Genomic DNA, 144,179 nt, shown 5'->3' on the forward strand with positions numbered 1-144,179 from the left:
CTTTTCTGACAGGGAGAGAAGCAGGAAGCAGGATCACTATGAACAGTCTTGACTCATGTAAAGCCATCTAACACTTCGCTGCAATTTCTACCTTATTTTGTTGGGTATGACAGAAAATACAGAAAGCCACATTACCTAAGGTGGGTTTATTACCTAAAGCCACCTACTCTGGCTTCACATGTCCATTAGCTTATCAGTCCTTTGCACTTGCACAGATCCTTCCAGGGATTGTGAGTGAGGGTGCTTGGTGGTCCTTGGGAGAAAGCCATGAGTCGTCCTCACAATGTACTTTTCAATTTTCGCCTGGATTGTGAGGGTCTTGCAAGCTTGCAGTGTTCTGATCAGTCTGAGCTGATTTATGTCCTTGTTAGTCAGTTTTTCTGTAGCAAGGGGATAACAGCTTAGTTACAAGGGTTAACATAGTTTAACTGCCCACCGGTTTGATTAACAAATTGATTATACAAGGTTTATTACACTCCAGAAGGCTTTGCTATTGCAAGGGCACAGGCATTTTTATAGAAAATATCAGCAAACTACCTGAAAAAGGGCTGAAGGGCTGGTTTTCCCTTTTTCCATTGCTTGGCCACCCTGCCTCCTCCTCGGCTGGGCCTGGTCTGCACACCCTGGCCTCCTGGTCGCCATGTTACTGAACTGGTTACACAGCTTTCAGCTTGAGTGACTTTGCTATCTGAAGGGAGCAGCAGGCATATTGTCCAGGCCAATCCCTTCAGAGCTCAGTCAGGTTGCTGACAGACCTGCTGCCTTCCCCAACCCCATTCTTGTGTTTGTAGCACAAAACTGCTCACAGCCATTTCTGCAGGGCCCTTTGCTGAAAGCTCAACAAACACAGCAGGCAGCCAGCCACTACAATTATCAAAATCAATAATCCTGTTTTGACCATTGACAATATCCAGCATGAATTCCCCACCCATGAAACAAGCTGTCTAGCCCAAAAAAATCCCTTTCCTTCTTCTATCTTTTGTGTTTGGTCTGGTCAGACAGATCCATGCAGCACATGCCATCTGTGATTTTCAACATGTTTCTGTCACTCTCTCTTCAACACCAGTTTTTCTACAGAATACCCCATGAATCCTCAGTGAACTTCTCCAACAGGGAGAGTCCTTTCCCAGGAGGCTTCAGATCTTCCCCCACTGCCCCAGTGTTGGTCCCTTCCATGGGGTGCAATCTCTCAGGCCCAGATGTCACCAGCCTTGTTCCCCACGGGGTCACAAGCTTCCCCTCAGCAAACCTGCTGCAGCAGCGATCTCTCTCCGCACTCATGTCATACCAACATCATGGCAGTTGAGGAGGAGGTATGTGAGGAGATGAATGGAGCCCCTCTGCCTCAGAGGAAGCGGAAGCCTAGAGTGAGGTGACCATCCGCACGCCTCGAGACTGCCTCTGTTAGGCAAGAGAGAAAGGTAGTTGTAGTAGGGGATTCCCTTCTCAGAGAGACAGAAGGCCCTATATGTAGACCAGACCCTACACGCAGGGAGGTGTGCTGCCTACCTGGAGCCTGGGTCAGGGACATTACCAGAAGGCTACCAGGGCTGGTAAGATCCACTGACTATTATCCATACTGATAGTTCAAGCAGGCAGGAACGCAATCACAAAGTGTAGCCTTCGAGCTGTCAAAAGGGAATTCTGGCATCTGGGGCGCTTTGTTGAGGGGGGGAGCCCAAATAATATTCTCGTCTATCCCCACTTGTGGGAGGAGGGGCTCAGAGCAGGACACGAGGACCCATGAGTTGAATGTGTGGCTGAAAGGCTGGTGCCGGCACAAGAACTTTGGTTTTTTTACCAAGGGACGGTGTACTCTGCTCCTGGCATGATGACTGCTGATAGGGCTCACCTGTCCTATAAAGGAAAGCAGATCCTTGCCCAGGAGATGGCAGGGCTCATCAATTGAGCTTTAAACTAGTTAGGAAGGGGATATTAAGAAGGCTGCTGGGGTTAGGCAAGTGCTTCAGGAGTCACAACGGGAGGTGATGGTGGAAAAAGGTAAATACCAACAGCACAGTGGTGGACTTGGGGAAGTTTTTCCACGTGAGAGTAGAGAAAATTCTGTGGATTGCCCTGAGTACTCCTCAGTGGAGCCACTTTTGCCAGTCCCCTGTCAGAAATCTCGCTGTGGGCTGTTGAGGATACCTACATCTGCTGCCCCACTAAAATGCCATTATACAAATGCACGTAGCATGGGGAACAAGCAAGAAGAATTAGAGATCTTTGTGCGGTCGCAGGGCCACGTTCTCATTGCAATCACAGAGACGTGGTGGGACAACCTGGACGACTGGCACGCTGTCATGGATGGCTATGTGCTTTTTAGGAAAGACAGGCTAGGGAGGCGAGGTGGAGGAGTTGCTCTTTATGTGAGAGAGCACCTAGAATGTATTGAGCTCCACCTGGGGAAGGATGAACCATCCATCGAGTGCTTGTGGGTTAAAATCAAGGTGGCAACTGAATGCCGCCTTCGCTTCGGTCTTCACTTCAAAGGCCCCCTGGAACTCACAGACACTGGATGAAAGTAGGAGTGTTTGGGAAATGAAGAATTTCCCTCTGGTTGAAGTAGGGGAGGTCCAGGATAAGGAACAACCGTTTGTATCAGCACAGGCTGGGGGATGACCTGCTGGAGAAGAGCTCAATGGAGAAGGACCTGGGGGTCCTGGTTGATGACAGGTTGGCCATGAGCCGGCAGTGTGCCCTGGGGGCTGAGAGATCCAATGGGATCCTGGGTTGCATCCGGAGGAGTATAGCCAGCAGATCAAAGGAGGTGATCCTCCCCCTCTACTCTGCCCTGGTCAGGCCCCACCTGGAGTTTTGTGTCCAGGTCTGGGCTCCTTGGTATAGGGATCTCCTGGAGAGAGTCCAAAGAAGGGCTAAGAAGATGATTAAGGGCCTGGAGCATCTCCCCTATGAGGAAAGGCTGAGTAAGTTGGGGCTGTTCAGCCTTGAGAAGAGAAGACTAAGGGAGGACCTAATTAAAGTTTATAATTATGCAGGGGGAAATGGCCAGCCCCTTTTCAGTGGTCTGTGTGGACAGGACAAGAGGCAATGGCTGCAAGTTGGAACATAGAAAGTTCCGCAGCAACATGCGGAAAAACTTTTTCACAGTGAGGGTGAGGGAGCCCTGGGACAGGCTGCCCAGGGAGGTGGTGGAGTCTCCTTCACTGGAGGTATTCAAGACCCGTCTGGACGCCTATCTGAGTGATATGTCCTAGGGAGCTGCTTTGGCAGGGGGGTTGGACCTGATGATCTCTCGAGGTCCCTTCCAACCCCTTCAATTCTGTGATTGTATGATACTATGTTCAGGGCATGGGACCAGCCTCCTACGGGAAGCAGCGCTCGCAGCGCGGCTGAATGTGGCCCAAGAGGACATTTTACCCAATGTTCTGATTTATACAGATGCCACCACTGATTGCAATAGTTAATCAGGGTCTTCCCGTCTTCTGTTCCTCCTGACCCTACAATATCTTTCCAATGGGCCAAAATACACCCCAGGGGGCTCTTTTTCAATATCCCTCCCCCCTGTTTTTGCCCACCTTGGGCGAGTTCTAAAGGAGTGTTTTCCTTGCAATGGATGTACCTAAACTGAATGTAAATTCAAATAAGTTCAAATAAAATGCCTGTATAAACCTGTATAAACCTGTATAAATGGGCAAAGACTTATTCTTGCACCTGATTGAGAGTTCTCTAAAGTCCTCCTCCCATATATTACTGATTTTTTTACACTCTTCAGATTTCCACAAATCAGTTGCTTCAGCTGACATGAGCTAAAAATGTTCTCCCACTCAGACCAGTTGTCAACAATCAGTCAGGTATTTATTACACCCAGTCACACATACACATAAGAATTCTGAGAAGAGGCTGGGTTATTCAAAGCAGTGCTGAGAAATCATCACCATCAGCCTCCTCGCTCTGGTGCAGGGACGCTGCTATGTGGTGGTGGCCTTTTGGGGTCTTCTGGAGAAAGGCTCATAGTCTTCCTTGCAGTCTGTTCTTCACTTTGGTGCAGATTGCTGAGTTGTAGACACAAGGTCAGTTTAAACTGTTCCCTTCTTGAATAATCGCACCGTTCGTTTGTTTGTCGTGTTTGATCTCCTTTGGGTTTTGTGTTATGAAGATGCCTTTTCCCTGGCAGCCACTGTGAGGCTGCAGATGAACATTCCGGTTTTCCTCTTGTGTCTGTAGTATTGGAAATCTCGATAGCTGTGGGAGGAAGAGGGGGCTGTTCAGAGCTGCAAAAACCCCCATCCCCTGAGCTCGCCCATAACAGAGGACAAATGAGGAAACGTGAGAGACTTTCATTTACAATGAGCTAGAGGACACCAACACAAACAGCTCATAGACACACCTGAAATACCTTCTGAGAGAAGGCGGAAAAGGTACACAGGGTGCAAAGAATGAGAAAGAAGCAAGCTGCATGCCATGAAAGCCACCAGACTTGCCTTTCCTACTGGGTTCCTGGTGCTGCTGGGGTCGATGTACCTCACGGTGGCAAAGCGGGCCAGACCCTCCTTGTAGATAAAAATCCTCAGTGGGTCACAAGAGGTGACCAGCACATAAATGCGAAGGTCAAATTTGAAGCCATCAATGAGGAAAGGCTGTGAGAGCACAAGGCAGGAGGGACGTGAGAAAAGCAAAGGCTGCGAGGCGGCTGCTGGCTGCCCTGCACGAGGCTGGCTGCTCTGTCTCACTGCTTGTGCCGCCCCCCGGCCCCTAAGCAGCGAGGAGAAAGGCAAGCTTTCGCCAGGCCTTTGCTGAGCTGCGGCCACCTCTGTGCCCCTGGCAGGTCCAGGAAGGTGCAGGGAGAGGACACAAGGAGGATGTGGGATGCTGGAGGAGCTGCGAGGTTGCACACCCCCAGCTCTAGTTTGAGATCGTCCCCGTTACCGTAGAGATGTACTGCTGACAGATCATACGCTTGTTGTGTTTGATCTCCTTTGGGTTACGTGTTATGAAGATGCCTTTTCCCTGGCAGCCACTGTGAGGATTGCAGATGAACATTCTGGTTTTCCTCTTATGTCTGTAGTATTGGAAATCTCCATAGCTGTGGGAGGAAGCGGGGACTGTTAAGACCTTCCACCCAAAAGCCGATTCACACAGCACACCGTGCTGCCATGGATCTGATTTTCCTTGTTCCATGGATGCCCCAGTCTCTGTGGCTGAATGGCCCTGTCTGCCACCCAGAAGCTTCTGTGCCCTTCAGAGGCTCTCTGGGGAGGGACCAGAGCTCTGCCTTGGGCACTGCGCAGACTGCCCTCTGCTGGGGAGAAAGAAGGGGAAGGCGAAGAGTTTTTTGGGAGGTAGATTGGGCTAGAAAGTGCCCAGGGAAAAAAAAACCAAGCCTGTCCATGTGTCATGGTTTTAATGTCATGGTTTTAACCTCAGCTGGCAACTAAGCACCAGGCAGCAGCTCACTAACTGTCCCCTGGTGTGATGGGGGGAGGATTCAAAAGGTAAAAAAGAGAAAGAAACTCATGGGATGAGAGAAAAACAGTTTCATAAGCAAAAAGCAATTTTTAAAAGGGGAGAGAAAAACCCCCAAACAACCCCCAGCAAAGAGGGAGGAAAATGAATCCCATGAAAAACAAGCAATGTGCCCAGATGTCAATGGAAAAGGGCGTCTGCCTCTCCAGAGGACGCACTCCTGCAGACTCCTTCCCTTCCAGCGCTCACCAGCTTAGGTGCATCTGTTGAGCAGCAGAGCTGCTCCCAAGAAGGGCTCAGAAGCCAGGGGTCTCTGTGCCAGCCCTGTGAGGAGTGGGTTCTCCACAGGGGCAGCGTACCTGGCACACTCCTCCCTTGCTGTGGATGAGGCCGTTTCCCGGAAGAGGGAGATGCTCTGCTTGAAGAACGGCTCGTACTTCTCTGTCCCACACGCCGGGTAAATGCGCCGGAAACCGCCCAGGTGCGAGTTCTCGTACTGCTCTGGCTGGGCCAGCCAGGCAGCCTGGTTGCTCTTCAGCTCCTGACGTCTTCAAACCGGGAGAAAGCACAGGCAGGGAGTTGGGACAGGAGGCTCCAGGTGCTGCCTGGGTGAGGGACAAGGGCCTGCCAAGCTTCTTTCCCCATCTGATAGCTCCTTTCACATGCATGCAGGGAGGCAACACGATCTGCATTCCACCTACCCCCAGAGAGGGCTAGGGAAGCACTTCCAGTTCTCTCCCCTGCTGCCCAGGCTCTCACCCTGCCCCTCAGCCTTTTCCCCCAGCTAACCCAATGATAACAGAATTCCTTTAGAAGCCCCTGCTCGAGGCATTCCTGCCACCCCGCACACTGTCAGGAGCTTTCCTCTCCAGACAGTGGGGAGCTTGGAGCAGCTGAGGCTGCAGGGGCAGGCCGAGTACGGGGTGAACATGGTCAGCAGCTCCAGCCTGGAGTTCTCTTGGGTGTCATAATTGAAACAGGAGCTGGAGGGATTCCTGCCCACCTACCACCCGCTCTCCCCCGCAGCAGGAAAAGCCCGGGCAGTGGGCTTGATGGGGCTGGACCTCGATGCACAGGACCCAGAGCACCCAGCGCCACAAGTCTCCTCGTGCCCAGAGACAAGCCCTGGCGCTTCCTTGCAGGATGCCAATGGCTTGGGAGATTTCTCCTCCAAGGCCTTAGAGTGCCACAGCATCCGTGAGCTTACGTTTGAAGCCTTGGGGAGATCTTTTCTCACTGGGACCTGTGGCACGATGGGGAAGAGCGGTACCTGCATGCACGGAGAGTCTGATGGTTGTGCAGGAGCCGTTCCTTTACGCGCTGCCTGTCTTCCTGCAGCACCTTCCTTCTGTCACAGGCAGGCACGTTTATCAGGCTGATGGTATCGCGGAGAAGTGCATCCTTCACCTCCCGCTCCAGGCGAAGCTGGGAGAGTGCTTCACCTGCCAAAACAAGGAGCTAATTCACACTCCAGCACCCAGCAAGCGCTGCCAGCAGCCAGCCCCAGCCCCAACCTCATCCCTGGACCCAAAACCAGCCCCAGCCCTACCACACACTTTCCGATGAAGTCGGTCGGCCACTCAGACCCCACAGGCCGCAGGACTGGGGGTGTGGAGCAGCTCTCGGCATTTGAGATGCTCTTACAGGTCAAGAAGGCCTTGGGTTCAGGGCACTCCCTGCTGTTGGAGAGGGTGTCCAGGGAACGGTCAGGGACACCCTCCAGTCCCGCTTAGGCTACAGCAGCTTGCCTGGTACTTGACTTAACCCAGGAGGCCCTTCTGAAGCAGATCAGCTCTGTTCAGCCCACAGCTCCTTGCTGCGCAGCCTCCCCCCAGACCAGCCAGCTGTCGGCTCTCCACTGCTTCCGGTCTTGTTTCAGCCCAGCAGGAGATTCCCCCCTCACCTCGAGCAGCCACGGCTTCAACTTTCTGTCCAGTAAAATGTCGAAGCCCAGGATCTCAAAGCAGGCACTGCCAGTCACGTGCTGGGGAAAGCAACTGTGGTACTGGTGCTTCACAATGGGCTGAGCTGAGATCAGTGTCTTGATAACAAGATCTTCAATATCTTCCCAGAGCTTGGCCTTATTGAAGCTGTTTTCTCTCATCCAAACAAACAGGGTGGACAGTTTCCTGTGTGCAGGACAGAAGACACTAAGAGCTGCCCTGTGAGACCACGATCGCCCTGAGAAAGGCCCTGGCAAACAGGGCCCCCAAAGGCAGCCTTCCTGCAGGTCGTGCCCCAGGCACTGCAGCATCCCCACAAGACCGTACCTCGTGCTGCCCTTCACGTCATCCCAGACAAAGTTTTCACTGCGTCTGTTGATGGCATAATTGGTCAAATGCATGCAGGTGTCATCCTGAGAGAGGAAACGTGAGAGGCTTTCATTTACTATGAGCCATATGGCACCAACACAAACTGCTCACAGACTGTTCTGGGAAGAGGTACAGAGGGTGCAAAGAACAGGAAAGAAGCAAGCTGCATGCCATGAAAGCCACCAGACTTGCCTTTCCTACTGGGTTCCTGGTGCTGCTGGGGTCGATGTACCTCTTGGTGGCAAAGCGGGCCAGACCCTCCTTGTAGATAAAAACCCTCAGTGGGTCACAATAGGTGACCAGCACATAAAAACGAAGGTCAAATTTGAAGCCATCAATGAGGAAAGGCTGTGAGAAAAAAAGGCAGGAGGGACGTGAGAAAAGCAAAGGCTGCGAGGCGGCTGCTGGCTGCCCTGCACGAGGCTGGCTGCTCTGTCTCACTGCTTGTACCGCTTGCCGGCACCTCAGCAGCGAGGAGAAAGGCAAGCTTTCGCCAGGCCTTTGCTGAGCTGCGGCCACCTCTGTGCCCCTGGCAGGTCCAGGAAGGTGCAGGGAGAGGACACAAGGGGGATGTGGGATGCTGGAGGAGCTGCGAGGTTGCACACCCCCACTTCTAGTTTGAGACTGTCCCCGTTACCTTAGAGATGTGCTGCTGACAGATCATACGCTTGTCGTGTTTGATCTCCTTTGGGTTTCGCGTTATGAAGATGCCTTTTCCCTGGCAGCCACTGGGAGGCTTGCAGATGAACGTTCCGGTTTTCCTCTTGCCTCTGTAGGCTTGGAAATCTCCATAGCTGTGGGAGGAAGTGGGGGCTGTTCAGAGCTGCAAAAAACCCCCATCCCCTGAGCTCACCCATAACAGAGGGCAAGTTTTCCTGGCCCCAGGAAACAGCCCGAAGAACAGTAAGAGGCCTGCAAAGAGATGCTCTTGCAGCAATGATGCTTTTGGTCAGGAATAGGGAAAATCCTGCTGAGCGTGAGGTGGGTGTGGCCATGGAGCAGGTGATGGGAGCCCTGATTCTAGGTTTTCAGGCAACGGCCAGAGTAAAATCTGCCTAGGAATGGGCATCTTGGCCCCTTGCCACGACACCGGCTTCTCCTCTGCCACATTCAGCCGCGCTGCGAGCACTGCTCGCCCGTACGTGAGGAGAGAAGCCAGGCCGTGCGCCCCAAAGCTTCGGGACCTTGGTGGGAGTTTCCATCCCACTCTGCCCAGATTCTGCTCAGCGGAGTGACCCGCGCTCTCCCACCACCCTCTGGCCTCAGCGTGCTCTGCTGCAGCGCTGGCAGAGACACAGGGGCCATCGCCATCGGTGGGGTGTATCCGCCTCGTGCCCCTGTCCCGTGCCCTTCTTGGGCAAGCAATTGGCACTGCCCCAGCCCCTGGGAGACGAGAGCCTCCCACGCCGCCCCGCCACCTTCTTCCTTGGCTTCCTTGGTGTCCCAATCCTCATTTTCTAGCTCCATAATGTCACTTTGCTTGCCCAATGCATCATTTTACAGTCTCAGGCACATTCTGAGTGTCCAAACCCACAATGGCAATGGGATTTGGGGTGGTCTCCATTCATCTCCGGGCATGGATGGTGCTGGGCCAGTCCTCAAAAATGTGGCTGGCTGCATTGGACAGGCATGGGGGCCGGGCAGCTTTTCAAGGTGACGATGGCTGCCGGAGTCGGCTCCATCTCTAGAGGAGCTGGGATCGGTTGTCCGTCTGTCCAGCAGTGAGGTGCAGCTGGCGGTGTGGGACCAGGCTCCTGAAGCTGCTGCCAGGTGCCTGTGGAGACAGGAGGCTGACGAGGCCCTGCCATGGCTGCGGTGCTGGGTGCTGCAGGGTGATGTTCAGCGCCTGATGTGCTGTGAGATGCAGGCACTTGGCTGCACGTGGAGTTGTGTCCCCTGTTTGGAGAGCCACAGGTCCTTACTGCCTGTCAAACCACCCCAGAGGGATGCAGGCTCTCACCCAGGGCCCTTCTGCAGGTCTCTCCCAAGGGCTGCTCTCTTCCCCCTGTTGTCCGGAAAGGCCCAGCCTTGGACCTGCTCCCATGGCCGCATGGCTGGTGATTGCCCAGCTCTCTGGTCTGAGCAGGTCTCTCTTTGAGGTCTAAAAGCCTCAATTTGGGGGGTCCAAGCCTTCATGGTTCCAAGCTGCACTTTTAAGGTGACAGGACTCCCCTCCTTAGGAGCCCAGACCATCCCTTTGAAGGCCTCGAGCCTGCTTTTGAAGGGTCCCCCAACGCCTCCCCGTGAGAGTACAGAGCCTCCTTCTCTGGCTCCAGAGTGTCACTTTTAGGAACCATAGCCCAATTTTGAATTTTCAGCCCAGAGTTGTGTAGCCCAAAGCCTGTTCTTAGGGGCCAAACTCCTCACACAGCGAAAAAGGCCTCATCTGTTTCATGCTCAAAGCCCTGTTTTCAGCCTCCAGAAGCCCATTTTTAGGCTGTAAAGCATCACTTGAGGGCGCCAAACCCGGTTTCAGGGTGGAAAGCCACATTTTCATTGCTAGAGCTCCACTGTCAGCACCCAAAGTTCTGTTCTGAAGGCCAAAGCCCTGCTGCTGAGGGTCCAGACTCAACTGTGTGGGGCCCAACGCCCTCTTTTCCAGCTCTAAGCCTCCTTGTAGATCCCCAGGCCCTCTAATATGGACCAAAGCTTCATTTGGGCAAGGAGGGGCAAGAGGCTGCTGAGGGGACTGGAAGACAAATGTTGTGAGGGGCGTCTGAGGGAAGCCGGGCTGTTTAGTCTGGAGGAGGCTCAGGGGAATCTCTTCCAAGAGAGGGTTTTTAGGCCCTGGAAGGGGCTGCCCCGGGAGGTGGCGCAGTCGCCAGCCCTCGGGGTATTTAAAATACGTGCAGACGCAGTGCTTAGGTGCCGCAGCTGAAGTTTTGCGGACTCAACTCAGACCAGTGTGATCAAGTGCTGAGCTCCTTTATTGAAACACACACAGAGCTTATACAGGTTTCTGTATCAGTGCACGAGTTCCATTACGTTGCTGTGGGTCAGATGCTCTGCTCACCCGCCTTACCTGCGTCTCACTATGGCTAATAATGGGTTGAGGCTACACAGTCACGCCGTTCCTTTTTAAGGCAGTTGTTCACATTCCTGCAGTTTGTTATCTCATGGAATTGCCTGCAAGCTCGTGTTCTCAGGGACATCTGCTAGCCTGTTACTGCATACTGACACATCTCTGCTGCCTTCCCCAGGCCTGATTATATGGGGGTCAGGGATAAATCTGGGTGGGCTACAAAACCCACTCCTCTCAAAATGCATTGAAACACTTAGGGACATAGTTCAGTGATGGCTCTGGCAGGCCAGCTTGATGGTGGGACTCGATGATGTGAGAGGTCCCTGCCAGCCAAGACAGCTGAAGGATACTGTGATTCTATGATGCCTTGTGGCCATCAAGGAAGCAATAGGTTCCCCCCATTTAGAGGGCCCAAAGTCTGGTTTATAGCACCTGTGTCATGCTGGGCAGGTCCCATGCCCACCTGCCTGCCTGCTGACCCTGTGAGCACCCGTGGCCCTGTGTGCCCCAAGGTGCAGTTTGGCCCAGGGAACTCCTGGGTTTGCTGCTGTCACGACCCAGACAGTTGTGCTCTGATCTGTATTTCTGTCTACACGTTTATTCGGGTTGGGGAGGCGGATTCCATTCATTGGAGGGCTGGTAGGTGTTGGGCTGGTCCTGTAATTCATTCCTGTCTGTGCTGGAAGCTGGGGTGGAGGTGGGCGGGGTGGTGGGGTCTCCAATGTAGTGGGAGCAGGCCCCTTCCTGGTGCTGGGTGGCTGCCAGGCGTCTTTTCCAGATAGAGGAGATGACTGTTGCTGTTGATGCCACCCCGCAGAGGTGCTGGGTTATGTTGTCTGGCAGTTGAGCAGCGAGGTGTAGCTGCTGGTTTTGGACCAGGCAGAGCTGCGCCTGTGGAGACAGGAGGTTTCTGAGGATGTGTCCCAGCTGTGGTGTTGAGGGGTACAGGATTGGCTTCAATGCCATCCACATTGTGCGATGCAGGCGCTCAGCTGCATGTGGAGCTGTGGGCAAAGAGGGCTCTGTGCAGAAAATGGGGTGCATGGCACCCCTTGGCTCATCTGGGGCTCTACTTGCCTGCTGCTGGCTCTTCTTGTCTCAGAGATGAACGGGAGTTGGGGAGTTGGACTTCCCTGTGCTGGCTGGGGTTCCCGGCGGACAGGTGCCCTTGCGTGAGGACACACTGTGGTCTTCGCCTGCAAGAGCACAGTCATTCATTGGGAGGACAAGCAGAACCCAGCAGCTCTCCTGCTCACCCCCTGGAACCTCCTTGATGGGGTTGCTCAGGGCCAGCGGCGGGGAAAGTGGTACTCACGGTCTGCAGCCTTGATTCCCCAGCCAGGGAGCCTCTGGCCTCTCGCCTGCTGCAATTTGCTGCGCTCATGGCAGGGGATTTGACGTCCCTGGATGTAGAGGGAGCCTATGGCAGCAGGATCCAAGCCCGGTGTGGCTGGCAGCTCAGTGTTGGCTCTGGGCTTGGGCATGCGCTGGTTTGCTGAAGGCTGGATGTGAGCTCGTGGGAGCAAGGGCAGGCTGAGAGTCAGCGCCTGGTGAGTGTTGTGACCCTTGAGTTCATCACACGGAAACTCCATCTGGGAGGAGAGAAAGCAGCAGCAGCTCAGTTCCACAGGCCTTGACATGAGGTGGGAAGGAAAAGTCGTCTCTGGTCGCCCACAGGTGCTCGCTAAAGCCTGGCCCTGTGCCTTCCCCTGGGTGCAAACCACACTCAGCGCCCTCAACTCAAATGCTCTGAGCGGGCACAGCAGCTGCCTGCATCATCTGCCTGCAGCAGTGCTGACTGCCACCCTCTGCCCTCAGCACTGGTTGAGCCGGAGCAGGCTTTGCGGAGAGAAGTGCCAGGCTCAGCAAGAAAGGCTCTGACCCAGCCCCAGATAAAACTGCTGCTGAAAAAGATCCCTTGGAGTTTAGGCAGAGCTTGGGCACACGCACTGCCTTTGCCTCAGGGTGCCTGTGGAGGGCTCATCCCCATCCCTGTTGCATCCTGGTGCAAGGCAGAAGACAAGGCATGTGGGGAGAGCCGTTGTTTGCAGCGCAGAATTCACCAAGAGCCTTTGGTTGCCCAGGCTTCCCTGTAGTCCCCAACGTCCCAGAACTGGAACAAAACCCATGGACCCAGACACCACGTGGGATCTCGTTGAACTGGGCCATGCCAGGGCTGCTCGATGCCTGCGCGTCATTGCCCACGACCCGCCCACGAATGGCTCTCCTGTGCCGGCCTCGCAGGGTCGGCCTTCCCTTACCTGGCCTTTGGGCTTAATGGTGCTGAATTCCTGGGTGTCGGCTGGTCCCTTGGCTGTGGGGAGCAGCTGAGAGAGCTGATCCACAATGCCACAGCGGCGGATAAGATTCGCCCGCTGCAGAAGAGCTTCCCTTCTCCTCCTTTTCCACAATGTCCTGGGGCTGCATAGAGTTGTACTGCATGGGCTGCACCTTTGGAAAGACAGACCCGAGTTCCAGCAAACTTGAAGCCCTAGTGATGCCCGAGAGACACCAAGCCACAGGCTGCTCCCAGCCCTAAGGAGAATGACAGACTTGGGGCTGGAGCAGGGAGAAGATCTCGGTGGGAGTCCCAACAGCCCTGGGACGGGACAGCCGGGTGCTTGCAAGGGCCTCCCAGCACAAGCTGTCAGCTCTCCCGACATCAGGAAGGGGAGTCAAACCTCGGAGCTCCCTTGCCTGGGAGACACCCCTGGCCAGCCCAGCCCTGATCCACCTTACTGCCTTTGAGGGCCTCATGACCACCAGTGCCAAGAGCAAGGTACCTTCCTGTTCCCTGCGATGCTGAGGCTCTTGGTGAGGAGGATGGTGTGAGCTGTGGGTTTTGCATGGATCTGGGATCTGTCCCCAGCTGACACTCCTTGCAGGTGCTCTTTCCTCTCCGTTTTCTTCTTGATGGTGAGAGCCTCCAGCTTTTCTTTTCTCAGTCGAATTTCCTCCAGCTTCTTCCTGCTGGAGAGCAGGAGTCTCAGTCACCAGGTCAAGAGGAGCCGTAAGAACCAAAGGCGATTACGAGTCTGGACTGAACAGACCCGAAGAGAAGGGTGCAGGGAGATGGGCCAGGAGGACTTGGAAAAGAGACTTGCATGGCTGTGAGAAACCCCCTTGAATTCGGCCATGGCCGCCAGAAGGGTCGAGGATGCCTGTGCCATAGCACAGGCCCAGAAGTCAGTGGAATAGGGCGTCTGCCTCTCCAGAGGACGCACTCCTGCAGACTCCTTCCCTTCCAGCGCTCACCAGCTTAGGTGCATCTGTTGAGCAGCAGAGCTGCTCCCAAGAAGGGCTCAGAAGCCAGTGGTCTCTGTGCCAGCCATGTGAGGAGTGGATTCTCCACAAGGGCAGCGTACCTGGCACACTCCTCCCTTGCTGTGGATGAGGCCGTTTCCCGGAAGAGGGAGATGCTCTGCTTGAAGAACGGCTCGTACTTCTCTGTCCCACACGCCGGGTAAATGCGCCGGAAACCGCCCAGGTGGGACTTCTCGTACTGCTCTGCCTCCGCCAGCCAGGCAGCCTGGTTGCTCTCCAGCTCCTGACGTCTGCAAACCGGGAGAAAGCAGAGGCAGGGAGTTGGGACAGGAGGCTCCAGGTGCTGCCACGGTGAGGGACAAGGGCCTGGCAAGCTTCTTTCCCCATCTGGTAGCCCCTTTTACGTGCGTGCAGGGAACCAATGTGATCTGTGCTCCACCTACCCCCAGAGTGGGCTGGGGAAGCACTTCCAGCTCTCTCCCCTGCTGCCCACGCTTATGCCATGCTGCCCCTCAGCCTTTTCCCCCAGCTAATCCAAGGAGCAGAGAATTTCCTTTAGAAGCCCCTACTCGAGGCGTTCCTGCTACCCCGCACGCTGTCAGGAGCTTTCTTTGCCAGCCAGAGGGGAGCTTGGAGCAGCTGAGGCTGCAGGGGCAGAGGCTGAGTACGGAGTTAACATGCTCAGCAGCTCCAGCCTGGAATTCTCTTGGGTGTCCTAATTGAAATGGGAGCTGGAGGGGTTCCTGCCCACCCACCACCCCCTGCTCCCTGCAGCAGGAAAAGCCCGGGCAGTGGGCTCGATGGGGATGGACCTTGATGCACAGGTCCCAGAGCACCCAGCGCCTCAAGTCTCCTCGTGCCCAGAGACAAGCCCTGGCGCTTCCTTGCAGGATGCCAAAGGTTTGGGAGATTTCTCCTCCGAGGCCATAGAGTGTCACAGCTTCCGGGAGCTTACGTTTGAAGCCTTGGGGAGATCTTTTCTCACTGGGACCTGAGGCACGATGGGGAAGAGCGGTACCTGGATGCACGGCGAGTCTGATGGCTGTGCAGGAGCCGTTCCTTTACGCGCTGCCTGTCTTCCTGCAGCACCTTCCTTCTGTCACAGGCAGGCACGTTTATCAGGCTGATGGTATCGCAGAGAAGCGCGTCCTTCACCTCGCGGTCCAGGCGAGAGTCTGTGGTGAAGCTGGGAGAGTGGTTCACCTGCCAAAACAAGGAGCTAATTCACACCCCAGCTCCCAGCAAGCGCTGCCAGCAGCCAGCCCCAGCCCCAGCCCCAGACCCAGTCCTACCGCACACTTTCTGATGAAGTTGGCCGGCCGCTCAGACCCCACAGCCCGCAGGACTGGGGGTGTGGAGCAGCTGTCGGGATTCGGGATGCTCTTACAGGTCAAGGCAGCCTTGGGTTCAGGGCACTCCCTGCTCTTGGAGAGGGTGACCAGGGAACGGACAGGGACACCCTCCAGTCCTGCTTAGCCTACAGCAGCTCGCCTGGCTACTTGACTTCACAGCTTGTTGGTTTTGGGACCCAGGTGGCCCTTTTGAAGCAGGTCAGCTCTGTTCAGCCCACCTCCCCTCGTTGCACAGTCTCCCCTCGACCAGCCAGCTATCTGCTTTCCACTGCTTCCAGACTTGCTTCAGCCCAGCAGGAGATTCCCCCCTCACCTCGAGCAGCCACGGCTTCAAATTTCTGTCCAGTAGAACATCAAAGCCCAGGATCTGAAAGCAGGCACTGCCAGTCACGTGCTGAGGAAAGCAACTGCGGTACTGGTGCTTCACAATGGGCTGAGCTGAGATCAGCGTCTTGATAATAAGATCTTCAATATCTTCCCTGAGCTTGGCCGTGTCAAAGTTCTTTTCTGTCATCCAGGCAAACAGGGTGGACATTTTCCTGTGTGCAGGACAGAAGACACTGAGAGCTGCCCTGTGATACCACGTTCGCCCTGAGAAAGGCCCTGGCAAACAGGGCTCCCAAAGGCAGCCTTCCTGCAGGTCGTTCCCCAGGCTCTGCATCATCCACACAAGACCATACCTCTTGCTGCCCTTCACGTCATCCCAGACAAAGTTTTCACTGCATTTGTTGATGGCATAATTGGTTAAATGCATGCAGGTGTCATCCTGAGAGAGGAAACGAGAGAGACTTTCATTTACAGTGAGCCACACGGCACCAACACAAACAGCTCACAGACACCCTGAAACACCTTCTGGGAGGAGGAGGCAGGGGTACAGAGTGTGCAAAGAATGGGAAAGAAGCAAGCTGCATGCCATGAAAGCCACCAGACTTGCCTTTTCTACTGGGTTCCTGGTGCTGCAGGGGTTGATGTACTTCACAGTGGCAAAGCGGGCCAGACCCTCCTTGTAAATAAAAATCCTCAGTGGGTCACAAGATGTGACCAGCACATAAACACGAAAGTCAAATTTGAAGCCATCAATGAGGAAAGGCTGTGAGATAAAAAAGGCAGAGGGAGCGTGAGAAAAGCAAAGGCTGCGAGGCGGCTGCTGGCTGCCCTGCACGAGGCTGGCTGCTCTGTCTCCCTGCTTGTGCTGCTCCCCGGCCCCTCAGCAGCGAGGAGAAAGGCAAGCTTTCGCCAGGCCTTTGCTGAGCTGCAGCCACCTCCATGCCCCTGGCAGGTCCAGAGGACACAAGGAGGATGTGGGATGCTGGAGGAGCTGTGAGGTTGCACACCCCCAGCTCTAGATTGAGATCGTCCCCCTTACCTTAGAGATGTACTGCTGGCAGATCATGCGCTTGTCCTGTTTGATCTCCTTTGGGTTTCTCGTTATGAGGATGCCTTTTCCCTGGCAGCCACTCTGAGGCTTGCAGATGAACGTTCCAATTTTCCACTTGCGTATGTAAGCCTGGAAATCTCCATAGCTGTGGAAGGAAGGGGGAACTGTTAAGAGCTGCAAAACCTCCCAGCCCCAGAGCTCTCCTGTAACAGAGGACAGGTTTTCCTGGCCCCAGGAAAGAGCCCCAAGAACAGTCAGAGGCCTGCAAAGAGATGCTCTTTCAGCAAAGATGCTTTCGGTCAGCAAGGGGGAAAACCTGCTGAGCGGGAGGTGGGTGGGTCCATGGAGCAGGCCTCGTGCCCCTGTCCCGTGCCCTTCCCGGGCAAGCAATGGGCACTGCCCCAGCCCCCGGGAGACGAGAGCCTGCCACGCCGCCCCGCCACTGCTGCCTCTCCTGCTCGCTCCGAGCTGCAGAGACACCTTCCAGCCAAAAGCCGATTCACACTCCTCCCTCGCCCACTGCCCTTTGGCATTCCGGGTGGGTGCCCCTCCCCAGCTTTAGCCCCTCTGCACTCTGCCTGCAAGGCACACGGCCTGAAGCCAGAGACGTGTGCCAACACACCGCTCAGACACAGGGAGGGATCCCAAGTGTGAGAGACCCCCCGAGCCCACCACAGAGAGGTTCCCGCTGCCTCATTTCCTATCCCTGCTCTCAGCTGCTTTAATGCCCATCACTCACTCAGCTGGCAGGCACCAAGTGCGGGGGAACAGCTTGTACTCCTCAGGGAAGAGCTTGAGCATGCGGTTCAGGTTGCGCGCTAACAAGTCCTTCCGGCAGATCTCCATCATGCCTGGGAAGTGGTTGATTTTCTGAAAGAGGTGCAGAGGGAAAAGACAGTCAGCAAAGGGACAGCAGGGATCCTCCCCCAGAGCCGAGGAAAGCCGGCGCACACGGAAACCAGCGGGTAGAATGGGAAGCTGGGCTTTAAAGCGGTGGCCTTGACCACCTGCTGAGGGGTTATTCTCCAGCAGTGTCACTGATGTCACCGTACCAGTGGCGCAGCAGAAGCAAAGGCTCGTGAGCGTGCATCCTCTGGAACCTAAGCAGACAAGGGCCATGGGTGATCCTTTGGACGCTTCTGTTTCCTGATGCGACACGCTGTTCCATTACGTCCCCCGCGTATTCTGCCTCCCTCCCCCCCCACCCCTTACTGAGCTCCTCCTGCAGCTCTTGACAGGGGGGTACTTACCTGAAACCATTTCATTTTCACGATGTGCTCCAGAGAGACTGAGGTGTCCGCCCAACACACCGTCCACTCCTCAGTTTCTCCCGCTTCTCTAAGCCCGCAGCACTGTGCTGCCCGCCGCACTGGACCAAAGAGAGCAGGTGACAAAGGGGCCAGGCAGAGGGGCCCTGGGACTGCTAAACCCCCAGTGTAACCAGGGACATGGGGGTGGTCAAAACACTTCAGCCTGTGCTTCCAACTACAGATGCAAAGTACCTGCAGAGACCTTCAGGAGGTGACCGAAAAGCTTTATGCAGCTAAACACAGCCCAGACCTTGGCTGCCGGTATTCCGGGAGCTCTCAGCCCCCTGAGTCCACATGCCTCAGGGTCCCAGGGCTTACCACTCTCATACTTGCAGCTGGTCAGGTTGATGGAGGGAACACTGGAATGGAATTAGACAAGAGAGCAGCCGCTCAGCAGGGACCTGGACACTGGGCTAAGGGGCAATTCTGCCTCAGAGCCAAGAGTGGCTCAGCAAGCCATGAGGTGATGTGGCAGAGGGGCCCTGAGCAGCAGCCTCTCCTTGGCCGTGTCACGCTCAGGCTCAATGGGATTCCCGGCTCAGGGGAAAGAGCGAGCACCTCTTTTTCCCATCCCTGGTGCTGCCCCATCTGCTCCCCGGGGCTGTTGGCTGTTCCAGCCTGTTCCATGGGGACTGGGGTTCACCCAAGGGGAGCACAGCAGGGCTAGTTGTGGAAGGCTCATGCTTTCCTCACAGGACATCTCCTGAGGACGGCCGTCTCTGAGGCTGAAAGCTGGCACTCAGCTGGGCAGCCTGAGAGCCATGGCCCTGGGGACAGGGCTGTGACAAGCCCAGGGCTTGGAGAAGTGCTCCCCTGGGCTATTCCTGGCCCCTGCAGTGCTACTTCAGCTCAGGCACACAGGCCCGAAGGAAGCTGCCCCAGGGCAGGGGGACACAGGGACAGCTCTAGGGACAAAGGTTTCTCATGGCTCCCAGCCCCGTCAGTTGCCTGGAAAATACCCGTGGCAGCAGCTGCAAACATCACCACCCTGTCCCACACCATGGCAATGACCAGTGGCCCCTACTGAAGCAGCTCAACCTTGATATCATTTCCATGGAGGAGCAACAGCATCCCTGCTTGCCCATCCCAAGGCAAGCTCCTTGCCCAGGGTAACATCAGCCACGAACCCTGTGCCTCTCCACGGGGCGTCTGCCACCTCCTGCCTGTGGAGTTGACCATGGCTCACCCAGCCTGACCCAGCCCCATGGCTCTCCCAGCCCAACCCCACCACGAGCTCAGCCCCACTGTCACCCAGAGGGGCAGTGGGTTCTGCTGCCAGGACTGGCTGCTGCCCTCGCCTGCCACATACCTAATTCCCGGGATCGGCATGGAGCAGCCCCGAGCCCCTGGGGTCACAGGGCCACCAGCAGAAAGATAAAGAGGCAGGTGGGGGCTGTGGCCCTTCCTGCCTGAATAATGCTTCTGCTGCTGCTGCTGCACAGCACTACATACCATGGCAGGGTGACATCACCACCCTGTCCCGCACCTTCCCAATGACTAATGGCCCCTCCTAAAGTAGCTCAACCTTGACATCATCTGCATGGAGAACGAAAAGAATCCCTGCCACTGAAGGCCAAATTTGGGTGCAAGATTGCGGCTCTCAGGTGTCCCCAACGTCTGGAGGCAATGCCTTGCTTCTCTCAGCCCTTTCCAAGGAGTGGGAAATGGCTGCTGAGCAATGAAGTTGAGTCTGGCTGCTGCCTTCTCCTCCCAGGGATAATCTCTGTGGGGCACTCGAGCCCCCCCAGCCAGAACTAGTCCTGGCCAGCTGGAAGATGGGTCTGTGCACCACAAACATCTCCTCTGTGCCACAGGGGGAAGCTTTGCAAAAGACACTTCTCTGTTTTGTCTTTCTTCAGCACCCTCACACCTCCCTTGGCTAGAGGAGATCCTGGGGTTTTTAACACAGGGATCGTCCCCTGGGCTGACTCCCAGGAATTCTCCTTGGCATGACCCCAGGGTAACCCTGATCCCTCTGCTTGTTCTCCCCACTCTGACCACAGGGAAGGGTGGAAAATGGGGGGGGCAAGCCCTTTCTCAGAATGGACCTGGACGTTGTTTCTCTGCTGCTTGGCTAAGAAGCTGCTCTGGGCACACAGGGTTCTCCCAGGGAGCTGCCGTGGTGCTGAGGGAGCGATCGCTCCTCGGGCCCATCTCTCAGGAGCACTGAACGCCACAGGGCGAGGGTCCCCGGGATACCAGCCCACCCTGTCCAGCTCCAGCTGCCCCAAGATTACAGGGCAATTACGTGTCCAGTTAGAGACACGGCCTCCCAGGCAGCCACGATCTCTGCAAAGCCAAGAAAAGAGACGTCACAGGGTACCAGGGTTCCTGATCTGGTGGGAGCAGGTCCACCCCTGGTGCTCTGCGGCTGCCAGGCAGCGTTTCAGGATGATGACGATGGCTGCTGCAGATGCTCTGGCTCTCAGAGGAGCTGGGATTGGTTGTCCGTCTGTCCCGCTGCGAGGTGCAGCTGGCGGTGTGGGACCAGGCTCCTGAAGCTGCTGCCAGGTGCCTGTGGAGACAGGAGGCTGCCGAGGCCCTGCCATGGCTGCGGTGCTGGGTCCTGCAGGGTGCCATTCAGCACCGGTTGCACTGTGGGACACAGGCACTTGGCTGCACGTGGAGTTGTGTCCCCTGTTTGGAGGGCCACAGGTCCTTCTTGCCTGTCAAACCACCCCAGAGGGATGCAGGCTCTCACCCAGGGCCCTTCTGCAGGCCTCTCCCAAGGGCTGCTCTCTGCCCTCGTCGCCCAGAAAGGCCCAGCCTTGGACCTGCTCCCATGGCCGCACGGCTGGTGATTGCCCAGCTCTCTGGTCTGCCCAGGTCTCTCTTTGATGTCTAAAAGACTCATTTTGGGGGTCCAAGGCCTCATGGAAAAGTTCCAAAATGCACTTTTAATGTGACAGGACTCCCCTCCTTAGGAGCCCAGACCATCCCTTTGAAGGCCTCGAGCCTGCTTTTGAAGGCCCCCCCACCACCTCAACGTGAGAGTACAGAGACTCCTTCTCTGGCTCCAACGTGTTGCTTTTAGGAATCATTGCCCAGTTTAGAAGATTCAGCACAGAGTTGTGGGTGCCCAAAGCCTGGTTTTAGGGTGCAGACTCCTCATTCAGGGAAAAAGGCCTCATTTGTTTCATGCTCAAAGCCTTGTTTTCAGACTCCAAAGAGCCTGGTTTAGGCTGCAAAGCATCTCTTCAGGGCTCCAAACCTGGTTTTGGGGTGGAAAGCCACATTTTCCATTCCTAGAGCTCCACTGTCGGCATTTAAAGTCCTGTTCTGAAGGCCAAACCCCTGCTTTTGAGGGTCCAGACTCTCCTGTGTGGGGCCCAATGCCCTCTTTTCCAGCTCTAAGCCTCCTTGTAGATCCCCAGGCCCTCTAATATGGACCAAAGCTTCATTTAGGCAAGGAGGGGCAAGAGGCTGCTGAGGGGACTGGAAGACAAATGTTGTGAGGGGTGTCTGAGTGTTAGAAATGCCAATGGTCCTAAAGAAAGGACTTGAGGTACACACGTTAGTGAAACAGTAATTTATTATACATTCTTGCAAGAGCTGGTACCTAACAAAGTAGGCACACCTTTGGTCAGAGTTTGTAGCACTTTTATACCATATCCTTATTCAAAAATCATTCGGTTAACTCATACAATTGTACATATTCATAACCTGTCCCGCTTCCTATTAAAATGAGTTCCAAGAAGTGATTTCCATCAACTCCTCCCCACTGCGCCTGCGCACTGCTGTTTGGTGGTGGTCGTTGAGGGACATGGGGATGAAGTCGGATGGCTCCTCTTTGTCACCGCAAGTAACCTTCTGTCTTGCGCAGACTCAGTTACCCCTTGACTCTGATCCAAACTACAAGTGGGGTTCCTGCCCACCCACCACCCACTCTCCCCCGCAGCAGGAAAAGCCCGGGCAGTGGGCTCGATGGGGATGGACCTTGATGCACAGGACCCAGAGCACCCAGCGCCACAAGTCTCCTCGTGCCCAGAGACAAGCCCTGGCGCTTCCTTGCAGGATGCCAATGGCTTGGGAGATTTCTCCTCCAAGGCCTTAGAGTGCCACAGCATCCGTGAGCTTACGTTTGAAGCCTTGGGGAGATCTTTTCTCACTGGGACCTGTGACACGATGGGGAAGAGCGGTACCTGCATGCACGGAGAGTCTGATGGTTGTGCAGGAGCCGTTCCTTTACGCGCTGCCTGTCTTCCTCCAGCACCTTCCTTCTGTCACAGGCAGGCACGTTTATCAGGCTGATGGTATCGCGGAGAAGTGCATCCTTCACCTCCCGCTCCAGGCGAAGCTGGGAGAGTGCTTCACCTGCCAAAACAAGGAGCTAATTCACACTCCAGCACCCAGCAAGCGCTGCCAGCAGCCAGCCCCAGCCCCAACCTCATCCCTGGACCCAAAACCAGCCCCAGCCCTACCACACACTTTCCGATGAAGTCGGTCGGCCACTCAGACCCCACAGGCCGCAGGACTGGGGGTGTGGAGCAGCTCTCGGCATTTGAGATGCTCTTACAGGTCAAGAAGGCCTTGGGTTCAGGGCACTCCCTGCTGTTGGAGAGGGTGTCCAGGGAACGGTCAGGGACACCCTCCAGTCCCGCTTAGGCTACAGCAGCTCGCCTGGTACTTGACTTAACCCAGGAGGCCCTTCTGAAGCAGATCAGCTCTGTTCAGCCCACAGCTCCTTGCTGCGCAGCCTCCCCCCAGACCAGCCAGCTGTCGGCTCTCCACTGCTTCCGGTCTTGTTTCAGCCCAGCAGGAGATTCCCCCCTCACCTCGAGCAGCCACGGCTTCAACTTTCTGTCCAGTAAAATGTCGAAGCCCAGGATCTCAAAGCAGGCACTGCCAGTCACGTGCTGGGGAAAGCAACTGTGGTACTGGTGCTTCACAATGGGCTGAGCTGAGATCAGTGTCTTGATAACAAGATCTTCAATATCTTCCCAGAGCTTGGCCTTATTGAAGCTGTTTTCTCTCATCCAAACAAACAGGGTGGACAGTTTCCTGTGTGCAGGACAGAAGACACTAAGAGCTGCCCTGTGAGACCACGATCGCCCTGAGAAAGGCCCTGGCAAACAGGGCTCCCAAAGGCAGCCTTCCTGCAGGTCGTGCCCCAGGCACTGCAGCATCCCCACAAGACCGTACCTCGTGCTGCCCTTCACGTCATCCCAGACAAAGTTTTCACTGCGTCTGTTGATGGCATAATTGGTCAAATGCATGCAGGTGTCATCCTGAGAGAGGAAACGTGAGAGGCTTTCATTTACTATGAGCCATATGGCACCAACACAAACTGCTCACAGACTGTTCTGGGAAGAGGTACAGAGGGTGCAAAGAACAGGAAAGAAGCAAGCTGCATGCCATGAAAGCCACCAGACTTGCCTTTCCTACTGGGTTCCTGGTGCTGCTGGGGTCGATGTACCTCACGGTGGCAAAGCGGGCCAGACCCTCCTTGTAGATAAAAATCCTCAGTGGGTCACAAGAGGTGACCAGCACATAAAAACAAAGGTCAAATTTGAAGCCATCAATGAGGAAAGGCTGTGAGAAAAAAAGGCAGGAGGGACATGAGAAAAGCAAAGGCTGCGAGGCGGCTGCTGGCTGCCCTGCACGAGGCTGGCTGCTCTGTCTCCCTGCTTGTGCCGCTCCCCGGCCCCTCAGCAGCGAGGAGAAAGGCAAGCTTTCGCCAGGCCTTTGCTGAGCTGCGACCACCTCTGTGCCCCTGGCAGGTCCAGGAAGGTGCAGGGAGAGGACACAAGGGGGATGTGGGATGCTGGAGGAGCTGCGAGGTTGCACACCCCCACTTCTAGTTTGAGACTGTCCCCGTTACCTTAGAGATGTGCTGCTGACAGATCATACGCTTGTCGTGTTTGATCTCCTTTGGGTTTCGCGTTATGAAGATGCCTTTTCCCTGGCAGCCACTGGGAGGCTTGCAGATGAACATTCCGGTTTTCCTCTTGCCTCTGTAGACCTGGAAATCTCCATAGCTGTGGGAGGAAGTGGGGGCTGTTCAGAGCTGCAAAAAACCCCCATCCCCTGAGCTCACCCATAACAGAGGGCAAGTTTTCCTGGCTCCAGGAAACAGCCCCAAGAACAGTCAGAGGCCTGCAAAGAGATGCTCTTGCAGCAATGATGCTTTTGGTCAGGAATAGGGAAAATCCTGCTGAGCGTGAGGTGGGTGTGGCCATGGAGCAGGTGATGGGAGCCCTGATTCTAGGTTTTCAGGCAACGGCCAGAGTAAAATCTGCCTAGGAATGGGCATCTTGGCCCCTTGCCACGACACCCAGTGATCCTGGGCCACATTCAGCCGCGCTGCGAGCACTGCTCGCCCGTACGTGAGGAGAGAAGCCAGGCCGTGCGCCCCAAAGCTTCGGGACCTTGGTGGGAGTTTCCATCCCACTGTGCCCAGAATTCTGCTCAGCGGAGTGACCCGCGCTCTCCCACCACCCTCTGGCCTCAGCGTGCTCTGCTGCAGCGCTGGCAGAGACACAGGGGCCATCGCCATCGGTGGGGTGTATCCGCCTCGTGCCCCTGTCCCGTGCCCTTCCCGGGCAAGCAATGGGCACTGCCCCAGCCCCCGGGAGACGAGAGCCTGCCCCGCCGCCCCGCCACTGCCGCCTCTCCTGCTCGCTCCGAGCTGCAGAGACACCTTCCAGCCAAAAGCCGATTCACACTCCTCCCTCGCCCACTGCCCTTTGGCATTCCGGGTGGGTGCCCCTCCCCAGCTTTAGCCCCTCTGCACTCTGCCTGCAAGGCACACGGCCTGAAGCCAGAGACGTGTGCCGACACACCGCTCAGACACAGGGAGGGATCCCAAGTGTGAGAGACCCCCCCAGCCCACCACAGAGAGGTTCCCGCTGCCTCATTTCCTATCCCTGCTCTCAGCTGCTTTAATGCCCATCACTCACTCAGCTGGCAGGCACCAAGTGCGGGGGAATATCTTGTACTCCTTGGGGAAGAGCTTGAGCATGCGGTTCAGGTTGCGCGCTAACAAGTCCTTCCGGCAGATCTCCATCATGCCTGGGAAGTGGTTGATTTTCTGAAAGAGGTGCAGAGGGAAAAGAGAGTCAGCCGTGGTGAAGAGGTGGAACTCTTGCCGGGTGATGACTCCCTGCCCTGGGCAGCCATGGAGGAAGCTGCCACCTCCTGTCCCAACTCCTCCAAGGACTCCTCCTCTGCGCTGGTGTTGGAAGACGGAGTCACCACCGGCGAGGGGGCAGGAGTGGGCTGTGAGGAGGTGGTAGGAGTCTCCTGCGGTGAAGGAACAGGACTTCCCTCCGGTGATGATGTAGGAGTCCCCCCAGGGATGAGGGCAGGCACAGGGCTGGTGGCAGGGCTGTACTCCTGATCTTCAGCAGCCTCGTAGAATGGGAAGCCCATGTGCAGGAGCATCTGCTCCCTGCAGCTCTCTGCCGTGACCTCAATGTGTTCATTGACAAAGTTGGCTGTCCGGTCGTGCAGAAAGGGCTGCAGGGTACGGACCATGGACACCTCGTCCAGTCCTTGGCTGCACAGAACAAAGATGACGGTGTTCTTCAGAAGATCTGCGTCCCACCACTCAGCCCCAGATGGCAGATGCTGGTTCAGCCAGGGGAGCAGGGGCTCCAGTGTCTCCTCAGACTGGCGGAAATAGTCTGCCCAGTCCTCAGGTGTAAAGCCAGCCACATCTCTGCTGGGTGCCGGCTCCTCAATCTCCTGCTCTTCTTGGTCATCATGGTCCTCCAGTGGATCTGATGGTGGTGGCAGATCCAACTCCAAGAAATCGTCCTCAGACCGCAGGGAGAAGCGGACGGTGTTGACCTGCTGCCGGCACAGGGCGCACGATGATTTGTGTTTTGCCCACCGCAGGACGCAGCCCAGGCAGAACTTGTGGCCACAGGGTGTCACGTAAGCCATGTCACCTGGAGCACCCTGGCAGATGGGGCAGCTCCACTGTTCCTCCTCTGTTGCCATGTTGACTTGTTGCAGCGGGCTGGGGAGACCTGCACCGCAGAAGGGAGAGGGGCCACAGTCACTGGCTGTCCCGGGAAGGGGAGAGGAGGAAGCAGGTCCCTGGCCCCTGGCTCCAGAAGGACACCCTCCCAGCTCCCCAAGCCCCACAGCCCACCCCATGGCCACCCCATAGCCACGATTCCTCACACGGCTCACCTCCAATGCCAAAAGCACACCACACAGTGTCCAGCTGCCTCAGCCAGGCAGGGCTGGGGAAACACACCGCACGGCTCTTGAACGGGCACCAAAGCTGCCAATGGCAGACACCAAAACACCCAGAGAAGCCTGGCTCGAGCCTCCACACCTCGCAGGCACGCTCAGTGGGAGTCCAGGCACGAGCCAGACTGAGCCAGGCTCTGCCGGTGCCCCAAGAGAACCACCCAGCGACGTGACATCACATCCCACTGCTTGCTGGCATCACAGTGGGCCTCCTGCTCCTGGCGATCTTGCACAGGGTGGCACTGGCCCCTGTGCGGATTGAAAGTGTCATTTCCATGCTCCTGGAACTTGGAATATGGCAACACGTTTGATCAGAAGCACAAATAGTCCAGGGCTGACCTAGCTGAGGCCAGACAGATGAGAAGAAGCCATCAGCAATCTTTGCTGCCTAAGAAGCCGCGTTGGGGGGAAACTCAAACAGAAGGCAGACTGTGCACTGGAAAAAGTCTTGGGTTTGGCATTTTTCCCTACCTGAAGCTGATGCTCATACTGGGTTGGAAGGGACCTTTAAAGGTCCTCTAGTCCACCCGCCCTGCAGGAAGCAGGGACATCTTGCCTAGATCAGGTTGCTCAGAGACCTTGAGTATCTCCTGGGACTGAGCCTTCACTACCTCCCTGGGCAACCTGATCCAGTGATGTAACACCCTCATTCTAAAGAACATTTTCCTAATTTCCAACTTGTATCTACCTTGTCCTGGTAGTGCCCACCACACTCCCTCCTAAAGAACAATCGTCTGCGTGGGGCTCAGCTCTCAGCTGGGGCAAAACCAAGGCAGCACCTCTTAGTGATTTCTGGCCTGCTGCTGGCTTTCATGAGCACCACTGAGAAGCTGTACAAGCCTCTAAGGAGACAGGACCATGCAAGATAGTTAAGCTCTCCTGTACCTATCAGCCAAGACAATTCCTGCTCTGCTAAATGCATGGTAGGAGGCTGGAGGCGTGAAGGAAGGAGATGTTGCATGTTTCCTCTTCAAGCACAGCTCTGAGGGAACACAGTTTAGCGTTCACACTGAGATTGTCTCCTCGGGGTTTTAGCAGCCTCAGGAATTTGCATTACACATCGCTGCCACAGGCACTTTCTCCTCTCCTCCAAGACCGTGGCTGTGTCCAAGCCTAGAGAAGAGCCCACCTGCTCAGTGCTTAATAGAAAGCTCTTGTAGGAGCAGCATCCCCCATTCACTAACACATGACATGGGTCTGCTCAGTCGCCTTCAGAGTTCCTCTGCTCCTTTCTCACAGCAACAGTGGGCCGATTCCCTCCTCAGTGCAGGGCAGTTACATTGGTATGTTAGCAGACAGTTTCACTGTGAGGTCTGTTAGGAAAGTGAGGAAGTGAGTGGGGTTTAAAAAAAAAAAAAAAGAAAATGTACTTTCAGTAAGTGCTTGACAAAGCAGCTATCTGTGGTGCCAAAAGACAATGGACAGGAAATGGAAGGGAAATTTTTAAAATTATTAGTAGTGATCACAGAGATCTGTCAAACAAGCTAAGGGAAACTGATGTGCAGCACTGGGCCACTCACTATCAACGTGCCTTGAGGCTTAGTGGATATAAAACTGAAATACCAAGTGAAGTCCAGACTTGAAAAATCTAATTTCAGATATTCACAGAATCCTAGAAGAGTTCTGGTTGGAAGGACTCCAAAGCCTATCTAGTCCCAACCTCCTGTCACAGGCAGGGAGATCCTCCACTAGCCCAGGTTGCCCCAAAGCCCCATCCAACCTGGTCTTGAATACTGCCTGGGAGGAGACATCCATCCACAGCTTCTCTGGGCAGCCTGCGCCAGGGCCTCCCCTCACAGGGAGTTATTTCTGCCTCATATCTAATATAAATGCTCCCTCCTTCAGCTTAAGGCCGTTCTCCATTGTCCTCTCTACTACAGTCCCTCATAACCAGTCCCTCTCCAGCTTTCCTGTAGCCCCTTCAGGTACTGGAAGGCTACAATTCCCTTGCTTTATCACCATGGTGTTGAAATGAAGTATTAAAGGATTACCATATAAAGGTGGAGGAGGAGTCAAAATGCCTCTCCCTATCATTCTCTTTCCTACATTCCAAAAATGCAGAAGGAAGAAATTATTAAATGTGTAAATTGAAAACAAAGCTATGCAGACAATGCTAGCTGGGATTTTGTAAAACACAGGGGAAATAAACCAATTCCTAACCTAGAATCTAAATCGACCCTCACTAGAGTGTCTGGGAACATTTTTAAAGGGCCCTGAAGATAAAGCTTTTAGAACTGAGGATGTGCTGAGAAACTGCAGGTAGCACTAAACCCACTCACCCTGGCAAGATGCAAGGAGATGTGTGGTCCAGCATTTCCCAGTCTGTAGGAAGAGATCCTTGCAGGCAAGCATCTTGTTTACTGTGTGCCTGGTCTCATCAAGCCTGCATCTGATTATGAGGCATGTGGACAGGTCTTCACAGAAATTGGGGTAGAGAGGAGAGACTGCAGGACACGCTGGCCTGAAGAACAGCACAATGAAGGAATGTATGGAAGCATTCTTACATTACAGCATTGGGAATATAAAATCCAGAGCAATGTCGTAGCCTCCGCTGAAATGCCTGGTTATCAGAGGGAGGAGGAATTAGCTGTAAGGTGCTGCTGTACAGAGGAAAGTTTAAATTCAGGGACAAGGGGCTATTTTATTTTTGTTGAACACCCTCTGTCTTCATCAGGAGGAAGGAAAATTATTGGCAATGATGGATGAGATCGTTGTAGCACATACCAGCTGAGAAACAACCGGTGAACATGAAGAACATACTGCAAAGCCTGTTAGAACTGTTACATGGAGTAAGACTGTGATTAAAGGAAATTGGGCAGCAATGGTGGTGAGGATGTTAGTATGCAAAGGTGCCTTGGAGAGACCCAAAGAGGAATTAAAACAGTCCTGTTTAGGATCATAGACTCACAGAATCATTTTGGCTGGAAAAGATCTTTGAGGTCAAGAATGAAAACTCTGTGGGAGTGGATAAAATGTGAGCATACCTGCTGCCTGTGTGCCACACATCACTTGGGAAACAGGTGGAGATTTTTTCCCAGCTGTTGGGTACAGAGGGGAAGGAAAACTACAGCTGCTCATCCTGATGGCTTGTGGGACATAACACAGGCTCAAGCTGAACTTACCATTGGCCACAGGCTTGAACTTAATTGCTCCTGAAAACAGAGTGTCAAAGGCTTACACAGTTTTAGATTGCAAATTAATTAAAGGATTAGCAGGGCTTTATTTTTCTATGTGGAAGCTATTAAAAATATGAATTTGCATAGATGATCAGCTGGTTTAATATAGCTAATTATTGCATTAATGCAGTCTTTGCTTAAGTAAAGTACTGCAAATAGAGCGCAGTATACGGAGATGCCTTCAGTGAGCCAAAATTAAATGACATTAACTCAAAGTATGCACAAGACATAACTAAGGAGAACATAAACACCACAGATACCAACCAGCTGGGAAGAGGGGAAGTCTCCCTGGACACTATGCTTCTTGCAATGTGACAATCTTAATAGCTGGGAGCATTCCAGCTATTCCAGCTGGAAAAGCCAGCTCAACGTACCTTGGTGTTGTGTACTTGGCTTTCTTAAAACTTAGTTACTTTGGAGTTTTGAAAAAAAATCCCAAATTACAAGCCTTATCACTCCCTGGAGATATGCTTTTTGAATAGGCTGACTTAAACTCTGACAAAAACGCTGTTTCAAGGTCTTCTCCTTAAACATCCCCCCCACTTCCCTCTTTGCTTGCTCTCACTGAAGCACTTGTTTTTCCAGTGATTGCAATAGAGAAGTTTGAGGCACACAGGGGGGCTGACAAGCTGCCTGTTAGCACATCCAAGTAGAGATCTAAGGAACGATCTTTAGCCTTTTCACTGCTAAATAAATATTTGCCCTGTGTGGTGTTGTCCCCTGTGGTGGATCAACTAGAGAACAGACCTTTTCCCTTCTCCTTTCCTCTACAGCAGTGGGAACCTCAGCTGACTAAACAACCCAGTCCTCCGAGGGCACAAGCCTGGTCCTCCTGTCCCGCTGGATCCCGCAGGGAAGGGACATTGGCATTCCCCCACCCACAGCCCCCCTACTCCCAAGTGATGTTGTCCAGCCAGAGGACCAGGGCCCTGGGGGAGGCTGAGGGTCCTACTCAGCCATGTAAAGGCAAACGCCAGTCCCCCACCCTGACAGACCTACCAGCAAAAGGAGGTCCCGTATGGCAAATTCAGTGGTACCTGCCTCTAACCGTGAGCATCACGGTGCTGTCATTTCCCCTTCCCCAAACTGAGAACTAAAGACATGTGCTCACACAATACACGAGTCACTCTGAAATGCTCTAAGGTGACAGTCAATTTCTAATGCTTTACGCAGAGGGGAATATGCAAAGAGAAATATTTCAGTATGTAGGCAGAAGGAAAAGCTCAGCACTTGACTGAAACTTTTTATTTTGTGTTACATAAGAGTGAGATAATTATATCTAGTAATCTTCCTGGTATTCAGGACACCGAGTTTTAAGTCACCCTGGATATTTGGATTATTGTAAGTAAAAAGCAATGTTGATTTCTACTTCTTCATTGCAGATTGTTTATTTAAATTTTGCTGTGTTTTCCAATCCCTTCTTTCCCAGGAATCACCGATTGCCACAAACAAAGACCCAAACATTAAAAATACATTTAAATCAGAAGTATTTTTCAGTTTTGTTACTAGGGGCATCTACCAGTATTTTAAATAAAAATTACCTCATTTTATAATACCCCCCAAAATATTGTTACTTAGAAGGAAACATCTGGAAGGAAGGCAGTCAAAATTTTAAAAATTCCTTGCAAGTTCAAAAAATATATTTGAAAACTCTGCCTTTTAATGAACATTATATAAATATATATTTAAAAGACAGGCAAAGCCCTGTATTTCAGGGCTGAACTTTATTCTGTGATGAACCTGTGCAGGGCTGAGGATGGAATAAAAACGCCTTCTCCATCATGAGTGATGAGAACACCTCTGTGTGTGACCCACAGAGAGGAGAGGGGCCATCAAACTTATCTCCCTGCCCTCCCTTGATGGCTTAGTTCATCCTCCACAAGCTGCGATGTCAATGACATGAATCCTATGACCAGGCACCACCTCCATCTCCCTGTGACTACTTTGGGCAAGATGCTCTTGATCACACCTCTGAAGGAAAGATACTGCTTGTAGTCTGAGTGCTGGCCATCCACAGCAACAGCACAAGAGCTCACTGCAGCACTCAGCCTTGGGCAAGCTCTCTTCACCTTATGTCTTCTACCTATAGCCAAAGCATCAAACCAGTGCCTGCTCACTCCGTTTCCTATTGCTGTTCTTAGAACAGTGAATTATTCCTAGATTTCTGTATTTGTCTTTATCTTGCTCACCCTTTATTTCCCCTGAATAGTATCTTAGGCCTTGTCATCCTTTTCTTTACAGCTCATTTATGACTTAATCCAGTTTAGTCTCGGACAAATAGATTATTTCACAATTAATAGCATGACCTGCAAGGACTCACATCTTACAAAACAAGATGTTTCAGAAATTCTTCTTTTTTTTTAATTAAGAGAACATCCTTTGCTTCCTACTTGTCTTTACGGCTAGGCAAGGAGAAAAATCTAGAATGTAATTAAGGAAGTCATCAAGCTTGTGCATCAGTAGCTGAGGAAGAAACTAATATACGGTTCAAGGGAAGGATTTCCACACCAAGTGTGCTTAGCCATGTACAGTGACAAATGAAGCATTGTCAAAGTGAGCAGAGTTCTATAATTTTGGTAAGAGAATTTTTAGTACAGGACTGTACCAAGCTGGGTAAATCCAGAGCTTCTCCTAAGCAGAGCTACAAAACAAGGACCGTCAACAGCACTGGACTGATGTGGTTCTAAGACCCAAATAAGTGGTCTCACAGCTGAATCTTATGCTTACCTACCAGCTGGACTGGTAGGTCCCCCAGAACTGAATTGGGATTTAACAAACATTTGATTTGGGTTCAAGTGTCAAGGATTTTGCAGGGAGGCGTGAGGGAGGCTTTGAAAACAGATGGGAAAATGATGCTGTGATGGTAAATTTCTGCTTGCTGTGGCCTTTGCGTTTAGGAACAATTAAAAGGTGATGAGAAGCATCCAGTCCATTCATGGGCTGTAAAACTGGAGAGGGGGAAGAGGCAGAGGGCTCAGACTTGCATTTCAGATTGCTGTCCAAGACTGGCAGTGCTGGTGCTAAGATTTTGAAGGAGACTGCAGTGGCCACCTGGGGTGAGAGTGTGGAGGAGGCCCTCCAACAGCCATTCTAGCAGTGTGATCCAGATTCTGGAGCAGCGTCCTACTTCTCTCAGTGCAATGCAATCTACCAAACTCTTATCTCCCTATGAAACATGCACTTATGTCAGACCTGCAAGAAATTCAAATAACTGAGTTAAATTCTCACTGAATTTTACATATAGTAGAAATATTTGGATGCTTTGCTTTCCCACAGATTGCAGTGAACAGACTTAACTGCAATACCTGACTCAGATGACATTTCAGTGATCTTTAAATTCATTTATACGGGTTGTAAACTTATGTGGTAGGTAAATTAATGTAATTTCTATAAATACTTCTGGAAAACTTTGTGATACATGGGAAAATCCTCTTGAGAGTTACTTCAGTGAAAGGCACTGTATGCCAGTAAGAAAGGTAATTGCTACTGGTAATGTGTTTTACTTTGGGTATTCTATAATTACGTTCTTACATAACCAAACACAAAAAGGCAGTGACAAGTGTACCCAGCCCTCTCTCGCCTTCTCTTCCATCAAAACCATCTACCAGTTTTTGTTGCTAACCTGTGGCACTGCGGTTTCTAAAGGCAATAACATTCCAGACAAGATGCACAAAGGCATTAAAATTTATATTTCAAGAGCAGGGGAGAGGAAACAGTGGGAAAGCCTAAGGAAGTGATAAATACTTCAGGAAACCAGGTAAAAGCCATCAAGTGCTAAAGTCTTTCAGGGAGACCATACCTTTATGTATAGTACAAATCTGTATTTTTCACATCAGTATTACATCTTACTATTGTCAGTAACATGCTGGCACAGGCAGGAGGAGCCAACACTGTGCAGGTTCCCAAAAATATTCATATTTTGACAAAGATATTTAGACATTCTTTTCTTGAAGGCGACCTCCAGAAGAGCACGAATTCCCACTACAACCAAGCATGTTCTGTGTATGGATCACTCTTCTTTAGTCTTGCAGCTGTCAGCATGAAAGATCCAAACTTGCTGACTCAGCACTGGGACAAAAGGTTTATTTCTCTGGTTTAAAAACTGGGCACATGTTTAGGATTGTACCACCTACCAAAAACCGTACTTCAAACTGTCTTTATGATGAAACTTAGTGCGCTGGAATTGAAAAGAAAAGAAGAAAGGAGAAAAAAAGGAAAACACAAAAGAGGCTTCTCATCTTTCCATCTCTTAGAACTCCTGCTATGACAGACACGCAAGTCCCAGCTTACAACAGCAAAAAAACATGGAAAAAAACCCCAAACCTCCTACAAAATTAATGCCTTTGCAGGTTTTCCAGCAAGCCTTTGTTTCTTTATATCCCTCTAGTGTTCTGTGCTAACAAAGGCCAAGGAATGTCTGTCTGGCTGCCTGTCTAGACTACACCTAATCTCATGCTCTGCAAATGTACCCAAGTGAGGTCTGAACTCGTCACATCCCAGAGTCATCACACTCACGTGGCACTCACCCTGCTAATGAGGGTGGCTGCTCCACGTCATCAGAAGAAGCTCTAGATGAAGTGGCACTGTACTGTGTGATTCATTACAGATGTATCCTAAAATCAGCAGCAAACACATGTAACAATAGTACGCCATCTCCTCATAGTGCATCCTCAAATGGTTGTAACTTTTTACCTATCTGCTAGGAATCAGCAGAGAATAAAACAGTGGCTTTAATAATTAGCCTGCACATCTAGAAATAAACCTTACTGGGATAGCAAGATAAACTCTGTCCTTGAACTGAGCAGGGCTAAATTCAGAAGTTATTTCTAATACGATCGCAGGCATTAAGAGAAAAGCCTGCTGTAATTGCTTTGCTCTTGATAGTATGAAGGGGCCAGTAATAACATGTCCATTTCTCCATCCTTAATTGTATTTCTCAATTCTTTTCAGACTTCATACAGGTGTAGTGGGTATTTTTTTCCTTGTCAGAGGCACAGTTTGAATGCTCCCCTGAGGGTAAAGAGAGTCTCACTAAAGGCACATTTAGCACATATGGGAATTCAGTAATGGCTTATTTATTCTCTTTGAAGACTGTGGTCACAAGTCCTGAGTTCCAATGCACCACAGCTGTGTGCATTAATAATGGAGTATTACACTCATTGTGCTTCACAACATGTGGCAAAGCTAAAAACACTTGGGCAACAACACCTTAAAAAACTGCTTCCTTCTTCAGCTCTTCTGATTTACATCAATACACCACACACAGCAGAAGCAGATGCTTGTATTAAATAGATGCTGCTATTTGAAGCAGACAAACTATATATTTTTTTTAATTATGCTTTGTCATCTGAACTATCAGGAAAAAATCTTTGGTGCAGGTTAGCAATTGTTTTTCACAGGTAAAAAAAATTACAAGCTTTTCTGCATGAAGTTCTCTATATTGGAATGGCTAATTCAATCCCATGTGATATCACTACTTCATCTTCATCTGACATGCATTATTCAGAAAAAAAAATATAAACTGAAAAAAATTAGAAAGGTTCAGCTGTCTCCAAGATTACAAAACCTCATTTCATCAAGACTATAAAAAAGACTAAAATAAAGACTATATTTTATTTAATTTCTTTCCACTTTTTTTTTTTTTAAACACAACAAAGTATTTACCAAGTTTTAAGTGTCTGGACATCACTGTCCACTTTCATAGCAAGTGGTTATGTTTATAAAGGAAAATCAATTGGATATCACACTCAAAATTTAAAAAACATCATTTCTGTTTTTAAACATGTTTCCCAGCTTTACTCTGCATTTGACAGAGCACAGGGGATGTCAGTTGCATAGTCTGAATTGCCTTTTTCATCTCATCTTATGGTACTCCAACATTATTTAGGGTATGTCAGTCTTCAGACCATGCCAATATCAGAAGCTGAAGCTGAAAAAGAAGCAGGTATGCATAAGAATGAAGAGGAAAACCAGTCAATGTGTGTTTTGTGCTGCTGCTTTGAGAACTACTAGTTGCACCATCTCTCCTATCCAGCCACACACTGTTCGTAATTCATGGTGCATGTTAGAGGGTGATCTACAAAACCAGTGATTTTTAAATGCATTAATACTAGAACAAACAAACCAAAAAAGTCTCTTTATGGCAGTCATTTACCAGTTGCACAGCAGTATAGCATAGTCAAGACTCAGCTACATTTTTGCAACACAGAGGGATTTTTATAGAAATTGAAATGTGATAAATTTAAAAGACATTATTTTATTTAAAAATATTTGCCAAATTATTTATCAACGTAATTTTTCTCTTGTTTTCTAAACATATTAGAAACCAAATCCAATGCCACTAGACATTTTGCATTAAAGGAAAAGGGTGAAAACACTTCAGGGAGGAAATGTGGAGTGAGAAAGATACAATCAGGAAGTGGGTGTGGAGCATCATATCACAATGCATCATCTCTTATCTCTCAAAAGGCAGAAAAGTCAGCTTAATGCACCTATAATCTGTTTGTCTTCAGATCTGTATTTTGCATCCCCAATATTTTCAATCTTTAAGCATGATTTGAAGACTAAAAACTGTCCTTTCTTTCATCTTCAGGTTCACACATACTTTTCCATTTCTGTAGTTCCTGAGAATCATTTATCTGCCATACTTCAGCAAAGCACTTTAGCCTTTTCCTGGAAAAAAGGGGGGTGGGGGGCAAACAAATATCAGTCAGAATGTGGAAGTATTTTTAAATTAAACACATCAAACCTTGAAAGCCCTATAGTCTTATGCAAAATTTTATACACAGTCAAAACCAGCAGTTTGCACAGTTTAAAATGTTATGTGATCTTTAAACAATTAGTTAACATTTCCAAACATATTTATTCCGGCTCTGTCAGTCAACAATTTAATTTTATAGCTAACTTCAGAGCACTAGAAACACTGATGAGATGAAATAGAACACTGAGCAAGAGCAAAGGCAACAAACAGCATTGTAGTTTGCACTGTTTAATTTTCAGCATTCAATTCCAACAAATGTGCATTAGTAGAACCATAAAGAGATATTTTCAATATAAATGAGTAGACACATCCTTCTGTGTTCTTTTTTTAATACTTTTTGATTTAAAAAGAGCTGACACAAATAACAACAGGATGTTTAAAATAGGTTAATACATTCCTGATGACAAAGATGTCAAGACTGGATGGAATTACACAGTGGATTTTCTTAAATAAAATGAATGTGTTTTAAAAACTAAGACAAGACAGCTAGCCTGTGGGTATTGTTACACCACAAGTATACTGCTACGAAGAGGTCTGAGTTTTATTCCCAAGTTCATGATAATTTTTATTTCCTACCACTGATATGTCATACCAAATTCTGAATTTGTTAATGCCTCTTTTGAGGAGAAGGTATAGGAAAATACTCTGGCATTTAGATGACATCATGGTAATAAGGGAAAATAAACAGGAATATACAAAAGCAAGTATTTCTATAATGACCTACACGGGAGAACTGGAAAAATTAATACAATCATTTATACTCTTTGAAGTCATTGGACATAATAGTTGTTTGTTGGGATATTTTTTTACTTTGTCATTGACTTGAGCTCCAGGTTTATACAGCTGCATGAAGTTCCCTACAAAGTGTGTGCAAAAGGTCTCCAGTGAAGGAATAACCTGCTACAGGTCAAATCTGATGAATTACCAACTGATGTGCCTTGGATGTCCCTTGTCCCTCACCCCCTGTGTAGCTCACTGTCCTTAAAGGGAGAAGAGAAAGCGTCAAACATCACATGGTGTAAGCTAGTCTCAGAGGCAGCAGGTTAACCACATCTGATGGACTGACCCCAGCCCCCATCCTCTTGTGTTGCTGGGGGAAGAGGGAGAGAAATGGGGGGTGGAGTTGAGCCTGGGAAGATGGGAGGGGTGGGGTTTTAAGATTTGGTTTGATTTCTCATTACCCTGCCCTGTTTCAGTTGGGTAATAAATAGGTGCATTTTATTCCATGTTGAGTCTGTTGTGCCCTTGGTGCTGATTGTGGAATGGTCTCTCCCTGTCCTCATCTCACTTCTGAGACTCTCATTATATCTCCTCTCCCCTGCCTAGCTGAGAAGGGGAGTGACAGAGCGACTTTGGTGGGTGTCTGGCCTCCAGCCAGGGCCAAACCACCACAAGTACAGAAGCAAATTCTATACCAAAATCTAAAATAGAGACAATCGCTTACCTACCTATTCAAAAGCTGAACAACTGGGCACAATTAAGTCCCTTAATTAAAACTGGCTGGTCAGCCCTCATGCTACCCCTCCATGGGCACTGTAAATCAATCTTCTAATGACATCACTGGATAGTAGTTTTACTGCCCACAGGTTGGAGACACACTAGAACTCTGTGCCCTGTCCAAGTAATATGCTAGCATGATTTTCACAGAACAAAGTAATACAAGCTAAATGTACATATAGTATTATTTTGCATCTTAATTTTATTACACAGTAACACTACCCTTCCAGCTCATACTCTCACCTTTCTGGAAAACATTTTTTTTCCTTGATTTTAGAACCCCACATAACAACAGAGTCAAGTCACTGCTAGTAATTTGTTGTTTTACTTTTGTCAATTATGGGCTATTATTTCCAATTAACAGAAGCCACCACATTATTTTTCCCACAAACTGTCATGTATCATCAAAAGAATTATTTTGCTTTTTGAAAAAGGGATAAAAACTGGTGTTAAGCACTAAGCACTGTTCAGTTTCAAAAGAACTGCTTGCACCTACAAATAATTAGTACTCAAAATTTTCTCATACAAAATTATTCTGTCAGGATTAGTTACAACCACCAGGCAACAAGGATGTTAATTTATTATATTCCTGAAGGTTTACTGATAGGACTGCCACTGAAAACAACAATAACAAAAAATTCAGTGGAAATTAATATGAATGCTCGCACATACTTATATCTAAACTATATATATAATGTTACAGGTTTTATAGAGGTGATACTATTTGACACACATAAGAATTTTCATAACTAGTCTCTATATAAAGTGCATAAGCTCCTAAATGAAAAGTGGTTAGCAGAAAGATATTAAAACGCCCAAACTTTCAGTAAATTTTTGTGTGTTGTGTCGGGGAGTGGGAGGAGGAGGTAAACAAAATAAATTATAAATTATTAATACTTAAAATAAATCATAAATACTTAATTTTTTAAGTTAAACTGAAGAATATTCATCTATATTGTATTATGCAAATACAAGTTCCACGGAGAATAATATCCTTTCCAAATTAAATATATTAATATTTTCACTATCGCTGGTAGAACAGAAGAGATACTAGATGTGAGTTATATTCTAAATATTAAATATATGTTTAAATATTTTCTCTGAAAACAGAGAAAATACATACATGAAAGCATACATTACGTATTTAGCATAAGAAAAAAAACCCCCACAGTTTATTCCTAATGTTAGCTCAACATGCATTTAGTTTTTTCCAATCCTGTTTCAGAGAGCAGCAATTAACCTCTGACATAGTATCTACCTTTTAAATCTAAAGCTTTGATTGAAAGAGATAGCACGATTTCCCTAAGATTTTTTTTTTTGAGGTTTGTTTCACTGTCTTCCCTGAAAAGTAGAGGAGGGTAGCTGAAGTAGTTCTTACTGTACATTTTTTAATGCATACTGTGTGAAATGTTCTTAAATTCATAGCTGAATATTCATTGAGGAGAAAGGAAATCACAATTGTTCTGACCTTTTCATATTCACTATCCTCTCCAACTCCTTTGATTTGTGAGCTGCCTTCTTCAAGATTTCTTCAGGAAGATCTGCCAGTTTGGCAACATTTAGCCCATAACTTCTTGCAGAGACTCCTTTAGTGATTTGATAAAGGAAAGTGATAAATTCAGGATTCTCTTCGTGTTCAAATCCTAAAAAATACAACCAAAATGAGAAACTATTATGTTAATAAAACACAGCAGACCAAAGACTGAAATGACAAAGACTGTGGTCTCATTGCCATTCATGCTTCAGGTATGATTTATTCTGTTTTACCTACCCATTGTGAGAATGAAAAAACTCTTAAATAGATGTTTACCTGGTGTCTTTTTTAGCAGACTTATCTCTGTGTGTCAAAAACTGTACGTCAAACTGATTAATTATGTTGCAACTGGGACACTCCATCTCATGTCTGCTAAGCAATGACAGTGTCAGTAACCTATCAGTCAAGAAGTCCATAACCACACCACATTAAAAAGCTTCCTGCCTACCAGGAGGCTGAAAGCCATAAAAAATGCTTAGAAAAAAATACAAGTTGGGATGGTGGATCCTCTGCTAGGGGGTTTTCTACAGGATGAAAAGGTACAAATGTAAAAGACATCATTATAGGTCCTATGACTCCTTCCTTTTCCTCTTAAGACATCCTTGTTGCAACTCTGCACAAGCCAGGCCTTGTGTAAAGACCAGAAACTCTACAACATCATTCAGTACCATTCACTTTTCTGTTTTAAGACTGCAAGATTTTGGAACAATGGACATTTCCATAACTGATAATGACTCAAGGTGAATTGAGTTATCTAAGTCAAAGATTGGGAAAAAACATGCCATAAAACTCACCTTAAATGAAACAATTAAAATGTTAAGACAACAGAAGCTAAAGTTATAGAGTAAGAAACACAGATGCATTTTTGCTCACAGGCTGTTGTGTCTCTCTGTAGCAAAACTGTAAAGACTACATATAACCTGAAGGTTCAGGTAAAATAACATTTAAGGTAGAAATGCTGAAGCAGGACATAAACATGAAATAAGACAAAGTGAAGCATAAATGATAGGGCTTTGTGGACACAGCTGTTAAGGACTAGTAAGTACTGAATGTTGGTAACATCTCAGTTGTATCATGGGATCAAAGATCAACACTCCAGTTAATGAACTTTGTGAGCAAAGGACATGCTGATGCTCATATCAATTCTTCAATATTCCTAAGAAGAATTCAGGCAAAGCAGGAAAACCAGAATACAAGCAGAATTGTCAAGCACCTGATTAAACCTGATACATCAAGAAAAAGAAAAAAAAGCAAAGGTATGGAGGGAATTCCTACATCACAAATCTGTTCTAAGTTTGGATGCCATGTGAGTAAGACACATGTAGTGGATAAACCCTGTGTGAATTTTCGAAAGGTATTTGACAAGAGCCCTGCATCAAGTGCTCCTCTGAAAACTAAGCAGCCATAATCTAAAAGGAATGCCTTTGCATTTGTATATAATTGGTTAAAAGATAGGAAACTTACAGTAACAGTCAGTTCTCACCATGAAGGGTGATCATCACTGCAGTTAGAGAGGCTCAAGGTACTTGTCAAACAAGGAAAAGGGCTAAGCAGAGAGCTGACAAACTTTACTGAAAATACTAATTCAGAGCAACAGTGACAAGCATAAATGCTGCAACTCTTCTGCCTGGCAAGAGCAGAACTGGATGCAATTATGATCAGCAATCTACAAAATTAGGCATGGCACAGACAGGAAGAACAAAGATTATTCCTCTGCCTCTTCCAATTCAAAGAACTGGGACCACCAGGTGAAGCTACATGTTGTTTCAAAAGAGTTTCAAAACAAACAAGAGGAAGTTGTTCTTCACACAATGCAGTGAAAACTGCTTACACAATAGGATGAAGATGCCAAAAGTACACATGCACACACAGAGAAACTAGACAACCTTGTTGAAAATAATAAAAATCAGAAAACCATCTAGCTCTTGAAGCCCCCAAAAGAGCAAATGTTTGCAGACAGTGAGATCTTCTAGAGAAAGAGTTAACACACATTTGATCCCTAATCCCTCCTCCCTAATCCTTTGTATTCATCTACTGTGAGTTACCAAGCTGTGTGACTCTTTTATCTGACCCAGGTTACTGATTCTTGTATTAAATGTGAAAGAGAAACGGTTGTACAGTTTTCAAGCCCTCCAAAATCTCTGTATAGGCTGATATTCTAGTGAATTTGAACATGTAACTTTCATGTTGAGGTTTAAATTACACTTCTACAGTTTCTGCCTACACCTGTTGTGTGAAAACCTCAGATGGATTTATACTGTACCTTTTTGTTCAGCACTTTCCTCCTCATTCACCAAGAAAGCCATGTGGTAATTACCAACTTTGTCTGGATACATCTTCTCTAGCTCACAAACCGAAGGATAGTGAGTGACAAACAGTGTCAGTGACTCCACCTACAACAATGAGGTAAGGCATGTAAGAAGGTTTGGCTTAAAACAGTTATAAAACACAACACTGGTATCCTCTATCCATGCCCCTTTGCTCTGAGTCTAGACATGCTACATTTCTACAAGGAAACAGGCATCATGTCCAGTTCAGCTTAACATGGTACAGGCTGAAAAAGCATTCACAACCACATGTCAGATCAAACACTTACAACTCTAATGAAATGTTCCAGTGTAGCATAAGCAATAGCAATTCCATCATGTGTGCTAGTTCCTCTTCCCAATTCATCCAAAATTACTAGTGATCTTGAAGTTGCTTTTCTTATTATCTCAGCAGTATCTGTCAGTTCTTCCATAAAAGTACTTCGACCTTTGTAAGTGTTGTCTGCTGCACCCATTCTGCATTGAGATTCAAAACAGATCAATTTATTAACTTCAAATAAATGCCAGATAATGTTGGGGAAAAAAAAAAAAAACAAACCTTCTTATAATGAAACCATTTTATTATAAATGTCATGTTGCTGATCCAAGCAGAGCAGTAAAACTAAGGCAGAACATTCACCTTCCAGAACAAGCTACTGCTTAGGAAAAAAAGCTGCAAGAGTACATGCTGCAGATGTGAGGTTACTCTAAAAGAGTGAAAGATCTATCCATGTACCATTAATAAAATATTCATGTACCATTAATAAAGGCTTGCCTGCATTCTCCAAGACTATACTGACCCTATGGGCCTCTGGGGAATGTCAGACTGTAGGAACAGCAGAGAATTTTTCTGGGCCATCAGTAATCTAAGTCCCAAGGTAAATCTGTAGACAGGAATCTCAGCATAACATGTCAACTATAGGAATTAGAGGAAAAAGATGAGGTAGACAAGGGGGTATTTCTTATCATGCAATTCTTCTACCTTCACAAACAGTAGCAGGCAGCCTGTTCTCCTAAAAAGGACCCTGGGAATTCATACCATTCAGCTCACTAGAACGGTAACAGCAAATGTAGCAGTGAAAACAAATTTTACTTCTTTGGTTTAGTGTGACCATGTAATTTGCATGTTTTATAAATGCCTACAAGACCTGAAAGTGTCAGATATTAGAATCTCCATGTAGTGATAAAGTGGACACTCAAGGTGACCGGGTATTTAAGCATCCAAACAGATACAGAAGCTAGTTTCTTCAGGCTGTAACAATATAACAATGATTTCCCCTACTTACACAGGTACACAATCTTACTATCATGTTTAAACATGTTTAAGAGAAACATTTCTCTCCTCATCCTTTTCCACAAATGTCCCTGAACTTAATGGTCTCCAAGCAGGTGAGCTTCTCTTACGCTCTGTACACATACACATGCAAACTCAGGCACACAAATTCCTTCACGTTTCATACAGGTCTTTTAGCACCATTTCAAGTCAGATTCTATCTCAAATCAGGAAACAGTTTTCACCTCAGAAACCGACTGGTAATCCACCCTGTTCTTCTCTTCTGCAGCTTTCCTAACCTATTCAATTAATACGCTTTCTAACTGGCAGAAAGAATTTCCTTTTCCCACATATGCTTTTCAATTACATTAACCACATTACAATACCACTTCTGAGATAGGTTATCATTAGCAATCCACGGAGTACAGCTGCAAGAACGGATTTGTTCGCTCTCATCAGCCAACAGTATAGTTACTTACAAACCTCATTGATTTAAGGAAAGCTGACTCTTGGGCTTAACATATCACATTTTCAAATATAACAGCTGGCCACAACAGTATTTAAAGCCAATCAAAACCTTTAAAGAGAATCCCAAGACAGCCTTTTTTTCTCAATCTTTTGCTGCATCTCTCTAATGTAATCGCTTCTGTTGCCTACAGAAGCACTAACAAGATACTCATAATTTTATGGGGATCTCTGATTGCCAAGAGTAACTGGCTACAAATAGGCTGGACACATTAAAATTATGATTTCTGTAGGTTCTCTGGTTCCTGCCCTGGAAATTTTGTATGGTGTCATGTGTAACTCCATGACATGTGAATCTTGTGACGAACTGATCTTGGTTGGAGATGGGCAGGGCATTACCATACAACAAGCAAACAGCACTTCACTGAGTATGCACTTAAGATTGCACGTGTAGTAGGTATACTCCAACATTACTATGCTTATCACTATTAACTACAAATAAATTTACCAGAACAGCAAATACTTTTCATGTCCAAACAGTCTCTGGCTCCATAATGGGCAACTTCAACTTCATTTACAACCCTAGCATTATTACAATGTAATTTTTATTTGGCTTTTCATTACAGAGAGAACATCTAACAGGCTGTCTTTTCTGAACTTAGCATGATTACACTCAGAGTTCTCATTTCTATTTTTCTCTTGGATTGCATCAGATCCATAGAGCCCTCAAAATCATTTAGCCATTTTGCATCTTATCTGCATTCAGGAAAATAATTTTCAGAACTTCCTCACTAAATGCTCAAGATACAAACAGAAATTAGTATTATCGTTCTCTTGTTCTTAACAACAGCTGCAAAAGAAGATTTCTTTTCAGCATCTTGAAACATTCAAATCCAACTCAGGCTCATCTACAGATTTAAAAAAAAAAACCAAAACAGTATGTTTCTCAATGATATAAAACCTCTGAAATATCTTCCTTTGAAAATGGATAAAATTGTTCTTTCTGCCTGTGCCCTTGACACTAGAAGGAAGAATCACACTTGTTTTTCAAATGTATCTCGTCAATAATTTTATCCAAAAAAAGTAAGAATAAATATTTTAATGTGGACGTCTGCATTTATCAAACTAACAGTTAATATGCAGGAAGGCATTGCTCCAACTGTGTGTTATTCCTGATCTAATGAAGTTTTTGATACAAAACACCTATTGCTTAAACATTTCTTCAGGTTTAAAACAGCCACTATAAATCCCACTACAGTGGGATTCAGTCGCTTTCAATTTACATTTAAATGTAGCTTGCCTCTTAAATGTTTTTATACGTCAAAACATTAAACTTTCTCCTGATGTTCAATAGAATGAAGATGATTTACCACTGTTAGCAGCTAATTTACAGTTAATACCTGGGTGCTATCCCAATGAACTTTTAGGGTAAAAATGCAAAGAGAAATGTTATAGATACTGAGCCTTAAAGCTGTCACCCCTTAAATCATCTTGTTTGTCTGCCTTTTTTCATTTGTTTTACATAGGGTCCTAAATGAAGTCTCCAAGCCTCACTTTTGCTGGCACCCTGCCTCCAATGGGGTCAGATATTTTTCTGACTTTTATATGTACACAAAAATAACTATTTGATTACATTTTAATACTGCATTCACCCTAACAATATGTCTGGTGACAATACAGTGGGATATGAGAAGAGGTATGAGTCATCCCTGAGTGATGCAGTCATGTTATGCACTGCATAATATTTATTTTCTTCCTTCTCTTAACTGAACACCCCCCCTCCACCCAAAAGAAAAACCAACAAACCAACAAAACACAAACATGTACAGGAAAATGAAGTTTACAAGAGAGTAAGGCAATCACAACAGCAAACCATCAGAGCAGGAACAATACCACCCAGCCCCACCACCTCTGCTCTATTTGTCAGCACACCAGCTGCTGGAAGCAGTGACAGTTAATACGAAAACTTCAATTTCTGCTATGGAATTTCTACTGTCTACGTTCAGAAAAATTACTGCATTCTGCCCATGACAAGTGTGCAGATATCCAATGTGGAGAGTGCCTCTTTAGTGCTGGCAAGAGATTCATCACTCCTCAGCAAATGCAAGTTGGCTAGAAACCACTTTTTATAATGTCTCTTTGACAGCCAACCGAATTTCATAAAATTAAAAGCTCTTCTTCTTACAATGTTCAACACATCTATTATGTAACAGGAAAAAAAAAGGGAGGAAGCATTATCTCTTTTCATTGCTAGGTTTCAAGTGGTAAAGATTCTTGTCTATAAACTCAGAGAAAACAACAGGGAAGCAATGTTTCCAAAAATTAATTTTGGTGGGATAAGTTAGATGATATGCAGCAGCACCAGCCAGCTTTATACAAACCAGCTAGTACAACATGCTTAACCTGCACGTGACCCCTTAGAGAGAAAGACACAGATTTCCACATCCTACACTTGCAGCATTCAAAGGGTGCTTTTTCTAATCTGCTCTCCTGAGTCAGTGCCTGCACATAGTACTGACCTTCTCCAATGCCAGTGTTCATCATTCTAGGAAGTTATCCAGGGATATTTTGTTCAAGGAGGCTCTGGAGATGTAAGGAATCTTTTTAATGATACAAGCTATGATGTCACTAGAATGAAATAGTAACTTTGTACCTTTTTTCCTTGCAGCTGAAGAATTTTTATGCAGTTAGTATCCATTTAGACCTGCACTCAACAGGCAGGAACTAATATCCCTGAACTGCGTGGCCCTGAAAGTCACCTCCAAGTCTGGTGCTCTCAAGCTTTTGATCAGCTAGAAACATCTGAGGGCTTTGAGAGTCACCCCTAAAGAGCTGTTTAGAAGGAGAAAATGTAAATTGAGGCCATGGAGGCCTTCCTGTAGCTCCTTCTCACAGCATCCTGCTCTTAAAAAACCAAAGTGTCCTGGAGACAGGGAAGACTTGCAGGCTTGATGACTACCAGTGGCACAAACCAACAGAATAACACAAAACCTTATTTTGGAGCAGAGCAGAGAAGGCTCCCAGAGAACTGCAGCTGCCCTGTGCAGCAGTCCAGGGGTGAACGTGATGACTTGTAGCTTCAAACTGAAACTGCCCCAGGGTGAGAGAAGGAGGGGGCTGGGGGGGGGATGTGAGGGGGTGGGGTGGGAGGAATTCCCTAGCAGAAAAATTAATCTGAAATCCAGACACTTCCAGTTAAGTTTTTTTTCCATGCTGCCTTTCAGAAGAAGTTATCTAACATGCTATTGGTGGGGTTGATTATAAAATTAAGAGCACTGCGTGGACCTCAGGTATCATATTATTCGTTTCTGTTGGGACAAATCCCTCACAGTGCTTGTGAAAACGACCACACAGCCCAAGAGCTCCCAATGGTAACAAAAAGCAACTACATAGCACTGAATAAATCCCAGAAAACAAGACTGCAAACCCGTTCCTAAAGCCTTATTTACATACCATTGACAAAATCCTGATACTATTTATTAACTATAAAATACTTAAAGCTGAAAAATAAACTTAAATGAGATGTAGAAATATGCATTTGACTTCAAAAGTTTATCTAAAATACTTACTGGAGAAAAGAAACCTAGTGCCTATTGCAGAAGAATAAACCTGATTGGTATAGAATCTCTACACAGGGCCTCTGTCATTTTCAGGTGAAAGTATTCCGGTTTCCAGCTATGGTTTACCTTCCCTAGGATCAGAACTGAAGCCAGGCTTCATCTCAGGATGCACTCAAAGTTAAATTATTTATTCAACCAGAACAATTAACATTAAAATTACTCTTTTCTCTGAGAATATCTTAAATGGAAAGTGTAGAATAGCACTCTCTCAACACCAAGAGAGAAACTCCTGTGATTCAAGAACATTGAGAAAAACAAATAAAATAAATCCTTAAGACGAATTTACAAAAAAAACCCTTCAAAATATAATTTCAAAGTTGACTGTATTTGAACAGGAATTATTAAAATAAGTAGCTTGCAGAAGAAAGGACAACCTTGTGTAGATCCAGGCCTGGAGGTTGGTGGCCCTGCCTGTGGCAGGGGGGTTGGAGCTCTATGATGCTTGGGGTCCCTTCCAACCCAGACCATTCTATGATTCTATGATTAGATGGGGTCTTGCCTTAGAGGTTATCCTCTTCCTTCTCTAGTTCTCTACAACATTAACACCCTACAGTTACTACTTTTCATTTTTTTTTGAAGATCTCATGAACACTGCTTGTATCCTTTCATCTTTTGCAGAAGACACTCTAACCAGCTGAAGTGTCTGCAGAAAACAAATGCCTGTGAAAGTGGGAGCACTATCTGAAGATGATGTTCATGAGAACAGAAACACTTGTTACTGGTCCTGACATGAACAGAGGAACACAACGGTAAGATAAATCCTCTGCCACTGAACCAGGTTATTGACTTTCTGCTAGGCACCTAGCAAACAACACTTACTGAGACTTCACTGGTTAGAAATTAAAAGTAAGTTTGCAAACAGGTCTGCCAAGAAAATGAAAACAGGCATCCGAATCAGAGGATTGGCAGGCTGACTACTCTGTGTCCTCTCCTACTGTGGTACCAAGAATCCCAAACACCTTTAACCAGAACAATTGTTCAGTTTTGCCCACAAAAGAAATTTGAAACCCTGAGTATTTTAGAAAGACTCCAACTGCTAACCAGAACTTAACAGTGTTTAGTATAAAAGTAGCCCAACTTGGATATCCTAACTTCTGGCTACTTGCCACATACAATGAAAATTTATCAAGTAATTCTTTAGAAGACAGCATCTGCAAATTTCTAACTGTTCACTGGCAAGAAACTAATGATTCACACTCCCCCACAGGGTACTGGTAAATCATTCACTTCATTTCCATGAACCTCTTACTGATTCAAACTAAAACCTGACAATTAAGAACAGTAATTTACAGAGCTGTGATTACAGAATTTAAAATTATAAAAAAAACTCCTTATCCTAATCATTGTTATCAGGAGTTTTTATTTTTGTATTATTCATGGACAACTTCTAAGAAGCAAATGTGTGCAAAGTTGCGTGGATGGCAATGTAGGAAATCAGAAGATGTTACCTTATTTAGAACAGTTGTTGAAAAGCCTGACAGAACACATTATACATTTAATGTGAAATACATTTTTATTTTGTAAGTTATTGTAGACACATGGTATTCTCAGTCTCTGACAAATTAGTGAAAGCCTAAGATCACTAGGGATACACACTTTGTGTACTATCCTGGAAAGAAAAGTAAGTCCAAAGTCATTTTAATACTCAGTTTCATAGCATTTTGTAACCTTTTCCTTTGTCCCCCATATCACTAGCTAATTGAAATAGTCAACACAAGTAATCACTTAAATCCTCATTACCTTGTAGACCTGGCCAACAGAGGCATGCTGCACAGGCAAGCACCCCAGAATGTTAAAAGAGATGTATCTAACAGGACTGGCTTTCAAGATGTGAACTGCATTGCTTTACTTGCTGAAAACCGGAGGACAGAAAAACATCCCTGGATTGCATTTAATAATTTGAAAGCTGAATTCACCTCAACAGACTGAATGGGACTCAGGTGGGACTGAGTTCAAAAGACACAATGCTGCTCTAGTCAGTACAGTCACTGAATGAGAAGAAGTTACTAATATCCTCTCATTTCTAATGCTTTACAAGGCAATAGAAATTCAGTTGTTCTTAGAATCACAGCATCAGACTGGTTTGGGTTGGAAGGGACCTCAAAACACATTTATTTCTAATCCCCTGCTATATGTAAGGACACCCTCCAGTAACCCAGGGTGCCCAAAGCCCCATCCAGCCTGGCCTTGAACCCTGCCAGGGATCCAGGGGCAGCCACAGCTTCTCTGGGCAGCCTGCGCCAGGCTCAGGCTCACAGGGAAGGATTTCTTACTTCTATCTAATCTAAATCTACTCTGTTTTAGTTTAAAACCATTACCCTTTGTGCTATCACTACTTGCCCTTGTAAGCTTCCTTCCAAAAGCTTACGTTACATTAATTAGTGAAGAACACCCAAGAAAGTTATTCTCCAAAATTCAGCAATGATACCCTCAATAATAAGAGAACTCCTTAAAAATACCTGTCACCTAAGGAACATAAATTACACACAGTTAATCTGGCAGATTTCTGCTTAATTCTAAATCTTTCCATTGTATTTTTAAAACTGGACTTGCTTGAGTGAGTTCACTTTGTCCATCCCACATTACACACAACCTTACCGGAGCTGGCTCTCAAGGCACAAGAGTCAAGCCCTCAGAGGAACAGGGAGTCTGGTAGCAGGAGGAGGATGCAATAGCTTAAATTCCACGCTCAAACATGCCAAACACATCAATGGACTGCTTTCCACAGGTCCATCAGCTTTTACATTTACTCAAACACAGAACTAAGCATTTCTTTTTCTTGCCCTGAGTGAGAAAGGTATGACTTGTTCCTGTACAGAGGCACCAAACTGAGGTTTCCCTACTGCAGTGTCTCCTGAGGGACAGATCTGCCAGCACTGACAGAGAGCACAGCAGAAGGCCAGTGCAAGGTGGAGAAGTTTATGAAAGCTGCATTAAGCAACTGAAGCTCCAAACAAGTTTACCCCAATTTTCCTACAGGAAACCATTAACACTGTATAAATGTTGTTGATGGTCACAAGGGAAAGAACAGATTAAGAGTACAATCATTTTGCTGAAGGTTAAATTACAAGCAGAGATATCCAAATTAGGGTGTTCACTTGTGAGCTGACAATATTAGCCCAAAGAAGCTGAAAAAATGGAGACAAAGAAAAACTCATCCCTAAAATATGCACAGGTTTACACTTGCTACTCTTGGATTCCAGGGAGGGAACTCGAGGTAATTAAGTTAATGTGCATATGTAGCTGAAGGATTGAGGCCAAGGGGGGATTAAAAGGCAGAAACTATAGTAACAGACTAGGGACAACGGCTGAAGTATTCAGTGCAAGTGAACTTTTCCCCTTTAAACCTGTGGACGCTATGGAAAATCCAATTCGCATTGTGACTAGGTTAAATCATATCAGGGGAGAGTTTTAGAAAGATAAATACCACTGTTCAGTGTCAGAGTTTCAACTTGACTGTTAAGAGAGCTGGTCAGCTTCACAGTCAAATTTTTGTTTGTCCCCCCTCCCCCTTGCCCACACAATACTATCACAGGGAAAGCCTTTCAATCCCTATCAGTAATACTGCAATAAGCAACAGAAGTTGTTTTATAAATCTCACTTTATGTTTAAATAACTGTCTTTTATTAACTTAAATGGATTTTCAAGCCTGATTTAAAATGCTGCAAACAAAACAGGTGTTTTTATTAATAATTTTATCAAATGAAAGTTACATAAGCCAAAGACTGTTTTGTTAAATATTATTACATGTATATGAAATATAATCCTAACATTGGAGATTTATGTTACTATGAAATGACCAGACATGAAGCTAAATTATCTACAAATATATGTACAGCACAGCTTAATGTATTTCTACTGAGCTACTTAACACTGTCAGAAATACAGTTCAGATGTACTGTGATATGTCCAACACACATTTTTAGAAAAAAACACAGCAAATAATGTTCAACTTCTTTGAACACTCACTACAACTTTTACATATTATTGTCTTTTTCAAAAAGAACATCTCCATGTGACAGAAAACAGGTTCAATGAATATTATTACACCACCTTTTTTTCCCCTTGAAAGGTGGGCATAATCTACCCCAGAGGCATCATTACAACACTGTAAATATAAATGAAAGGCCTAAGTAATTTTTGTTATCCTGGCAATAAACACAAACACAATTAAGCAAGAAACAAACAAAATAAATTACTCTGCCACAAAGCAGTAACATTTCTGGAAGTTACTTCTGGGTTCTTGACAACTAACAAGTTCTGTTTGTCTGACTGTCATTGTTGCTTTCCAGAGCAATAGGAACAATGCTTGTTTAGCATATAATTACACGTATGCAACTGCATTGTAATAACAGTTCCCTGCTTCCTGCACAATAGATAAATTAGTGTGTATGACAAAACCAGTAAGCACTGCTATACATATACAGATACACACATATGTAATAAACATGAAAAGGTACCTTTACTTTTTAATTTTCTAGCCTTTAAGAATCTAACTACACAGGCAAATTGAGAGAATCTAGTTTTTGCATGACTTTAAATTTAAATGTTTATTTTCAGGCATAAAAAAACCTAAAAATAAACTAAAAAAAAAAAAGCCAACACAACCACCACCACAGTTCTAGAGAAAACCCGGCAAGACACAGACTAGTTACTCTGCTGAGATAAACCCCTCCACAGTTTCTATTCAGCACTCAGTCTCACGGTGATTTCTGCATTACATAGGATGCCCAACACTGCTGTCACCTCAAGACTTGAATTTCATAGCCTAGATTTTTATGGTAAAGGTATGAAGAAACTGACTAGCTGAATTTCAATGCCAAGTTTTGTGATTTAACTGATATTTCTAGGACAGACAGGAAGACTAATCTTCGTAATCCCACCCTATAAGCCTCAAGTAAATCAATAAAGCAATATATGGAAGCAAGGAATTTTTTAGTTTAGAAACTAGTCTTTTGAGTTAAGAACAATAAAGACTGCATGTGATATGCCAGACACTATAAGCTATTCTGGCAAATTACTGAGGAGTTTACCAGAAAGGACAAGAATTTGTTATGCTAAATATGTGAATGCTCAAAACCTGTCTCAGTCCAGCCCAATGATTCTGACTGATTCTGGAGGCTGTGGGCAGCACAACAATTCTGAGAAAGACGCAGAAACCTGTAAATGGTAGTGATGTAGTGATTTCAGGAAAAGGCTTTTCCATAGATTAAAAAAAAAAAGTCATGATTATGTAATCTCTAGTGCATAATAGAATATACTATAGGATATGTTGGTTAAGATTTCTTACAAAACAGAATTAATGCAGACCCCCTCAAGGGGTGAAAAACAGTACCATCATACTCCATCCAGAGAATAAAAGACTAACAAGAAGATAGGAAAGGCACATGTAAGACATAAAAGCTCCCCAAATCTCCTGTGGTCTGCTAACCATTTTAAAATGTCATCAGTGTGCTGCTCCCTCAGCAATCAAGATGAAACACACAGAGCAGCTTTGGGTGGATGATGTCCATTTCTTTATCGTGTTTAGTGAAATCACTCTGTAGGAAGAGATTTCTAATGAAGAACACTTCTAACCCACTTTCAAGCAAGCGTGTTCCTGGACAATCTCTATCCAAATACAGCTCATCTGTGAACCAAGCAATGCATAAAAATCTAACAAGCTGCATCCTGGTTACAAACTGTTCTTTTTGCCTACTGCTGTCCGAATAGCACCATCTCTGCAGTGGAGCTCTGAAAAAATGGAGCTTGTTACTTATTATTTTAAATACAAAAATCTTCCCTCTGCTCCTGTGCACCTCCCTCCAACTGACCAACTGGTAAAACTGGAATGAAATTAAGGGCAACATTATTTGTGTAGCTCGAAAAAGCTGGGAAGAATTTTTGCCACCAGCAGCTACATCAATGGAACATTCATTTCCATTAATATTTACAAGCACTACTTTGTTTTTATTCTTAAGTGATTTACCTCAGATTTCAATTTATTGTGAAAGGCGCCTGGGAAACATCTTCCACTCAATTTCCACTCAAACAGAAACGTTCTCTTTTTCCTGCTTCACATACCACTCCATCCTGTGCTTTCTGATTTTTTCAAGATTTCTTATAAAAGGTAATCTTAAGCCTTGAAACATTTTAACCTGTGTAAAAGTAAATCATCCCCATTTAAATATCTGTAAAATTATTGAGACAGTGACAGTCCAGTGAAGCAAAGAAAAAAATAAATGCAAACACCTAAAACTGACTGCCCAAATGTTTGCTGGTTTTATGCACAGTATTTGCTTTGCATCACAGTTTTTAATTGTAATTAGATCTGTAATGATGCCATAAATATGTACATTTTATAGATTTTTTTAAAAGCTTGTCTAGAGTGAAAATAGTGAGGTTTGTCTAATAGTTTCTTTCGGCTCCACACACTCATGACAAAACTGTAGAATGAGTTTGTCAAGTTGTCAGAATTAAATAGCTGTTAAAGTACTTAGGGAGGTAACATACAAAATTTATCTATTGTGAGACCCAACCTTTTTGAAAGTCCAAAACTTAGAGAACAGACAGAATAAAACACAGAGAAGAAAGCATTATGGCATGTTTGATGGACAGCCTTTTAAGAAATGTGGATTTATAAGGGCTGAATTTTCCTGGGTTTTTTAGCTTACTTTGAAGAAATCCTTCATATCTACACCATCTTCTCAGCTTTAACAGCATTTCTTTCCAGAGTATCATCTCATCTTCTAGACAAGGTAAGGATTAAGGGCTTCAAAACAAATTCAGTTGTTTCTAAAGGTCCTTTGTATCATATGTAAGAAATTACTACAACTAGTCACAGTTCTGTCTTGTAATATACAACTATAGGTGGAATAAACATACTTCTCCTACATGGGAGAACAATGTGTCAGTCAGAAGCTGATCCCAGTTTGTTTTCTCACCTTGGCAGAGAATAGCCACACTCTGCTGTGCACAGTAGAAGACCTGACAGAAAGAATACATTATCTACACTCCCCTGAGTCTTATGCATCTCATGTTTGTGTGCTTCAGCTGATGATCATGCCACTGACAATACGTGAGATTTTTCTGGCACAAGGAAAACAACCCTCTCATCCCCAAAAGCTGGGCACACCAATGGGAAAAGATTTCTCTTCACACACCTTGCAGAAGCAGAGATACCTGCAGTCCTTGGAGGGATTATGTGAACAAGCCAACAGCTCCACACATTCTGCATTTGTGCTTGAACCTACAGAGGTGCAGCCAGAAGCTTTCCCTTACTCTCTGGCCAGTAAATTCTCATTGTGCCACCAACTCCCAAGGCTGAGAAATAAAATGGGTGAAGAATCCATGACGGCTGTAGCACCTCATAGAAGAAATGTCACTTCAGGATGACATAAGTGCTCTTTCTTCCATCTTCATGAATCCCATTGCACGTGACTGACAAAGGTCTTTCTGCTCACAGGACGATGGAAATAAGTCACATCAGCAAGCATTGAGATGTTGCTTTTTTAGATCTAACATCAGCTTTCACTACCCATGCAAGCATGCAGTGTTCACAGATAAAGTGTAATGGCCCACATGTCAGCTTTGTGCACTTCAGGACCAGTTAAAGGTGCTACCAGAGCAGTAGCAGAGCAAGCAATGACAAGCAGTAAGGGAAGTACAGCACGATGCATTGAGGAACTTGGTGATGAAATGTCTTGGCCTCTAAAGCAGCTTCCTACTAACAAAGAGAGACTTAATCTCATCAGCGTCACCATGTGAAGCCAGGCATACATACAAATAATGACATTTCTTCTTTACTCTGGAACACACAATGGAAGCTGACTGACTGACTTGTGAAGAGGACTGAAAACATGCACGGTCACTTTGTTCAAAGAGCTGAGAACACAAAAAGAGCTTTGTTTCCTTACACCTATTCTCTTTCATAGATGAGAAAGAAGGTGGGAACTACTAGGATGCCTCTAAAACAGAGTGCCACTCTACCACAAGAAGGCTCAACTGGAATAAAAAATCCAGGCTGGAGTGATGTGCTGGTCTGTGACTGACTGGCTGTGTCTTGCTCAATGACACTGCAATGGCAAACCAAGCAATGCAGCCACCTGGGATGTCTTTTCAAGGGTAAAGCCTGCCTGTTCAGAGATGATTTCTTAGACTCGAAAAAGATCAATGAGGTGAGAGAGGCCCCTGAACTCTGTCACCACATCTAACAGCTGTGAGGACATAGCTGATGCTTACCATGGGTTGGGCCTGAAATGCAGTTTTCAATAGCAGGAGTTGATCTTCAGTTGGCAAATCTCAATAGCACTGTTGTTCCTTGTAGCAATCAAAACTCCTTCCCTTTACCAACCCCCTGATCAACTCAGAACCACCACTCCTGGCCGAGGTATGTGGCTGGAACTGGATCTTGGATGCTGGACTTGAAATAAACGACCCAACTAAGGCCAGCAGCCAGGAGGATGAATTTGCCTCATTATTTCAGTATTAAATGAGGCTGGCAGTTCTCAACCAATATAGAAAAACATCCTTTCCTTTCCTCTGCCTCCCCTCTCTCCTTATGAAAGCAAAGACCACAAATGTGTCCTGTGTGTGAAGGACAATGAGGTAGGTCTCTGAGCAGAGGTTTGAAGACTGCCTTCAAAGTCACCTTTCAGAAGCTCAGCCTGAACCTGATGCTTTCCCTTGGTTTCCATATCTGCAAACACAAGTAGGCTGTGTGCAAGCCAGGGACACACACAAGTACCTCAGCAGGAAACAGCTTCTGCTGCATTGATCAGAAGCATCAAGTTACTGTATGATGGCAACAGCTCAAAGTCAGAGGGCCTAATTTATATGGCTCTGCAACTTTGTTATGCCAAACAGACGTGTTACAGATCAGCTGCCTGAAGATCTTTGCACTCCAGTTTTAGTTGAATGAGCAACTATTACACATGTTCAAAATCATTATACAAAGACAGACAGACAAGCCAGTGACACAGCTATGTCACTTAAGCCCAAGAACGGATTCCGGATTCCACTGTGGCCTTGTCTATAAGAAAGACCCTGTATACAGACACTCAATACAAGCCAGAAGAACAAAACCATTCCTCCCCAGCTGAGGTGAACAACTACCATCTGTTTTCACAGCATTTTCAGATACACAGGGGAATTTGAGCTGAGTATCTCCTAGCTATAGATTTAGCAATAAGGAGTGCCCTCCATGTTAAAAATACATTTAAATCATCTGTTACAAGGATAAAATGTAGGACAAAGTTCTGTAAACCTTCATACAGATCACGCAATGCACAGAGCCTCTACCAAGACAACTGCCTGGAAGTGCAGGCAACTGCATGTCTTACATAAAGCAAAAGCATTAAACTGCTGCTTACCCAGGCAACCCACCACTATCACTCACTAACCTGTACTGCCAACCTCCACCACCTCTCTCTCTTCTTAATACACCTCCATAGACAACTCAAACTCTATATTTCTTTGCTATCATGAAGATTAAAGACATGCTGAGAATCAGTAGACAGCAGGATAACTTTCAGAAGAGACAAAGTGCACAAAAGGATAATCTACATGGATCTTACTGATGCTTCTATTTATTCCTGCAACGTTTAAGCATGTGGCACGTAACCTGCAAGAGGCAATTTCCAAACTGAAGCACAACGCAATGTATTAGCTCAGTCAACTGAAGCTGCACCTTCAACAGTAAGCCCAATTTGACTGATGGTGTTAAATGTCCTTGGAAGATGCATGTCACCAAAGTGTGACTGTGCATCTGATCACTGAATATAAGTGAAACTGCTTTTAATTCAGCACACAGGGAGAGCCAGGCAGGTAGGCGCTCTAGGAAGGAAATTCTTCTTTGTCCCTTCACCATCATCTAGAGTTGGTAGGAGTTGGCCTCTTTCACAGTATTCTTTCTAATGGCAGCTTGTGATTTAATAAATTGAGTCAGAATCTTGAATACAAGGCACTCAGTAATTTGAATTATTAATTACCTTGTTTATTTGAACACATTTTACCTTGAAGTTGTTCTAGCATTCTTATTCTCGATTTTGAAAATTGACCCTCATGAAAAGCTACTGGTGACTTACAGGTACTTTTCTAGCTCTAAGAAACTGCATTAGTAATTAAGTGAGACCTCTTTTAAAGGTCAGATTTCTTCAGCAGCTAAACATCATCTCTTCTGACCACATGATTAGGTCAACAGAATTTCTCTCATTAGTTCCTCCATATGTACATCTCCACACTTGCTTTGTCTTTCTACACAAACACAAACATGTTAATTTCCATGTTTGAATAACTGTAGTAGAAGAACAAATTGAATGTTTAAATTTGAAGCAGAAATTCAACCCATTTACTGAACGGAGAAACTTGATTAGGAATTTTCAAACATCAGAGAACTAAGTACTCAAATCACACTGAAAGTCAATATAAATTGAGCACTGATCTTTCCAAAACTACGCTAAACACAGCTTTAAATACAGCAATATGAAGAATATTTCAGTGGTTTTTTTAGTCTGATGTTATGAAGCTCGGACCACCAAACAGTAATGCAAACTTTTTGCTTACTAACAACCACTATCACCCTCTTCTCAGGTTTAGGAACAAAATCCTATCAATGGAAACACTTAAGGCTATTTTTAAGCATAAAACATGGTGAGATTTGGGAGAGTCCATCAGAGCACTCAAGATACTTACGTGAATAACACGAGCTGAATACTTTTCACCCCCACCCCTCCAAATTTTCAATTCACAGACTTGTAACAGCATATCATCTGGGCTTAGGGACATTTTGCAGGAGAAGATTTTCTCCTATTATACCTCTTTAGGATGGAATGCTCAACACTACTGTGAAATGTTCAGAGTAGCCTTAGCACTCTACTGTGTGTATACACCCAGTAATGAAGATTAATCACTTTTATTTTCACCGTACCTGTAACCAATATAATTCCTTTTGCATCTTTAAAAATGTTTAATATAATGCTGTATTTAAAGCCAGTTTAGAGAAGCTATCATACATAAATACTAGGCAGATCCAAAGGAATAACCGTAGTAGCAACCTCTCCATTTCCATGGAAACCCTACTTACAACACATGATCAAAACTTACATGAATGTTAATCTCTTAAATCTATATAAATTCACACTTCAAAGATGCAGTCTACAAACAAAAGAGTCTGCAATATAAAGCACCAGTATCTCAAAAAATTTAGCAAGCAGCAGAACTGTTGGTGCTCCTTATGCACAGAACTCCTCAGAGTCAGCCTGTAAAGCATCCCTCACAGCAGGGGTGCTAGAAAACAACACACCATGGCAGTGATGAAAATAACTTGGAAACTGACATCTTCCCATGCAATGTTTTTTAAAGATTAAAAAGATACCAAAATCATCAACAACAACAAAAAAAAATCTCATTCTCCAGAAAGACATGTATGTGGTCTGGTGTGGCAGTGCAAAAAGGAGGTCAGCATAGATGTGCCCTTCTGACAACAAAACACAGAAGAAGAAAACAACTAAAAAAGCCAAACCAAAACTGGGGGCAAGTCAAGAGAAAAATCTAATAATTTCAAGCTCATTCCCTACTAGAGCAGAGTTCTTGGCAAAAGCAGAGAACTTTTTCTAAGGCTTTATACATGTCTGTTCAGTGAGAGCACTAAAGAAACAATGTAAGACATTTTGCATGGTAGCTGAATTTATTGGTTTTCTCTTCCAACCAGGCATTAAAAACTACTCATCAATTACTTCCTAGGGCTAAGAAATACTATGAGTGTAACACCACGTTAACCTAGACTTACATACTTTAAGGCCTTCCCAGAACACTGAAAAAAACCCCAAAAAACCCTACCCCAAACTCTCAAACTAACCAAAACAGAGGTACCAACTTTCTGGACAGTCTCTGTACACGTTTTCCCTCTGAGTTGCAGAATCTGCCAAGTTTCTCCTTTTCTCATGGCAGAGAGCAAAGTTCACGATTTGGAGAAGATGTGGACAAAGCAGGAAGTAGGCATGCCCAGGCTGGGGACAAAAGACCACTCTGTGGCTACTGACAATCCAACACAGCAGAACAGAAAAGAGCACTGACAACTGACCTACAATCATCAGCATGGATGATGATCACTTGGGTATGTACAGCAAGGAAGGGCTATACTCCATAGGCTGAAGCAAAATGATCCAAGTATTTTAAGCATTTTTACTGAAAGAAAAGCTACAACTGGGTCAAGATCCTGTAAGAACACCACAGTTAATGCCTGTCCCACCAGTACAATCAATTCCCTCAAAATACACTATACAGAAGAGAGAAGTTTAAAGAGATGCAGACAAGCAGATCCACTTACAGTCTTTTACAAACTGAAGTGACCACCCTGGATTTCTGAAGGAATGCATTACATAAGCTCAGCTTCTTTTCTATTTTTTTATCCTTCCTGTTAACCTTTTAACTAATGCATGACTCTTCCTATCTCAATGTATGTTCAATTTCTTCTTGATTAATATTGAGCCAATTAGCTTACTCTTAATTGCCAGCACAATGACAAGATTTTAAGTAATTCTTTACTATATTCATCTGGTGTTTGACACATTTCACATTAAATGAAGAATGGCATATCTAGCTGAGCTTCCAAAGCTAATTTAGACAAGGGAAAAAAATAAATCAATCAATCCCCTGTGTTAGAATTTGTCTGGGCTCCAAATTAATGGTCTGAAACCTCAGTCAGTAAGTAACATGCTCTGTGTCTGCTTGGCTTGAAACCTGAAAGAATAAATTCTATCTTCAACCACACTACATTATCAGAACAGATCTGAACAATATCAATAATGTAGAGAAAAGCCAAGTAGAATCAGAGAAATGCAGTGCAGAACAGGTGGAACTCAGATACATAAATTTCAAGGTACTGTAGAGGATAAGAACCAATTTATTCTCTTTCTAGAAGGTACAAAATGAAATGGCATGCCCAGTGACTCTGTCACATTTCTTAATTTTTCTGCAAAAATAAGCAATTACAGCCAAATAAAAATAGAGAAAAGGGGAGATTAAGCTTAAGAGTAACAGACTTTTGCAAGTACGGTTAGAAATTGTCAGTGTGAACACAAGATAAGTACTCTGTTCACTTACAAAGGAAAACAAAAATAATGTTCAAATTGTTAATAATGTTGTAATTTTTTTCTGTAAAGTAATTCAGATCTTGTGTGTCCTATATTCCCTTGAGAAAAGCTCATCCAATCAACCAGTCAATTACTTTCAACGCAGGACAGGGAAAAAGGTAACCATTTTGAATTTTCAGCTCCAATTAATTTTATAAAGATAACAGAAATTGTTTTCTAATTTATTCACCTGCTTAGCACCAAAGTGCATCAAAGCACAACTGCATTCATTTTTGTCATGACACAGTGAGGCCTAAGAACATATCATCATTATATGATGAAGCAATCCCAAATGACCAGTATTTAGATTCCTTGTAAAATTAAGAAATGCACTCTGCCATCACAGAACTAGAATTTCAGAAAAAATAATCCTACTACAGATATATAATTGTTGTGAAACTTAAAACCACAAATAAGTTTCCATCTCCAGTACCACCAGTAACACAGAACTTCTGCTGATTACAAAAACAGACTGAAAAAAAGGGGGGAAAACCAGCTGGATGATCCTTGGCAAACATTAGACAGTAAAATAGGGAAGTTTTGACTTCAAAAATTACTCAGCACTGTCCTGAAAATGAGACATGTTAAGTGAAATGAACTGCCATTATTAATTTTTTTAAAATACCTGAAGTGTGTTCAAGACTGATAGTACAGAAAGGACAAAACCCCAAAATTCTCAGTGTCAAATACTGTATGTACAACTGTGCTGCCCTGCAGAAACCGATCTGATTTTTAGAGGTGACAGTATTCATTTTAGGGGAAACATCATTTGGCTATCACCTGGCAGAATAAATTTGGCTGAGGTGTCCATTCAGACACATGATGTTCAATACCTGCATCTTAATCAAGAGAGACACATTAACATTTTTATCCTTTAGAGATTCAAAGACTCCAAAACAAGTACCATAGCTTAGCAGGAAATCAGAACCAAAACCCAACAACCAATGCACGTATTTAACATGAAAAAGGGAAACATCAAATATAAATTCTAAAGCTCTAAGTGAAACATTAAATTATACTTTGATGTGCACACACATGCCCCACCACAGTAACATTTTCATAAACATACAGCAAAGTTTGAAAGATTACCTGGTAAAAATACCATCCACAATACCAATCGTCGACTCCTCTGCGGGAACATAAGAACCAATCTGTGCCATGACTGTGATCAATGCAACTTGCTTTATATATGAACTCTTTCCTCCCATGTTGGGTCCAGTTATTATCATGACCCTTTCACCATCTCCCTGGAAACATAAAACATTGGTGAAACATATTGTCCTGCACATGGTGCTGTTCTAAGAAAGGCTGCTGAGTGTATGTGCCTACAGGGATAAAGGACAAGCCCTCAGGACACAGTCTGTAGTTGAAAAAGCTTCCTTCACAGCATTCAGTTTTCAAGAGTTTATGATGCCACGTATCAAAAATCTTCCTAAGTCCTCTCCAGGCTCATAAGAGAGGAGCATCACTATCATCTTTCATTACTCTTGAGCAAAACAAAGTGAGGAGAACCTTCTTGGTCCATCAAGGAACCAAGAGAATCCATGAAGCATCTGTACAATTTCATTTGAAGGGGGAACTTCACCAGCTTTCAGCACAGCCAGTGCTGTCCTAATTTGGATTCTGCTCCAGTTAAGGAGTTCTCATTGCCAAATGGGGGGGAAATCTGGCAGCCAAAGATCAGACCTAGACCCCTTCATAACTGCTTGCCTTGGTACAACACACACACATTCAAACAGAAGGGCTACAAGAAGAAATCAAGACATTTTTGAGTTTGGCAATACTTGACTGCAACACAGATATTGTGAGCAGATTGTATCCAATCTCTGATTGACTGGTGCATCCAACCACTGAAATCTTACAGAAAAATGAATCAGATGCAAGAGCTTGTCTCAGCTGTAAAAGTCCCTACAGTACTGCTGTAGGTCTATGGCTCCAGAATAAAACTGTCATCTTCTGGTGGAAGACAGTTGCTAATACAAAATTAAAACTCATCAATGAGTCTTTTTAAAGCCTTATCACAGCCTGCATCAAAACTAGGAAATTAGATTATGCAAGGATGTTGAATAACTAGAGTTTTTACTTTCTACTACATACATACAATGAAATCCAACAACTGATGAACTAACCAAAAGTCAGCATATTTCACTGCTCCACAGGCGGGGCATGTCAGACAGGACAAGCATAATGAACATTAGACACACTACTTAGGGAAGTTGGAACTGACCAGGCACTGTGATGACAACAACATATCTCTGAGGAATAAACATGATTATCTTTACAGGGATTTCATTTTGTTAAGAGGGAGGCAAATAAGATTTATATGTCACATGTCATAATCCACATCATAGAAAAGATGGATGGAATCAGTCTTAGGTCAATGCAGAAAACTGTTTAGCTTTTGCTGGAAAAAAAAAAAAACCCTGTCCATAAGGAAGTCACAATAAAGTCAAGACCCAAAAAATGTCATTATCAGGAATAAAGAATGGAAGTAATAACATGCATATGACTACATGAGAACAAAACTCACAACATTCTAGTCTCTGAGGTGTAGTTTCAATACAGCAACTGAAACTTCATCAGGACCACCATTTGGCTCAACACAACAGAATTACAGATACTTAAATCCAGGATGAGTTAATCTGTTAGAACCCACAAATTTCTTCCATGTGTTTGGTATCCCTCTGGGGTCCCTCCAGCCATGTTCTGACACTGGTGGCTGGCTTGCAAAGCCAGCTTTCAGAAAGAACATATGCTGTAACATCAGACCAGAGAGCCCATCTGCCCTTATAATTGCACAGAACCATAAGCTAACATCTTAGTGGAATTTATGGATGAAGTTAGAATTTCCATGAATATTTGGATGAGAGAGGGAGAACTGAAAAATAAGATGTTTATTTCAGGGCACTGCAAGAAAGCTTTTCCTAAAGTTAGTTATTTGACAACATTTCAGCTGAAAACATGACAGCAATTGCATTTTACTGTTGATTCAAATACATCAGCTTAAAACCAGACACGTTTTAATAAACTGGGTTCCCACCTACCTCTCTCAAAAAAGACAGAACTCTAACAGTAGAGGCAAAAACGATTCCACCACGATCAGCTGATTTTGTAATATTCAGTATTTAGAAAGCCAACATAAGAATGGGGCTAACAGGGGAAAGTGCATGATGATTACTGAATGAAATGATGAGTTTTCTGTAAATGCCATCTGTCGTTTGTTTGGAGTTGACAAATAATTTTGAAAACATTCCCTGATGTATTGCACAATATCTGTATCATTGTTCAGTATATAACATGGTTTAAAAATATCTCCAGAGAAATACATACACATTTGAATGGTATTTATCACAGCCCATGCTCCACACTGACATACCTTTTATATATCAACTGTATGAAAAAGCAGTTACGTATACACAGTTCAGTGCATTTTTTGTATTAAGAACAGAAACACAGTATTTAAAAAAAGGTTCAGAAAGGTAAATATTTAATAAAAAACGCCAAAAGGGCATGCCACTTAAAAAAACAAATTTAGGTTTTGATGAAAAAAAAAGGAGGAAACAAAATAAAAGATGTTTATCAGAAACAGATTAAGTGAAGTAAAATATGACAATACTTCCTACCTGTGGTAATTGTGTATTTATAGCAATTTTAGGTAATGTAGGTCATGCAATTTAGGTAATGTTGCATAGAAAATGTCAGGAAATAACCTACCCACTTTCTTTGATGACTTGGCAACAATAACAAGCAAGAGTCTTACTACTTCTCAACATCACTCTCTATTGCAGAAAACAACAGCCAGAAGGAGACTTAGGGGCAACACACTGCCTGCAAGCTAAGCATGGGGGATCTTTAGCATATGTTAATATGAAAGGCTTCTTCCAACCAGTGTGCAATCTACAAAGAATGGACTTGCCACTACACAGTCAAGAGTCAGAGCTCCAAATCTGCTCTGTCAGATTAAAAAAGGCTGCATGAAATCAATACCTCCAGAAAGAAAGGAAAACACATAGTAAAGTAATACCACCAAAAATGATCTGAGCTATCTTAGAACTGTCTTGGAAAGTGAGCCTGTAAGACATGGAAACATTTGTTGTGCATTTGAACATTAAAAAGTTCCACTAATCTCACATAAAGTTATGACAAAATGTAGACTTCTTCTGATAACACTGGTAAAACCCCTGGAATTATTAATTTGTTTTTCAAAAAGAGCCACTTTAAACTTTTATTTTCCTAGTTTTGAGATCATCTGTTTTAGCTTAGGAAGGGATTGGTTGGACTTGATGATCTTCAAAGGTCTTTTGCAACCCTGTGATCCTGTGATCTTTCTTAATGCCGTGAAAAGCGAACAACGTTGTAAAGAGAGTGTCTGGCTGCTAGATAGCAGAAAAAGGACACAACAGATGTGATCACATCTAGCCATATCTCTCTGAAATGTAACCAAGCAGAAAGCTGTATGATTAAATTATTTATTTTAACTTCGTGGCCAGGATGCAGATGCCAAATTCCCCCCCTTGGATGATGCTGAAGCTCAAACCATTTCTCAGTACTTACTGAAAGGTTAGTGGTATTTGGAACATACTGATCCTGTTCTCCCAGTAGCACATCAATCACAGGGTGCCTCCCATTTTTTATAATTATTTCTCGACGATTATCTTGCACAGTTGGTCTGCAGAAAGGAAGAGACATTAATTTCAACATTCATTGTAACTGATTACTTAGAAGTACTGCAGCTAAAGCCTGAAGAAGGGTAGGAAAAAAATAGAAATGACAAAAATTAATTAATGCTGTCAAATATTTCTAAGGACTTCCCTGGTTTCATTCAGTGATAAAAAAGTATTAGCAGATTGGGTAACAAAATTTTAGAATTCTTCATTTTTCCACTACCTAGGGAATGTTTTTGTTTGTTTAGTTGTATTCTAAAGGAATACTAGGAACTACAAAATGAACAAGCAGTAGCAAAAATACGCAAACTGGAGGGGACTGCTTTCTTCCCACCACTACAGTGGCTTCTGCAAGTGCCACCTTTTGCAGACACATTTCATACTCTCAGAATGATCTTGCTGAACTAGTCCAACCTGCTACTGCATTAAACCCTAACTAGTGTGGGGAGTGGAAAAATAATTGTCCAACTTTGTATATTATGACTGATAACACATTAAATGATATAAATCAAAGAGTACAGTATGACAGAGCTGTAACTCTCCTATAAACATTAGCAGCTCTCATAATGTGACAGCAACTCCCAAACATAGGAGTCATCAAACCATAACAGTCTATAGAAAGAGCTTACTATTTAAGTTGACATACTGAAATGACAGGACCTTTTCAGAGATTAGTATGCAAACCAGATCAATACTACTTACTTTCTTCTCTCATCTCCAAACCATGTAAAAAGTTTTGCCTTTAATGCTTCCACCTTAGCTACAAATTTATCTATGTGTCTAGTCATACATGTGTAATTCCACGTTATACACCTTCACATCAACAAAGTTCTATTTCCAAGAGCTGTGTGCTCTTCACAGAGAGAAAAATGCAAAAGAAGCATGTTCCACTAAATTATGACTGTGATTTCCTTTTGTTCTCTTGCAACTTAAATTTACTTTTTCATTGCAAACTGAAGTGCAGCATTCAATGGAGAGGTAAATGTGGTGTCATGTCTCAGCAACATTTTGTTACACAAGAAGTATAATCACTCTGAAATAAGAGCAGTAATTTAGGAAAGTGACGACAGCTGAGTAAAAGAGTAATACTGGAATAAAGACACATATTTTTTTTACTGGAAATTAACTAACACTTTGGATGGACTTTAGAGGGGAGGGAAGAATAGACGCGAGGAGCGTGATTTTTCCTGAGTGGAAGAATGATGATGCAATTTGAAAAGAACATGGAGATAAAATAAATGACATATTAGGAGCACAATGCACTGGAGAAAGAGGTGCAAGTTAAGAATGGTGTGGGTTGGTTTCTTTTTAGCACGAAGATATTTCCAGCAGTTGAATAGCTGAGATTAAACCAATATGGACAGAGTCTTAGGCCTTTGGGATAAAGAAAGGAAATGTCACCCTCCATCTGATGAACTGGTAAGCTGTTTGGAGCTGTAATATGATAGTCCTAAAAGGGAGAACATCCCTAGAAGCACTTCCTTCTGGATTTCTCCACTTTGCATTCAGAAGAGAGGCATAACAGCTGAATGATCCATTTGCCATTTTATAATTCTGCCCTCTACTTTGGGCATAATTGTCTTTATCCTAACTGCTCAAGCCTCCATACACGTAACTGTGAAATATGATGTGAGTTTCAGATGCCATGAGCCTTGCTGACTCTGCCTATTCTGGTTTCACACAATGGGGCTTGCAGAGGCAGGCCCTCAGCCACAGTCATTTAAAAGTTCTTCCCTGTCCCAGTTAGACAATCACATGTCATGCAGTAAGAGAGAACTGGGGGACGGGGGTGGAAATTGCTCTGGAATGTATAACGTCCTTTATTCATGCCTCTTTTCAATGGTGCTCCTTAAACAAACTCACTGCTTGCAGAATGGATACTCAAACTTCAGATGATGATCTCTGGGCTACCTACACCAGTTAGGCATCTAACTTTGTGTCCTGGGAGCCCAATGCCTTACATTGTCCATGTCAGGGTTGAGTCTCCCAAAGCAGGGTTCCAGAGACAGGCTGAAACTCCAAGATATGCTTACTACTCTCCAACAACCATGTGGAGCACCAGTGCTCCCAACCTCACAACTTGTTTACCTGCCTCAGGTAGGATGATATGAAACAATCCTCAATCAAAAAAACATTCTCCCGAAATACTCGAGTTGGTTAATATGGATGTCCCGTCTTTCCTTCAGTAGTCCTCCAAAATTAATTATTGACACCTTCCCTGCAGCTGAAGTTTCACTGAGAAGTCTCCTTCCTGCCAGTTTATAAGGTCTAAGCCACTCTTTAAAATTCAGTGAATTATTTAAACACTGCACAGTGAATTAATAAAATTTCAGTTTGTTTTCTCATCTCAGTATACAGAAATAAACGAGCAATTACTTTTAAAGAGATTTTGATTAGCAGCAGGCATGATCAAGAATCCAGAAGTGATCAATACTGTCTTTAATGCTGTATAAATGCAGAAGGATATCTAAGTGGATTTCCCTTTATCCACACACATTTAATACATGATTTGCTGTTATTTCCACGGGTCACAAATGTTACCAATTCATATGGTTATACATAAGCAATTGCCCAATTACTTGCAATGTAGCCCCACAATGACATTTAAAAACCACACAGCACTTTTCAAAAAAAGAGTATGTGGACTGTATGGAAGAAGGAATGGCTGAGGACTGGAAACAGATAGCCCTCACAAGGGTGTTCACAGTAAGCCTCAGAAACAGTAAATGCCAATCTCTAGGACAGCACTCAGCAAGCTGAAGCAGTGGTTCAGCGAGCGTCGAGTCTCTCTGGGGACACAGACCTCGTGATATAGAAGAAAACACACCAATAAGACTGACTATCTCTGTGTAGGTGCAAGGGATGTGGGTTTGTGAGGGGGAGGAAGACCCAAGTTGCAGATTGTACACACTCAGGAGCCAGCTCTGGACCAATCTCTGAGGCAGAAAGCCTTAAGGGTTCATGCTTCCTCATGGCAGAATGCAGCAGGCTGTGGTGCCTGGTGTGCACGTGTGGGTCTTGCACAGAGGGAAGGGCACAGCTCATCAGATTTAACACACATTCCTAGGTAAGGCACCATCCCTGCTCTGGAAGCTGGCTCTAATTACCTATTATTTACCTGAAATACATCTTTGAAACATACCTCATACACCTTAAAATCTTAGGTATTATACACTATAAAGTCAGACTTTGATGAGGAGAAAAGAAATAGGAGGAAAAAAATTTCCATGCAAAGTCCAACATCTATTTATGTTTGTGAGATATCATCTACCAACCACACACAGTTTGAAAACCAGACAAACATGAGATGTCAAATTTAAACCGCAATGTTTACAGACTTGAATTAAGCCCAGAAGTGCCGCTTTGCAAAATCAGATTAAGTCGAAACTACTGCAAACAATTTCAATAATGCATTTTATCACGGTACACATATTAAAATCAAATTTATTTAAAAAGCTCTCTCATAATTCCCTATAAAATCTTACATAAAAATTAAACATTTATTACCTGCAGTAGTCTCCTTGTTTAGCCACCTGAGCCAATGAGAACAGACAGTCGATAGTTGCTAGGTGACCAAGTGCTTTAGACACGGGGTGATAATGTTCACTGAAATGGCTACACCAAAACAGGGGAAAATAACAGGAGGAAGAAAAGAGGAAAAAAAAAATCATTTCATACAGATAGGAATGTACTGTCAAAATACACCTCGTGCATGCTTCTCACAGAGCTCTCTACAGTCTCTAAATTACTCTGAATTCAAATCTCCCAGCAGTGTATTAACTTACAGTATGAGGACACAATCTTGCTCACAGCAGACTTCGTGCTTCCCTTGTAACAGGGCATTATTTTTAAGCACAAAAAGGCGGCAAAATGAAACTCATTTAATAGCATATAAAGGGTCCACAGTTGATCCCTGCTGCCTAAATAAGGTCTCTGAAAATGCCACTGTTTATCACAGTGGCAGCTGAATCGCAACTGCCAATTCACTTCAGCTGTAAGTTACAGTCAAATAACCCCCCCTCCAAACAATAAAAAAAACCCTCAAACCCTGAAGTGCCTGAATACAGGATTTGTCTACAATATCAATAAAATATGGTAAGTACAATAGAAAATTCAAGAATTCACCTTCCATTTATGGTACCGATGCCCCTAGTACAACAATAACATTACCAGGAGAAAGCAGAGTTCATTCTTTTAGTACTGTAGAATTTATTTCTCTCCACTCCTAGCCTCAAAGATACAATTGGGGAATATAAAGCAAGTAAGGGAGCAAAAATGAATAAATAAATAAATGGAGGGCTGGGGAAGATCACTCTCTACACATCTTTCCTTGCTGTACGCTGCTATCATATGACACTATTGAAATCATCAAAGTGAACATGAAAAGCAGCAGATCTAAGTAAAGAAAGGTCTACTAAAACTTATATGGCTAATATAGTAACAAAAAAAATAATGTAACTATTTTTATGGTATTGCAAAGGCAATACATCTGGAAGAGTGAATTGGAATTTCAGTTTCTAATAAAGTTTACAGAACCTCTGGGTTCCTACCAAGAGGCAAAACTTGGCATCAGTTACATCCAGTGAGGCAATTTCAGAAGGAAGTTTTTGTGGTATGGAAAAAAGCACAAGTGAGTTAATTATTATTGCAAGAATTGAGGGATAATTTCAGTGTGCTAGTAATTCCTGGAAGTAAAGCAGTGATTTGTAACCTGACACCTGAAAATTAAAGGTGTTCAGAAGTTTGAGAAATATATTTTAAACTTAACATACACAGGTCTATGGGGCCAGATGGGATCCATCCCAGGGTGCTGAAGGAGCTAGCAGAAGTGCTCACCAGGCCGCTTTCCATACAGGGGTAGGGAGAATCACACTCACACAAGCAACTGCCCAAACACCCTGAACATTCCTAACTGAAAAACTGTAACACTGCAATTGTTGTATAATAAATTCTATTCTCATCGCAGTTACACTGTACTAGATTCAGTTTCACTCAATTTTCAAATTTTGAGAGCCACTGTATATATTTAATAGTGTGCTGTCATCAGAATTTTAAAATCTAGAGACATCACTGCTGCCTTCAGGACTTAGTGTGTAAAGGTCTCGCTTTCAAATGCTTTATGTTGAAGAACAGTATTTTACCATGGGCAGCATAACTGAGTTATCAACTGCGTTTTTTCCTTTGGTTGTTTTTTTTTTGTTAAGATAAAACTCTTTCTTCTTCTGTTCTTACAGCAATAAATAAAATAATAAAAAATGAGTCTATTTTGTCAACTCACTCTAAAAAGTTTAGCCATTCAGCGTTGCAGTCAAGGACTAGCTGCTCCCGGAGCTGATTCAGATGTTTGTCATTTTCTATAACAAACGGCGAGTGGCAACGGCTGACAGCTTTTGTGCTGGAAAACAGAGAGAAGCCAAATAGGAAATCAAGGTTACTAAGCAATCAGTTACACCATCTACATGCAAAATTGGACTAGTTTTCTAACTCACTCTGAGCCTTGAAAATGCACGGTAAAAAAGCCAGTTCTTTTATTGTGGTACCAAACTCTATTGATACCAGTGATCTTCACTGTGAATAAAGTGATTGGCTACTGTACTGCTGCCCATTCTGAAGGCTGCATTTTTCACAATGTATTATGTATCACTGAAGCTTATATATCTCACAAAATTCTCTTCAGCAACAGGCTTCACAAAGATGATTTTTCTTTGACTGGCTGCATATACAACAACCTCCAACAAAAAAATTTCTACTTTAAAACTGAAACTTCACAATAAACCTGGAATAAACTTAGTAAATACAGACTGTATTGCATGGATACTAGTTTCCATTTAAGGCACTTGCTCTTTATTTATGTATTTCCATTAAGGACTCATGTTGGCATTCCCAGGCATTCTTTTACAATATCCAGAATAGCTGTATTTTTCCTTCATCGCCTTAATTCTGTCTACTCTGTGCACTTCAATATCGAATTCTTGCATAAGTGAATAGAACATCGCTTCAGAGTTCACCTTTATTATGCCTACTTCTGATGAGACATGGCTCTGTGTACACATCATAACATAAGGTATTCTACCTGTTTAAATAATAAATGATCTTCCAGTTCACCTCTGTTTCATGTACTGGAAAAAGTATCTAAACTATCTAAAATCATGCTTACACAACACTAAGTAACAAAGCAAGCAAAGCTTGTTTGTATGAACAAATAAAATTAAAACATTTTTAATACACTAAGTCTTAGATACTGAGATATTTTGCACAGCTACTTTTACCTTTCTGAATAAAGTAAGAACAACTAAAATTTTATGAAAAATGTATATCTACAATCTACAGGCACAACTGAATCAAAACCGTAATTTTCATGCCAATACATCTGCTTTGAAACATTAAGTACTATTTAAAAATAAACACTTTTAAAAGTTCCGTTTTTTCAGCTTGGTCTTGTTTGGTTTTAAGCAAAACTTACTATGGCAATAAATCAATGTAACCATTTTCATTGGTTGCTTTTAGTTTAAAGAAACCCCAAACCACAAACACACATGGAGCTGTGACAATGTGTATCTAATTAACTGTAAAACCAAAATGGCCCATACTATATTTTTTTCCTTATATATTAAAATACAGCAAACTTTAAAGACATTTTACATACCTACTAACCATAACCCAGTCAGATGGAACGGATGATTTATTGGAATTCTTGACTTCTATCATAAACTAAACAAACAGAAATATAATATTACACATCATGGGAAGTTAAGAAGACTACAGAAGCATAACCATAATGAAATCAAGAAATCTGCAAGCATCAGACGAAACCCATACTCATCCTGAAGAGACTGAGCAGACCAGAAGCTAATGTTCTTTCTTCCCTAAAAATGAGGGTAATCACGTACATTTGCTGCCAATAGAGCAACTTCTACCCTGAGCTGTTCTTTTGCTCTGCCATGTTCCTGCCTCATCTTTGCCCTTTTGCTCCTCCATCTACTAAAATGTTCTGCTCACCTCCCTCTTACCAAGCCAAACCCAGACTAAAGCTAGTTAAGACTTACCTGATCCTGACTGGGCCTCGCAGAGAATTCAGCATTTACACAGACTCTACACTATACACAAGCTGTACTCAGGCTGTTTCACAGAATCACATAATGATCGGGGTTGGAAGGGGCCTTTGAAGATCATTTAGTCCAACCCCCCTGCCAGAGCAGGGTCACCTTGAGCAGGTTGCACAGGACACAGTCCAGGCAGGTTTTGAATGTCTCCAGAGATGGAGACTCCACAACCTCTCTAGGCAGCCCTGGCCCTGAGCTCTGCCACCCCCACAGTAAAGAAGTTCCTCCTCATGTTTAGCTGGAACTTCCTATATTTCACTTTGTACCCATTGCCTCTGTCCTGTTGCAGGGCATCACTGTCAAAAGACTGACCCTGTTCTCCTGACACCCAGCCTACAAGTATTTAAAAGGACTGGTAAGATCCTCCCTCAGTCTCACCTAGGCTAAAGAGTCCCAAGTCCCTCAGCCTTACGAGTAAGATGTGCTTTCCTGCCCAGGGATCAGTGATTCCTATTGAGCCATATTTACCTACAGTATTTCACAGACAAGAGCTCAAAACCTCAAATGCTAGCACTGCATGTACAGTACCTTCCTTCACGTTTGGATCAATTGGAGTTCAGAAATGGAAAGAACAGAGGAAACCAGCAGTAATGGCAAGAAGCTTAGTACAGTGAAATTTACATTACGTCTTTCCTGCAGTATTTTATACAATTCATGTCAGTTATTTTTATAACACCAGCCTGAGGTTCTAGACGTCAAAGAATAAAAAACACAGATGGAAAATTAATTTCCAGCAGAGATTAGATTAGCCCAGTATCTGATCACCTTTACAGAAATGCCCAAGACTCATCTGACAAAGCTCTTACATTACAGTTAGTATGATGTAGATAAAACCTTCCACACCTCACCAGAATACCCAGCAATCACCTTAGACTACAAACAAGAAGAATAACCCTAACATGAGCACACTCCAGAATGGACAGACTACACTAGTTCTTAATTTACCTAAAACACCTTGAAAATAATCGGTACCTCTGAAACCCTGAAGTTGCATAATACACAAGACAAAGATTTGAAAATGAATCAACTGCTGCTGCTACTAGTAGTGTTGCTGATGTGCTAGTATTGCATTTTTTTCTTGAATTTTAGCTCAAAACAATTAAGCAAGCCGTGTTCATGAAGAGTAGTCAGAAAACAAGACCATATTTGTGTCTATGCTAGACGACTAACTGAACTCAGAACAGTTACACAGCCAGTTCAATTGCCTGGTGTGTTTGTGTGGCTAGCAAGAAAGAAGTAGAGAGGTTGCAATCTTCTTCAAAACAACAAAAACATTTCCTTTTTTACCCTTTAATTCTTAGGCCTATTATATAAATATGTGCAGTATTAAATAAACTGGGCCTGAAGCACTGCTTATCAGGAAGCAAACTTTTCCCAAATGTAGCAATTTCTCTCTAAATCCTGCCTGAAAAGAATAGCAATGCTATCACTATCTGGACAGCTTTCTGTCCTGTTTAGTGATGCTATTAGTTACATTAGAGGTCTGGAAATGAAAGATAAGACAGATATGGATGTAACCTCCTATTTTTGAAAAGGTGTATGTCAAGTGGATCTTCACAAATTTAAGTTAATAAACTGTGGGCTGACTGCATTCATAATAGTGTGTTTGGAGGGCACACATGCAGGAGCAAAGAATCTGAGTGCCTCCCTGACAGAACGTCTGTTCTCTGAATGTGTTCAGAGTGGGAAGATAAAGAGAACAGATTTCCTGGCAGCTTCTTTTTCTTCCAGAACCAGCAAACCATAAACCTACTTCTGACCAGTCCTGTTGCAAAGAAGTGCTTGAACACAACATCTATCAGAGTGCTAGAGTGCTACAACAGCACAAGTTCTGAGGAAGGCTGAGCTTAACTCAGACTCGTGCCTATGCTTTGCTCCTCCCCTTCAATTCCCTTTCCTCACTGACCCTCTTCTCTAACCCTTCCTCTTTTGTGTCTTTTGATGTCTGCAATACACTCATACCAGATGTAATTAAATGACAGATAGCTTTAACTTGTGCAGCTCCATTAATGAATTTCCCAAGATAGAGCTCTTTGCCTGCAATGGTTTCTGAGCTGTCTGCTGCTACAAGGGGCCCCTCTAAAACAGGCATAGTTAACTGGTGGTTTCTGAAACTCTCCAGTTCAGACCTGGCTACTTTCTTGATACTCTCCTCTTTCATCAACTCTTCCCTCTTTCACACACATGTCATCATCCAACTCTTAAGCCAGTATTTCAGAGAAATCCTTCAAATCCTGGCTCTTTCCTTCCTCATGCAATACCGAAATGCACTCTTCCACATTTCCTCTTGGACTTAGCATCTTAGCTGACATCCTCCCCGACTCTCCTGCCACATGTTTGTTCTTCTGAACCTCAGTAGCAAAAGAAATATCCACCCAAGGTCTTTATCAAGTGATAATCTAACTCATCCCTTCTCCCATCCCCTCTCAGCATTGTCTATTTGCTCCCTGCTGCATCTCTTGGGTCTTTCTCAGCGTCCCAGGTCCTCAGTGGGACGGTGATCTGCTTCCAGCTTCATACCACACTGTCCTCACTGATTCATCTCTTTTACTCTCAACCCTCATTCAGTTGCCAAGCTAATTTCTTTTCCCAACTTTCTGTGGAGTTTTCCCCAGGTCTCCCACTCTCAGTTCCAGCGCAATGCTGAACAGTGGTATCTCACTGATACTTTCAATTCAATACACAAAAAAGCAAAGCATTACTGAAACAAATTTGACTGCAGTAATGTGGTTTTATTATTTAAATCACCAAAGAAATTGACTTAAATAAAGTGACACTGTCAAAAACCTGTTTTTTGAAGTTGTGCAAATATAGGCAAATGACCTGACCAAGTACCATACTAAATGAAGAGAGTTCTAGTTAAGCCTAGCTTTTAAGCTATTTTCTAGACAAGCAAGGGAACAGCCATCCATAATAGACACCATATTACCTCTTGACCAGAAACTGTAACATACTCGGCAGAAGGATTCTTGATCTGTTTACGAATGTCTACCAGATGCAACTGGATTTTAGAAAGCACATCCAAGATCTCCTCTTTTTTCTTTCTGATGACAGGGAAGTCCGTAAGGTCCTTGAACAATTGGGTTTTATCTCCAGTCCTATCCATAAGGAGCAAAAGATATAGTAATGGTAAAACCAAAAGACACACTCCCCAATTCTACTGGCTGTGTCCATATTTTTATTTGTTATTCTCACTTAATACTAGCTTCATTCCTCTCTCAGTAAGTTTTTTCTGTTATTTGTTCATAGTACAGCACATTTACCAAAAGCTGCTATGCACAGTATATAAACACAAAGGCATTTAAACACTGATAGTCCTTTCCCCATTGTATTAAAAAACCCATCTATTGCTATTGCTTTCTACTCGTCTACATTATATTTGCCCTTCTATGCCAAACCCTGCTGACTTGGATTTCTGTCATCTCTCAGTGTGCATCCTGCGGCTTTATGCTTGTTTTCCCTTAGTCAAGTAAAGCAAGAAAAGGAATCACAAGACAGATCATTCCCTTCTGGCTCAATCCAGAATTTCAGAATACAACTGTTGTCCCAACATGGAGGATCCCAAGTACAGACAACCCCTTTTACCATGATCAAAAGTGAAGCTCTAGATAATTTCTGCATAACAGGAACACAGATTTTTTTGCATATTTAGAATTTGTCCAAATTTGGACAGATTTTAATGAGGATTACAAAGAAAAAAACATCCTATAAAGTTCTCATCAAAGCAGAATGTCAACAGGAGTTTTTCAGAGTACCTTGCTTCTTTTCTAAAGAAATGATTAACCAGAGCAGTTTTTAATACATGCAAAAAATCTGCTCTTTTCTAGTCTTAATGTCAGAAAATGACAAAATAGTTTTGGCTGCAATATCTCAGCTCAGGATTGAAACCTGAAATAACATCATTCAAATATTTAAAACTGGAAGCCGAACAAACTATTAAAAATATTGTTGTCATCAAAAGTAACAAAAATTTAAGTTGTCCTAATAACTATCAGGCAAACAACAAAAAGTAGTACAAACAGGCCTAAATGAACTGAAGTATACATTTGTACTTTAGAGCAAATACAAAACTGTACCATTTAATTAGATAATTACCTTGAAATCTAATATTTGGAGAACAAATAGTTAGCAAACTGAAAGTACTAAAACACAAAAATAATAGAAAGTCTCATTTTCTACTTATATCAATACCCCTTTTGCTTGAGAATGAAACTACAGATGGAGCCAGTGACCATACAGGTAACGCAAAGCTGGACTTTGATTTTGCATTACACAGGATTATTATATAAGTGACAGTAAAGATGCCATTTGTAAATACAGTACTAATTTTTAGAAATGATTTTGTGCTAATTAGACTTGTTTCCATGGGAATGGAAAGGATAAAATGATCGGTAGTAGCCAGCAGCTGATTGTGAAGACTGTCACTATGTGATGTACACCAAAAATTCAAAAACTGACAGTTTAAAAACCCCAACATAAAACCCAACATCTCAAACTCCCCTTAACCCTTAATCTCAAACTCCTCCCTGGAGCAAAGGGCCACTTTTGAAAACTATTACAGGATTTACCTGCACTATACAACTAACACAATGCAATATACACATGCACGTGCAAGCATGCATGTAGCTGTCAACTGCATATTCTCTGTTGTTAGTGAGCATATAAATGTATTTTTAAGAAGGATGGTGGGACATGCAAAGCTTTGAAAAGTTTTCACAAACAATAGTAGAAGCCACATTCCTGACTGCAAAGCAGCCACTTTGCTAAAGGTCAAGTCTCACTTCAAAAGGAATAGCTTAAAAACAAAGTATTTCATAAATTGTTAAACAATTTAACATGAGCAAAACACATTTTGCTATAAATTCATTCCCCCAAAGAGCCAAGAAACTAAAAAACTCTTCAACCTGAGGCAGATATCCACTAGGCAAAATATTTGCTTGCCTGGTTTAGGGGAAGGGTATGAGCTGTAGAAAAGCACAATCTCTGCTTAACTATAAGCAACCTGTACATATATAAAATCAAAAATATAAACCTAGGGTATATTAAAATAAGATGTGTAATTCACATAACTGAATACATGTAGTCAGCAAGCCCACAAGGCACAGAAGACTAATCTATTTTCTCTACTTACTTGGCTGCTTCTTCATTAAGGATCTTTAAATAATGTTTTACTGGGGAGAGAAGTTCTGGGATTTCCAAAAGCACATTTTGTAATAGTGGAGTTTTCACTTGAGAATGTATGACTGGAACAAGAGCTTGAATTTCCAAATCCAGACGGGACAGGGTGCTGAGTATCAAGAAAAACTCTTGGGTTGAGCACTGAGAAAGAAGGCAATATGTAAACCATTACAGTGTATTTTCATTTAATCCTACATAGTTGGGGTTTTTTTGCTTTCAGAAAATGACATAAAATACAGTTTAAATGAATTAACTGTAACACAGTTGCATAATCATCACATTCAAAAGGTTAATAAAGCATACTAATTGTTTTAACCATTGTTGTCAACAAACAGTTGAGAGCTGATGTACATTACACTTTTTGCTGGATGGTGGTCTGTAGCACATATGCAGTACACAAATAGCTGAAAAATGGACTAATTATGTGCAAGAATCAAAAACGCAGGCTGAGAAACTTTATGAGTACCACAACTTCTCCATATGGATTTCTGCATCTATGTGCTGCTATCTGAATCCCCAGGCTGCTGTTTTGGCAAGAGGGGGTTTGGAAAGACAAGGTCAGGCACTAAGAGGCAGAGTCTTGGAATAAGAACACAGAAAATAAAAGAAAAAAAAACCCACAGAAAGAGAAAACCAGCAGTCATTGCTTAAAGTGCTTGTAGCTATTGCCAGTTTCAGCCTCTGTCAGGTCACTCCTAGGTCTATGTAATAAGAACACACTAACCTGGACTTTGCCTTTCATCCTCTCCTCAATAGGTAGAAAGAGATTGTTCTACCTATGTCAGACAGTTAGCCAGGTACCACAGAAGAGGAATCTTCCAGATTTCAGCCAATACCACACAGCACTTTCAGAGCTTGCTTCATGATATCCACAGAGCAGGAGCATATTGGTTCCCATAAAGCAGCTTCTCACCATAAACAGTGAAACTCCTTTTTTAAACATTAACATGACTTCTGATGTGGCTCAAATATTTTGCTGTTAGATTCCAGACACTCTTCAAACTCATCAGTTTGCTACCTTCAGTTCATTTCCAAGCATTAGGCAGGACTTTGCAAGCAGTTAACAACTTTAACAGAACGTTGCACTTCCTGCCACGCTCGGAATCCCCTCCATGCAGATGTCCTATTCAACTCTTAGTTACCTGTGGAAGTCATGCTCCACCTGATAGCACGTTTGGTTTTGTGCTACACAACATTTGCATACTAAACGGAACTCAGAGACACTTAATGCCTTCAAACCCTGCTAAATTCAGTGTCACTCCAAGACAATTCCATTTGAGGTTTGAAAAAAGTTGTCCATAAATAGTTATGCCAGCATTTTTTCACATTTTACTGATCCATAGGAACATTCCTTCTTCAGTTTTCTGAACTTCTCCCATCAATCAACTGACACTACTGAAAAGCCATGTTTACATTCCTCATCAGAGGAAGTAAAGTGTTTTGGTTTTGCGTGGCTGGGTTCTGGTGGAGAAGGGGAGCTGCAGGGGTGGCTTCTGCAAGAAGCAGCCAGAAGCTCTCTGCAGGCCCCACAGAGCAAACAGCAGCCAGCTGATGGTCAGAGTCATTGCTGACCAAGGCTGAGGCCATCAGCGATGGTCACAGTGCCTCTGGGAACCACATTGGGAGAAAAAACCCACAAGCAGCTGCTTTTTGCCCCCAGAGAAGGGGGTGAGAAGGTGTAAGAAACTGTGCGGACACCAAGGCTGGTGAGAAGTGAAGAGGAGGTGCACCAGGTGCCAGAGAGAAGATGCCCCTGCAGCCCCTGGAGAAACCCATGGTGGAGCTGGTGTCCCCCCACAGCCCATGGAAAAGGCTGAGACCCCCCCTGCAGCCCGCGGAGAGGCCCCTTATATTCCAGGTCCTTATATTCCAACGAATTACATGATTACCATTTCCTTTCAGAAACTAATCCATAAAGCAGTAAGTATTGCCATGTAAAAGTTTTATCCAATAGCCTCAACTTCCCATCCATTAAATTAATACTCTCCTGTATTACACTAACTCAACTCCCTCTTTGCTCTTAATACTCTTCAGATATCTCTAAACCTTCTGACATCTTTTAATCATCAATTTAACCACACAATAATCTTCTGATCTATCCTCATGAACAGTCCATTATTCAGCCACATGAAAACTTTGGCAGTCCCCTGCACTTGCTGCAATTTACCAACATCTTTCTGATAATCTGGAATTTACTTATTCTATCTTGTAAAAGCTCTAACAAAATAAAATAAAATAATAAAACAGTAAATCTGTCAATGGCATCTGAAGTCAAAGCACAAAGGAAAGGTCTGAAAGACTAAACAGGTGATAAATCCAGTCTTGCACTCAACGTCAAAATAAAGTGCAGTATGACTGACTGCATCATCATCATCAACCTTGATGCACATAAAGGACAAAATTCTGGAAGACTTCCTTTGACTACAAATTACTCAAAGAAGTAAAGGCTGAAGCCTTGCTACACAAAACTGTGAAGTAGGTCCCTGGAGCATCAAGTGATTCACAGGAGAACAATGTCCAGAAAAGAAGAACAAGCAAATACGGACTTTAAGAAACATATCAGTTTAACAGGTGGCATTTTTTGGGCTTTTCTTTACATTATTCTTTTTAAAAAAGAATTCCAATAGTTATTTAATTACTACACTACCTATAGGAGGGTGGGTTACAAATATGCAAGAACACCTGTCTGAGGAGTTCTTCCACCAGGGTGGTGAGGCTGGTAAAGGTGAGGCTTCAATAACAGGAGGAAGCCAGGTTTTTATAGTGTCACCTATAAAAGAATCTGTGGAGGGAAAAAACACACACACACAAACTTGGTTGTGTATAAAAGATACTGTAAACAACCCTGAAAGTAATCATGAGATGTCTTGAAGGATGCTTAATGAATATGCTGAAGCTTCTCACAGCAACTCTGATAGTCTACACACCACAACAGTCACCTAATGAGTTAAAAAAATCGATGCTACTGTGGGATACAATCTACAGGTGGGAAATTCAACATGCTTTACTGCAAACAACTTTGTTAAACACAACACTCCCAAGAAAGAGAGTAAACATCCCTATTTTGTGCTTATTCAGAGTATTACTGTTTCCCCTGGCTTCATTTTGGTAGCACTGCAGGACTTCGCATCTAAAATTTAATGGCTCCACTGAAGAAATGATTTACTAAGCAAACCGATAACTTGGAACAGACACATAAAAATAACTCCAAAAAGCTGGGCCCCATTAAGTGGGACTGATTCCATTTAAATCCTAAGTAACCTTATAAAAGACACATAACTGTGTTATAAATTAGAAGCTTTTAAAATACAGTAAAAATGGTTTACATAAAGCAGGATTAACAGCTTTGCATTCAGGGAAGATTCTCACAAGCTTATTCAATGCTATTTTTGAAGTCTAATTTTGAAATGCTGTCAATGATAGCTGCAGCTTTTCTGGCACTGTAGAAAAAAATAACCTCAGAGTTGACAGTGATGTCAAACAATAGTTTCAAGCAGCACTGAAAATAGTATGGCTGCTGCCGAGAAGAATGCAGGGAAAGATGCACAGCTCTACGCCAGGTGTGACGACGCCCTTTCAGCAGCACTGAACACAACTCAGCTTCGTTTGCAAGGGTGAAATTTATTTTTCCCAGCAGATCTAAAATGGAGCCACACAGCTGACAGCCACTGACCACGTTAAAAGCACTTCAAATAAAAAAAGCCAAGCTAACAGGAGTTGAAATTCAGCGTACATTTATCACTCCTTTCAAATGGTAATAACTACCTTTATGTTTTCATTATAGTGAACTTTTTTTTTTGGTTTAGGAAAAATTAGGTATTTAATTTTAAGATTACAATGTCCCCTTGTTATGGCACTGTTTATATTAATTAGCCTAATGGGGAGCACTTTGCTCAAAACCCTATTTAGTATTGCAAGTCTCAAAATACCTGCGATGCAAAATCTTTAAAAGCAGTGTATAAAAGAGGTGCATAGTGCTATGACAGAAGAAAAAAATGTAAAAATAAATTAAGATATGCTCTAGCTGAGTCTGTAATGTATTATGCTATGAGGATAATTTATTTTAAATGTTCTATACAAACAGCAAGTAATTTCCTGAGCATATATCACAGATAGTGACTTCATAAGGTGAAAAGAAAAACCTGAAATACAACATTTTTCTCTGAATCTTCTGAAAATCACAGTCTTCAAGGAAGTATCAAACATACCTTCCAGGGAAGGGCACGTGTTCAGCACCATTCCATTTCACTAGCTCAGGTGAAAGACTTTAAGTACTTAACAACTGAGCTGGGCAGCACCCTTCTCCTCAGAGGAGTCTGACGGTGAAGTAGTGGAGTATTCACTGGAAAACTGAAGGCAAATCCCACACAGAGGCTGCAGGCAGCCAAGCAGCAAATACTCCCCTTGTAGCAACCGCCTGCTTTATTCTGCACAGGCGAGCAGCCTGGTAAGTGGGCAGCAGAAGTTTTAGAGACTGATTCAGAGTTGAATGGCAGCTTGTGAGGAACTCCAAATGAGAGCGAGCTCCTCGAAGTCAGGAGAAGAGCAAAGTGGAATGACATCTTACCACACACCCTAGTAAGGTTTGATTATTGACCTCACTCCTTGTGTAGGAGTTCAGTGGAACAGCTGCACTTTAATGTGCTCCGTACATTCAGTGACCATTTGTTGTGATGATTCCTGTCCACTTTGGTGACTGAGTTTTAGTCAAAAAAAGAATGTTTACTGAGCAGAGGGTACAAATAAAACAAACATTTATGGATCAAGCCTGTATAAATATTTATCTTCTGAAACACACTGCATGAAACCAGGCATGAAAACAGCAAATAACATCAGAATGGCCCTGCAGGAAACATTTTTACAAGTACCCATGGCACGTGTTCTCTGTGTTGGTTTTTAGACCTACTCAAGCACAGGTCTCTGACAGCTCTGTGCACTCCAAGGCAAGACTATGCAGTCATCACTTTGAGACAAAAAAAGTAGTGTCCTGCCATTTGTATTTCCTACAGTCCTGAGGTGTAGATCACAAAAGGAAATGTATGTGGCCTAAAGTTTTTTCCTTTACTCCGTGGCTCTCTCCAAGGGCTACAGGACATGGCTAAAATAGTTACAGAAGGCATTGAGACAGTGTCTTCCAGCAAGATCTAAATCTGCACCAACTCCAGGCACTGCTGCCTCCCAGTTTACTGCTGAAGTCAACTTCTGAATGCTACCAAGAAGTCTTCAAACAATTAATCTCCAGCCATACTTCTCTTGCCATAGAGAAGGGTGAGGCCATTCTGCTGTTGACAGTGTTTCTGCCTTGAAAGATGTCAGGTACTGGAGCTGCAGGAACTGAGAACAACCAGTCCTCATATATTAATTCCACTCTCCATAGCAACAGCAACATTGCTTGTCTCCTTAACCATTCCCTAGTTCTCTTCCAGGCTGGAGCAAACCCACCACTAGCAATACAACCTCCAAGGTTAATATCTAATTCCCACTACAAAGAATGCTGTTCTAATACCAGGTTGCTCATACCTGGAGGAAGATCAGCAATATTTCTTGGTGGTTTGGGGTAATGGGAAGTTATGGAGGGTCAAATTAACAACTGCCAATTTGAATGATACTACCAGATGAGAATCATTAGCAGACTTTAAAAAAGGAAAATATACAATGATGCTATTTACTCAAAGACCTCCATTAAAAATGCTTTGCCTTGCAAAGTCAGTTCCAAACCAAAGCAATTTTTGGCCTTCTGTTTTTTCCTGTCTCCTCTAGAGGTTACTAGTGCAACGTGCAGTCCATGACAAAATACCTGCAGTGGCTGACCTGAATGAAAGATGTTTGGAACATCTGAGATAATCCAGCCACCTCTGTACAGTGCTGAGGTCTCCTTTCATGAAACATTCCTCCTCAAATTCTAATGTCATTGAAATCTAAATCACAGAATCACAAGGTTGAAAAAACCTTTAAGATCATCAAAAGGACCTGAAGGATTAAATATTTGTCACATTCACCTATTTTTCCTGCAGTTGACATTGAATTAACAAGCCTGTATTACAGCATATTTCCTTGGTTAAGCCATCAACACATTTCACTGGGAGTTTTGGAATCCTTAGTGGGAATAAATTGCAGGGAACCTTATTTTGAGCATGTGAGAGATGGACATCTGGAATTAACAGAACTGGAAAGGCTCCTAGTGGGAGATTAAATGGCAGAGTTTAATGGATACTCCAAAAAAAAATCATGAAAACCAGTAACTCTGTGTTCTTGAATATGTATCTGTTTTGCAGGGACCTTTCTTCAGGCTCCGTATTCACTGTCTGTCTAGACTATGGAATCTGTTTCCCCAAGTTTGCTTTTGATTCTTTATTCAAAACAGACACAGTTTTTCAGGGACACTGTCATCTCCTCAAACTCCTAAAGATCTTCAGTCCTCTGGGCACTCTCCACAGTGTTCTGCAATGAATGACAAACTAGACTTTTACCAAGTGAAGCAAACTCATCAAAGGAAGAGTGTGCTTGGAGCTCCCCCCACCCCATTTACCCTTCTTCATAGTCTTGCTGGTGCACTTCTCACCCACAACGTCTTTCCACCATCTGAATCACTAAACATGTAACTTCTTGCTACAGTGGCTGTTGTTAAAATAAACTACAGTCACCTCATTCCAAAAATCCTATGAAAATACAGGGGCTCTGAATGGTTCCACCTAAATAGTGGCTTTAAAGCAGAGAAGGGCAATCAGGCTTTGAAATAGGAGGGGACACAGGTACAAAATAATACTGAAAAAAAAGGGGCCAGAAAAAAAGGGAAGCACAGAATAGCAGTAGAGATTTGCCAGGATGTTGTGAGACACAGATGTATCCCTACAAACCTTCTTAGGTATCACTCAACCTGAAATTAGTTAAACCATTAAAAAGTAAATTTTCCAATTCCTGGACAGTTGTTTTGAACGAACAATTATATCATGTGGATACAGCACACTTTAGAGGCTGAGGAAGTTGGTGGACTCAGCCCTTTCAAATACCATTACAGCTGGATCTCTGTATCCATTCATTGAAATACACAAGTCTTTCTGCTGCAACACATTAGGGCTTTAAAAATTATTCCAGAACAGAATTTCAGATTTTCAAAGAGGAAACCTTTGTGCTGAACCATTCAAAGAAATTACAACTCTGTTCTCTTTCTACCCACCTATTCCTTCATCTAAAACAAACTGTCAAAACCCTTCTATACAGCAGTGAAATGAAAGAACATGAAGTACTGCACAGGTGCTATTAGCACATTAATCTGCTTCAACTAAGAATTGTCAGTGTCTCATTACAAGTAATTCTTATTAAAATGTGCAACTGAGATGCAAATTACAGAATTCATAAACAAATTAACATTCATTTGAAAATAGCTAGCTACAGCCAAGTGGTTTCACTTGCAAGTGTGATTTTAGATAAGTATAAAACAATGTGTTGCGTTCTGTAAAGGGAAGTAATTTATGGCACAAAGACCTATTACACCATCCCATCTCATTGAATCCAGCCACTAAATCATAAGTATCATAGATGTTTTTCCTGTTAGCATTAGCAATACAGTATATGTATTCTAGATTTCTACTCAAGACATTTCTTCTACCAGCGTATCACTGATACAAAATAAGGTTCTACCATAAGACAAAAATAATTTTTATAACTTGCATCCCTTTAGGATGTCAGCCTCAGTCTTACTAAGAATATTGTTAAACAAACAGGAAAACCTATGGAAGTATATTAAGACAGAATAATGCTATTTAGAAAACAATAAATTAGGATAATTACGGGTATACCTGTCCTGGTTTTGGTCAGGATGGAGTTAATTTCATTTGTAACAGCGGATGGAATGCTGTGTTTGAGAGTAAGATGGGAGTAGTGCTGTTAACACCCTGTTTCTAGTTGCTGTCAGACAGTCAAGGACTTTCTCAGCTCTTCATGAGAAAGGAGGGGCGAAGCCAGGACAGGTGACCGAACTGACCAAAGAGAGTATTCCACGCCAGTTATGTCCTGCCCAGGATATTGGGGGCTGATGGGAGGAAGGCCTGGGGCGGCTCCGGGATGCGCGGTTCTTGGGGGACGGTCGGGTTCTGGGTCGGCTCTGGGTGGCACGGCCTGAGTTGTGTGGTTTGGTGAGAAACTGCATTGTGTATCAACAGCTTCATATATTTTGCTTTGAAGTCCTGTTAGTATTGTTACATTGTATCTTTCTGTTATCTTAGTAAACTATCCTTATCCCAACCCACGGGCCTCTTAATTTCTTGATTTTGGGGTTATTTGCCCCTTTCTCTTCCTTTTTTCCCTTCCCTTACTTCTCACCCCCCTTCCCTCTTCCCTTTAACCTGCTCTTTTCCTTAAAGGAGCAGGCAGCTGCGTGGATCTTGGCCCTCAGCCGGGTGAAACCACGACAATACCTTTTTATGAAAAACACTGCAGAGGCCTCTCTCTATATCTGGCAGCTTACAAAGAAGATTTCGAATCTGACCAAATACAGTGGATTCTGACTGTAGAATTTCAGACACAGCATCAAGCCAGGCGTTTATTTCACTGTAAAAGAATAATCATAAGATCAATAAAGCAAAACTCTGTTCCTCTGACAGGCAGCCACAGAACTAGTGAACTTTCTCCTCTAGTTTGTTTAGGTTTTGCTGCATTGTGTTTTTTTAAAAACTTTGACTAAGGGCACATAGTAGGCAAGAATTAATAAATGCTGAGAAATTCAGACTTTCATTTCAGATGCAAGAAAAACCTTACATAGAAGCTTATTAAGCCTTCCTTTGGCTCAAACAACCAAACATAAATTTCATGTTCTTCTAGTGGTACACAGTATGAGCAGCACTGAATCTTGAATACTTAACCTTAAATTTGCAAGTAAGTTCCAGGGGGGAGAGGGAGGCTGGGGGGCGGGACAGACGGGGGGAGATTAGGCTTGAACTCTATAAAGTATACTTTATTCCAAAAGGGTATAAATATTAGTTATCATTTTGCCTGGTTTTTTATCCTGACCAGCAACTGGCAATAACATGAATCAGAACCATGTTGGGGTTTTGGCCGCCTTTTTTTTTTTAACTTCCAAAATCTGTAACATCAAATCTCCACATTTCAGGACTTACGTGAAACAGTGAGGAAATACTTCTTATGCACAGAAACAATTCTGTAGTTCTTTGCACCTCCCTTACAATCATATTCTTGCAGCCATTATTGGAAAAGAGCTTTTAAAATGGACAACTTACTGCCAAGATTCACCTGTATCCACACTGATGCTAATGGCACAGCTAAAATTTCTACCAGGTCCATGAACTGGCTGTAGTTTGCAGACCTAAGCTTAACTCCCATTTCTGCTTTTTTGTGCAACCAAATTGCCTCCTTGCTACCTTCTAGGCAAAGACTGAGATTAGGATTACAGGGGTGCTTCCAAAACATACAGGTTAAGAGTTTATCTTTGGGAGCTGGTGAGCCAAAGCACTGTCAGTTCGTGCAGCCCAAAGGAAACAGAGCGAAAGGTAGCTAGCTGGCTGAGGGACAGCACTGAAACAGACATGTCAAAGCTGAATAGCACCATCCCTCTGAATGCAGCTTTTCCACCTTCAGGCCTTATCTCTAAGGTGCAGAGTTTGTGTGCGCTACAAAACTGAGTCGACTAGGTGAAAGTTGTGCTCAGACTGCTGAGGTTTCACCACAAAAACATCTGCTCTGTGGGTACAAGCGCGCTGGAAGGCTTTAGCTGGCGTTGGGAAAGTTTCCGGCAAGTAAGGCTAAATCTGAAACATCATGTTCCAAGACACTCTAAAAATCCTCAAGACGTCCCAGTGCTTATTTTAAAACCCTTGCAGTCTCTTCCAGAATGACAACTAAGCCTTATCACAACATTCTCCTCCTGAGACAAGAAAGTTCAGAAATTCCCCAGGCTGTTCTGTGTGTGCCTGTCCACCCTTGCAGGTTAAGAACAAAGCTGTCTTCTGATACAGACACTTCATACAGCAGCCAAGTGTGTGCAAGGCAAATACAGCCCAGCCCACGTCGGTTCTCATGGACCAGCGAGATGCTTAGAGCTCAGGAAGCACAGAAGGATAAAAAGAAAGGATGCAATCAAAATGTAAGGTTTTGGGGGAGGCTGCTGCTCTTGTCCCTGACTTTTACTGCAGAACTGACTCGCCACTTTTCATTGTACCTGCTAACAAATACTATCCATGAGAAAAACAATAAAATTAGGCAGCTCCACAGGTTGCAGGCATTACAACAGACCAGCAGTCAGAGGCCTCTGGCCCTGAAGACAGCTAAATCTGAGCCCTGGAAATTTTATTACATGCCATCATGACTGGATGTGCCCTGGGATACAAATAAATCTTACAGCATTTAAGTGCCAGGATTTTTTCAGTGACCTGCTGCTTTACACTAAAACAATAAAACCAGTGAAACTACAAATGGTGTGCTTTAATCCCAGAGCAGCCTTGCTGTACATCACCAGGGTTTGCAGTGCCCCACCTGCCATCATCTACCTGGAGCACAGGTGGATGCACTCCTTCATAGCCACTATGTGAACTGGGGACAGACTTTATGCTCACTTGACCCTGGGCACTGACTACAGAACTCCATCAGTTATCTCTGAGCTGGACCACAGCCTCTCCAATCATATCATAACCACCAAAATATTCCAGTATTTTGAAGGACTGAAATGTCAGGCTTTGTAGGCTCTGCTTAGCAGCCCTGTTGCAGGTCACAGAAATACCTTCCTCCCCATCACCATTCCACCCTTCCAGCAAAATACACAAAACTAAAAACTCTTCCCACTCCTCTGGGCAGGCAGGCAACTTGGAAGCAGCAGCAGCAGACGGCGGCTACTGTCAGTGCAACTGCTCTCAGAGGGGCTGTTTACAGCACAGAACACATTTGAGCTTTAAATCCCATCCTTAAGAGCCACAATCACGTATCTGGTGTAGAGTGGCAGGGTTACTAAGTTATGCAACCAAATAACCAAAGAGCAGACTGTTGGCATCCATACAGAGTATCCAAGACAGCAGAGATTTAAGCTTTGCGCATCAATTAGTGAGGTGCTTTACAACTGGGTAATGGAAAGGAAATTGAGAAGTGTTAATATCAGTGAGGAAGTAATAAAATACCCCGAGTAGGCAGCTTTGAAGCTAGCAAATGTTTACACTGAAATTCTGAAAGGTCACTATCATCAGCCACAACTACATTTTCATGGAGAAATATTAAAATTCACTGTACTGAAGACCCTGGAATGCTCCTCTGTGTGAAGGAGTAGTGAACTGTTAAATTATACACATGTGTACCTTAAAAAAGAAAATAATCTGTGCTTTTGTTATAAAAAGCACGTGTAAACAAAATAATTCTGTTCTAGAACATTGTCACTTAATTTGAACAGCATGATTTTATCTGTGACCAACAGTAATATGTAAAATAGCTGCAGATATTAAAAAAACCCTCCTCCCTTCAAAGCTTAATCTCCACTTTAATCATCCTCACATATGGCCATGTTACTGCAGCCCCAGCAATCTAAAACTAAGCATCCATACAGTTTTTCTGCTTTAATCCTACAAATAAGAAAGGGTCAGGAAAACGGTATCCAGTATCAAATGACCCATTTTTTCCACCTGTAAACAAAACATACCAGGTTTTCTATTTCAAAAGCCAGAAAGTATAGTGAAGAGTTATGTAAAGCTACACGTGTAACAGGAAGGAAAGACAGGGAAAAGAAATTATAAAAACAGCCAGATGACTAATTCCAAAGTATGCTTTTAAACGTTAACTATTTATACTTAAGCTAATAAACATTTTGTTGAACACCACTATATTTTACTGATCTTTGTTAAACCACCTCAGAAGACGTTTGTTCTATGCTGCACAGTTATTCAACACATCTGATGTATGGTTCGGGGTTTCTAATCTCTCATGGTCTGGAAAAATGTTCCATCAGTAGAAAATCTGAATCTAGGATTCTACAACAAAACTCAGCAGCTTATGCTAAGAACCCTTCTCACATTTTATAAACTGGCTATTACTTCATTCTCTATTTAGGTGTGATATTGGACTATTCTTTCCCATCTGTATAAACCATGTCAGCAACCTGAGCTCTATCCAATTTTCCAAACAATCTTCTGTGAAATAATGTAACATAAGTCAGTTGACTAAAAGCAATACACTTACTTCTGCTGCACCCTCCACCTCAGAATAGCATCATTAATACAATACTAAAAATCACTCTGTAATGTATTTAAACATAACACAATCTAAATGCAGAATTTTTTTATTCTAGTCACTTAAAAGAACTACTTGAAATTGAGATACCCCTTTGTATTGTTCTACTGCCAGAGGTGAACAATACAGAATACTAGCAAACACAAAAACATTTGAATCCTGAACTGAAAGTTATTTTAACAAAGCTGAAGGCTGCAGATACGAATGCACTGTACTGAATTATCATCTGAACATCTTAACAATATAAACAGGACAGCTGTTTGCTGGCATGCTAAAAGATACGTTCGCCTCTCACACAGTGAAGCAAAACATTTTTAGATGTGATATCATTTTAATTAAAGCAGGGGGAAACTCATAACATTACTGTATAGGAACTGCAGAAAATTGTCTGTCATATAAAGTCTTTTATACAAGGTAAATAAATACAAATTGATCAGAAATCTCTTAGCTTAAGATAAATGTGTGAAGCACAAGTTCACTGATTATGGTAGTACATAGGTTCAAGTATACAGTGAATGTATAAAATGTACTAAATGTGTTTAGAAACCACAGCAATAAGCAAAACTACCAGTCACCAGAATTCAACAGCTGAAAAAATATAATGGAAGGTATGAAACAACAAACATTGCTTTCCCTCAGATACATTATCTAAATCAAAGCCTAGCAGCCCCCTGTCTAACTGCAGAATTTCAAAGGAAGAAAATGTATTACTTAACCATCGAGCAAATGCAAGATTCACAGGGGTATCAACTGTGCCTGAGGAAGTCTCTGAACTGCAAATTGCTGGAAACTGGGAGAGTGCTTGCTCTGCTCCCACTCTGCTCTGATAGTGGCTGCTTACCTAAGATAAATGCATGAAGCATTTACCTAAGCACAGTACAAGGTGAATGCTATCACAATTTCTGCTGCTTTATATTTTGTCTCACTTACACTTTTTTCATCTTCCTTCTGAACACAGTTTACAAAGACTTCATGAGCCGATCAAGTTAAAGACCATGTAAAAGAGTACAGAGTGTTTTCTGCTTCAGATCACTGTTTTACATAACAAGCAATTAATGTCATCAAAACCCAAAGCCATGGCAGAATTACCACTCTACAATCCATAAAAAAGTACGTATGTCTTTCTAAACAACAATCACACAAAAATACACTCGATCTCTGGCTTTTTTACCTAAGTGGCAACGTTAGAATCTGGGCAACTTTATGGGATAAATCCAGAATTGTTAATTTCTGTGGTGGCCACTGTAATTTTATGTATTAACAACAAAGAAAGAGTACAAATGGGTAATTATATCATAATTACGGCAGTGACATTTAAGTGAAACCTAGAAAAACCTTAGCAACCTTCTGGACTTGTTCACTTTTTTTTTCTATACACAGGAGAAAGAGTAATTTAGTCTCAAACCTCCTATTGTCTTACACTCCTCCAGGGAGGCTAAGCATTTCCCTAAATAAACACGCAGCCAAGAGAAGACAATATTCCTGATGGATCTCAAATGCTTAACAGCAATATACAAGTAATATAAACTTTGTCTTCACATCTGTTTAAGAGATTGTGTAAAATATGCAAATGGTAATCAAACACTTTTGTTTATGCTCACACACAATGTATTTCAGCTACTGGTGACAAAAAAGGGAACTGTTAGATACTTTAGCCAACATGAATGAATTCCTGATTACTACATTTATAAGGAGTTAGACAGAGCATTCAATGGTGCCACAACAGAGCTAGCAGAAATGAATGAGTACATGTGATGATGCTGCAGTCTTTTTCTTTACTACAACAATTTTGAGATCTCAGGCGTATGCTGTAACCTGCATTTGTGCATTTTGTATTGGCAGTGATGCTATAAAATCTTTATTGTTAGGAGGAAAATTTAGCCTGTGAAATTCTGATGTGGGATGGTTGGAATTTATCCCTAAATCACTGCTGCAAAGAAAGATTCTAATCCAACTCTGGGTGATGATGATGGCTAAAGGAAACCAGTTTAACTCTGAATTAAGATGGGTTTCTTTAAAGACCTTTAGGTAGTTTGTTTTACTGCCTAGGTCTCTTAATTATGGGACAAGGTCAAACTTCAAAGCCTTTCCTTTAGGATGGTACTTTGTGCACAGAAGTATAAATAAAACAGCACTCAATACATTCAAAGTCAAGAGGATTTAGAACAAGCTGGTTTCATATTCAGAAAGACATGTTGCCAACATCACTATAAAGGGATGCTCTTCTTTCCAGTGCTGCAGCACATCTCCAAATAAAGGTGACATTGCATTGGTAATACCAATTTACACTCTTTCTCTTCTTTAATAGTAGATAAGGAAGCATCTGCAGTTCTGAACTGTGCAGTTCTAAATCTGCCAAAGCTACAGTCGTTCTGTGCTCTTGCAGGCAAAGTATAGTCAAGCTAATAGAAATTATTGGTATTATCTTACAAAACTTTGTGTCAGCCTCAATAAAAGCATGATGTCATTCTACAGTGGAAGAACTGGGGTACAACAAAGCTACTGGAGTAACAGCGAGAAAAATGGAAAACTTATTTTTGAGATACTTCATTTCCCTAGCACAAAGCAAAGGTTAAAATATTTCTGGCAACTCTCTGAATACACAAAAATTTTGCCCTTCCTTGAGATTTAAACATCAGCTTTAACTAGAAAAAGATAAATTATTATAATTTGACTACAAATAAATAACAAGCAAGGAACTAGTTCTAACCATTCTAACCCATATTTACTACTGGTAAACAGTGTGCTGTGGAGACAAGATCATGAACTACATCACAGTAAAAAGCTGAAATACCTTGGGGTGAATTTGGGGACAAAAATGTGAGCTCATCCTAACAAGGTTTTAAGTGATCTGCTGATGCCCCTTGCAGCACACAAAAAGAGGTTTCATCACCATGTATTTGATGTGGTCTAGAATACTTTTTAACTAATTAGTTCCATGCTTCTGGACTTCTACTAATGGTCTGGAAGAATTTAGACTTTTTCATTTTCCATGAACTCAGCACCAGTGGCAGCATCAGAGTGTTTGACATGGAGGTGTATTGGGAATACTGAGAAAACACTGACCCTCGTGCTGGCTACACCTTGCCACTACCTCAGGGTCTGCACAGAAAGCAGGGACACTGGACCTCCAGGTGAGGTGGGTATTGCCACTTTTATCTCACTACATCTCTGTTACTGCAGAGGACCAAGACATTGATGAAACCTTTGACAACCACTCTTTTCCCATGGCACACTGACTTACATTAGAGGCGTTTAGTTTTTTGCTCTACATTTAGTCCAGGACACTAAGCATGTTCTGTGGCTTGTGCTACACCAGAACTGACACGTGTATCCTCAAAACACAGATGTGAAGTCATGTGTGCAGGCAAGAGAATGGGTGTTTGTCCTATTTCAGCACACACTAACAAGGCCTGTTGTCCCCAAAAAAGAAAGTTTCCCACGTTGTAAGTTGCATGACCGCTGAACTCTATGTTTAGGGCATTCTGCTATCCCTAATCTTATAATTAACCTCATTACGTTAGCTTCTGCATATCATACATAACATACAAAAAAACCCTAAGAGAGTTAACAGAATATGAAAAAAATACAAATTTACTTCATAAAACAGCAGCTATCATCCCAAAGAGAGAGCACTGTGCAAACTACTATATTCGCATCACACACACAAGAAACATCACTTCCAGCTTTTAAAATTTTGTATTAGATACTTTCATAACTCACAAACTAAGAGCATGTTTTTCAGTCAAAGATGTTCCAACCAACTCAGCTTTCTATTTCCTTTTCTTCCTGCTCCCCCTACAGAAATTAAGCAAGAAAGGTACTTGATGGAATTTAACATTTAAAAGGCAAGATGAGCAAGGCAAGATAAGGGGTCTGTAATCCACAAAGATGGAACTCAAATCAGCAGACTCCTTCAAAAAACGATGACTTTCCTGATTCCTCCTAAAAAGTTCAGTCTTCAATGATTCACACATTCTTATCTCATCATTGTATACCTAGGTGAGTAAGTGAGGACATTAGAACTTCCTTGATTAAGCCAAGGTACTGATCACTGATGATCTAACAGACAACTTCAGGATTGCCCAAATGAGCTGTCTGTACACATTCCACCTTTATTCAGTCTAGTGTATAGTTTCTCCCCTGGAAATTTAATCATCATCCCTAGTGATTTTCAACTATAAGGCATAAAGCAGTATGCAATTAATCCTCTCACTTTCTGATACACTAAGGGAAATGCATCTGCCCACTGACTAGAAAAGACGCAGCACAGAAACCCTACTTCCTCTGAAAATGTCACTCCAGGAGGCACAGGTGAATTACAATTACAGACTGTTCTCTGAGAGCATTTGTGTGCATTAATGGAAACAATATTGCTGAATGTCTGATGCACTGAGTACATGAAATTACAACAAAGTCAGAAAGGGAGAAATACGCAGAAACAAAATAGCTTTTTTAGCTTCAAGGAGGGAGCAGTGTCCCCTACAACCACAGAGCTTCCTTCCATACTGAGAAACAAGGCTAGAAAGGGGAAGTAGCAATCTGCAGAATTATGGAATCCTAGAATCTCCGGAGTCGGAAGGGACCCATAAGCATCAGTGAGTCCAACTCCTGGCTCCACACAGGCCCAGCCAAGTCAGAGCATGGGACTGAATGCATCGTCCAGAAGCTTCTTGACCTCAGTCCAGCTCAGAGGTGTGACCCCTTCCCTGGGGAGCCTGTTCCAGTGCCTGACCCCCCTCTCAGTAAAGAACCTCTTCCTAGGACCCATCCAAAACCTCCCCTGTCGCAGCTTTGAAGGAGCAAAGAGCAGAGAAAGAGAAAGAGAAGAAACCAAAACTGCCAATTTGTAAAGCTGGTTCTGCACTGAAACAAGGAAGAATTGCTTCTTTCTTAACCAGCAAATTTAGCTGTTTACTGAGAAGGCCTGAAGTCCCAAGCAGATTTCTGTCCTCTGCGTCCACGTAAGGGCTCTATTTTACTGTTGACTGGTATTTCACCTGCTGCAAGCTCAGAGACACTCAACTCAGTGCTGCCACACACCACACCAGAGCCTGTGCTCTGGCTCCCCCCGCCGACAGTTTTACCAGCAATTCCCAAAAGGTCGTAGAGGGTAGGGAAAAAACAGAAACCAATTGATTTCAATTCATTCCTGTAAAGTGGCCCAGCAAATCTATCTAAATGCTTTCAAGGAGAACACCAGGCACTTAACCAACTTCCACAGAATCTAATAGTATTTTAGGATAGTTACATAAAAAGCCTTTTTGGAGTGGGTGAAATATATAAAAGCTACTATCACAAGAATTTATCTTTTTTAAAAAATAGCATACTGAAATCAACGTTTTTAATCTCTGCCAGAAGCTGCAGAGTGAAACAGTTTAAAAAGCGGGGCAAGTAATGCTCCTACAAATGGAAATGTTCTCTAATATTACAAATCAATCAAATAGGAAGGAAAAAATAGCTATGAGCTTTTCTTTCACTATTGAGAAAAGATCCTTACAAAAAGGCTAATAAGAAAATTAAGCAGAGATGCTTCAGAATATAGTACATAAACATATTAAAAATTCTGTCAAGGAAAAAAAGTTGGTTCCATAGAAACTTTTGTGTATTACCAACAACAGCAAGGTGCAAAAATATTGGTACACCTAATTAGAACTGTTAGAATTTAATAAAAGCTAGAGCAGTTCAATGTATTTTTAAAAGTAAAACAGTAAAAAAATTATTTTAGGCAAACAAACCAAAAAGATTTTCTCTATGCTATAGCTGAAGTGACAAGTAAAATCTACATTGACAACCATCACAGAACACACATTCCAAGGAACAAATCCAAAAAACTTTAAATGTAGTCAACAAGCTTTCCATGGACTCAATACTGCTATTTACTACATATTCAAGTAAAACACTCCAATAAAGCCTGCAAAATAAAATCAGAAAAAGTGGATTTCATTTCAGGAGACAACTAAGACCAAGCATGAGCATGACAACATTATAAAATAAAGCATTTCTGAAGCGCTAATTAATAAAGCATAGCTCAATATACAAGAGTGATCAGAACTAATGAAAAGAAATACAATATATATAGTATATCAGAACTAATATTCAGAACTAATAAAAAGAAATACTTTCATATGCAACATATTGTATACAGGGCTAACAGAAATATCCACCGCTAATTTAGAGCAAATCAAATACATTAATGATGCAAATACTTGTGAAGCAAGAAAGACATCAAACACTAACTGGCATATTTTGGAATAAAACATCCTCCAATAGCAGGCAATCCTCATCCATGGTCTGAAAAAGGATACTGAAACACAACAGTACTCATTCTGATTTCTGCATAGAAATCTCTAACTTGCTCCAAACCTACTGGTTTGAACTACTTAGATGCCCGGCGCCCAAACAGTGGTTTAACTCTTTCCAATCTATATATAACATCCACATCTTCTATCATATAATTTCCTGTTTAAACTCTACCATGGACCTCAAATCTTTAGGAAAAAATAAACACAAATTTAGCCTACAGTAAAGAACTATCTCACCTGGATTTAATGAGGGGCTGGGTTACCCATTTCTTCAATCTTCGACGTCCAAAGGAAGTTTTAGTATGATCCAAGACCCAGAGTAGGCTTCCTTTTGTTTTCCTATCAGTCTAAAACAGTAAAAAAAGCACCATTACTTTTAACTGAATAATCAGTTACTTAAAGATCTTAACTATACTCCTTAAACATTCTGTTGAGGCTTTAAGACAGAGCAACTGTATGTTTACAGATCTTGTTCACCAACAATGCCTTACATAAAGTACCTCCAGCAATCGTAAGATACTTAAGTATGTTTTTCCTTTAGACAGAAATTTTTTTTAGAAAACGACTGGAATAATTTACACATGTTAAATTAAGTCTGCAGATAAAGGTCGGTGCAGTAGCACAAAAGAAAAACAAACCCTACTACAGTCCTATGACTTGTCTGCAGTTGCTCAAGAACTCAAACTTTAGGAAAGTTCTTTGCTAGTGAAAGTGCAATAAGGTTCCTAATTCATACTAACAGCCAGCACAGATTAACTTTCGTTTATGCCTCTGAAAATGTACTCCTCCTCCTTCAGTTCAATCCCATACAGAAGAATTTAAACCTGTGTGATATTTGGAAACTAACTTCATTGGCAACAACATGTCAAGCAACTATGAAGATCTCAGCATTTCTTAAAAAAAGAAAAAAAAATGTTTTTAAATGTCAGCTGTCCTTACCTGATTCTGTAAAATTTCAAGATTTTTCATTGTTGTCCCATTAATTGTCATGTATTCAGTTTCACTTGACAGGCGTTTGAAATTGCTGGGGAGAGGAATTTCATGTTATATTTTAAATTAAGGCATAGACATAATGGTAAAAACACTGTCAAGTTTCTCACATTAGAGAATTCATTCGTTATCCAAAATAAAAAGTAATCAAGACATTAAAATCTATTCAAATAAATAAAAGAACTGAATACTTACAACTTAGTTTAATTTACTGTTTAGGAAAACAAGATTTATGACTCAATTCCCAGTTTCCTACAATGACTCTGACACAGCCCAGAAGAAAATCCTACTCTCCTATTATCTAATCCTAATGCACTAACTGGTTAAAGAAGTGCCCCTTCTTCAGTCTATGATGAAACTGAAAAAGTACTTGTTTTTGTTAGTGTTCTGTTACTGTAAGATGAAGGTCAGGGATAGGACTAAGAATATTTCAAGAGTAGAACAGACTTTAAACACATCATCAAAACAGTGTATCAAAAGACATATTCTTACTTTTCACTACTACTACAAATTTAAATTGGCGTTAGTACAATTACTTAGGAAAACTAAAACATATTTAAACTACTTTATTTTTAATCTGAAATAACTATGACTGAAATTACCCGACTTGTTCACACTCCCTAACAGAACAGATGAGACCAACCCAAAGGTTGTGTTGGCTTAGAACAAACATTAATAAAATAATTGTATTGTATTGTATGTGTGGTCATATTAGATAGGAAAATTATTCCAGAGTCAGACATACACATGTGGTAGCCGGGACCACAAAGTGCAAGATCCTCACTAAATGCTTCTGACAAATCAAGTCGTGATTGTCTAGGTTAATCATACTGCTGACTGCCCTTTGCACAAAATCTAGGACACTCTTTATTGTCTTAGACTAAAGAGAATTACTTGCTAGGTACAATTTAAAACTGCTTTCTTGACTTTTCACAAGTTTTTTTTCACTGCATTCAATTTTAATCACTCTGGGAAAGCACTCAAATGCTCAAACTTTTGTTTTAGGCATACACAGCTGCATTATTGCTATATTAAAAACAAAAATTGTAAAAAAACTTTCAGAAACATGAAATATTCAGAGACTAATCTTATATATTTATGTTGTATGCAGGTGTTGGGGCCTACTAGCATATTTCCTAAATAATGAGTCATAGGAGAAGTATTTTCCACACACAACCAAAAAAAAGGTGGCAGCAGCCCCTTTAACTGATGCCCTAAAGAATTTCAGTGACGGTTTGGAAGTAAGCTTGACTCTGAACTGCACCCATTGTCATAATTATTCTGATTTAGTATGCTATCCCAGCAACCAACAAAGCTGACCAGCAAAACAAAACCTTGGAGGCAAAAGAAGCAGCAAGTCTTCAAAGTATACAAAATTATAAGCAACAAAACAATACTTCCTTTTATTATCTTCAACTGCTGACGCTTGCAAAAATTAAATAGGAATGATTTATCCTTATGATCTGCAACATATCCTACCCACTCTTTCCAAAGCACCTCTTCTGTATCTGGGACTTGGCTAAACTGCAGTTTCCCCATTTACTGCATTTCAGTTTGCCTGTAGTCTCTAAAAGCCAGCAGTGTAGGAACCATGGCTGAAAATGGAAAGGATGCTTTTGGCTGTTTCTATTAACCCGCAATCACCCACATGTGAGTTTCAAGATTGCCTATTTCCTGGCTCTAGTGCTTCCCCACTTCACTTGCCTCCAGAGCACTTCACACCCTGTGTTGTTTCACAGCAAGCTTGCTCTCTGTTGGTATCTGAAGACCACTAACTCTACTCCATTGCAGAGTATATTTACTATTCTTTCAGAATTAGATGTGCCAAAGTTGCTCTCACAGCATAAATTATGTGTGTTTTGTATTATCCAGGTATTTGCGTTACCTGAGCTCCTCAACCCTGCTATTAACCCTGATAACTGAGAGCTGAGAGTACATGAGTAACAGCCAGGATCAACTGCCGTATATGCCCAACCAACAATTCCAGATGTCACTGCACAGAACATGTTTTGCTTCCACCCACTCATCTTCCTTCAGCTTGGGATCAGAACTTGATAAAAACGTGAACAGACTCTTTGTAGGATATTTAGGGACAAAATGGCATAAGAAGGTGGCTGTAAACAAATACTAAGTCATCCCTGCCGGTTTTGCAGCAAGGATGTCAACAACCCCCTTGTGAGAAATTCTAATGTGCTGCTCTCAACCATATCCTGCATCAGTAAATAACAACCCTTCAAAATCACATCAACTAAATGACAATGCAGTAGTTCCTTCTGTAGGTGACAGTGACCTGGGTTTCAAAGGACAGGTTTGCAACTGTAAAGTACTTAAACAGCACAGAACAGAATTGACATGAGCAAGGCAAGGTGGGATCATGCCATCTGAGTCAAGGAAAACAAAGAGAGGAAACAAAAAGAAACACAAGCCTCTAGTAAGGTTTAGGACAGTTCTGAGGAATACTCATGAGGAAGAGGTTCCTACTCATGAAATGACATTTCAGAGTAGAACCACACTTGATGATGAGTATTAAAAGGTAAATATGATTGCTTTAGGACAGTAAACTACATCCTCAGACTTTGATTATTCTGTCTCACCCGTGCATCATCTTGGTTATTCTGCCTCCCAAGAAGCTTGAGGTGAAAGGCACCTTTTGTGCTTTATTCATTATTCTCTCCACAGAAGATATTATATATCATTTTGTACTTAGTAACCCACCCTAATTGAATGCATGTTATTCAGATCAGTAGTTCTCAACAACTTTAATTTTGCAAATCTGTACAATCTTTCCAGCAAAGCTGCAAGGCACTGCATTGAAAGCCTACTAAGCAGCAGATTTTCTGTGCTCAATTACCTTTTACAGACCTCTGGTGTCTGTGTCTTTGAGATTTCTAAGGGTGAATAAACCACTGAACAAAGCTATATGTTTAGACAAGAGTTGCAGAAATCCCCATTCAGCTTTAAGAAGTAAAAACAAGCCTCTCAATTTCTCAGAAAGATACTTACTACAGTCTAAGTAGCGAAGGACATCAAGCTCAGACTATGTTTTGTATTTAATTAACCAGTTTTAAATTTATTAGCAAATTATTGCTACAGGGATAGAACTTCTGATCTGGAGCTGTGATGCAACAGGAATCCAGAAACTTCCACCTAAACCAATAACAACCTAAAAAAACACACACAAAAATAAGAAATACGAAGCCAAGAACAAGAACAGAAATCAGAGGACCTAGGAAGAATTAAGAGAAACAGAAACAGACCCCATCAATTTTATCTTGAATTAGTCTTCTTTTTCTCCACTGGACTCACCCCAAGCAGTGGGCCTGCAACCTTGCTCTACCCAGACGTCAGCAGCCTCTTGGCCCACTTTCCTTGTACACAGCCTCAGTACTCCTACAAGCTCCAAATGTCCACCACGCAGGAGGGCCCACCTGCTGCTCTTCTGAAGTCTTAGAAGAGATGGAATATCCTGTCCTAAGCACCTCTTCTTAGTGTCTGAAAATCATGTCTTCCCTTTACCAGCCCTTCACGCTCCTGAGCTGACTTTGAAGTCTCCCAAAATCATTTCAGTATGCCCTTTCTCACAGTGACAGTGGGTAATAAAATAGATGCATTGTCTTGTACACCTTCTGTTTCTGATGTTATCAGCACTCAAGAGATATGAAAGCCTTATGAACACCATTCCCTCGAGTTTGGTGACATTCCCCCTGAAAACCCAAGGATGTTCACCATTTTAAGCTGAAGAACTTGTATTTTGACTTCTCTGTCAATTTCGTCTCCCTAACTCCCTTCCACCCCTACTACAAAGTACAATCAAACACTTCTCCTCTCCCTGAATTCTTTCCCTCTTCTCCCTCAAAGCCATTTTAACCCTCCCCTCACCTTTTTCACTTCTGCCTCTGTCTATATTCTCTGCTCAATAGCCCTGCAGTTGCAAAGCTGCTCCCCTCCTTCAGAAAGATACCTGTCTCTTTCATTCCCTGCATTTCTTGAAGTTCATGTATCACTGCAGTCTCTCTCTTCTGTGTCCAATATGCTGGAAAACATGTAGCTAAATTTAAAACACACTTAGACATCTCCCAGCAACTGCGATGAAAATTATGATTTTTCAAGCAATACTGGGTACTCTACTGGTATTTGGAAACCTCTCCTAGCTGTGTACCAGCTTCTTGTCAAAAGCCAGTGAAGGTGTCTCTGTATGCAAAGGTCTTAAATCATGTTGATTAAAAAAAGTTTGTATCATTCATTGTTAGATCCACTCTCACTTGCTGTTAGAGCTCTAATGCAGTCTGTGCGTGTTCCAGGGTCTGCTGTGGCAGAAATCTTTTCTCCTTTTTAGGATTTTGCTTTATTTATTTAGGATCTGAAAAAGTGGATTTAAAAGCTTTACCTGAATATTAAAACATAATTCGTCCCTCCCAGTAATGAAGAATCCTCATCACTTATTGAATTCACTTTATGAATCTTATTGTTAAATTGAGCTGGAACTTTGTCCAGCTGAGAGAAGAGTGTTTATCTGAAGAGGGAACAGAGATGCAAGGAATTCTTTTGTCACTCTTCCTATCAGGTAGGTCCTTTTCATCCTGATCTGTGTCACTTACATTAATAAACTGGAAACTATCTCACAAGTCTAACTTCATGCTCACTGACTCATCAGTATATGCTCACTGACCTGAATTCTCTTAGGAATTTTAAGTTGCTTGACAGTACTATGGAAGCCTCTCTCTTCTATTTCCTGCAGAATCACAGAGGATTTGTAAGCCTGGCACCCTTTGCATAAATGGCTCTCCCTTCTCAGTAATTAGACAGTATTTTGTTGGCATTAGGAAAAATACTAAAGTTGAGTTTGCCTCAGTACTTGCCTCACTGTTTCAATATATGTGACACACTAAAACCAGCAAGCAGAATTCAGTATCAGAACAGTCAAAGCAGTAAAGGGTTTAGAAATAAATGTAGTAGAATCCAAGCTCCTGCGCACAGGAACAAAGTTACCTCAAGGAATGCATTTTATTTCTTTACGGCCTATCACCAAGGTATCAAACAGTTCATTGCCTTTCCACTCAGGTGCTTGTACATTCACAGGAAGTCAGTTAAAGCAACCTTCAGCAGGCAAATGTCAACTCTTAAGATTTAGTGCTTTTCCTTTCCGGTCTGTAATTATACTTGATTTTAAGATGCAGTTCCTAGAAATGTGACTGACCGCTGCTAGGTAAGCCTTCACATAATGTTGTTTGTCCTTTGCTTCTGAATTCTACATAAAAGATGTATTTTCTGTTTCCCCCATGTGAAAGAACATTCACCTTGTGTGCAATCGCACGTAACACACTGTGACACCAGTGACCTGAAAGTGGAATGGCATTTCCTTGCAGTTCACTTTCTTCAGAAACTCTCAAGAAGATTTATCCTGCTCCCTTCCTTGCCACCCAAGTATTTAAAAAAAAGAAAAAAGAAAGAAAAAAGGAAAAAAAAAGAAAAAGAAAAAAAAACAGAAAGAAAATGGAAACAAGCAAGCCTATGAAAGAGGATGAGCAGGAATACAACAGGTCAGAACACTCTTTGGTGGATGAGGCATGGGAGATAGCTTAAAAGACACCACAGCAATTCTTTCTGTTAACATTTTGATAGCACTTGAAGAGGGAAAGGGCTAAGGTAGAAAATTTATTCCAAAAACCAGAAAAAACAGGTATATGTAATTTCTAGATATTTTAGTAGGCATCTTAGAGAAGTTTAAAACTGGTATCTGCAGTCAGTTTTTTATTGCAGCTGCATTTTTAAAAACCTGTAAATGTTGGTGGCCCTTCATAGTAAGGTTTGCAACTGCAGTTATCTCATACAAACATGTGAACAATCTACAACTGATGACATATTTCTAAGGTTCCAGTTTGTAGCCAGACTTACTTTGTTAAAGCCTGTCTACTTACTGGACAGAAGAATACTGAAAGAACCAAGAGAATATTTTGCACAGGATCCACAACAGATAAAGCTGTTTTATTAAAGCATTTAATAAGCTTCAATTATTTTTTCAAACTTACAACAGGTAGGATTGCCATCTTTTGTACTTGTGCAAGACAGGATAAAAAGATGCTTGAGTGGCAGTATTTCAATTTTCATTTGATTCCACCTGCATAATCCTGTTACAAATTTTGAGTACTCAACTGAGCATATCTAATAAACCTAAGTGTTGTGACTACAAAAGGGAAGACAAGATTATTTCCATTTCTGTGTGGTTTTGTAGTAATCTTGCACAAATGGTGATGTTCTATGACCAATGTTTTGCATGGTTGTTCCAAAGCCAGGGTGTGTTGAATGTCTGTTTTATTTGTAACAGATAACTAGATTCACTATCTCAGACCTGCTGAGTACAGTCTAAACATTACAACACATTAGCATTTATACCTCCTTATACACCTCTGGCAAAATGAAACAACTGCAAAGCTAAATTACAGGTGAGTTTTGTTGTTCGTTGTGTTTTTTTTAAAGCTGCCAAAAAGCCCAAAACTTTATTCAGGGTAAAACTGAGGTTGAGATATGATGGCTGAGGCTGACTAACAAACCTAAAACTTCCCTCCTACTATCTTCCAGTGTTGCACCCTATTTGATTTCAATACACTTGGCAGCAGTACAAGTTTATTTACATTACTGATAGTAATGTCTAGACAAACATATTTCATTAAGATATTCATGAAACATCATGCGGGGGAAAATAACCCCCAAAACACTTGATTCTTCTAGTTCTGATTAAGAGTTTAAATGTAAAGTAGAGTTTTTAAAAAGACTATGTTGATCGCTCTAGCAGGAGGGTTCATTACATTGAAGGGAAGTTGTCTGATAAAACTGACTAGAGAACAATGGTACATCTATTGGTGCTGTGAATTGGAAGTTTATATAAGGCAACTTACCTTGGATTGTAAAGCATCCTTTCCAAATTAAATTCTTTGAGGTATGCAATTATTGCTGCCAGAGAGCAAACAACAGGCTTATCCAAGCTTAGTATTACAGATAGTTTTTGAGGACCTAAAAAAAACCCATCTCATTGTTTACCATGCAACATATTTCAGAAAAAGCTATTCTTCAATTTAAATAAATAGAAATCTGTAATATATGCACACTGTTCTATGATATCTATAAATCAACATAAAGTGAGGTTCCAAAACAACAGATATGGTTCCAAAGAATGTAGAACATTACAATAATGTAAACACTTAAAAACAGTTGACTCCACGATTTTGCTTCATAAAAATGACTAACTTGGTGTAGGAAATTTGTAAATGTACAAACAAATAAAAATTCTGGACTCTCCATTACTGTAGGCAACATCTGTGTAAGTTAAAAAGGAACAAACGGGCCTTGGCACATGTGCTAATGATTTATCTGCCTTGGCCAGTCTGTAGAATATGGTTCCATCTTTGTGAGACAGCTATTTGTATCTGACAGCGCCCTAACACAGCCCTTGTTCCAGTTGAAACAATAGGAAAATTCACTGCATAATATCTCAACATTAACTGGTATTTTTAAAACCTTATTTAATTTTCTTTTCACAGATGTTTTAAAGCTGTTCTTAGACTGTTAACACACACAAGAAGTTGAACATTTCAGATGTTGAATAATTTCCCTCAGTTGCTACATACATGTAAATTTAAACCTGCCTAAACACACATCTTCAAGATTTTTTTTTAAAAAGGCATGTTAACCCTATATTCATTTCTATTTAAATAATGTTAATTTTCAAGATTCACCTCCTTCAACTCAATAAAGATCCCAGTGTACAGAAAATTAAGCAAAAGTGGCAGAAGGCCTGAATGGATGAACATGATGCTCCCAAATAGCTCAAACGTAAGAAAGGAGGAGTACGAGAGGTGGAAGCAGGAACAAGTGATCCAGGAAGAATACAGAGAATGTTCAAGCTTGCAGGTTGACAAAGGACATGGATGAGGCTGAGAAACTCAGTGCCTTCTTTGTTCTGGGCTTTACTGGTAAGATGTGTTTTAAGGAACACAAGGTCTCTCAGACCAGTGGAAAATTCTGAAGCATTGAACATTTGTCCTTAACAGAGGAGGAGCAAGTTAGGGAACACTTAACCAAATTGGACATTGACAAGTTCGTGAGACCTGATGAGGTATACCCACATGTATTCCTTATCTGTGTAAAAGCTAAGAGGATGGATTTTTATCTGTGCAAAAGCTAACAGATGTTGTCAATGGCAGACCAGTAATATCAGGCACTTCTTTTATGTAAAAATCTGAACAAGATACCTGTAGTATCAGGCACTTCTTTTGTGTAAAAATCAGTGATCAGCTGGAAAGCATGGCTGTATTCAAAATGAAGTTTTCCCATCCTTTCTATCCTGATTCGGTCATCCCGTAACCTGCAAAGAAAAAATAATGGACTTTTGAGTATTTATGCTTCCTTCATGAAGAACACTTACTACAAAAGCGTACTTTCTTTTCTCTTTCATTTGTTAAGAATTGAATGGTTAAAAAATGAAGAGATGAGTTATTTGTGTGGGCTGGAAACATTTAGAATCTAAGTGTGATTTTTTTTTTCAAAAAGCTTTCTTCTTTCCATTGTAAAAGTGCAAACAAAATCCAAACAGCAACAGCAAGCAAGCCCAGAAGAGACTTCAAGAGGTTGTCTAGTACACCTGCAACATAGATGTAAATGTTTTCATCAAACATTACAAGTATTTGCCTTATCTATTCTTAAAGACTGAGTAAACAATAAAGCAATTACCCTGTGCTATGTATTACCACATTTCATTATCCTTTAAAGGCTTTGTTGTATGCTGTACAACTCACTGCAACATTAACCTACAACCTTTTCCTTTATAAAGCTGAAATAAAGTATTCTTGTCCTTTTGTAACTATTTGAAGATTCTTATCTTCCTTGTACTAAAGGAGGTGATTTCTTGGTTGTCAGGGAGTCATTAATGATGGCCCAATGCTCCCAACAAGCCAGCAGCTCCTGCCAGTTTCACAGTACCAGCAAATGTAGCAAACTTACTCTGTTCCACCATTAAGCCAAATGAACCCTTCCCTGCCAGCAAATAACTGAGAATTACAGCAGTACAGGGTTTCAGCCAGTTTTGTGACCCATGAGAAATTAATCTAGCCTGTTTCCTGTGACCCCTGCTTCCACAGCCTGCTTATGAAAGTCAGTGGCAAAGCCCTTTATTCTTTGCAATGCACACTCTTGTGTGGTACCTGGGCTAGAGCGTCAAGCAGTACACCTGAGATGCCAAAATCTGACTCAGAGGAGAATATGTGTGTGCTTTTTACAAGATACAACCTTTCTACACTGGCTGATTTTCCTAACTGCTCACTGAAATGAAAAGTGGATGCTGCATTATCAATTTAATTTGTAGAGCTGGTAATTCAGCATTCAACAGATGTGCTGGTTAAAAACCAAAACAAAAATCATACACATTCCCCCTGCTAACACTGAGCCTAATTACACAGCTACAGAATAGCACTGAAGTGGCCAGTAGGAAGCTGACAGTAAAAGACATTTATAAAACATACTTGGCCTCAGAGTATCTAAGCATCATACTACCAGAGTATCAGAATATCATACTACCACCGGATGTGAATTAACCAAATAATTCCAGCACACTGGAATTATGCCAATGTGAGGGATTGTGTAGGTATTATAGGAAGGAAATTAATCAATACCCTTTTTACAGGGCTTTTTTATTTCAGCCAGCCAGGGTTTCTGCATTACATCGTACATATCTCCATCAGAAAGCATCAATATGTCTCTGAGGATCAAGTCTTAAAAATGAGAGATATTTTCCTATAACAGGTAAAATAGTGACAAACTAACTGAGTCTTAGAGGTCTTATTTTTCTTAGCACATCCCAGGTGATCCCTTGCCTACTTCAAGTCCCTTAGTTTTAACTGACTGATCTAATTAAGCTTTTAGTCTTTAGATCCTCTGTGACTCTCCTCTGCCCCAATCATACTCTGAATGAGCAAACATTTTTGTAACAAATGGATTTCTGTAAAAGACAATTAGTCTGTGCTCCCCAACCTCCGATAGCAATCACCTATTGTCCTCCTTGCATTTCTCACTTGCTCTAACCTTCAGTAATAATCTGCTCTAACACATCCATCCATTCTGCTAAATTAGGATGGATAGTCACTACAGCCTTTTTCAAGAATACCACCTCAGCATTAAACTTTTTAAAACATGTTGTAGGGTATCTGGAGGTTAGCAGAGTACCAGCCTTTGAGCCAGTCCAACAAGACAGCAGGAATCTTTTTATTTTTCATTTCCACTTGTTTTCAAAACACTGCCTTCAGAAAAGCCAGGCCTAGCAAGGTCTGCAGAGCTAGTTTTTAGAACCAATGACAAAACAGGAGACTTTGGGGAGGTTAATTCATTGAATGATTCATGCCACACCTGCTTGTTTTTAAAGAGAGAAAAACTGGCATTTTCTTCAATGCATTTGTGATTTTTCTTTCATTCCATAACCAGATGTATCCAGCTTCATAGCATCAACTTTGGCAAATTATACTTACAATCAATATAACTTGAGTGACTTATACTGATACCTTTGTCCATCAACTATATATTGGTAGGAAATAGTTCTTCACATATTTTAATATACATATTCTAGATAAGGCATAATCAAACAAGTATCTGACATTTTGTCTATCTAAAAGTATGTCTGAAATTCTAGATAAAGCAAAAAAAAACTAGGTTACATATATCTATTCAACATGAAGAAAAATCTGCATTTTTATCAAGATGTATGAAAATAAAATTTTCTGCAGAAGGTTCTCATGTCTGTCCTTTGTTTAGCCAGATGATCACCCATAGGCCATTTTTCTGATTATAGCCAGAATGATATGTTGATGCTTATGTTGATGCTTTATCTCTCCAGCTACCAATGCCTATTTAAATCAGAAGTCAATTTGCCATCAACTTCTGTAAACATCATTCTTGTCAGAACATCTGCAATGAACTGCTGTGCAGCTCATCCAGTATTTTATTGATATCCTTTGTAGTACTTCTGAAAACAAGCAATCCAATAGTCCCATGATGCTGATAGGACTAGTCAGTGATGAAACTCAACTTTTCAAAGCCTTTTACATTCCTAGCACAAGTTTTTCTGGCTACTACCTTTAACTGGATATTGACCAGAGACACAGGTTTACACACACACACAGTTTTGTGCAAATAACCTAATATATTAAGTCCATTTCTACCTATACTGTTCTATGATTCACTTACTACAGAGACTAATTTATCTGTCACCCTACAAGGAAAATAAAAGGATCAACATTATCCCTCTATTTATCTTACAATTCAATCCATGAACTTAAAGATTCATTGCTCTACAAGGTGCTGCAGGGAAAATATTTAAAAGAGATCATTAAACTTGGGTGGGATGGAGAGAGGGGGATCTCTTAAGACTAAAAAAATGCTAAAAGCAAGAAGAATATAGTTTGTATCAAGGCATGAAGTGCATAAAGATGTCCTGAAAAACAAACACATGCAAACCAAGTTTTCTTACATCTCAGGCAGCTTTCCTAAGGAAAGCAAATGACTCCAGAATTTCACTTTCCAACTAATATTCTTCCCTGTCCATTCTGCATTAGGACTATTCATAGGACTATCTAAGGATGCTTTCAACAGAGCACAAGAGTTCTAAATCCCCAGGTGTAAGACACTGGGCAAGGAAGGCAAGAGACAGACATGGCTGAGTCGTGACCTGCTGGTCAAACCAAAAAGCAAGATGGAATTACACAGGCAGTGGAAGCAGGCACAGGTATCCTGGGAAAAGTACAGGGATGTTGCCTGGTTCTGTAGGGAAGAGGTCAGGATGGCCAAGGCATGGCTGGAGCTGAAGTTAGCGAGGGATGCCAAGAAAAAACAGAAGGGCTTCTACAGGTTATGTCAACCAGAAAAGGAAGGTTAAAGAAAGTGTACTGCCCATGATGAGGAACAGTGGTGAACTGGTAACAACACATGAGGAAAATGCTAAGGTTCTCAACTTTCTTGCCTTGGTCTTCACTGGTGACCTCTGCCCTCACCGCTCTCAAGTTGAGGGCGCACAAGACAGGGACTAAGGAGATGGGAGTCCCTCCCACTGTAAGAGAAGATCAGGGTCGTGACTTGTGTTTCACACAGGTCTGCGAGACCTGATGCGTCTCAGAGTCCTGAAGGAATTGGTTGATGCAGTTGCCAAGCCACTCTCCAGGATATGTGAAAAGTCATAGCAGTCAGGTAAAGTCCCTAGTGACTGGAAGAGAAGAAACATCACAGCCATTTTTGAAAAGGGTAGGAAAGAGAACCCTAAGAACCACCACCCTGTCAGCCTCACCTTTGTGCCTGGGAAGATCGTGGAACAGATCCTCCTAGAAGCTATTCTGAGGCACATGGAGCCATGGATTCCAGCCAGCCACCACAGCTTTACTAGGGCAAGTCCTGCCTGACCAATCCAGTGGCTTTCTGCAATGGAGCAACTGCATCAGTGAACAAGGGAAGAGCTACTGATGCCTTCTATCTGGAATTCTGTAAGGCCATTGACACAGTCTCCCACAACATCCTTCTCTCTAAACTGGAGATGTGGATTTGATGGGTGGAATGTTCAGTGGATAAGGAATTGGCTGCATGGTCACATCTAGGGGGTGGTGGTCAATGGCTCCAAGTCCCGATGGAAGATGGTGACAAGAGGAGTTCCTCAAGGGTCTGTGCTGGGATCAGTGCTGTTTAATATCTTCATTAATGATACTGACAGTGGGACTGAGTGCACCCTCAGCAACTTTGCTGATGACACCCAGCTGCGTGGTGAGGTTAATGTGCCAGAGGGACAGGATGCCATCCAGGGAGACCTGGACAGGCTGGGGAAGTGGGCCCAGGTGAACCTCATGAGGTTCAACAAAGCCAAGTGCTGGGTCCTGCACCTGAGTCAGGGCAACCCCGTTATCCATACAGATTAGGAGATGATGTGCTAGAAAGCAGCCCTGAGGAAAAGGACTTAGGGGTGCTCGTGGATGAGAAGTTGGGCATGAGCCACCAATGTGCACTCACAGCCCAGAAGGACAACCCCATCCTGGGCTGCATCACAAGAAGTGTGGCCAGCAGATTGAGAGAGGGGATTCTGTCCCTCTGCTCTAGTGAGACCTCACCTGCAGTACTGCATCCAGCTCTGGAGCCCTCAACACAAGGACATGGACCTGCTGGAGCATGTCCAGAGGAGGCCACAAAAATGATCAAAGGGCTGGAGCACCTCTGCTGTGAAGACAGGCTGAGAGAGTTGGGCTTGTTCAGTCTGGAGAAGAGAGGGGCCCGGGGGGACCTTATAGTGGCCTTCCAATACCAGAAAGATGCCTTTAAGAAAGCTGGGGAAGAACTGTTCCCAGGGACGTGAAGCAATAGGACAAGGGGTAATGGAAAAGGGGAGATTTTGCTTGGCTATTTGGAAAAAGTTCTTCACTGTGAGGGTGGTGGATCACTGGCACAGGTTACCCACAGAGGTGGTGGAGGCCTCTTCCCCTGGAGACATTCAAGGTGAGGACTGATGGGCTCTGAGCAACTGGATATTGTAAAGATGTCCTTGCTCATTGGAGGGGGTTGGTCTAGATTGCCTTCAAAGGTCCCTTCCAGCCTAACACATTCTATGGTTCTATTCAAACGCAAGAGTGCAGGCACCAATACTTTACTGCACATCCATATATCACAAGTTCATAAATGATACAGAATTTAGGAAGGGAAATCTCTGTTCCCACAACTTATTAAGAAGGTTTTAATTCTGATTCTAAGCACAGATTTATAAATGCAAAAAAAATCTAATTAATTTTTCCTATACACTTTATTCAAACTGCTATTTTCTCTGCACTGCTCATAGTGCACTGTAATAGGATTACCAGTGTGTCATCATAGGGGAAAATGCCAACGCTGCCCAGCAGAGCAAGGTAACCTGAATGCATTAATCCTTTCAGAAATCCAAGTATACATAGTCATCTCCCCTTATGAGCATGCTCAACAGAAACTACATTTCCTTTATTTGTCACCATCGTGTTGCCTTTATTACACAGTTTCTTATAGCTCAGGATGTCTAGGTTTGAACTTGACTGTGAGAACTGGAAAACAATCCTCCTTCCTTTCTTGGCAAATCTTGGCATGGAGCTACAGTAGCTTCTCTGGCAAAGCCTCAATGACATTTCCAAGCAGCTGTTCTTCTGGCATTCAGTAAATATATTTTTATAACCAGAGCACAGCTTTTTTCTCCTGCCAGAGTAAAGTACTTTTCCACATTTTCTCTGAAAAACCTTCAGATACCAGAAATGGAGAGAATATTGTTGCAATGAAAATGGCAGCACAGTCACGTTCTTTGAGTATCTGCCACTCTCAGAGTGATATAAACCACTGCTGCCTGTAATAATAATCATTACCACATGTATGTTATCAGTATACTACATACAACATATTACCCTATGAGACCTTCAGCTTGTCAAAGATCAAACTCCCAGACCCTTATTTGTGCTAGAAGCTGCTAGAAAGCCTAGAAGCAACTCTGACACAGTTTTTTAAAATACACACAGATATTTTACAAAAATATAATGCACACAAAGAAAAATCTTGCAGACAATGTGTTGCTTGTCCTTTACTATCTAAACTATCAACATTTCTCAGCATGCACATCCCAGTTTCCTTCTAGTCACCTTAGCAGAACCACTCCTGACAAGCACTCAAAATACATCTACAAGAGTCTAGGTCCAAGAAATTTGAGGAAAATACTATTTCAACTTTAGGAACTCAGATGGGAGTTGTCAAGGAAGTAGAGCAAACTATCATAAAAGCAAAGGGCAGAGGGTTAGGTAGGTACTAGATGACACTGTGTCTTCTGTAAGAACAAAACTAGGTACTACTGAACAAAACACAGACACAGTTGTGCTCCAGCAGCTACTGCTATTCTTGCTGGGCTTCAAAAAATTAAACAAACAAGCAAAAAGCCCCAAAGCAGCACCCTCACAAACAAAATGTAGGAACATCTCACCTGGCATCTGCCATACTACATTAAAGCCAAGGAAGTAACGTTCACCCAGTTACACCCCAACATGGAAAATACCCCTTTCTGAATCAAAGCATGAGTGAGGAGAGAGTGATAATATAGCTCAAATCGTTCACTTGTGATCGTTTGGGATCACCCCTGTGGTTTGCCTCTTTTCTGCACACCATGAAGTCGACCACAAACAGGCATATTTTGTGGTCTATGGGTATTCCTGCCCTGAATTTTCTGTAAGATTGGAATTTTCTGGGAGAATTAGCACAGACTTCCCCCCTACCCCCCAAAAGATGATTTCACTGTCAGAGAAGAGTTCCACAAGCTCCAGGTGCATGCTGTTCTGCAGTCCTTGAAACTCTCAGGGTTCAGGCACACAGCAGCATGACAAAGAGGTTTAACAGTTCACAGCCATGAAGAGTTTCTCCAAAAGGACACCACGGACATGACCCCCACATGGTCCTAACATGACCCATAGACCTTGTAACATCTTTTTCTTATGATACAGAAAATCCTGATAAAACACTCTATCCTACCAGAGCACCAAGGATTTTAAAGGAACAGAATGCTTTGAAGCTTGCTACTTCGTTTCAAGATGTTAACTTTAAGTGGGAAGGAAGGAAGGACAGGAAATGTAAAAGCAAATGCAAGTATTTCTAAAACCCCAAGCAGACAATACATTTACAAAGATGAAAAATACATGGGTGACAGAAATTAATGAAGCTCCACATCTACGAGATAGATATATATATATCTCCTATATCCTAAAATCAGTTATAGAGGACTCCTCTGTGTCTCTTTCTCTGCAGCTGGCTTAGAGTCAATGAAAACACCTGAGCACCACATTGTGCTTTTGCGATCATTTTCAAATTCTGAACTACTGTCTCCCCCTTTTTTCTTCAAGAATGGATCATCACCTCTCTCTTCATTGCTCAGGTCTTTGCTGAGTACTGCACAACATGTTAATAATCTGTGTTCTTTTCCACCAGACAGGGTAATTTTCAGTATTTTCTTCACACACACGGTCTTAAAATTCATACAACAATGTACAGCTAGACAAGCGTAATTTATATGAAGGGAGGGGATAAATACTGACCTAGGTCAAAGCTAACTGTTATAATTGTGTCTGGTCTCAATTAGTAGGTGCAAATGAACTTCCCCAGGGCTCAGTACTGGGAACAGTTCTCTTTAATATCTTTATCATTTATCTGGACAAGGAGAAGGAGAGCACCCTCAGTAAGTTCACAGATGACACCAAGTTGGGTGGGAGTGTTGATCTGCTTGAGGGCAGGAAGGCCCTGCAGAGGGATCCAGGAGGGCTGGATTGATGGGTCAAGGCCAATGGTGTGAGGTTCAACTAGGACAAGTGCTGGGTTCTGAATTTGGGTCACAACAACCCCACACACTGGCTTGGGGCAGAGTGGCTGGAAAGCTGACCAGCAGAAAAGGACCTAGAGATGTTGACTGACAGCCAGCTGACTGTGAGCCAGCAGTGTGTCCAGGTGGCCAAGAAGGCCAACAGCATCCTGGCCTGTATCAGGAATAGTGCGACCAGTAGTACTGGGGAAATGATTGTCCCCCATATTCGCCACTGGTGAGGCTGCACCTGAAGTCCCAGGTTCAGTTTAGGGCTCCTCAGAACAAGAGACACTGAGATGCTGGAGCATGTCCAAAGAAGGGCAACAAAGCTGGTGAAGGGCCTGGAGCACAAGTCTTACAAGGAGTGCCTGAGGGAAATGGGGCTGTTTAGCCTGGAGGAGGCTGAGGGGAGACCTGATCACTCTCTGCAACTCATTGAAAGGACGTTGTAGCCAGGTGGGCATTGGTCTCTTCTTCCAAGCAACAGAAAAAGAGGAGATGGCCTCAGGTTGCACCTGGGAAAGTTTAGACTAAGGAGTTTCTTCACTGAAAGTCTTGTCAAAACCTGGAACAGGCTTCTCAGGGAAGTGGTGGAGTCACCATCCCTATAAGTATTTAAAAGACATGCTGATGTGGTGTTTAGGGACGTGACTTAGCTGTGGATTTGGCAGTGCTACGATGACAGTCGGACTGGACGATTTTCATGGTCTTTTCCAACCTAAACAGTTCTATGCAGTTCTCTGCGTATCTACATCAACATAGCTACTCACTGTCATGGTACCACTCTCCTCACCTTATCTTTGCTTGCTTATTCCCACTGTTCACTCTGCAATAGCTGTGGAGCTTTTTTGACTGTGCACCAAGCACTTGGAGCATGCTATGACAGAAAAAAAGAATGGTGGAGAGAAGGGAAAAAAAATTGTGCTGTCTTTAGCACAGTTAAATGTCTCACCAACAGTGGAGTGAAGAGATGGTAGACAGAGCAGAGTTCTAATGGAAACTGTGGCAAAAGCTTGTCACCAGATAGCTTTAGGAGCACTGGCTATTGTCTCAGGCTTGTATCACAGTTCTCTTCCAGCCCCTCCCTAGGGCCAGATGCTTTATTTCACTATTTGCAGCTGGTCAGTGTAAGGACTCACCCCTGAGAGACTTTCAGTGCCTTATCCTTCTGCCCCCCTCCCCCATCCAAGTTTTCCTATTTTCACTGCTTAACACTTGATTTTTTTAAATGTCAGGAGTGATCACAGTGAGCAGAGTGGGACCACGCAGAACCACCTCTAAAACTGCAGAAATCACCAAGGGGCCTCTGGAGGTCATGTTTTGCAGCCCTACACTTGAAGCAGGACCACCACCAACATCACACAGGTCGCCAGCATCACATAGGTCATTTCACTAAACCGTGTAGCATCTGTCACTGGTACAACAAAGGAGCTGACAGAAGTGAGAAGCAGGTTGTAAGAGCAAGTCCAAGGTCAGACCAAAGTGAATTCTGAAATGCAGCACAAAAGACAGGACGGTGGGATGGGAGCAGCCATAGCTGCAGGAGCTACACCCTGAGTTCCCACAGAGAACAGCACAAGGCAACAGCATAATATATCTGTTAATGTGGTCACAAGCTAAAAGGAAACACTGCAGCATGAAAAGCAACAGCTCCTTACTGTAACCATGACGAGGAGCCCAGTGCCAAGATTTTCCAGTACATGACACGCACTAGAAACACACAGGGAACTGTTGTCTCTGGAAAGCACAACAAAACTGATGTTTAGGGAAAAGGAGGGAAGCAACGTCTGGGTCAAATAACGAGTCTCATGTATATAACTATTTGGAAAAGAAAGCAGAAATGTAATCCAGGAATTACAGTGTCATTTTAATCTGCTTTTGATATATTTCCCCCACAAGCCAGCTATATTATTCCATACTGAATTATTTATTTTTACAAAGACAATGCACTGCTGCAAAATGCTGTTGAATCTACTCATGCTAAGAAATACTTCAGATAATTTAATACTTGACTGTAAGACCTACAGCAACCATTTAATACTATTTAAAATGATCCTCTAACATAGTGATAATTGACTCTCAAAACTCCCCCTAAATTACCAAGGTCTTTTACCAAAAGGGACTTTTAGAGAATGTCGACACAACCAGACAATACAGTGTCAGGCAGAAAAAAATGAGCTTTGTATTACATACTGTGTAACTAAAATATTACAGTCCTACCTTGCATCTTTAAATAAAACTTCAAGTGCCATAAACAAGAGCAGTAAATTGAATAGTGGGAAGAGAGTGACTAGATCTAAAAGACACCAAAAATTTTGGACTAGCAGAATAAAGGAAAAGATGACAGGATAATACTGAAAAATGAGTTTTGAAACTCTCATACAAAAGTCACAGAATCACAGAATCACAGAATTATCAAGGTTGGAAAAGACCTAAAAGATCATCCAGTCCAACCATTCACCTATTACTACTAGCTCCCACTAAACCATGTCCCTCAATACAACGTCCAGTCTTTCCTTGAACACCCCCAGGGTCGGTGACTCCACCACCTCCCTGGGCAGTGCATTCCAGTGCCTGACTACCCTTTCAGAGAAGTAGTGCTTCCTAATGTTCAGCCTGAACCTCCCCTGCCGCAGCTTGATACCATTCCCTCTAGTTCTGTCGCTGTCTACACGGGAGAAGAGGCCGACCCCTAGCTCACTACAACCCCCCTTAAGGAAGCTATAGAGAGCCATAAGGTCTCCTCTGAGCCTCCTCTTCTCCAGGCTGAACAATCCCAGCTCCCTCAGCCGCTCCTCGTAAGGCCTGTGTTCCAGACCCCTCACCAGCTTAGTAGCCCTCCTCTGAATGCGTTCCAGGGCCTCAATGTCTTTCCTGTAGTGAGGGGCCCAAAACTGAACACAGTACTCGAGATGCGGCCTCACAAGTGCTGAGTACAGGGGGACAACCACCTCCCTGTTCCTACTAGTAACACTATTTTTGATGCAAGCCAGGATGCCGTTGGCCCTCTTGGCCACCCGCGCACACTGTCGGCTCATGTTCAGCCGTGCATCAATCAGTACCCCCAGGTCCATTTCCTCCACACAGTCCTCCAGCCACTCCACCCCAAGCCTATAGCGCTGCCTGGGGTTGTTGTGGCCAAAGTGCAGGACTCGGCATTTGCTCTTGTTGAACCTCATGCCATTGGCTTCAGCCCAGCTCTCCAGCCTGTCCAGATCCCTCTGTAGGGCCTCGCTACCCCCAGGCAGATCCACACTCCCAGCCAATTTAGTGTCATCTGCAAACTTACTGAGGGTGCACTCAATGCCCTCATCTAGGTCATCAATAAAGATATTGAAGAGGACAGGCCCCAGCACCGACCCCTGGGGAACACCACTCGTGACCAGTCGCCAGCTGGATTTAACTCCATTTACTACCACTCTCTGAGCCCGGCCCTCCAGCCAGCTCCTTACCCAGCCGAGGGTGTACCCATCCAAGCCACAGGCTGCCAGCTTCTGCAGGAGAATACCGTGGGAGACAGTGTCAAAGGCTTTGCTGAAGTCTAGGTAGACCACATCAACAGCCTTTCCCTCATCCAGCAGATGGGTCACTAGATCATAGAAGGAGATCAGGTTGGTCAAACAGGACCTGCCCTTCATGAACCCATGCTGGCTAGGCCTAATCCCCCGGCCATCCCGCAGATGCCGCATGATCTCCCTCAAGACTATCTGTTCCATAACCTTCCCTGGAACCGAGGTCAGGCTAACAGGCCTGTAGTTCCCCAGATCCTCCTTACAACCTTTCTTGTAAATGGGAGTCACATTGGCGAGCCTCCAGTCTTCTGGGACCTCACCAGTCAACAAGGAGAGCTGATAGATAATGGAAAGCGGCTCGGCTACCACCTCTGCCAGTTCCCTCAGCACTCTCGGGTGGATCTCATCAGGCCCCATGGACTTGTGGCAGTCCAGTTGGAGTAGGAAGTCTCTGACCGTTTCTTCCAGAATCACAGGGGAGTTAGCATGCTCCCCAGCCGAGACTACCAGGTCAGAGAGAGGAGTACCCTGAGCATAACTGGTCTGACCTTTAAAGACAGACGTAAAGAAGGCATTCAGAACCTCCGCCTTTTCCTTATCCTCAGTGATCATATTCCCAGCCTCATCCAGTAAAGAGTGGATATTCTCCTTTGTCCTCCTCTTACTGTTAATGTATTTATAAAAGAGTTTGTTATTCCTTTTCACCCCAGCGGCCAGGTTAAATTCAAGCTGGGCTTTTGCCTTTCTGATTTCACCTCTACACATCCTGACGACTTCCTTGAATTCATTCTCAGTTGCCCGTCCCTCCTTCCACAGGCGGTAGATTCTCTTTTTCTCCCGGAGCCTCAAGAATAACTCCCTATTCATCCACGCCGGTCTTCTTCCCCGCCGGCTCATTTTGCGGCTCAGGGGGACCGCCGGCTCCTGCGCCCTTAAGACTTCCTTCTTGAAGAGCAACCAGCTCTCTTGTACCCCTTTGTTCACTAGGACTAAATGCCAAGGGACTCCCCCTACCAGTCTCTTGAACAAATCAAAGTCCGCCCTCCGGAAGTCCAAGGTAGCAGTTTCACTATTCCCCCTCCAAGCTCCACCATGAATTGAGAAATGTATCATTTCATGGTCACTCTGTCCAAGGCAGTCCCCAACCTTCACATCTCCTACCAGACCTTCCCTGTTCATGAACAGCAGGTCTAGCGGGGCAGTTCCTCTTGTGGGCTCTCTGACCAGCTGCATCAGGAAGGCATCCTCTATGCACTCCAAAAACCTCCTAGACTGCTTCTTCTGTGCTGTGCTGTACTCCCAGCATATGTCAGGGAAGTTGAAGTCCCCCATGAGGACAAGGGCTGATGACCGTGCAGCTCGTGCCAGCTGCTTGTAGAACACCTCATCTGTCTCTTCATCCTGGTTTGGCGGTCTATAACAGACGCCCACCAGGATGTCTGCCTTGTCAGCCCTTCCTCTGATCTTTACCCATAGGGATTCAATGTTATCATCCCCAGTCACAATCTCAGTAGCAGAAAAGGATTCCCTAACGTATAGAGCCACACCACCACCCCTCCTTCCTTGCCTGTCTCTCCTGAAGAGTTTGTAGCCATCCATTGCAGCACTCCAGTCATGGGAGCAATCCCACCATGTTTCTGTTATGGCAACCAGGTCATAGTTTGCCTGCCGCACTATGGCTTCCAACTCTTCTTGCTTGTTGCCCATGCTACGTGCGTTAGTGTAGACGCACCTCAGCTGAGCCCCTTGCCTCTCTCCTAATCCCAATACCACTTCCCCAGGCCGATCTCTATCAGACCTGGCTTTATCCCCTTCCCCCTTCCTATCTAGTTTAAAGCCCTTTCTACAAGTCCTGCCAGCTCCTGGGCAAGTATCCGTTTCCCTTTCAGAGACAGGCAATTCCCATCAGCTGTCCTCAGGCCAGGTGCCGAGTAGGCCGCCTCGTGAGCAAAGAATCCAAAATTTTTGCGTTTGCACCAGACTCTCAGCCATGCATTTATAAGATGGCCTTTTCTGCTTATCTCAGTGTTTGCCCCTGCCACCAAAGGAATACTGGTAAACACAACTTGCATGCCTGCTCCATCGACTAACTTCCCCAGCCTCCTAAAATCATTTTTTATAATCCTCATGCTTCTGTCAGCAATCCCATCACTGCCAGTCTGAACTACCAATAAAGGGTAATAATCGGAGGGGCGGATAAGGCTGGGGAGTTTTCTAGAAATATCCCTGACCCGTGCCCCGGGAAGGCAGCACACCTCCCTATGGGTAGGGTCAGGCCGACATATTGGGCCCTCTGTTCCTCTCAGAAGAGAGTCGCCCACAACTATCACCCTCCTTTCTTTCCTGGAGGAAGCAGTCTTCAAACGTGGAGCCGTCCGCCTTACCTTGGGCAAGCTTGGCGGCAGCGCTCCTATGTCATCATCACTCACGTCTCCCTCTGGTTTCAGGGCTTCATACCTGTTACAGAGAGGGACCAGCGGAACCGAGGTAGGTCGGGATGGGGGTCGCCTGCAACGCTGGGCTGAGACCTGCTGCCATTCCTCCTCTCCTCTCAAGCTGTCTCTCCCTGCTTGACTATGGTGAGAGATCTCCCAATACTCCCTCAGTCTGGGAAGTGCAATCTCTGCGCCTTTTTCGCAGAGAGTTGCTCCACCAGTCTATCTCCCGCTCGCATTCTCTGATGGTCCGCAGTCTATCTACCTCCTTCCTAAGCTCCACAAGAAGGCTGAGCAGCTGCTCACACTGCACGCAAGTGGAATCCTTCTCATCCTTCCCTGGCAGCAGCAGGCTGAGGCACTCCTGGCAGTCAGAAACCTGAACTGCCACATTATGGAGCAGACCCTCTGTCTGGGTTGCCACAGCCTTTGCATGGGAAGCCCATTTCCTAGTGAGGACCATGTTTGAGATGTTGGTGTCAGGGCAAGATACCCTGCCTGCTTGACCTGCCTGCGCGAACTGCCGCGCAAACTGAGAGGTGACAGAAAAGCTTTACGCAGCTAAACACAGCCCAGACCTTGGCTGCAGGTATTCCGGGACCTCTCAGCTCCCTGAGTCCACATGCCTCAGGGTCCCAGAGCACCATGTGCAGGCCAGAGCTGTCCCATCATTCCAGTCTGGCATCCGAACTGCCCCTCACTAAACCCCTCTCACCCACTTTAGCAGCTGGATGGCAAAGACAGGCAGACGGGGGGCGGGGGGCTTGCACCGCCATTGCGGTGTCGCTCCTTCCTTTGCACAGGGCTCCACAGGGCTTGTGAGCAATAAAGGCACGAAGCGACAGCGAGCGTGCCGCGGGCATTGGGCACCAGCGCTCATCCCTGGCTGAAAAGGACACGCTGCGACACCTCGGGCTTACCACTCTCATACTTGCAGCTGGTCAGGTTGATGGAGGGAACACTGGAATGGAAAGAGACAAGACAGCAGTCGGTGCTCATGCAAACCAGTGGGCAGAACGGGAAGCTGGGCTGTAAAGCGGTGGCCTTGACCGCCTTCTGAGGGACCAGATTATGTTCCAGCAGGGCAATTATGTGTCCAGTTACAGACACGGCCTCCCAGGCAGCCACGATCTCTGCAAAGCCAGGGAAAGAGGCGTCAGACACACAGCTCCTCGGCAAGCTCCTTGCCCAGGGTGGCAAATTCCAGTGCCTAAACCAGTCCAGAAAATCACCATGGTCACAGTCATTGAGGAAACCACCAAAGCACCGCCCCAGTATGCCAGTGCTCCTGAGGGGAGGGAGACTGAGGCTTCCCCATACTGCCCCTCATCTCATGGACCTTTCCTGGGCATCATGGCTGGCTCTCCCCAGCACTGGGTTGGCCGGCAGAGCCAGGAGCACCTCTCTTAAATGCCACTGCTGTGTCTCTTGGTGCAGGCAGCTGCTGAGGCTAGTAGGGCTACGAAGATGATTAAGGGCCTGCAGCATCTCCCCTATGAGGAGCAGCTGAATAAGATGCTCTTGCAGCAAAGATGCACTCTGCCTGCAAGGCACACGGCCTGAAGCCAGAGACATGTGCCGACACACTGCTCAGTCACAGGGTGGGATCCCAAGTGTGAGAGACACCCCCCAGCAAACCACAGAGAGGTTCCCACTGCCTCATTTCCTATCCCTGCTCTCAGCTGCTTTAATGCCCATCACTCACTCAGCTGGCAGGCACCAAGTGCGGGGGAATATCTTGTACTCCTCGGGGAAGAGCTTGAGCATGCGGTTCAGGTTGCGCGCTAACAAGTCCTTCTGGCAGATCGCCATCATGCCTGGGAAGTGGTTGATTTTCTGAAAGAGGAGTAGAGGGAAAAGACAGTCAGCAAAGGGACAGCAGGGATCCTCCCGCAGAGCTGAGGAAAGCCGGCGCACACGGAAACCAGCGGGCAGAATGGGAAGCTGGGCTCTGAAGCAGTGACCTTTGCCTGCTAAGGGATTATTCTCCAGCAGCTTCAGCTGAACTTCAGCAGCAGGACTGATCTGCTCCTTCCCTCTAAGCCCTGATGCCTGCCCTCCCCAGCAGATCACAGGGAAGGACATGGAAGTGGAAGCACCGTTCATTAGAAACTAAGGGCTCCTGCAGATCTCAGAGAAGAGCACAGCAAAGCCCCAGCTCCCTTGCATCCCTCCTTGCTAACAAATTTCCCCCCCCCCGCCCCATGCTTAACAGCAACAGTATGTTCATACCCTCAAAAGGTGGGAGTGGGTTCAAATGAGCCCCCACTCCTGGAGCAGCATTTCTCTATTCAGACTGTATCCTGTGCAGGACCAGTGAAAAAACAGGCAACAGTGGGTAAAGCAAAACTGCATCAAAGTTAAAGGACTGTCAGTTAGCAGATGCAAAGTACCTGCTGCAACTCCCAAAGTCAAACCCACCATTCAATGAATCTGCTTTTCACACCGCAGAAGCTGCATCTGAATCAAGTTCCCAGAGCTGCAGTGACACATGTGCTGTGCTAACAGCATCCTTTAACGGCGCTACGAATCCCTGAGGCAGAAGGTCACAGCACAAACATCCCACTCTCAAGGGACTTTTTTTCCCCAACACAAACACAAAAACATAACATCAGCCAGCAACCAAAACACTACAAGCAAGAACAGATAAAGACTAAAAATCAATGGGGAACCTATAATATTTGGTTATCCAGCATGCAACAAGATATTCAGGTGATGTTTCTGTAATGTCTTTTCTCCTTTACAACCTACTGAGAGATGAGGCTTGGAGGTACATTATTAAATGCTGAAGGTAAAACTGAATGAATGAGAAACACACAAGCTGCAAAAAATCAACGCTGACAATCTGAGATTACTTTTTCTAAAATCAGGCAATAAGAAGAGGAACCAGCATCGACACCGTTTCTCTGCAGTTCTACTTGCAAACAAAACCCCAGCCTTTTCTCAGTAACAGCACCTTTACATGTCTTATGCCTTTTACTCTGTTAAGAGAAACTGAGAAATAGCATGGAACAATGGTTTCTGTTGTTGGCAGCTAAAAGTGGAAGTGAATTGAAAGGTATGGGGCAGCAGCTCCCAGGAATCCATAGGTAATGGGAACTTTCTATCTAACTAACCAAGAGTGGCTGTGTGGAAAGTGCTAAGAAATGTTGCTTTTGCAAAATGAAAAATGTTACAAAATCAACAGGCACATAACTGAAACCTCTGTGCCTGTCAGTCAGTCCTTACTCAGACTTAAGGAAGGACCTGATGGATTTCAACTAGAAAAGGCAGGGGGAATTTCAGGCCGAACCACTCGCATGATCCCCACCTTAGAATGGCCTGACCAGCACCCTGACCCACATGTTCTGTTCACCGCTGGCCCCAGGCGCAGACCTGTGCATTTCACCATTAATATAGGAACTCAAATAAGTGTTATCAGCCAAAAGGTTAGGCCTGACTGCTACCCAGGCAAAAATAAATATAAGAGGAGTAACTGGAGTCCCTGAAAACAGACTAATCAGTATTGTGTGTGTTTGCTCTCCAGGGGAAAACCCAGTATCTAAGATAAAGGTTGTCACTGGTCCATACTGAAATAATATACTAAGATTTGATGTCCCAGCAAAGTCTGGAAACTACCTAATGGAACAGTGTGGAGCTTTGGATCCCTGCTGTGTGAGGGTCCAGTGCTTGGGGAAGCTGTTGAGTCACCTCCTTCCAGAATAATCAATGTCCTTTACCATCTGCTGCTAAGGAGGGGATCACAGAAGGGATCAGACAACAGTGACCCGATGCCACTCAGCCGCTGGTGCTGGCTCTGCTGAACCAGTCGGCCAAATGCAAGCTGAATAGGACGATTCCTCTTCGAGAGGAGGACAAAATAAACATCAATCTGTGTTCACTTGGGAGGGAGCACAATATACCTTCAACTTCCCCAAGGATGCAAACGCTCCTCTGCCATTGCCCGTAGTGCACTGGTAAGAACATTGAAGAAAAATGATCTCCTAAAAGGTGAATGACACCAGATTTCTACCCAATTCACTGTCGAGCATATGTATGTTCCTGCAGTTCTCTTCTCTTTTAATCACAGGACTGCTCCAGTAAGAAAAAGAAAAGGGACAGCTGAGAAGACACAGGGTGCAGACCTCATGGGTATAAGTTTGAAATATGAACCGTACCTGGAGGAAATTGAAGAAATACTGAAACCTGAAGCACAGACTGGCAGTTTTGGTTTTCTGGTCTTACTTTTGTCTGTCTGTTCATTTCAATAGGAGTGATTGTTTGCAACATGTTGATGGTTCTGCAATTATAAATCACACTGAACCAGACAGTCTGATCTATAAAATGATATGAGGTTTTGCTCATATGCTTAACTTTTCTCATGTGATTACCTGTTTGCCTTTAACACATACACCTGCTCAAGGGATCCCTATAACAGCTCTGCCTGTGGATATGGTTAAAAATTTAGACTGGCTTTGGAACCCGAATAAGTCGATTCTTTGGAAAGAATTTGAATGGAGGTGGCCATTTAATAATACATTAAATCGAACCTCCATTTGGAGCCTAAATTGTACTTATGTTCTCTTTGTTGGGACAATAAGACTTTGGGATGCAGAGGCAAACAACCCTGATCCAGACACCCATGGACAGATAGATGAAATGGGAATAAGCCATACTGGGGAAAGCGCTTGGTCCTGAGCTATGTGGAACCAGTAAGTTCATGTCCATGGTTCAGTGTAATGCAAGGGCATTCAGAGAGGATAAGGTTTCTAGAGAGAAAGAGACCAAGGCCAAAAGGATCATATTGGGAACCTCCTTTGATGACAGAATATATATAGACTCAAGGAATATATAGAGACTCAACTGGAGTTCCTCGAGGGGTTCCTGATGAATTTAAGGCTAGGAATCAGATTGCTGCAGGTTTTGAATCATTCTTTTTTTGGGGGGGGTCACAGTAAATAAAAATGTAGATTGGAACAATTATATCTGTTATAATCAACAGAGATTCATAAATCATACGAGGGATGCTGTTAAAGGAACAGCAGAACAGCTGGATGCCAATAGCAGAATGACATGGGAAAATCAGATGGTCCTAGATATGATGTTAGCAGAGAAAGGAGGAGTATGTGTCATGTAAGGGGGACAGTGTTGCACATTTATACCAAATACTACTGCTCCTGATGGAACGATTACCAGAGCCTTACAAGGCCTTACCACTTTGGCTGATGAACTAGCAGAAAATACAGGAATAGCTACTTCTCTTCCTGGGTGCTTGGAATCCTGGTTTGGAAAATGGAAGGGAATGGTGATACCAGTTTTCACTTCCCTGATAGTGGTAACAGGAATTTTAGTGGCCAAAGGGTGTTGTAGAATCCCTTGTGTTAGGGGTCTTAGAAAGAGGTTAACAGAAACTGCAATAACTAAGAAGATGCCCCTGGGACCACTGCCTTATAATATGCTTCTCCTAGAGGAATAAGAAATAGATAATAGAGAATCTCAGGAAAAAGAATGTGAAGCAATGCTGGCCAGGTTAGAAGCTTCATATGAAACAGGACTTTGAAAATAGGCAAAAGACAACAGTGAGTATAAAGAAAAGAAGGGGAAATTGTGGAAAGTGGTAAGAAATGTTGCTTTTGCAGACTGAAACATGTTATTGTATTCTTTACTGACTGAGAGGACTCAGGCTGCCTCATCAGAAATCCTGTGTAGGGAATTTAGGATAGCACATAAAATAAGTGGGAATACTGTTCTCAAATAAGGGTTCAATTTGAGTACATAGCTCTGCTAAAAGATACAGATGATCCTGGACAATGAGATAAGGGGTTAAATCCTGACTGAGGACATGGGCTGGAACTTAAGGAAATCTGGCCCAACTGAACAGGCTTTGACCATGTTGATTGACAATGGGGCACAAATTACCACATCAAGGAAAAACAGGCAAAACAATGTGGGGCAATGGTAGGGCAGCCAGCACACAGAGCTATTCAGCTTGTCACCAGCAGTAACACCTTGTCCCTGTCTGCCTTGGCACTGCCACTCAGACATCACCATTACTGAGAAGCACTGGCTGGGAGAAGCACCCTGAAATCTGCAAGTGCTCCTCAGACATCGATGCAGTTCCTCCAGTGTTGCTAATGTCAAGCTACACTGAGCTCCTTTTCTTTCCCTCTGTTATTATGGAAGGCTTGATTGCCTTGATTGTCCCTCAGTCACTCTAGAAATCATTCCATTTCGTGGGCAGACACTGTAGGCAATGTGAGCATTTGTGAAGAGAGCCCTGCCTCTGAATTATTAGTCCATGCTGTATTTTTCAGGGGCCATGGAGATACTGAAGCCCTTCTACTGTACAAAAAGGCTGGACCCAGGCAAGCAGAAAACTCTCAGTATCAGCCAGGTTTTGGAGACTCTGTGAGTCCAGCAAACTGACTGCAAGACTTCGAAGGCATTCCACAGAAGCTGAGATTTGGGAAGTTCCTAAGCTCTAGAGCCACTACACCCATTTGACGTTTACCTCTCTGGCGTGACTGAGGAATCAGGCACGAGGAAGATTTGAGTCAAATCAAAGCTTCTTGGCAAAACGGCAGCTGTTGCTCACAGCATTGACTTTTGCCTCAAACCATGAGCCTCCTGCACACATTTGCCAGCTGAGATGTGGCTAACATTGAACAGCATCTTATGCTGCAGCCAGGGGGATTACCACAGGGTCCCACCTTACAGGCAGAGCCGTTTAAAAATACCTTCACTTCTCCTCACCATCGGAAGAAAACCCTGGGAACTACAGGGAACCCAGCAGCACTCAGGAGAATTCTGTCACTCTTGCTTCCACCAGCAGCATGTGCAAGTGGTGTACGTGTGCCACCCCAGCCCTGTTCCCCTACACTCGACTGCTGAGGAAGTGCTGGCTGCCACCCGACCAGCTGACACATCCAGTGCCAACACGGTCCGTGGCTGCGCGCACTCGACAGAGCGACTCAGGAGGCACACACAAGCAGAGGACTCGGGGGGCAGCCTGGACAGTGGGACCCTGAAGGATCAGCTCAGTTCTGCACGTTTCAAGGGACAGATGAGGCTCTAGAGAGCTCTGGGGTGCTGGGAACATTCAAGAAGAGGAAATGAGGGAGAAACTCACTAAGAAGCAGGACACGAAGTCCTGAGGAGCAAGCAACATGCATTTGTCTCCGTACCTGTAGCAAGGAGATGCTCCCTCCTCCTTAAGGAACATGAAGGATCCACTTCTGCCTCCCACTCTGCAGCGCTTCTGATGTCTGTACTCGCAGCACGTGCTCAACCAGGACACCCAAATCCCATTGAGGAGGAAGGTGACGCTGAATGGGAAACCACGGTGCCTCTTGGAGATGAACTGGAAGCTTTCTGCAATCACAGAGAGGAAACGTTTCACAGAAACAGGTTATGCTGTGCCTTCAGCCTCTTGCCATCATCACATCGCATCCCCACCAAAGCAGCCAGCCCTCTGAGGTCAGGTACTTTGGCTCTCGGCTCTATTAATCGGTTGGCAAAAGTCCACCTCCTTCCCACACCACAGCACTGGCACTTTCCAACCCCACACTACCAAGCTGGGCACGCCTGGGACAAGCAAATCCATCCTCAGTTGGGCCGCTCGCACTGCAGCCCAACAGAACCCAGAGCCTCCCGGCCCAGCAAGGTGCCCTCTGCCACCTCCCCTAGCAGAGTGTGCGGGATGCGCAGGAAGCTGGGGATCCCGGCGTGTGCCTGCGTTGATGGGGCCGTGCAGCAGCGAGCCAGAGCTCCCGCAGGGTGATGCAGGTGTTCCTCAGCGGCGCCTCCTCGCAGAGTGCAGCCAGGCTCCCCATGGGGACAGCGGCCACGCCAGGGGCTCTGGGCCCGCACCAAGACGCTCCCACTCATGCCCACATTGGAGACAGCTGCCTGCATCAGCAGCAACTCTCTGACTCTGCACCCTTACCTCCTTCCAGCAGGTTGCCTTGGTAGACACACAGGTTCTCTCCTCCACAGTGCTGCTGACAGACTGCGATTTCACCTCTGTCACCAGCAGCACTGCGGGATAAACAGATGCCTTTCCCTAGGAAGACCATGGTAACACGTGCGTTGCTGCAGAGCAGGGACTGGGGGAATCCTCCGGCATTCTGAGGCAGGAGAGACACAGAAAGTGCATTCATTCACCTTCCAGCTCTGAGAGAAGCTGAACACAATGACCATGTAACCACAGCAGGCACTTGAGGTTGTCTTTTCAAACAGACCTCGACCTGCTGAACTTGGAACACGTTTTCAAACATGTAGAAGGGCAGAGAAATATCTGGAGCGGAAAAACCTTTACAGGAGCCAAAACTGGCTGGAGCAACAGCGTACCAGGTGACCTTTTCATACACTCCAAGTGTTTCAGACACCCCTCTGAAGTCCTGGCACCAGCTAGGGCCAGAGGTGGGGGCAGGTTGACTAAAATCACAGAAAGGGAGGCTTTAAGCTAGAGTTCCTCTGGTGCAGTTTTTCAAGCCCCTTTTTCACCCCACAAGTGCTGCAGCAGATACAAACATGGGTGGCGGTTCTCTCTTTTGGTAGCTACAAGCTGTCTGTCTTTGAGAAATGCCCTGAACCTGCACTCACACTACGTACAGGCACCTTCCAGCATCAGGCAAACGCTTACCCTTCTTAGAGGGGGCTCTGTGCCATCTGGTACGGCGAGGGGACGAAGTCGTCTCCCTCGGTGCATGACATTTCCCACCGCCTTGACGCCCTTGTGTCCCTTTGTCGGGGCAGATGTGGCACTGGTACTATAGGATTCCTCATGGTGGGGAGGTGACAGGAGGAGGCATCAGCCACAGCTCCCACAGAGATCCTACGGTTCAAGCCACTCCATTCCTCCTGCAGAAACAACACTTGGCAAGAAGGGAATTTGAAGACTGGAAAGGAAATACATTCTAAACACATCTGGTGTTTGTTCTTCCCCGATCGAATGAAGTACCTGAGCTCACTGACTGGGAGCTGTTTGGATATCAGAGAAGTGAACTGAGGCATCGTTCATTTTATAGCAAAGTTCAGTAGTGCCTGTTGTAGTTTTGCCTGGCTGGGTTCAGGTGGAGAAGGGGGGCTGTAGGAAAGGGCTGCAGCAAGAAGCAGCCAGAAGCTCTCTGCAGGCTCCACAGAGCAAACACCGGCCGGCTGACCAAGGCTGAGCCCATCAGCCACGGTCACAATGCCTCTGGGAATCACAGTGAGAAGGAAAAAACCCACAAGCAGCTGCTTTGTGCCCCCAGAGAAGAAGTGAGAAGATGTAAGAATCTGTGCAGGGACCAAGGGCAGGGAAGGAGGGGAGGAGGCACCCCAGGTGCCAGGGAGAAAGATGCCCCTGCAGCCCCTGGAGAAACCCATGGTGGAGCGGGTGTCCCCCCACAGCCCATGGACAAGGCCCAGACCCCCACCTGCAGCCCCTGGAGAGGCCCCACGCTGGAGCAGGGGGAGACAGACAGGAGCTGCTGTGACCCAGGCTGGAGCAAACCCCTGGCAGCACTTGCAGCCCGTGAGGAGAGACAGAGACACAGAGATGAGCGAGGGAGAGAGAGATCCACGCTGGAGCAGGTTTGCTGACAGGGTGGCTTGTGTCCCAGTGGAGGACCAGGCTGGAGTAGTCTGGGCCTGATAAATATTCTGTGATTGCTGACTGCACCCCATAGCAGTGACCCACGCTGGATGGGAAGAGCTGAAACCCCATGGGCAAGGACTCACGTTGGAGAAGCTGGAGAACTGCAAACAAAAATAGAGAAAAGACATAGAGGAAGCGACAGGGAAATGGAGACAAAAATCTGAAACCAAAATATATCAGCACCACAAGGAAAGACAAGGAGAGAGGGGTGGGTAGGGAGAAGAGGAAAAAAGAAATATCCCAAGAAAAAGAAAAGAAGAAAGAGTCAGAGGAAGGGGATGGATGAGGGGGGCGTGGAGGACAGGAAGGAAACAAAAATCAGAAGCAAGAGAAACAGAAAGATCAGAGGAAGAGGTGGGCAGGTGAAGGGTGTAAAAAAAAAAAGACAAAAGGAACGACCAGGAGAGAAGGTGGATGAGGGGGGTCGATTGCTTATGGGTGGGTCAAACGGCTTTGTGGGGTCCCCTGAGCAGCTCTGGGTGGCCAGGGCTCTTTGGTTGCACAGCCAGGAGAAGCTCTGTGTCGGGGAGCCTGGGAGCCCCTCGAGCAGTCAGCCCAAGGACCTGGAGAGACCCCAGAGTTCCCCAACAGCTCCGGCCATCTGCTCAAGGGGCTCCCAAAAAGCCACAGGGATTAGTGGCTTCCTAGAAGTGACTCTTCCAGTAACTGAAGCAGGAGGAAGGGGCGGGCTGGGGGGTAGCCCAGAAACCCCAGTAAATAAAGAGCAGGAAGAAGGGGCAGGTGGGGGGCAGCAGGGAAAAACCTAAAACCCAAACCCAGCCAAGGAGCAGAGGCCAGAGCAGGCAGGGGGCTAGGGGGGGAAGGGGAAAGGAAAGAACAGGAGGAAAAGCTGAGTAAGAGAGAAGGGAAGAAAGAAAAGAGGAAAGGAGCAAGTGGAGGGGAGAGGTTTGGAGATAGGAGTAAGCCGTATTGCAGGGATGCAATAGAGACCTAAGGAAGGGAATGTAAAGTAGAACAGAATTGAGTACAAGCAGGATGTCAGAGTTAGTTAATTACTATTAGGAAACAACAGGATTAATGATAGGGTGTTTATGGCTGTGTAATCACTGGTGTCTACTGAAATTCTTTACCACCCACTGCTCAATACCCACCAGAAGAAAGTTTGGGAAAGTCTGTTGGTCTGGTAAAGAAATTGAAGGAGTTGGGTGTTTGCCTGGTCAGGAATCTGCTACTCCCTAATAAGAGAGACATTATGCTGGGGAACAGCTGCAATGATGTCAGGTATCCCAACATCATTGTACAGTCCCAAGAATAAAGGATTAGAGAACAGAACCAGTCTCAAGTTTCAAAAGCCATAATCATCATGAGAAATTATACAGGTGCCTTGAAATTAGGAAACTTTGGTGTAAACTACAGAGCCCGAAATTGGAATTTGTGTTTTGATCCATGCAAAGGAAAAGCCTCTTGTCAAATCACTGTCATTGCATGTGGATGTCCACTCCCTGTAATGCAGGGAGTAAGAGGAAAATGTTCTGTTAAATCACTTGAAAATCACAGTAGACTTTGAAATTGAAAAATAATTTGCAAGGAAATAGAAAAGGAGGGAATTGAGATAGAGAACTTGGCATAAAATTAAGCGATTTTTTATAAACTTAGACTTATTTTCATAAAAGGAGCTGCACAGTTGACCCACAGAAGTGGAACCACCTTGGAGATAAGGAGGTAACGGGTTCCTGTGCTCTTGTAGAAGAGCAGAATGTCTCTCAGGACTTCCTACCCTGCAGCTGAACTTCAACCTCCTTCATTTGCTGACAAAAGGATGAAGGGAAAATGTGCTCAATTTACAGGATTGTAACAAGTGTACCTGCCCCTGGCCCATTCCAGGACAGACACTTTCAAAGCTACTGCAGCACTACTGGGGTTTCAGAACAGACCTTTACTAACTAACCATCAGTGGTAGAAAATGGGGATGAACTTCTCCACAAATGGGCAGACCTATTTTTGCTCCCAGGTTGCATTAACCCAAGTAGGAGGTGACCTTGAAAATCCTCGTTAGCCAGAAAATAGCTAGTTTAGTAATCTTAATAACAAATCCTGGTTAAAGAACCTGCAAGGCTGCCAAGAGACAAAGGTGGGAACCAGCTGAGCTTTCACCTGCCCAAAGAAAGCTTTCTGCAGAAACTTCAAGAAAACCCTTTCCTGCATTTTTTCTTTCCCTGACATCACAGGTTATCAGCTCCAAACGTCTTCCCTGTTCACTTCAGTGAGGTCACATTCTGTGTGCACTTCAAGACAGAAGAACATGACAGGAATCACATTTTTTAAAATTAAAGAAACCCCCAAACACACCCACACCACATCCACACACCCCCAATGAAATTACACACAATTTATGCTTTTAGCAGAAGAATGTAAGAACTGGGTTTTGCAAGGAGGGGGAAGGACATGGAAGTGGAAGCACCGTTCATTAGAAACTAAGGGCTCCTGCAGATCTCAGAGAAGAGCACAGCAAAGCCCCAGCTCCCTTGCATCCCTCCGTGCTAACAAACTTTCCCGCACCCCCATGCTTAACAGCAACAGTATGTTCATACCCTCAAAATGTGGGAGTGGGTTCAAATGAGTCCCCACTCCTCTCCGTGCATCCAGAGGAGGCTGTGGCACTCTAAGGCCTCGGAGGAGAAATCTCCCAAGCCATTGGCATCCTGCAAGGAAGCGCCAGGGCTTGTCTCTGGGCACGAGGAGACTTGAGGCGCTGGGTGCTCTGGGTCCTGTGCATTGAGGTCCATCCCCATCGAGCCCACTGCCCGGGCTTTTCCTGCTACGGGGGGGCAGGGGGCGGTGGGTGGGCAGGAACCCCTGCAGCTCCTGTTTCAATTAGGACACCCAAGAGAACTCCAGGCTGGAGCTGCTGAGCATGTTAACCCCGTACTCGGCTTGCCCCTGCAGCCTCAGCTGCTCCAAGCTCCCCGCTGGCCTGCGAGGAAAGCTCCTGACAGTGTGCGGGGTGGCAGGAACACCTCGAGCAGGGGCTTCTAAAGGAATTCTGTTATCATTGGGTTAGCTGGGGGAAAAGGCTGAGGGGCAGGGTGAGAGCCTGGGCATCAGGGGAGAGAGCTGGAAGTGCTTCCCCAGCCCTCTCTGGGGGTAGGTGGAGCACATATCGCGTTGTTTCCCTGCACACATGTGAAAGGAGGTATCAGACAGGGAAAGAAGCTTGCTAGGCCCTTGTCCCTCACCTAGGCAGCACCTGGAGCCTCCTCTCCCATCTCCCTGCCTCTGCTTCCTCCCAGTTCGCAGACACGAGGAGCTGAAGAGCAACCAGGCTGCCTGGCTGGCCCAGGCAGAGCAGTACGAGAAGTCCCACCTGGGCGGTTTCCGGCGCATTTACCCGGCGTGTGGGACAGAGAAGTACGAGCCGTTCTTCAAGCAGAGCATCTCCCTCTTCCGGGAAACGGCCGCATCCACAGCAAGGGAGGAGTGTGCCAGGTACGCTGCCCCTGGGGAGAACCCACTCCTCACAGGGCTGGCACAGAGACCGCCGGCTTCTGAGCCCTCCTTGGGAGCAGCTCTGGTGCTCAACAGATGCACCTAAGCTGGTGAGCGCTGGAAGGGAAGGAATCTGCAGGAGTGCATCCTCTGGAGAGGCAGACGCCCTATTCCATTGACTTCTGGGCCTGTGCTGTGGCACATTGCTTGTTTTTCATGGGATTCATTTTCCTCCCTCTTTGCTGGGGGTTGTTTGGGCTTTTTTCCTCTTCCCTTTTAAAAGTTGATTTTGCTTATGAAACTGTTTTTCTCTCATCCCATGAGTTTCTTTCTCTTTTTTACCCTTTGAATCCTCCCCCCATCACACCAGGGGAGAGTTAGCGAGCTGCTGCCTGGTGCTTAGTTGCCAGGTGAGGTTAAAAGCATGACACTAAAACCATGACACATGGACGGGTTTGTTTTTTTTTTCCCTGGGCACTTTCCAGCCCAATCCACCTCCCACCAAACTCTTCACCTTCCCCTTCTCTCTCCCCAGCAGAGGGCAGTCTGGGCAGTGCCCAAGGCAGAGCTCTGGTCCCTCCCCAGAGAGCCTCTGAAGGGCACAGAAGCTCCTGGGTGGCAGACAGGGGCATTCAGCCACAGAGACTGGGGCATCCATAGAACAAGGAAAATCAGGTCAGTGGCACTCAGTGTTCCCTGTTGTCCACCCCAGAGGATGGGGAGGGGTGTGCAAGTCCTTCTGTGCCATTCCCCGCTCCCCTCGGCCAGCACAAGATCCCCAACCCTGGCAGTTCTCTGGCTGCTTCTGCTTCCCAAGAGACAGAGTAGCTGGCCTTGAGCTGCTGCAGCCCAGCTGCTCCCAGTTCCCATTCTTTCCTGACCTGCCTGGCCCAGGCAAAGAAGTTGCTGCGTGCTCATTTCTTATGCTTCAATTCAGAAAGGCCTGGCTCCTCTCCCACACAAATTCACCGGGAAGAACAAGACGGGTGGCTCCTGACGTAGGAGGAGATGATCCATTTCTTTCCATTACCACAGCCTGGAAAAGGGAACATCAAAAGAAGAAGGAAAGACAGACTGGGAATATTCAACCCCACACGGGGAGGCACTTGCCTAGGAAGGCCGGCAGCGTGTAGCTGCTGAGCAATGTCTCGTCAGTTGGCTCAAGGCATCCTTGAGCTCCTGGTTCCTCATGCTGTAGATGAGGGGGTTCAGTGTGGGAGGAGTGTGAACTGGCTTTTGGGTGGAAGGTCTTAACAGCCCCCGCTTCCTCCCACAGCTATGGGGATTTCCAGGCCTGCAGAGGCAAGAGGAAAACCGGAATGTTCATCTGCAGCCTCACCAGTGGCTGCCAGGGAAAAGGCATCTTCATCACATGTAACCCAAAGGAGATCAAACATGACAAGCAAACGAATGGTGCGATTATTCAAGGAGGGAACAGTTTAAAGTGTCCCTGTGTCTATTAACTCAGCAATCTGAACCGAAGGTGCAGAACAGACTGCAAGGAAGACTATGAGCCTTTCTCCAGAAGACCCCAAAAGACCACCACCACATAGCAGCGTGCCCGCCCCAGAGCGAGGAGACTGATGATGATGATTTCTCAGCACTGCTTTGAATAACCCAGCCTCTTCTCAGAATTCTTATGTGTATGTGTGACTGGGTGTAATAAATATTCGACTGATTGTTGACATCTGTTGTCAGTGGTAGAAGGTTTTTAGCTCTTGTCAGCTGAAGCAACTGATTTGTGGAAATCTAAAGAGTGTAAAAAGTCAGTAATATATGGGAGGAGGACTTTAGAGAACTTTCAATCTCTCAATCAGGTGCAAGAATAAGTCTTTGCCCATTTATACAGGTTTATACAGGTTTATACAGACATTTTATTTGAACTTATTTGAATTTACATTCAGTTTAAGTACATCCATTGCAGGGAAAACACTCCTTTAGAACTCGCCCAAAGTGGGCAAAAACGGGGGAGGGATATTGAAAAAGAGCACCCTGGGGTGTATTTTGGCCCATTGGAAAGATATTGTAGGGTCAGCAGAAACAGAAGACAGAAACACACTGACTAACTATTGCAATCAGTGGTGGCAGCTGTATAAATTAGAACATTGGGTAAAATGTCCCCTTGGGCCACATTGAAAAAAAAAATAAGAGAGTCGGCAAAGGGACAGCAGGGATCCTCCCTCAGAGCCGAGGAAAGCCGGAGCACACGGAAACCAGCGGGCAGAATGGGAAGCTGGGCTGTAAAGTGGTGCCCTTGACTGCCTGTTAAGGGACCAGATTAGTTTCCAGCAGGGCAATTACGTGTCCAGTTACAGACACGGCCGTTTCTCCCGCTTCTCTAAGCCCACAGCACTGTGCTGCCCGCCGCACTGGACCAAAGAGAGCAGGTGACAAAGGGGCCAGGCAGAGGGGCCCCGGGACTGCTAAACCCCCAGTGTAACTGGGGACATGGTGGGGGACAAAACACTCCAGCCTGTGCTTCCACCCGCAGAGATGCAAGGTACCCACTGAACCCTTTGAGAGGTGACAGAAAAGCTTTACGCAGCTAAACACAGCCCAGACCTTGGCTGCAGGTATTCCGGGACCTCTCAGCACCCTGAGTCCCATGCCTCAGGGTCCCAGAGTACCATGTGCAGGCCAGAGCTGTCCCATCATTCCAGTCTGGCATCCGAACTGCCCCTCACTAAACCCCTCTCACCCACTTCAGCAGCTGGACGGCAAAGACAGGCAGACGGGGGGCGGGGGGCTTGCACCGCCATTGCGGTGTCGCTCCTTCCTTTGCACAGGGCTCCACGGGGCTTGTGAGCAATAAAGGCACGAAGCGACAGCGAGCGTGCCGCGGGCATTGGGCACCAGCGCTCATCCCTGGCTGAAAAGGACACGCTGCGACACCTCGGGCTTACCACTCTCATACTTGCAGCTGGTCAGGTTGATGGAGGGAACACTGGAATGGAAAGAGACAAGACAGCAGTCGGTGCTCATGCAAACCAGCGGGCAGAACGGGAAGCTGTAAAGCGGTGGCCTTGACCGCCTTCTGAGGGACCAGATTATGTTCCAGCAGGGCAATTATGTGTCCAGTTACAGACACAGCCTCCCAGGCAGCCACGATCTCAGCAAAGCCAGGGAAAGAGGCGTCAGACACACAGCTCCTCGGCAAGCTCCTTGCCCAGGGTGGCAAACTCCAGTGGCTAAACCTGTCCAGAAAATCACCATGGTCACAGTCATTGAGGAAACCACCAAAGCACCGCCTCAGTATGCCAGTGCTCCTGAGGGGAGGGAGACTGAGGCTTCCCCATCCTGCCCCTCATCTCATGGACCTTTCCTGGGCATCATGGCTGGCTCTGCCCAGCACTGGGTTGGCCGGTAGAGAGAGGAGCACCTCTCTTAAATGCCACTGCTGTGTCTCCTGGTGCAGGCAGGTGCTGAGGCTGGTAGGGCTACGAAGATGATTAAGGGCCTGCAGCATCTCCCCTATGAGGAGCAGCTGAATAAGATGCTCTTGCAGCGAAGATGCTTTTGGTCAGGAATGGAGAAAATGCTGCTGAGCGTGAGGGAGGGTGTGGCCATGGAGCAGTTGATGGGAGCCCTGATTCTAGGTTTTCAGGCAATGGCCAGAGTAAAATCTGCCTAGGAATGGGCATCTTGGCCCCTTGCCACGACACCGGGTGCTCCTGGGCCACATTCAGCCGCACTGCGAGCACTGCTCGCCCGTACGTGAAGAGAAAAGCCAGGCCGTGCGCCCCAAAGCTTCGGGACCTTGGTGGGAGTTTCCATCCCACTGTGCCCAGAATTCTGCTCAGCGGAGTGACCCGCGCTCTCCCACCACCCTCTGGCCTCAGCGTGCTCTGCTGCAGCGCTGGCAGAGACACAGGGGCCATCGCCATCGGTGGGGTGTATCCGCCTCGTGCCCCTGTCCCATGCCCTTCCCGGGCAAGCAATGGGCACTGCCCCAGCCCCCGGGAGACGAGAGCCTGCCCCGCCGCCCCACCACTGCCGCCTCTCCTGCTCGCTCCAAGCTGCAGAGACACCTTCCAGCCAAAAGCCGATTCACACTCCTCCCTCGCCCACTGCCCTTTGGCATTCCGGGTGGGTGCCCCTCCCCAGCTTTAGCCCCTCTGCACTCTGCCTGCAAGGCACACGGCCTAAAGCCAGAGACGTGTGCCGACACACCGCTCAGTCACAGGGAGGGATCCCAAGTGTGAGAGACCCCTCCAGCCCAGCACAGAGAGGTTCCCGCTGCCTCATTTCCTATCCCTGCTCTCAGCTGCTTTAATGCCCATCACTCACTCAGCTGGCAGGCACCAAGTGCGGGGGAATATCTTGTACTCCTCGGGGAAGAGCTTGAGCATGCGGTTCAGGTTGCACGCTAACAAGTCCTTCCGGCAGATCTCCATCATGCCTGGGAAGTGGTTGATTTTCTGAAAGAGGTGCAGAGGGAAAAGACAGTCAGCAAAGGGACAGCAGGGTTCCTCCCCCAGAGCTGAGGAAAGCCGGCACACACGGAAACCAGTGGGCAGAATGGGAAGCTGGGCTCTGAAGCGGTGGCCTTGACGGCCTGCTAAGGGATTATTCTCCAGCAGCTTCAGCTGAACTTCAGCAGCAGGACTGATCTGCTCCTTCCTTCTAAGCCCTGATGCCTGCCCTCCCCAGCAGATCACAGGGAAGGACATGGAAGTGGAAGCACCGTTCATTAGAAACTCAGGGCTCCTGCAGATCTCAGAGAAGAGCACAGCAAAGCCCCAGCTCCCTTGCATCCCTCCTTGCTAACAAACTTTCCACCCCCCCCATGCTTAACAGCAACAGTATGTTCATACCCTCAGAATGTGGGAGTGGGTTCAAATGAGTCCCCAATCCTGGAGCAGCATTTCTCTATTCAGACTGTATCCTGTGCAGAACCAGTGAAAAAAGAGGCAACAGTGGGTAAAGCAAAACTGCATCAAAGTTAAAGGACTGTCAGTTAGCAGATGCAAAGTACCTGCTGCAACTCCAAAAGTCAAACCCACCATGCAATGAAACTGCTTTTCACACTGCAGAAGCTGCATCTGAATCAAGTTCCCAGAGCTGCAGTGACACATGTGCTGTGCTAACAGCATCCTTTAACGGCGCTACGAATCCCTGAGGCAGAAGGTCACAGCACAAACATCCCACTCTCAAGGGACTTTTCTTCCCCAACACAAACACAAAAACAAAAACATAACATCAGCCAGCAACCAAAACACTACAAGCAAGAACAGATAAAGACTAAAAATCAATGGGGAACCTATAATATTTGGTTATACAGCATGCAACAAGATATTCAGGTGATGTTTCTGTAATGTCTTTTCTCCTTTACAACCTACTGAGAGATGAGGCTTGGAGGTACATTATTAAATGCTGAAGGTAAAACTGAATGAATGAGAAACACACAAGCTGCAAAAAATCAACGCTGACAATCTGAGATTACTTGAGAAAAGGCAGGGGGAATTTCAGGCGGAACCACTCGCATAATCCCCACCTTAGAATGGCCTGACCAGCACCCTGACCCACATGTTCTGTTCACCGCTGATCCCAGGCGCAGACCTGTGCATTTCACCATTAATATAGGAACTCAAATAAGTGTTATCAGCCAAAAGGTTAGGCCTGACTGCTACCCAGGCAAAAATAAATATAATAGGAGTAACTGGAGCCCCTGAAAACAGACTAATTTGTACTCTGTGTGTTTGCTCTCCAGGGGAAAACCCAGTATCTAAGATAAAGGTTGTCAGTGGTCCATACTGAAATAATATAATAAGATTTGATGTCCCAGCAAAGTCTGGAAGCTACCTAATGGAACAGTGTGGAGCTTTGGATCCCTGCTCTGTGAGGGTCCAGTGCTTGGGGAAGCTGTTGAGTCACCTCCTTCCAGAATAATCAATACCCTTTACCATCTGCTGCTAAGCAGGGGATCACAGAAGGGATCAAAGACAACAGTGACACGGTGCCACTCAGCCGCTGGTGCTGGCTCTGCTGAACCAGTCGGCCAAATGCAAGCTGAATAGGACGATTCCTCTTCCAGGAGGACAAAACAAACATCAATCTGTGTTCACTTGGGAGGGAGCACAATAGACCTTCAACTTCCCCAAGGATGCAAACGCTCCTCTGCCATTGCCCGTAGTGCACTGGTAAGAACATTGAAGAAAAATGATATCCTAAAAGTTGAATGACACCAGATTTCTACCCAATTCACTGTCGAGCATATGTATGTTCCTGCAGTTCTCTTCTCTTTTAATCACAGGACTGCTCCAGTAAGAAAAAGTAAAGGGACAGCTGAGAAGACACAGGGTGCAGACCTCATGGGTATAAGTCTGAAATATGAACCGTACCTGGAGGAAATTGAAGAAATACTGAAACCTGAAGCACAGACTGGCAGCTTTGAGTTTCTGGTCTTACTTTTGTCTGTCTGTCTGTTCATTTCAATAGGTGTGATTGTTTGCAACATGTTGATGGTTCTGCAATTATAAATTCTCTTATAAAGTCTGATCTATAAAATGATATGAGGTTTTGCTCATATGCTTAACTTTTCTCATGTGATTACCTGTTTGCCTTTACCACATATCCCTGCTCAAGGGATCCCTATAACAGCTCTGCCTGTGGATATGGGTAAAAAATTAGACTGGCTTTGGAACCAGAATAAGTCGATTCTTTGGGGAGACTTTGAATGGAAATGACCATTTAATAATACATTAAATCGAACCTCCATTTGGAGCCTAAATTGTTCTTATGTTCCCTTTGTTGGGATAATAAGACTTTGGGATGCAGAGGCAAACAACCCTGATCCAGACACCCATGGACAGATAGATGAAATGGGAATAAGCCATACAGGGGAAAGCGATTGGTCCTGAGGTATGTGGAACCAGTAATTTCATGTCCATGGTTCAATGTAATGCAAGGGCCACCTGGCATTCAGAGAGGATAAGGTTTCTAGAGAACAAAAGATCAGGGCCAAAAGCAGCATATTGGGAACCTCCTTTGATGACAGAATATATATAGACTCAAGGAATATATAGAGACTCAATTGGAGTTCCTCGAGGGGTTCCTGATGAATTTAAGGCTAGGAATCAGATTGCTGCAGGTTTTGAATCATTCTTTTTTTTGGTGGGTCACAGTGAATAAAAATGTAGATTGGATCAATTATATCTATTATAATCAACAGAGATTCATAAATCATACGAGGGATGCTGTTAAAGGAACAGCAGAACAGCTGGATGCCAATAGCAGAATGACATGGGACAATTGGATGGTCCTAGATATGTGGAGGATTCAGTGCAGACTTGGTTGTTGGAGAAGGGACACAGCTGCACAGACCTGCTCGAGATGGCATAAGTAGGGTAAAGGTTGGTTCAAAGTCAGTGTGCCCTTGGGACCAGCTGCAGGCAGTCCTGTTGTCTTAGAAAGAGGTCTTTCTCATAACAAAATGCAACAGAATGTAAGCAAATGTGTAATAGAATGTAAGCAAGGGCAGGACTGCAATCGATTAGCTGGACCAATGATGAGCTCGGCTTTGCAATATTCAATGAGTTAATTAACTACTATATTTAAGCTATGCTTGTGTGATTAAAGTTTGAGACAGCCTGACGAACCACTTGGTGTCCGTGTCTTCCTTCTCCGACAAAATGGTGACCCCGACGTGATTCTCGTCAACTCCCAATCCCCCGACGTGAATACTGCGACGTGGCACCACGGTCGAAGAAGTCGAGCTGGGTCCTGTAAGCAGGCAGGACGGCGACTTAATCAGGGTGCGCCCCCGAAGATTACAAAGGTAATTTTGGGCCATACGTGCCACAGAAGCCTGGAAGCTGCAACGGCGCGCGCTGAGGATTACACGATGGATAGGCAAGTGGCATATGATTTATTTGCAAATACTTTAAGAAAATGGGATATTAAGGGGTTAGATCTAAAAAAGGAATTACCGGGGTTATTGGCTTATGGGTATGCTAAGGGGTGTTTTCAGAACTTGCACACGGTTCACGAGTTAACTGTATAAAGCAATATCAAGCAAAAGCTGCTCAATTAGAAGATCAAAGGGGATAAGACGGAAACTCAGTCTTAGAAAGTGATTATGTACCTACCACCCCAACTGGACTATTGGTAACAGCTGAACCCTTTAAAACATCAGGGGCTTTTGAGGCAATTCCTCTACAATCTGCTGTCTAAGAGAGTGATTAAGAATTATGAAGTCTTTGAAATCCCTCCTTTTTGAGCAGCGAAGAAAGAAAACTGATAACAAGCCTTGACAGCACATTTGATTTACCTACTTGGGAAGCTATTGGAGCTCAAATCCTTGACGAACCCTCAGTTCGGGCGAAAGAAACTAAATCCTTAATAACTCTCTGGAAATCAAGTAAAAGGACTTTAACCAAAATAGAGACAGAAAACATAGCTGCTACTTCAGCCTTTGCAGCTTTAACACCAGTTCTGGATTCGACAGAACCGATTTAGAAAGGGAAAAATCTACTATAAAGAATGTGGTTTTGTTTCTGGGTGCTCTTTCATCTACCCCAGTTACTATGCCAAGTAAGAATGCCGTGTTATCAGAACAAAGTGATAAATCTGTCAGAACTGACCGGGAAGGGGAGCGTGTAGTGCGCGTAAATCTGCCACCACGGCCTGCGCCCCCCCCACTACTATACCTTTGGAAGGAAAAATGTGGAAACAAACGTACAACTGACTGCCTTTAATATCTGTTTACCTTTAACTTTTACTGCACCTAAAGCACCACATGACGCAGTTGAAAATGTTAACTGGCATCGACAACTTCAGCCTGTTCTTGAAAAGCTGGAAAAAAGCAGAGTGGGCGATGGCATGCCCCGCTGGGAAAGGGTTTGCAGAACTGCCCACCCACCCACCTGAAAATTACTGAGATAAGATCTACCTACATGAAGAATCACCAACTAAGGCACAGAGCAGTGTTGCCCCCATGGACAAAGAACCTAAGCATGGGGACAAGAACCCAACGGAGATGGACACATCATCCTCACCTCCCGACGAACTCATCAATCCATCACTGTCTCCTGACGCCCGAGACACTCTGCAGAGGCTGCTCGTCACAGCCTGGTCATGTAAGATGCCGTCAGAATGGGATAAAGGGTTACATCAGGGTATTTGGATTCCTACTCAGTTGCAGAACTTACTGGGGAAAAGTTTACGTGGGAATGAGCGGGTGGTGCAGAGAGTGAATAGTGGGGAGGTGGGAGGTGGACGGAAAGGGGAGACTGTGCGGCAGGTCCTGGTGTTCCGCCAGGTCCTAGTGCTCACCCAGGGCTCGGCCCCGGTGACCGTCGGGGTCGCGCTGTGGTTCACAGCACGGAGAGGAGAAGGGCGCTGCGGGCAGCAGCCCAGACCCCTGACACCAGGCTGCGCAGCCGAGTGCTTTGGCAGAACTGCCGTAGAAGTGGGAGAACTGCCCCCGCCACCCCCCACCCACCCACCCATACGGACTGGATGTGACAACTTGCATCTTGCAATGTGGTTTGTTTGATGACTTGCTTTGCAGTGTTTGTTTGTATGTGCTATGGGTTCAGAGATGCGTTTGTCCACTGAGAGCAAGACTGCCTACTTAGCAAAGGGATTTTGGATAACAATCATTGAAACTGGGCAGCTTACTTTATAAATTTAACCTGGAAAACAAAAAATCCCCGTTTGGGCTGATTACTAACTACTTACTTGGACAAAAACAAAACAAAACAAAACAAAACAAAACAAAACAAAAAAAAATTGCCCAATTGCAACGTTTAATACAGGAGTAACTGACTACGAGGTGTATAAAGCCTTCCGCAAGTTTGTGGAACATGCGAAGATTTTCAAGGATTGGGTTTTATTTTCCATTATGCGTTTGGACATTGAAAGTTTGATTCATGAGTTACCAGTGCAAAGGATTAGAGATTACTGTGTTTTCTGGCAGTGTGAGCTACTACACAAACAGGGGAATCCAGTAAGTGTGCTCTGCTATAGCAGCACTTGAATACCCCGTGAAATCAAACTGGACAACAGCTCAGAATATATGGCACAAACATCGCCTGTGTTACAGGGACACCACATTTGCCTTCAGGCAAAACCATGGTAAAATATATGAATCAAACTCTCACAAAGCTCTTTATGTTTTGACCTAGTTATGTCTCTCACAGAACAGTTTGGTACCTCCAATAGTGAACCATGCAGTAGGTTTAAAAGAAGGTTTGCAAAAAAAAAAAAAAAAAAAAAAAAGGAAAAGAAGAAAAAAAAAAAAGAGGGGGAAAAGGGGAGAGAAAAGTCAATGTCAAGTGTTATTAAGAACGAAATTACAGGTACTAACTTGGGAAGGAGATCTGCCTGTGTCATTACAGATACGGGAGCCAAGCGGATAAAGCTGTGGATCCAGAAGAACTCAAGCTTGCATGAACCAGGACAAGATCCTGATCCCAGTGACTGAAGTCAAGTGTTCCAAGTGCAACCACAGTGGACGATGAACTTTGCTGCGAGATATTTTGAATGATCTGACAGTCTTTGAAAAAATACATGTATTTGTGCTAAATGAAAATTAGGGAAATAGTCATTTCTGAACAGCCTAAGGTCACAGATTGCGATCAGTACCTGCAGGAAAACATGAGGCTGATGTTATCTGCACTCCTGACACTCCTGATTGGCAAAGCAAACAAATGCAACAACAAAGGTATCAAGGCACTTACAATTGGTTTCATGACTGGAGAATTTCAGGATGGATATTGTGGATGGTCAAATTTGGATTATTGGATTTGGTAATTATGGTACTTGTCTTACATTTACTGTCGGGTTCATTGACCTTTCTGCAAAGGGCCCTTGCAGAGACCTCAAAAAGCAGTTTTTGTGACACAGATGCTAAAAAGGAAAAATTGGCAAGGAGGACAGTGGGCCTGCCGGCGGCCTGGCTCTCCTCACAGAAGACAATATCCTTGAATTCCCATAAGACAGGAAAATTACTCATGCTGAGAGGTATTTGGTAATTACATTCTCAAACATACTGACCTTGAAGACAGAGGTACGCACTGCCTCAACCCAAGGAGGAGTTTGAAGGCATGTGTTGGATGAACCTCTCTGATCATTCGCGATCCATACATTCCCAAACTAATGAACTACAGAGGTTAACTAACAACTTACAAGTGGATTCTGGTTTAGGACTTGATGGATGGTTACGATCACTGGGACTGGAACCCTGGCTGCTATCCATAGTAAAGGCAGCCATTCTGATAGGAATAATACTACTAACCTTTACCTTACTCTTACCATGTCTCTGTATGTGTCTGCAGAACATGATGCAAAAAATGGTATCGGCAGCTTTCAATCAGACGCTATTAGCCCAAAAAGAAAACGGGGGAAATATGGAGGATTCAGTGGTCAATGAGCTAATTCAGGATTCAATGAGCTAATTAACTACTATATTTAAGCTATGCTTGTGTGATTAAAGTTTGAGACAGCCTGACGAACCACTTGGTGTCCGTGTCTTCCTTCTCCGACATAGATATGATGTTAGCAGAGAAAGGAGGAGTATGTGTCATGTTAGGGGGACAGTGTTGCCCATTTATACCAAATACTACTGCTCCTGATGGAACGATTAGCAGAGCTTTACAAGGCCTTACCACTTTGGCTGATGAACTAGCAGAAAATACAGGAATAGCTACTTCTCTTACTGGGTGGTAGGAATCCTGGTTTGGAAAATGGAAGGGAAAGGTGATACCAGTTTTCACTTCCCTGATAGGTGTAACAGGAATTTTAGTGGCCATAGGGTGTTGTAGAATCCCTTGTGTTAGGGGTCTTATAAAGAGATTAACAGAAACTGCAATAACTAAGAAGATGCCCCTGGGACCACTGCCTTATAATATGCTTCTCCTAGAGGAACAAGAAACAGATAATTGAGAATCTCAGGAAAAAGAATGTGAAGCAATGCTGGCCAGGTTAGAAGCTTCATATGAAACAGGACTTTGAAAATATGCAAAAGACAACAGTGAGTATAAAGAAAAGAAGGGGAAATTGTGGAAAATGGTAAGAAATGTTGCTTTTCCAAACTGAAAAATGTTATTGTATTCTTTACTGACTGAGAGGACTCAGGCTGACTCATCAGAGATCCTGTGTAGGGAATTTAGGATAGCACATACAATAAGGGGGAATACTGTTCTCAAATAAGGGTTCAATTTGAGTACATAGCTCTGCTATATACAGATGACCCTGGACAATGAGATAAGGGGTTAAATCCTGACTGAGGACATGGGCTAGAACTTAAGCAAGTCAGGCCCAACTGAACAGGCTTTGACCATGTTGATTGACAATGGGGCACAAATTACCACATCAAGGAAAAACA

General features: G+C 44.3%; 2 protein-coding genes across 2 annotated transcripts; both read right to left on the bottom strand.

Moving 5' to 3' along the window:
• Positions 1-11,859: 11,859 nt before the first annotated feature.
• Positions 11,860-25,071, bottom strand: LOC311199740 (tubulin polyglutamylase TTLL13-like; the record flags this gene model as incomplete). The annotated part of the gene is made up of 20 exons (XM_084273874.1): positions 11,860-11,957; positions 12,077-12,353; positions 13,023-13,075; positions 13,134-13,212; positions 13,545-13,728; positions 14,127-14,315; positions 15,044-15,228; positions 15,691-15,916; positions 16,058-16,143; positions 16,312-16,467; positions 16,744-16,900; positions 17,495-17,625; positions 18,006-18,124; positions 18,384-18,424; positions 22,208-22,379; positions 22,492-22,576; positions 22,841-23,066; positions 23,208-23,293; positions 24,028-24,043; positions 24,965-25,071. The coding sequence occupies 20 exons, from the start codon at positions 25,069-25,071 to the stop codon at positions 11,860-11,862; spliced, it is 2,673 nt and encodes an 890-aa protein (XP_084130000.1).
• A 10,589-nt stretch (positions 25,072-35,660) lies between these two features.
• Positions 35,661-120,597, bottom strand: LOC311199741 (DNA mismatch repair protein Msh3-like; the record flags this gene model as incomplete). The annotated part of the gene is made up of 21 exons (XM_084273875.1): positions 35,661-36,115; positions 39,169-39,343; positions 41,498-41,627; positions 41,831-42,017; positions 61,100-61,257; positions 64,565-64,679; positions 68,182-68,289; positions 69,953-70,069; positions 71,321-71,385; positions 74,707-74,875; positions 76,909-77,096; positions 85,373-85,505; positions 95,720-95,829; positions 96,422-96,506; positions 103,369-103,483; positions 104,722-104,834; positions 114,171-114,252; positions 116,671-116,898; positions 117,106-117,814; positions 118,735-118,807; positions 120,491-120,597. 21 exons carry the CDS (start codon positions 120,595-120,597, stop codon positions 36,007-36,009), a joined length of 3,276 nt encoding a protein of 1,091 aa, XP_084130001.1. The 3' UTR covers positions 35,661-36,006.
• Positions 120,598-144,179: the final 23,582 nt, after the last annotated feature.

This window comes from Gallinula chloropus, assembly GCF_964237585.1.
Source record: "Gallinula chloropus genome assembly, chromosome: 21".
NCBI classification, from domain to species: Eukaryota; Metazoa; Chordata; class Aves; order Gruiformes; family Rallidae; genus Gallinula; species Gallinula chloropus.